Below are 144,179 nucleotides of genomic sequence, written 5' to 3'. Positions count from 1 at the left end.
AAGTTTTTCTTGAACGTTGCCTAGGGTGATTCCTGGCAGCGGAATGTGGAATGGGTGTGTACTGGTTAGATGTGTTTCTCCTAAAATACCGTAAACGGAACTAGTCCTCTGTGACTACTGAAATCCGTTGGTTGTGGTTAAAGAGTACAAACTCTGCAGAGTCAAAACCCATCCGAGTAACCGTGTCCATGGTCAAGGATCTTGGTCAACATATCCATATCAGTATCAGTATCAGTCTCAACGTCCGTCTCAGCGTCAGTCTCTGTGTCAGTCTCAGTGAAAATCTCCGGTGAATAAACATGAGTGGTAAACCAGGCTGAATGTTATTCCTGTGGATGGACTAACCAGTTTATTATTACGTACATGAGTATTTCCTTGAGATGATTTAAATTCATGAGCTACTTGAATTCGAATAATGAAATATAAGCCCTTTATGTGATGTCGCTCAGACGTCCAACTGTGGCACTCTTGTTATTTACTTTTGATATAAGCCCTTTATGTGATGTCGCTCAGACGTCCGACTGTGGCACTCTTGTTATTTACTTTTGATATAAGCCCTTTATGTGATGTCGCTCAGACGTCCGACTGTGGCACTCTTGTTATTTACTTTTGATATAAGCCCTTTATGTGATGTCGCTCAGACGTCCGACTGTGGCACTCTTGTTATTTACTTTTGATATAAGCCCTTTATGTGATGTCGCTCAGACGTCCGACTGTGGCATTCTTGCTATTTACTTTTTATATAAGCCCTTTTCGAGATGTCGCTTAGACGTCCGATTGTGGCACGCACTGTCGTTTATATTTCAATATGAGCCCTTTATGTGGTGTCGCTCTAACGCCCGACTGCGGCATTGTTAATTTATTTTTACCTTTCGAGGCGTCGCTTCAGACACCCGATCGGTCTTCAGCTATTTTATTGGGATTTCGGGAGGACTACCGCCTGACTTCCTTTTTATTTATCGTGCAGTGCAATTTATTATCTGAGTGCGCATTACTAATCTGCTCATGTGCATCATGTTTGTATTTGTTATATCTTATGTCCAAACTGTCTTGCGAGTACATTCAAAGTACTCACCTGGCTTGTTGATTTGGCCAGATGTTGACGAAGGCGATCTTATGGATGAAGAGTTCGATAGCGAGTCCAACGCCTAGAGGAGTCCCAGTCAGTTTCGTGCAATCCTGGAATTGGTCACTTGTATTATATACGCTTCCGCTACCCAGAATAAAATTCATCGAGCCTCACTCCGACGCTCGATGAGTTGTAAGATTTAGGAGTCATGCCACCCACTTCACTGTGACATATCCACCACCACTCTTATTACGAGTCAGTAGTTATGCCACCATACTCCTTGTGTCATATCCGCCCTTATGTATTATATCGGCGTGCTTGTAATAAATTGTTGAGCAACCTCAGCTCAACCCTGTATAATATTTAGTACTTCTGGATTTCTGTATCAAGGATTTGTCTACCAGTAAGAAGGATTCTTCTATACTGGTTTGATATAAGGGTCGGTTTCTCAATAAATGTTTTATTGGAAAACCGGTCCTGACAACATATGGATGTCCGGCATGTCCCGTAGCGTTGCGGCGGTCTTGCCATGGCTTGGCGCCGGCACGACTGGCGGTGTTGTCTATGGGGTGGTGTCCCCCGCCCCCAAACGAATCTGTCTCTTCAGCCAAAGCAGGGGCCAGCTTACGCAGGCGCTGAGGGTCATCACATCATCTTCGTCGGCCCCAGCGGGTCGAATCGGAGGTAACAACTCGTCACAGCCTGGCAGCACCCGAACCAGTTCAACCCTATACACGATGGGTGGCATCGGATTACCGTGGAACACGGGGTTCCCCGGTTGAACGATTCTGCCCTTGGCGACATCGATCAACTCGCCGCCCACGAAGTGCAGGAGAGTGCATGGAACGTCGGCGGCACCCTGCGAAAACATGTAGGGCGTCAAGGATGCCCAGTCAAAGGCAAGGAGATGAAGTCATCGGCCGAGAGGCTTAGTTACCGTGATGGCGTTGAGCTCGGCTAATGTCGAGGCACCGCCAACGGCGGGCATGCAACTGACGGAGGGGCCGCTTGCTGCCGAGGTGCCGGCCGACGTACACCCAGGTGCATTAAGCTCCAATGCCAATGCCAGCGCTGGAGACACCAATACCGCCTCCGCCAGAGACACCAATGGAGCCGCCTGCGCGTTGTGCGAGTTGCTGGCCGTGAAGCTGGGAACCGGGGGCGGCCCCTGTTGGCCGCCCACAATCCACGCCTGCAGCCCCTCAATCAAGCTAGGCACAATGGTGGTGAGCGTTGTTCCCAGTTGTTGTTGCACTTGCTCTTGGACAATCTCCGGAATCCGCGCCACTTGTGCCTTGAGTTCTTGAACCTCGCGCGACTGGCTTTCCGAGCTGGTCTTTTTCTCCTTTCGCCCACCAGCGTTATAGTATGACGACCATTTTGTGGACAAGCCTTTGCCGGCCAGACGACCAGCTGACGACGGCTTACTGAGCTTATCCTTGTTTTTCATTATGTTCAACGCCCTATTTAGAGTGCTGTCCCAAGCTGGGGAGCTCTGAGACGACCCCGCGCTACTGCTTTCAGTCTCCTGCGGAAGGAATGTGAACCATTTAGAAATTTGGCTTCATTAACTAGAATGCAACCATATATGTAGCTAATTACGCGGGGGTGTATTCCTCACCAGAAATTTCTTAAGCGCCTTGGTCTTCGGATCCGTGGTAAGCTCCTTTGTTACCGGGTCCTCCTTGTACCGGGCCCTGACATAGTTCCTGGTCTGCTTCTCACGGTATTTCTCGAAGCGGGGCGGTAGGCCTTGCTCGGCACGCTCCGCGTCCTCCTTGTCCCATATAGGTTCCGCCACTCTGTAACCGTCGGGACCGAGTTTGTGGACCCCTAAGTTCAAGTCCCGCATCTCTTTCCCCCACTGACTAGATTCCTCGGATGCGCCGCTCTCGCACTTGATCTTGAACTCCTTGTAGTCATCTTCGCTCATCGAAGGATTTTTTGCCTTGATCTTCTCATAAATTTCACCTTTGTTAATCATTCTCTTCACCGCGCTTCTCCAAGTAGACAGGGCCGTTCTCATCTTCGTGAGGGCGGCACTGTTCACTTTATTCCCTGAGAGGCGTGTGTTTGCAAACTCAACGGGGGACTTGTATCGTTCGTGCAGCTTCATGAAGAGGAGGTTGCGCAAATTCCCTCGGTCCTTATGCCTTAGGTTCTCGGTGTTGATCGAGACGGTGCTCCGGAGAATGCACCCGAGCTGAACCGAGTACCCCTTGACTAATTCTTTGGGCGCTGTTGGATCCCCGTCGCAGTTCACTTCAGTAAATTCCTCCTTGACGGTGCCAAGCACGTTTGGGCGCCGGTCCTTCCGTTGCCTCTTCGGTTGGCTGCCATCTGTTCGTGCGCTGCCATCATCAGTGGTGGCATCCTCGGCGGCACCATCAGTGGTGTCATCCCCGACGCCACTAGGGGTGGTGTAGTCAGGATCGGTGTCTTCCGCGGCGTCCTCATAGCGGTGAGGTTCTTCCTCCATCTCCTGGGACAGCTCCCAGAATGCCTTGCCGCCCGAACCGCCGGCCTCATCGTTGTGGGCCATGTTTCGCTCTAAATAGGAAAAAAGTTTGGTCAAAAAGTTGGTTATTTTCAAGGAACAAGATCATGGTCTCATCATTTAGGGTTTGTCGACACCAAGGCATCCTATAAGCTAAGCTTTTATCATTTAGGGTTTGTCGATGCCGAGGCACCCTAAAAGCCTAAGCTTTCATCATTTAGGTTTTTATCGACACCAAGGCACCCTAAAAGCCAAGGTTTTATAATTTAGGGTTTGTCGACTCTAAGTTGGGCCTAATCACTTGGCTCTATTGCCACCTATGGTTTAATGCAGCAAGAATAAAGGGACAGTTGATCCTACTTAATTAAGTACTAAGATACCCCGGCCCATGCATTAGTCGCAAGTACCCCATATGTCCTATTTTTAGCAAAGTCATGCTAAAATTCACGGAAAATTTCAGCATGACCTTTGCTGAAAATAGGACATATGGAGTACCCGAATTTTCAGGAACGGAAGTTAATCGACATTCCGGCAAACTCAAGGGTCTCTCGGGGTACCTGCAAATCATCTCTTCCTTTCTTTGTTCAGTTTGAAATAGTAGTGGCCATGGTGATGGACACAGAGGGCCAAATTGCCAGCCAGATTTGCCTTAAAGATATTGCTGAATCATTGTGTGGCATATGCTTCTCAATTCTCATCTGCTTTTCCTCAAAAGAGAAAATCTCATCTGCTGGACCATGACCAAAGCTTGACTTGACTAGATGGTACTTATACTACAGTGCACACTGAATTCATTCAGTTCACTCACACTTGCTTTGTGTACTCATTAGTAAAGTGAAGAAAGAAGAAATTTACAGCTAGAAAGAACAGTATAGGTACACCAAAAGCAGTGTTTTTGTCCCAACCAGTACAGGTTGTACTACTAGGAAACAGAAGAAATTTACAGCTATCCTAATAAAAACTTACAACCTGCAAGGAAACTAGAGATGCACACAAGTAATAGCTTAGTAAGGTGGATGCTTCATGAGGGGCACCGTTTTATAGGATCTCAACCACAGGGGAATTCTTTTTTAAAAGAAGGGTATAGTATCATGCTTATTAATTGATAGTCATGGTAAGTGAACTACTCGAATGTTACATTTCAAGATATTCTTCAGTGCTATCCATCATGTGACAGAACAGTATGTAAGATACCTATGCCAGATAGTGAACTGCTCGAAGATTATCTTTCAGAGTGTTATTCAGTACTATCCCTCATAAGGATCAACAGAATTTAAGATTGCATACCTATATCAGATAAGTTGACTGCTCAAGATGGAAATCTGTCATTGAGAAAACATTTTGTTACAGGTTTTATAGTAGGTGAATACATGGTGTATGAGTGGAGGACATACTATCAGCAGCAGCAGCAAAACCAACTGACTGTTCTAAGTTGGTAAATCTATTGTTGGACTACAAGGCTTGTAAAGATGTTAGGGGTTTGCAAGTGCAAAGTCTAATCTTGAAAAAATATTCATCTAAATGTCTTTAGCACCTGCATTTAACCGAGAATGTGCTAGTATCATTTGTTTAACAGGCTTTTCCAGGAAGGTGCTAGTGTCACATGCAGACAGACAAGCAGTAGATCCATGTCAGGAACATTATCAGGTAACCAGGCTGATAGAGATTAGGCTAAAACATAAATGATCACAAAATATTCAGCAAGAAGAACAGTATCTGAGTATGATGGCCTACACTAGTTTTAGTTAAGCCACCCAACGGAAAGAAAAAAAATCTGGAAGCATCAGCTTCGCTAGATTGGAACAGCAGTAGACAAGTTTATAAACTGGCAAATTTGCAAGGACATTAGTAGCGTGTGGCACATTGGTAGATTACTGTGTCCTCTCTAATGACAGATTGCAACTAGTATTATCAGATATTCAGCTTCAAGACTGATAATTGTTGAGCATCCTCTGCACACTTCAAGTGCACTTGACTTCAGCTAAACGAAAATTGACTAGTGAAACCAGTCATACATGCCAAAGTGAACAGCATAGTCTGCATTAAGCAGAACAAAAGGGGCATGCGGCAGTTTACGTCTAAATAACTTGCATCAACGTCCTATGAGATACTTGCATCAAGTAACTTGCGTCTAAGTTACTAGCGTCTAAGTAACTGGCATCATTCATCCATCTAACAAATTAAAAAAGCAATACATTCATCCATCTATCCAACTGACACATCGATTCATCGATATATGCAACAAAGTATTTGCATCTATCCAATTTATATAGCTAAAAAAGAAGAACAGAGAGTTGGGACAGAGAGGATGGCTCACCGTGGAGGAGTGGAGGACTGGATGAGTGGTGGGCACTTGGGCTGCGGCTTCGGGACGGAGGCGTCGTGGGCAGCCGGTGCAGAGGGGCGCGGCGGCGAGGTCCGGAACAGCGGCGGCGGCGCTGGAACCCTAGCGCGCGGCCCTGCTCGAGGTAAGCCCAAGAAGTCAGACCAAGGGCGCGCGGCAGGCACGAGCCACGGAGAAGTGAGGGGCGCGGGGGAGGGGAGGCATGGGGCTTACTAGGGAGGGCTGGGAACGGCGTGGGGTCGCCGGCGATCTCCGCGGCCAAAAGAGGAAGAAGGGGTCGGGGATGACGCTACGGGGCTCTTCCGGTCGCGTGAGCCGTCGGGGAGGACGAGGGAGACGTGGCAGTGCTTCTAGGATCAGCGGCAGCGCGAGGGGAGCACGGTGGCGCGGCTATGGAGTCGGGGGACGACGACCGGGCGACGGAAGGGGGCGTGAGGGTGTGGCAAGGGGGGGGAGTGGATCTGGCGAGGGAGGGACGAAGGGATCGGGCGAATTAGCTAGGGGGCATGTTAGTAATGGTGCACCCCCTAGTTGTGCGCCATTAGAATGTTTTTTTATAGCAATGGCGCACCCCCTAGCGGTGCGCCATTAGTAATCTTTTTTTAGATAGCAATGGCGCACCACCCAGCGGTGCGCCATTAGTAATCTTTTTTTTTGCATAGCAATGGCGCACCACCCAGCGGTGCACCATAAGTAACTTTTTATTATTATTATTTTTTGTTGCATCTAATAATTTTTTAGAAAATGAATATGAATATGAAACAGTAATAATTTTTTATAAAAACAGTAATAATTTTTTTAGAAATATCATCAAATTTGTTATGCGGCGGCGGTGGAGCGAGGGAGGGTGTGGTGGGTCGTCGGCGGCGGTGGAGCGGGGGAGGGTGCGGGGGCTGCTCGGCGGCGGTGGAGCGGGCCGGGGAGGGTGCGGGGGGTCGTCGTCGGCGGTGGAGCGGGGGAGGGTGCGGGGGGTCGGCGGCGGCGGTGGAGCGGGGGAGCGTGCGGGGGGTCGTCGACGGCGGTGGAGCGGGGGAGGGTGCGGGGGGTCGTCGGCGGCGGTGAAATTTGAAAAAATATTCATGAATTCAAAAAGTGCCCATGAAATTTAAAAATATTCATGAGTTCAAAAAGTGCCCATGAAATACAATCGTGAAATGAAGGCTACAATTTAAATACAATCGATCTTAGCTAGCTATCTGTTCACAATCTTCTTGCCCTTATTTTTCGTAAATGGAGTTCTTCTCTTGAACGGGCGTCCTTTAGGTAGGGTGGTCCTGCTTCTTCTTGTGGTGTATGCTGGTACTTCATCGTCGTCGTCATGTTCCATCTTCGGGTCGCCGTACTTGTCGAAGTCTTGCTCATTGGCGACTCCATCCATTCCGATGATCTTCCTTTTGCCTCTCCTCACGACAACACGACTGGGCTTTGACGGGTCGGTAATGAAGAAGCATTGGTCCACTGGGGAAGCCAGTACCCATGGCTCATTTTTCGCGGTGACGTTTGCACCCGCGGTCTTGGATTTGGCTTCTTTAGGACGCTCTTGGCCCATCTGACACGGAACATCGGGACCTTCTCTCCAGCGTAGCTCAGCTCCCAGATCTCCTCGATCCTTCCGTAGTATCTGTCCTTGTTGTTACTGGTGTAGGATTCCATCGTTACCCCAGAGTTCTGATAACCATCGCTCTTCATGTCCTTTCCCTCGGTGTAGAATGTGTAGCCGTTGATATCGTACGCCTCATACGTCATCAGGTTGTGCTCGGTGCCCTGTGACAAGGCGAATATGAGTTGTTCTTCCGCGGAAGAATCCTCATGTAAAGGGTACGACAGAAGCTTCTGCTTGAACCAATGCGTGAAACATGAGTTGTGCTCTTTGATTATATCTCCGTCCGTCCTCTGTTGGCCTCGGTCATTGTACGTCTTCTCAATAAAGGTTTTGTGCTCTACCACCCAAGGATCGACCACGTCTATGTGTTGTAGCGCGACTAGGTTTGCTCTTTCAAAGTCGGCGAGTCGACCCTCGAAGTCGACATGCATTTCGCGGCGACCCTCACGGTGACCCCATCCAGCGAGCCTGCCGAGGTGCCTGTTGACGGGCAGACCAACGGGGTTCTCGATGCCTAGATAATTCGTGCAGTAGGAGATGCACTCTTCGGTCAGAAAGCCCCTGGCTATGCTTCCCTCTGGACGTGACATGTTGCGAACGTATCCTTTGATGACACCATTCATCCTTTCGAACGGCATCATGATGTGCAGGAACGTCGGCCCGAGTTGGATGATATCTCCACGATATGGACCAGCAGATGCACCATAACGTCGAAGAATGCGGGCGGGAAGTACATCTCAAGCTCGCATAGTATCACCACGATCTCTTCCTGTAGCCTTCTGAGTTGCCTCATGCCAACCGACTTCCGAGAGATGACGTCGAAAAAGTTGCATAGTCCAAATAGCGTTTCACGGACGTGCGCGTCCATGATACCACGGATTGCAACTGGAAGTATCTGCGTCATCAGCATGTGACAGTCGTGAGACTTCATCCTGCTGAACTTCTGCTTCGCCGAGTCTAGGTATCTGCTTATCTTCCCCGCGTAACCGTAAGGAAGTTTTACTCCTACGAGGAAGGTGAAAAACTGATCGATCTCCTCCTGACTTAGAGTGAAGCACGCGGGAGGGAAGTCATTTCCGGTCTTCTTGGCCTTTTTGCCTTTGCGACGACTTTCCGTGTCCTGCTTCGCCTCATCATCATCATCATTAGCGTGAAGCTCCTCCCTGATGCCCACTGATTTCAAGTCTGCCCTTGCTTTCGGCCCATCTTTGGTCCTCTCTGGCATGTTGAGCAGGGTACCAAGCAGACTATCGCAGACGTTCTTCGTGATATGCATGACATCAAGGCTGTGAGGCACACGGTGGATCTTCCAGTACGGCAAGTTCCAGAAAACAGACCTCGTTTTCCATACCTTCAGAAGCGGCTCTTGCGCCTTTCGCTTCTTTCCCGGCTCTGGCGCCTTTTGTTTCTTTCCCGGCAGTGGGCAATCTTTCCAATTTTTCAACAGCTCGTATATTTCCTCGCTGCTCCTCGTACGTGGGCGTCTTCGGGGTTCGGTTTCACCATAGAACAGATCCTTGCGTTTTCTCCATGGGTCATCGTCGCGAAGCCACCTTTGATGTCCCATGAACACGGTTTTCGAAGACCCGGGATCTCTATCTAGCTAGCGATACGTTGTGTCATCCATGCACCTGATGCATCCAGAAAATCCGTGGACCACCTGCCTCGCGAGATATCCGTAACCGAGATAGTCGTGCACCGTCGTGAGCAGTGCGGCTCTCATAGGGAAATATTCTTTCTCTGCGGCGTCCCACGTATTGGCTGGCGTTTTCCACGGCGTGTCTAGCTCCTCTTTCAGCAGCCCCAGATACAGATTGATGTCGTTCCCTGGTTGTTTCGGCCCTTCAATTAGCATACTCATGTGAATGTACTTCCTATTCATGCACAACCAGGGGGGAAGGTTGTACATCCACACAAACACAGGCCAGGTGCTATGTGTGCTTCTCTGGCTGCCAAACGGATTGACTCCATCGATGCTCGCGCCCAGCACGATGTTCCTTGGATCGTTCCCAAATTCTGGGTGTTCGAAGTTCAACGCTTGCCACTGGCTCCCATCCTTAGGGTGACTCAGCATCTTGTCTTTTTTATTTATCTCCAGATCATTTGCGTCATCTTCTCGCTTCTTCTCCTCCCTATCCGCGTGCCAACACAAGAGCTTTGCTACCTTAGGGTCCGCGAAATACCGCTGCAGACGAGGAGTGATAGGAAAGTACCACACCACTTTTCGAGGAGCTTTCTTCCTCTTCTTGTATCGAGTGATGCCGCACACCGGACATATGGTAGACTCCGCGTGCTCGTCCCGATAAATGATGCAATTGTTCATGCACACATGGTATTTCACGTGCGGTAAATCCAGAGGACACACGATTTTCTTCGCCTCCTCGAAACTAGTCGGGCACTCGTTCCCCTTGGGAAGACGTTCGTGCCAGAATGACATGTTCTCGTCGAAGCATGCGTCGGTCATTTTGTGTTTTACCTTCATCTCCAGAGCCATGAGCGTTACTTTCAGGCGGGTATCCTCGGGCCTGCATCCTTCATACAATGGACTAACCGCGTCTATCTCCAGTTGATCCAGCTTGGCTTTCTCTCGGGCGGCAGCTCTTGCGTTATCCGTCTGCTTGAGAAGAAGCTCTTGAATATGAGGGTCCTGCACCCAGCCCATCGATGGTCCATCGTCGTCTGCTCCGGCATCTTCATCTTCATGATCATGCCCTTCGTCCGCTCCGGCATCTTCCTCATCATCATGTCTGACATCTTCTACATGATGACTGTGTACTGCATCTACTTCGTGACCATGTCCTGGAGATTCTTCGTCTTCTCGCCCGCCCTCGCCTCGGTTGTCTTGCTGCCCTTCCTCATTTCTTGCCGGCCGACCCCCATGGACGACTTCATAATCATCTTCATCACCTTGCCACCGATAGCCATCCATGAAACCACGCAAGAGCAGGTGGTCCCGCACCTGTACGAAATCCGGGTCCATAAGGCTCCTCAGCTTGCATCTTCGACACGGACATCTTATCTCCGTCTCGTTATTTTGAAGCATCTCGGCCTTCGCGGAGCTCAAAAACCTATTCACGATGCCTTCGGTCATCGTGCGGACCATGCTCGACTGCGGGGTAGAGCAAAACGATATTTTAGAACGAAGAAAAAATTTGGCATGACTTTGCCTAAAAATAGGACCAAAAAGAATGCATAGTGCCAAAATTCTCGCCGAAACGGAAATGAATCAACATTCCGACAAAATATTGGCAACTATCGCATTTTAAATACCGGTACCTGCAAACACAAACATATATGCAACACCACAAACATACATAGATCTAACACCACAAAAAGTGCATGTGCACGTTGTTGGAGGGAGAAAAAAGTAGATCTACAACATAAAGAAAGCTTTCCCCTTACTTACCTATCAAAAAAAGTAATTTAACCACTTAATTTGGATGAATCTACGGTGCAAATGAGGTGAGGAGGAGGAGGCACCCGAGACAAGCTTGGAGGAGGAGGTGGAGAGAATGAAGTGGGGAAAGTGAGTGTGTTGGTGGCTGTCCAAAATATCTAGCTGGTCCCAGGTTACTAATGGCGCACCACCAACAAATGCGCCATTAGTAACCCTGGTTACTAATGGCGCACCAACTGGCGGTGCGCCATTAGTAGTTTTGCAAAAAAAAATTGATAGTGGTGGCGCACGGGGTGACTGGTGCGCCATTACTAGTTAAAACTAGTAATGGCGCACTGCGCCCCTGTGACGCCCCCGATTCAATCGTACACTAATCATGCACGCAAATGTGTACGATCAAGATTAGGGACTCACGGGAAGATATCACAACACAACTCTACAACATAAATAAGTCATACAAGCATCATAATACAAGCCAGGGGCCTCGAGGGCTCGAATACAAGTGCTTGATCATAGACGAGTCAGCGGAAGCAACAATATCTGAGTACAGACATTAGTTAAACAAGTTTGCCTTAAGAAGGCTAGCACAAACCAGGATACAGATCGAAAGAGGCGCAGGCCTCCTGCCTGGGATCCTCCTAACTACTCCTGGTCGTCGTCAGCGGGCTGCACGTAGTAGTAGGCACCTCCGGTGTAGTAGGAGTCGTCGACGACGGTGGCGTCTGGCTCCTGAACTCCGGCATCTGGTTGCGACAACCAGGTAGAAGGGAAAGGGGGAAAAGAGGGAGAAAGCAACCGTGAGTACTCATCCAAAGTACTCGCAAGCAAAGAGCTACACTACATATGCATGGATATATGTGGACTGAACTGCAGAATGACAGAATAAGAGGGGGATAGCTAATCCTGCCGAAGAGTACGCTTCAGGCCACCTCCATCTTGCAGCATGTAGAAGAGAGTAGATGGTAAGTTCACCAAGTAGCATCGCATAGCATAATCCTACCCGGCGATCCCCTCCTCGTCGCCCTGTTAGAGAGCGATCACCGGGTCATATCTGGCACTTGGAAGGGTGTATTTTATTAAGTATCCGGTTCTAGTTGTCATAAGGTCAAGGTACAACTCCGGGTCGTCCTTTTACCGAGGGACACGGCTATTCGAATAGATAAACTTCCCTGCAGGGGTGCACCACATAACCCAACACGCTTTTCTGGGTCATGCCCGGCCGTGGAAGATCAACACGTCACAGCCCCACCTAGGCACAACAGAGAGGTCAGCACGCCGGTCTGAATCCTATGGCGCAGGGGTCTGGGCCCATCGCCCATTGCACACCTGCACGTTGCGAACGCGGCCGGAAGCAGACCTAGCCTAGCAGGCGTTCCAGTCCAATCCAGCGCGCGCCACTCAGTCGCTGATGTCACGAAGGCTTCGGCTGATACCACGACGTCGAGTGCCCATAACTGTTCCCGCGTAGTTGGTTAGTGCGTATAGACCAAATGGCTAGACTCAGATCAAATACCAAGATCTCGTTAAGCGTGTTAAGTATCCGCGAACGCCGACCAGGGCCATGCCCACCTCTCTCCTAGGTGGTCTGAACCTGCCCTGTCGCTCCGCCACAAAGTAACAGTCGGGGGCCGTCAGGAACCCAGGCCCACCTCTACCGGGATGGAGCCACATGTCCTTTCAGCCCCCTCACCAGAATCACTTGCGGGTACTCAACGAGCTGACCCGACTTTAGTCACCACATGTGTCATGTATATAAAGTATATAGTATATACCCGTGATCACCTCCTGAAGTGATCATGGCCCAGAAGTATAGCATGGCAGACGGACAAGAGTGTAGGGCCACTGATGGAACACTAGCATCCTATACTAAGCAGTAGGATAGCAGGTAAGGGTAACAACTGTAGCAACAATGACAGGCTATGCATCGGAATAGGATTAACCGAAAGCAATAACATGCTACACTACTCTAATGCAAGCAGTATAGAGAAGGAATAGGCGATATCTGGTGATCAAGGGGGGGGCTTGCCTGGTTGCTCTGGCAAGGAGGGGTCGTCAACACCGTAGTCGTACTTAGTCGCATCAACGCCGGTCTCGGGGTCTACCGGAGAGGAAAAGGGGGGAAGAAACAGTAAATACGGAGCAAACAAGCATCAAAAAATATAACAAGGCAATATGCGGTGCTAGGGGTGACCTAACGTGGTAGTAGGTGATACCGACGAAGGGGGGAAACATCCGGGAAAGTATCCCCGGTGTTTTGCGTTTTTGGACAGATTAACCGGAGGGGGGAAGTTGCGTGTTCACTATGCTAGGGATGTGTGGCGGACGAACGGGCTGCGTATCCAGATTCGTCTCATCGTTCTGAGCAACTTTCATGTATAAAGTTTTTCCATCCGAGTTATTAATTATTTTATATTGATTTTCAAAGTTTTATTGAATTTCCAAATTACTAGATTTATTTTAATTCAAAAATAAAAGCAGATTAAACTTTTGTTACCTCGAGCTATCCTAGCCTATGTGTATGACGGTGGGGGCCAAGGGCCCAGTCAACTAGCCCAGTCAGCATTGACCGGTCAAAGTGAACAGTGCAGGTGGGTCCGCATGTCATTGACTTAGTTCCTTTAACCTATTTTAGCATAATAATCTAACAGTTGGTCCCACTTGTCATTGGGTCATATATTAACTAAGCTAGTTATTAAACTTAGCAGAGGGTAATTAGCCTAATGGGGTGGTGGTTAGCCTCTGAACCAGATAAGGCAGCACCACGGGGAAGTGGCCAGGGGCTTGGCGTGCACGCGCCCAAGACGAAGACAGGCATGACGCGGCCATCCGCGACCTGGCGAAGCTAGTAGAGCTAGCAGCGGTGGCGAGCGGGGTCATGTGGGGGGGTGCAGCGCGGCAAGAGGCGCGCAGGGGGTGTGGGCGCATCTAGGAGCTTGTGGAGGCGGAGCTCCAATCATGGCGGACGACAGCGCGGGGGTTTCACGAGACGGCATGCATTCGAGCTAGGGGAGAGACGGGAAGACGTGAGGGCTCACAGCGATGGTGAGTAGAAGGAGGGCGCAGCGAAGATGGTGCATCCACGGCGGACGCCATGGCCTTGAGGAGGAAGGCTCTGGCGCGAGCTCCCCTGCTCGACGTGGGTGCGGGCCTGCCGGCGGAGGAGGGTGCGGGCGTCGCGTGGAAGGAGCCGGTGGTGCTGTCCGGCTTGCTTCGGTGGCCGACTAGGCGGGGGCGCCGGTGACGAGGCAGTGGACGGGCTACTCAGGCGAGCACACACGCGCGCCGGTGAGCGCCGCCCGCGGCCGGGCGTGGAGATCCAGGCGGCGGCACGAGGACAGCGGGAGAAGCTGCGGGGCGGCATGGTCGGGCGAGCATGAAAGGGGTCAAGCGCGAGCGCTTCCCTCTGTGTGTGGCGGCACGAGGAGGAAAGAGGCAAGGAGCGAGGGGATCGGGAGAGATGGGATAGATCAGGAGGCTGGGCTCACGATCGGCTAGGTTAAGGGGGATTTAGGCGGGCCTTGGGCCATGTTGTTGCCAGATGGCCAAAAGCACGGGGTACTCTCTTTTCTTATGCCTTTTAATTTCCTTTACTGTTTTATTTCTAGTTTCTCTTTTATTTCGTTTTAGCAAAATACCAAAATGGCACCTAATTTGTTGTTACCAAATATGCCACGGCCACATTAACTTGCTACCCAAACTAAAATAGTTTCATAATTATTTAATATTTAAAAGTATTTAAATAATAGTTTTCCCTGATGTTTTATCCATCTAATAGTATTTAAATATTTTATAAAGGTTTGGTTTCTCCACCATAATTACCTATGCATTATTTGGTTCAATCCGAACATTTTAGTTTTAATTGTTGAAAACTTTTATTGTTTGCTTGATTTTGAATTTGAATTTGAATCAGTTTCTAACTAACGCGAGATTAGCAACAGTAATCGAGGTGACGTGGCATTATTAGCAGAGGTTACTGTAGCTTGATTATCTGGGCGTCACAGCCCCAGTGCGCCATTAGTATTTTTGGAAAAAAGAAAAAAATTGTTAGTAGTGGCGCACCATGGTTGTGGTGCGCCATTAGTGTGATAGACACTAATGGCGCACCAGCACACGGTGCGCCATTAGTATTTTTGGAAAAAGGAAAAAAATTGTTAGTAGTGGCGCACCATAGTTGTGGTGTGCCATTAGTGTCTATCACACTAATGGCGCAACAGCACACGGTGCGCCACTGCTATATAGTAGTGGCGCGCCACATGTCTGGTGCGCCATTAGTGTGCATATTGTCTATAGCCCTTTTCCTAGTAGTGCTACGTCGAGATGCCATTCGTGACCCGCCTCACAAGGACGAATGTTAAACAGTATCTCATGGTATGTTACTTACTGTGGTAATTACATGATATGCATGCTTAATAAGTGTACTAGTTGATATGATATGCATGTTGTAGTACTGTGATGATATGCCATGTGTAGAATTCATTTAGTGCAGAATTTTTTATGGTATGCATGTGTTGTAGTAATGCGATATATCCTTATGCAGTGTAGTAATATGCGATGATATGGTTAGTGTACGTAGTAAATAATGATATGCTTAAGTACTATAGTAATTTGATGATTAGCGTCTAGTGTAGTGATGTGATGATATATATGCTCAGTGTTGAATCCAATGATATATGTGTCTTCAAGTGTATGATTTTCTGATAATTGCACGTGACATGCTCATATATCATATCAACTATTTTCAGAAATTACCTAAGAGGTTATCTGTTAGCTGTGGCATCGAGCCGCATGAAGAAGGCATGACTGCTGGACTACGCCTTACCAGAACGGGCTCCATCACCACCTGTGCCTACGGAGTGGACACGGACGGTCGCACTGTCTTCGACCGGGCGGGGTGGAAGAAGTTCCTTCATGGCAAGAATCTTTGGGTAGGTCAGGGCATCCTACTCACTGTTGCGAACACCCGTCGCCGTGACTTGAGGATGATGATCACCATCAACCTCATTTAGAACTAGCTGGGCCATGTTTCGATGTGAAATGAACTTGGTATGTTAGCTCTTGTTTCTGAGTACTTGTCGTGTATTACCGTACCTATCTATATATATCTAGGTTCAGTAAATGGGCCATGTATCGCTGTGAAAGGAACTTGTTATCTTTGGGGCTTGTTTTGTTGTTGCCCCAGCGGTTATTTGAGACTTCCTTGAACTTGAATCTGTCTTGACTTGTTGTTGGATGCTTGGTGCTGTTGCTTTATAGTATAAAGCTGGGGGGTTGGGGGACCCTTTTTCGTAGGTTCGGTTAATGGAGTTTAGTTCTAATTGTAGTAATTGTTTACTTTTCCATACAATTCTGAACCAAAACTACACATGGCAGAACCTTCTGTGATTAGTTCCATTGATAACTAGTACTCCCTCTGTAAACTAATATAAGAGCGTTTAGATTACTAAAATAGTGATCTAAACGCTCTTATATTAGTTTAGGTAGGGAGTATTGAAGAGCAGCCACAAAGTTCGATTCACAATTTACTTGAATATTTGTTTTGATGGATAAACAAAATAGGAAGCTAGCAAACTTATTTAACAAGATAAGCAAACTATGTACTTGATGACATAAGCAAACTTGTTCAACCCTGACAAACAGGACATAAACAAACTGGTTCAACTCTGACACACATGACATAAACAAACTGGTTTAACCCAAGAAAAGCAAACTACAAATTTCAAACAACAAGATAAATGACAAGCACAAGCGCAAGCAACACGAAGGCAGACTTTGATGTCTCCTCATCCCGCATAGTGGCAGTGGTAGTAGGGGTCCGCTTCCTGCTCTTTTGAAATTTCCAGACCTCTATTGATGTTGTCGACTATCTTCCATGACTTGTAGGTGGCGTACGCATCTATTGCTGCGTACTCGATGATGTAATTTGGCAGTGGGCTGTCCCCCCACAGTTTATGGTCTGCCTCCCTATCGATCTTCTTCTTCATCTTTCTGTAGAATGGGTGGATGACGCTGGCTGCAACATCAGCCAAGGAGTCGTACGGTTTTCCGTTGTATGGAACTCTCCAGTTGCGCTGAATGTCGATGTGCTTGTTGGGGTTTATCTCCAAACACAGACAACTTCAGCTTGTCCCTGTCATTTTTAATGCTGAAACCGGCAAAGGTGAACAACTTCTCCTCCTGTAGGAGCTCTTTGAGGCGCTTTGGCCTGCTAGGGGAGAGACAAGTGATGAATACATGGAGTACTAGTGTTTATTTTTCAAGATTTAATCTTCTGTTTTTTACGGTTTACAAGTGAATAATACATGGAGTAGATGCTTATACAGTATAATTCATGGATGAATGTAGTTCAGAAACTAGTACACAAAGTTCTGAAATTAAAATCAAGTACACCATGTTATTTTTCTTTTAGGAATATATAGTTGAGTCAATGTTCTATTTGCTTTCTTAGTGCCAGTTTAGTTTTATTGTTTTGAATAAAATAACATATACCTCTGCTTCACCAAGTTCTTAAGTTTTTTTGGTGGTGAAAATAACACCAGACCAAGTTCAGAAACTACTTCACTACATGAAGTTCAGAAACTACACTAATGAATCAAGATGAGAAACTACACTGGTACATCAACCTCACAAATTAATCTTGTGCAACAGTTTCAGATACTAATCAAGTGCATCACGGTCAAAATATATTCTAGTGCATCTACTTTGAGGAACTGCACTAGTGCATCCATTTTCACAAACTACACTAGTACATCTAGTATGAAACTAGTCTAATGAAATTTTGAGGGAGCAGTATTGATGAATGGAAGAGGGTGAATGAGTAGGATACTTCACCATTTTGTGGCCGCAGCGATGGGGTACACGAGGCAGAGACCCTCCACGCTGATCTGCAGAACTGCTGCCATCTGCGGAGGTTCATCATCTTTGGTAAACTCCACATCAACGCCCATGATGTGGGGGTACGAGCCGCAGGCGCTGCTCCTGATCCTAGAGATCATCTCGTTGGCCTTGTCTGGTTCGCTGGTGCAGACGACCTCCAGCGTCTCCTTGCCGTGGAGCTCAACCCCTGTGAGGGTTACGGTGTACTCGCGCTTCTGACCGGGAATGTGAACGACGTCGAGGTTGCCGCTCTGGTGGGACGTATGGCCACAATGACGCTTGGCAGACGCTTCCTCCGCCATTGCCCTCCTCCTGCGACTGCGGGCTTCGAAGAGAGATGTTTGTGGGTTGTTTGCAGAAGAGATGGAAGCGGCAATGGAGGTTCTCGGAATGAGGCAGTGATGTAGTCGATTTGGGGCTTTTTCACGCCTGGGATGGGGACGTGGGGGAGGCGGTTCGTCTAGGACGTGGGGGTAGTTGTGGTGGGGCGCAGTTGCAGTCCGTCGTGGCAACTGCGCTCTGTGCACTGCTGGGTGCGCGTGCGTCTGAGTTTAGTCCCACCACGGGCCTGCATCCTTGCCCATAACACTAGGTTTGTAGTCGTATGCGGGCTGTGGTGTGTGAAATATCATGTTAGGTAGGTGGGCTTTTTTTCTATGAAATCTTTTTTTGCCTATAAGACATTTTGACTATACTAAAATAACACTTCCTTTTTTAGGTACACGTGTCTTATGTGACAAGTTTAAGTTTGATAACAATGAAAAACATGTAAAACCTTGCCACATTGCCTTTCTTGGACATGTGTAAAAAGTTTAAGTTTAAAAACAATTGAAAAACATGTAAAACCTTGCATCATTGAATTTTAATTATAAAATAAATATGTAATATTGCAGTGAAATTGTAGAACATCTCCAAATCAACCATCTTCAACAAATTTTGGAAGTTTCATCACATGCGTGATTTTTTCGTTCAGTAGTACAATGTCGACCATTTTCAACATGTATTGCAAGTTTTGTCACGTATCGCGTTTTTCGGGCATATGCGACACGAAGAACCATTGTTAATACTAAAAAAAGCAAGGACAATATTTTCTAGATCTTTTGGGATATCATTGTGATATTATTGAAATCTCACATAACTCAACGCGGCCCACCCCTCCCTAAATCCCGCGATTACAACGCCTCAGTCTAACCACCCGGTCGTGCCATCCGCAGCTCCCACGACCGCTGCAAGATCAGATCGGAGACCCGGGCTCACAAGGATTACAGGAGTTGCCGGCCACCGCCCACCGCCATGAGGGGTCGGACTTCAGTGTTCTTCTCGCCGCCCCGTCCTCGCGTGAACCCGCCGTATATCCTTGCTGCCGTCTACCGCGCTATACGGGCACTTCTAGTTTGCCACGCACTATCTGCGACCATCAACTCGGCGCCGACGTCTCCGAGAGAAGGTATTTCCTGATCATAGCTTTTTTTAATCGTTGTCGGCCGCTCTTTTAGTAGTTGAACCCTCATAGGGTTTGCACAACTTCACGTGGTTAAGCAATTGGATACCCTTGTTAAACTGCACTTATTTTATGCATGACCAAATAGGTTGTGTGCTTAAACTCATAAGTGGATCATATGTTAAATGATCCACTTAAATTTGGCAGCAAGACCATAGCCAAACAAATGTTGAGCCCATTCAAACTTAAATAGGTAGCATCAATTGATACATGATCTTGCTCATGCTCTACTTTTAGCATCATTTCATACATGTTCAGTTCTTATCATAAAGTGGATATATGTACTTTTGGCAATCATGAACATCCTCTACTTACTGCTATAACTAATGCATCCTCGGTACGAAAATTGAACAGGCAATACGGTTGTATTGGCAATCATTTGCATGCTTTACTTTTGTCAAGAACTAATGCATAGTTGAGTTAGAACTGGTCATAGATATGGCTGGAACATCTTGAATTATCATCACGGTCACGTAGAGACCCTAAACCATCACAAGATATGTTGAGCCCATTCAAACACAAATAGGAAGCAGCAATTGATACATGTTCATGCTCATGGTCTACTTTTAGCATAATTTGATACATGTTCAGTTCTTACCAGAAAGTGGAAACAGGCACTTCTGGGAAACATGAGCATCCTCTACTTATTGCAATAACTAATGCATCCTCAGTACAAAGCTTCAAATGGCAATAGGTAGCATCTTCAGCACCTATCCATGATTCCACATGTAGCATATAAGTAACTGAAAGTTTCAGATTGAATACAGTTGGTATTGGAAAAATGACAGTACGGTAATTTGAAGATGCCAAGGAAATCTGTCACAACAACTGTAGGATGATACGAATTTGAATACAAAGTTCATAGAAGTCAATGTTGAATTAATAAGACCTTTGCAAGATGCAAAATCACTTATGTGATGAGAGTGAACAGCATGTAGGCCATAGCACATGCAAGAAGCACTTACAGGAAGTGAAGCAAAAGGTTGTACAACACGGCAACATGAGTAAGCCAACATCCCTACAAAAATTATTTCACTGCTTATGTCTATTTTTTTGCTGAATCATTAGGAAGCCCTAAATATTTGGATACAAGATCACCGACATGGCACTACTGAAATATTTCAGTGTCTACATCTCTGTACTGAAAGTGCATTACTGAAATATTTCAGTGGCTACGTGTGTGTACTGAAACAGCACCACTGAAATATTTCAGTTGCTACATGCGTGTACTGAAACAGCACCACTGAAATATTTCATTTCATACGTGCGTGTACTAAAAGTGAACCACTGAAATATTTCAGTGGGTACGTGCGTGTACTGAAAGTGCACCACCGAAATATTTCAGAGGCTACGTGCTTGTACTGAAACAGCACCACCGAAATATTTCAGTGGCTACGCGCGTGTACTGAAACTGCTACACCGAAATATTTCTGGGGTTGCGTGCGTGTACTGAAACTGCAGTACTGAAATATTCAGTGTCTACCCGTGTGTACTGAAATTGCATTGCATACTGAAATTTTTCAGTGTGTACTCGTGTGTACTGCAATTGCACTACTCAAATATTTCAGTGTGAACCTGTCAGTACTGAAATATTTCAATGCCTACAACTATCTACTGAACTTGTAGTATTGAAATATTTCAATGTCAACCCAGAGTCTATCACTCTAAACTGTGTACTGAACTTTTCTGGACGCACTTCTTGCAGCCAAAATATTGCAAGTTCAATTTACACAGATTGCATCATGTAATTTGAACACAACTCTTGAGGTGACAGACAAAATTTCCTACCATGGATACCACTCCAGCACATCAAAACGTAGCAAGTAAACATAGCAATGCTATATGCCTAGACTCATTACAGCCTCGTCGATCAAACTAAGCTGCCATCCAGAGGCTACGAATTCAAGTACACAGGTAGCAAGAACATATTGCAGAGAATCAAATTAAGCAAGTGGCAAGTAATGATGAATGAAATTCAGCAATCTTACCCTAAACATAGCTACGGCCGCCGTTCAGACGAGGAGAGCGGCGAGGGAAGCGTGGAGAACGGCGGGGAAGGGATGTCGCGACCACTGTCCTCCTCCTCTTGCGCTTCGGAGTCATCTCCGACTCGGTTGGAGGCTCCACAATCTGCAACGGCAGCTCGTGCACCGTGGGTTCCTGATCCAGTGGATGCTCTACCCTGGATCTGAACGCCCACCATCTACGCCTGGTCCACGGGCTGGACGAATCGGCCTGCTCCATCGCCCAGAGGAGGATCTCGACCTTGTGCATCGGTTGTGCGGGTGGGGGGGGAAAGCTTTGCCCTCTCCCGCCTCGTCATTTGCTTCAAAGTGGCCATTGCCGTCCAGTTCATCTGCAATATGTTGTGAAACCAAGAACGGATCTCCGTCAACCTCGCCATCTTGACCTGGTCGCCGCCGGCGATCTCCATGAAGTCGGCGTTCTTGCCGCCGGCGATCTCCACGAAGTCGGCGTTCTCGCCGCCGCCGATGTGCTCGATCTGCTGCTCCATCGAGGATCTTGCGTGGATGGAAGAGGGGGGTGGATGTGGAAAATGAGAAGAGCAAAGTTGCGGCCGCGAGAAGGAGGAGAAGGCTAGGAGATGGCTGCGGTTGCAATGGTGATGGAAGAGGGGAAGGAGCACGGCGGCGGCTTTGCATTGGACCAGAGGGGCGGCGGTTTTGCATTGGAGGAGAGGAGCGGCGGTTTTGCATTGGACGAGAGGGCCCCACCTTGTCATATATTTCCTAGGACTAAAATGCCCCTAGACTAATAGTACTTTCGAGTACTTTCGAGTACTTTCATCCGCGTACTTTCGAGTACTACGTATGTATGCGCCGTTAGATCGAGACAAACGAACGGCTCCAAAAAAATGCCAACTACTGTAAAAGTTGTATGACGATAGAAGGATTTATATGTCCACCAAATGAAAAACATAAAAATGCCTTACTAGGGAGTAGTAGGTACTTGATTGGCCAAAAGAAATATAATGTTCTTTTACAGTCTAGTTTGGCTCCTTGATTCAGGGGAAGCAGAGTGCAGAGTTTAACTTGTGGATCAAGATGAAACCTGAATCATTTCTTTCTGGAGAAAAGAAAGTTGCTTAGTTGTCACCTAGATGTGCTTTGAGAAGTTCCTCAAAAGAGGCAACAAGTCATCCTTTGACGCCTCCATGTTACGTACAGTACAGTTTAGTCAATGGTCCTGCCGCACTTCTCCCAAGCGAAAATCATTCTGAAACGCACAGGAAAACTACACAATGCAACAAGTTTCAGGTACTTGTTCATACAGCCACTATGATCTTTTTTTTGCAGCCAATATGGTTGTCCCTTACCAAGTGACCAAGCCCATCTACACATTTTGAAAATCGAATGGATCAAGATTATTTGGCTTCTGTACCTACTCCCTCCGTTTGGAATTACTTGTCTCGGAAATGGATGTATCTAGAACTAAAATACGTCTAGATACATTCATTTCTGCGACAAGTAATTCCGAACGGAGGGAGTACAAGGCTACAACTCTGCTAGTACTTTTTTTTGTTATACTTTTTTCTTTCCAGGACAACTCAGTAGTTTCTGACTCTAAGAGACATGTTGCTCTAAATTCCACCGGCAAGGCAGCTGAGTAACCTGTTCTTTCAGCGCTGGGAAGTAGTTAAAAGTGTGTAACCTGACTTTTCTCTATTGACCCTGCTGCATGGTCCTGTCCCTTTCCTGCCTCTGCTCTACTGACTGTCGAGTCAAACTGATCACCCACATATCCGTATTAATCCTCAACCACAGGTTTTAATCATGTGAAACGCATGCTAGCTTGTTCATCTTCTTCAACGTAGCTGTCCTGACCATGCGCTGAACTCATTGCAGAACTACTGATCCGCACCATCTATGCTGAAAATTGCTAGTGTCATTTGAGTTCATCTAGAAGTGTACTATTGCTGAATATTGCACTCCGTTTTGAAGTCTGACAAATTTACTCTCAGTGTTGGGGATTAGTTAAAAGTTTAGCCTGACTTAGAATTGGTTCAGGCTGGATGACACACGAATTTAGTTACTGGTGGTTCTTTCTACGCCTATTGCTTGAATTAGAAATCAAATCAAGTTCTGATAAGTGTGGACAAAGACACTAACCAACCTCCCATCATCCTATCATCACCTTTCAACCAGCCCTTTCGATCTCACATTATAGAAAGCCATAATAGTGGAAAGGTGACCTTGCTTGTGTGCTAGCAATGATTTGTACACCAATTTCAAACTTCTTGGCTCCAACAGGAACAAGAGCGCAGAAGAACATCTCAAGATCTCTAGAGAAGTTTTTCTCTTTTTTCAGAGCACACAAAATGCATGCCATAGTGTTATAGAAGGCATGAGTTATAAATTACATAACTTCACCCAATCTAGGGCGATGGAACAAACATACACGCATATCTCCACGCCAAACCAGTGCACAAAGAATGACTACTCACTTAATTGGGTAGATCTCTTCCCTCCTGCCATCGCCCAAAATTTCAGATCAGATAGAATGAGCAAACAGAGTGCTTCTTCCTTAACTCGCAGCTGAATGTTATTAAACACCTGATCTCTAGAGATGTTAACGGACCACAAAACACTCTACGGCACAACATTATAAACATATCAAGTGGCACAGAATGTGTTCACACCTAATGAAAGTGAATCTGGAATACACCAGAGCATCGCTTCGAGAATAAAACTTGACTGAATTTGGTGGACTCCAATGTCTCAAAATAAACAACATAGGTAGTAAATTTGTTTCCAAAGTGGCACAGATGCATATCAACGTGATGCCAAACACACTTGTGCAGCTCCATCTTCGCCAGTATATATAGATAGTTGCCATTCTCTTTGGGCATACTATTTTCATTTAGAGTGCATGTATTGAGTGTGAGTTGATCATTCGATTACAATGGGATGTCGCCTGCGAATTTAATTACTTTTGGTTCCGTCGGTTCAGTAATTAGTAATTATGCATGTTGCTTATTGGCATAGGTATCTATTTTCGGTCACTCTTATACTCCACTTGATGTTCAGATTACAGATAAAACTGAGTTCTACTTCTACCCAGTGTGGAACTATAGATAAAGAAAGCCAAAATAATGATCCGTCTGTGCTAGTACTGATTTTCCTACTAGAATTTGTACTTCAGTTTGTGACTACCAGTTTTTAAAAGGTTTCGGTGCGGCGTATCCCAGTTCATATCTACCTCGTTGCATGGGTTGCCCATACAAGCCGAAGTCTAGTAGCTAGGATGCCTCTATTCAAGCTATGACCAGTGATATTATTTGAAAGCGTACTAGATTGATACTACTAGGATTCAGGACAGTTATAACATCAAAATAATTACTATTCAAAATTACTGGATTGATTATCTCGTCAACCACGGGCACAGCGTGCGCGCGTGGAATCTCCGGTGACCGACTCTACCTGTTGATTTCGTCAGTCCTCCCTAGCTTTCCCTTCGTCTCTGTTCCCGACCATGGCAGCACAGGGCATGTCAGAGAGAAGCTCAACTCTGCCCCGGCTAGCACCAAGGGACGATGAGGCTCCCTCTGGCTGAAGGTCTACAATGTCGATGCTAAAGGTTGATCTTGCAGCAGTCTTGGACATCTCTGAACCCGGCCAAATATTCAGTGGAATGACAAGGACAAGAAGGTTGTTTCTCTGTTCTTTAATGCTCAGAATCAAGTTGCTGAATTTAGTATGTTTGGTGAACAACTGGCGTTTCTTCGTGTGGTTGGACAGGTTATATGGCATGGTCGAGAAAATTTGGATGATAAATATGCTCATCATAAGCAATGCGTCTGCTCGTAACATGTTCTACGTATCGAAAAGTTGGCTGCCCAAAATGAGAAACTTCAGTTTGTTGTGTACTTTCTTTTCATCATTCTTATTCTGGTGTTGCTAGTGAAGTAGAATTCTTCTGTAATGAATCGTTGTGGCTTTCCTGTACGTGGCGGCTCTCCCTGCTATCGAACAGGACGAACAGGCCTAGCTGATTGGTTCTGTTGAGCTATATCGAGTTTGGAGAAATTGTAAGTTTGCCAAGGGGCAAGATCTTCATTTCACTTAGCAATATTTTGCTCAGAAATTCGAAATGGCTTAAATAAGTTAATAGGGCATATGTATGATCAATAAGGCAAAGAAAACAAGGGCATATGATCAAATTTCCTGAGATGGCTTTGGGGGAAGATAAACACAATGGCAAAATAAACTACACACTAACTGATTACATACTCTCAACAAGAACCATTAATCACAGAACTATCATCCAAACACACCCACCAAATGTCAGTCAAACAAACTAGAGTAAATCGGTACTTAGGCAAATGTTAAGAAGCTAATTGCCATATCAAAATGCCGCTTCATTTATCAATAGAATCCACACAAATCCCTTGTTCATATCAATCCCTTGACACATGACACTTCAAATTTCAAGCCCGACAGTATAGATCCACTATCTCAAACAGACACATGCCAAACATATACAGTTGCTAACACAGCAGACTAGTACATAGCTTCGTATATTCTTCATGGTGCCACAGTAATCGTGCAAATCTTGCAGCCTGATTTCATGAAGGGGCCTGAGCATCAGCGCTGGGCGGTTTCTGTTCGTGAGTGCCTGATATACCTGCTGCATGGTTGGCCGAGCTTTCGGAGAGACTTGCAGGCAAGCAAAGGCCACCAAGGCAACCAAAATGACATCCTTCTTCTCGTCAGTAGTTGATGGTGCTGCGACGCGTTGGTCCAGGATGTCTTTGAGCTTTGCTGGCTGCTCTGTTCGGCAGAAGAATGGAAGGAGTAGATCACCCGGATGCCTTCCCATCAAAACTTACAGCACAACCACGCCAAAGCTGTACACGTCACACTTCTCTGTCAATAACATGGTAGATGACAATTCTGCAACAAAGAAAACAAAACCACATTTTGTCTCTTTCTGAATCACATTTTCATATTAATTCAAGGATAAACAAAATATTAAGCCCATGTAGGTACCTGGGGCTATGTACCCACATGTCCCTGCAAAGATAGTTCTCCAGCTTGAGTAACCGTGCTTTAGCTTCCTGGCCATGCCAAAGTCCGAGACATAAGCTTTATTATCGAGGTCCAGAAGAATATTACTACTTTTTATGTCACGATGCACGATTGCATCGTCGCAATCATGGTGCAAGTAGGAGAGAGCTTGAGCTACATCCCTCACGACAACAACTCTCCTGGGCCAATTTAGTTCCATCGCTAGCTCTTGCTCATGCAGAATAGACGATAAGCTTCCCCTCTCAATAAGATCATACACGAGAAATTTGCACTGGGAGTGGGAACATAATCCATACAGCTTGACGATGCATCGGTGTCTAATTTTCGTCAGTACTTCAATCTCGGCATGAAATGTTCCCTCATTGTTGTATTCTTCCATCGAGAGGAGGAGCTTGACAGCAAAAATAGTCCCCCGTTCAAGCTCAACTCTGAATTCCTGTCAAAATTCCATATGGAAAGTATATCTCTGGACTTGCTTTTGGTAGTAATTTTTACGAGTTTTCTTCTCCGACAAACAACCACAATGCTTGCTATTACAAGGCTAACACATGAAAAGGGAGCAAAAATAATTACAGTTAGGATCTTATTTGGACATTTACTGCTTTGTCCTTCTCTGTCAAGCTTTGGTACTTCACTTGGTGTTTCTAGCTTTGGTACTTCACATGGTTTTACACCATAAAAGTTTTCACCGCATAAATCCATATTATTGCCAAATGAGATAAAGGCTCCAGGGCCAGATGCATATGGAAGTAACGGAATTCTGCCACCCAAACTATTATATGATAAATTCAGCCTACAAAGTTGGTAAAGATTAGAAAAAGTCCCAGGGATGGTGCCACTTAAATTGTTTCTACTCAAATCCAGCTCATATAGGTTGGTGAGATATCCAAGTTCTTGTGGTATTTCTCCTGTCAATAAGTTGTCTGATATGAGTAAGGATGATAAAAGGTGGCAATGTCCTATCTGAGGTGGAATGCTTCCTAGAAACTGGTTGCTACTTAGGTCCAGATCTGTGAGTAGAGCAAGAGATCCTAACTCTGTCGGTAGTAGGCCATTAAGCTGATTGGACTCTAGTGACAGTCTGATTGCTATTTTTCATGCATTTACTGATTTTTTGAGCTAAATGACCCTGAAATTGAAAAGCACTACAAATGAACCCTGAGCGAATTGTCCTATCCGGGACTCCGTTCCAAAACAACTTTGGGGATCTTCGTACGATCATGCGCCTGTTACTTTCGGCTAATGATGAAGCCATGGTTTCCTTGAATCCTTTGACACTAGACAATGTGACATATAGAAGGGTGATGAGATCAGGAAAAATATGGACCATTTTCTGCACACCCAGAATGGCGTCATTTTGTTAAATCCCTCTTAAAGGTTAAGAGAATCCGTTATGATTCTGAATCTTGTTCCTATAGCAGGGACTAAAGGTTTTCCTCGTATATAAGAAATCACAATTCAATCATTTAAAAAATGTTATATTTGCATATAATTTGTTCTCGACGTCAACGATGCCCGGCCCGCATCCTCACCGTCGACCCGTTCGCGACGACGTCCTGCTTCAGAGGAGCCATGTCCGGGACTGGGCTCCGCCGGACTGGCACTGGGAGGTGCTACCTTCAGGTGGCGCCGCTTGGTGAGGAACCCGGCCCCGGGTCCCGTCGTCGACCCGGAGCTCCTTTGGTGGCGTTCGCGTGGGCCACTTCCGGTGCGGAGGCAGCCGGCCGCGCCGGAGGTGGTACGTAGCCGTGTCATGGAGGAGGACGAGCACGCCGGTCGCTACATGGCTGCGTTGGACGTCGGGTTCTCCAATACCTGGCAGGTTCTTCGGGGATCTCACCCGAGCTATGATCCTGTGATGGTTCCTTCTCTTTGGGTGTCCACCGCCCGTGCCTCAAGAACCGCGAGTGAACTAGATTACTCGATAGTATTCGATCTGTATTAGCTAGTGATGTATTCGATATATTCGAGACGATGTATTTGAGATTATATTATTCGATAATATTCGAGATTATATTATTCTATAATAATCGAGACGATGTATTCGAGATTATTCGATGATGCATATCAATTATCTGGATTATTCGAGATGCATATTATATATCTACTATGATTCAGTTTTATCTTTCGAGATGCATATCTATTATCTACTATTATTCAAGATGCATATCAATTATCTACTATTATTCAAGATGCGTACTAATTTTTTATCTTTCTTTTGGATTTAATTAAATAAAAGTTATGGACAACACCGGCAGAGAAGGAGAAAAGGCCTTATTCGACATCATACGCTCCCCGAGCCAGCCAGATGGGAGTGAAGAAGGTGACGGCTCGCAATACCTAAACCCTACCGGTGAGGGTGATATGATATTTGATGAAGACGAACGAATAGACGATGAAGTACAGAACTTCGATGATGAAGGAAATGTTGTTCTTGAAATAACAAAGACCAGCGAGGTATATTTATATAAGCTGGCATCTGATGATCATCACATGTTTTAATTGATTTGTATATATATTAAAGAATCGATCTTTCTTCTTTTAGCCCTCCGGATCGAGCAAATCTTCTACCAGCAGCAGGACAACTCGAGGCCCGGCCAAAAAGTTGAAGGATGGCGTAAAGTACAACATCGATGCCATCAAACCTAATGGCGAACCGCGCGAACCTAAGAAGAATGTGAACAAGTTCTTCGTCAATGTGGAGTTATTATCAGGGACCAAGTCCCGATCTCCATTCAAGAATGAAAAAAGCCAGCAAAGGAGCATCCAGATGTTACTTTTGTCGACCAAAGAGCAAAAGATCGGCTTTGGGAATCTCTCATGTCACATTTCACCCTACCAGATCATTTCACAGATGCAGATGTGGAGAAAGTCAAGAACTGTGCTCTTAAGAAGATGGCGATAGCATTCAACAACCACAAGAAAACTATATGGGCCGCGTATGTGAAAGCAGGAAAGCAGGCTCCAGAATTCAAGGGAAGATTGGAGAAGGCAAGAGATCACTGGGATGCTTTTGTGAACTTCAAGGAATCGGAAGTATCTCAGGAACGGTCGAGAAAAAACAAGATGAATGCCACGAAAAAGGAGTGGCACCATAAGCTGGGGCCATGTGGCTATGAGGTGGCCCGGCCTAAGTGGGATCTTGTTGAGCAACAGATGGTGGATGCAGGTGTGACTCCAGTTACATTGAGCTGGGCCCCCAGGTCTAGGACTTGGTTCTATGCGCATGGGGAGACGTTGGACCCAAAGACAGGCGAGGTTTTGGCGCGGGCAAGTCTTAAAGGAGCCGACCTCAGTTTACTTGTTGCAATAGAAGAGGCTCGAATAGGGGTGTTCACGCCCAACAGAGAGAACGACGAGCTTACGCGCGCCCTCAAGAATCCTGAACACCCGGGAAGAATACGAGGCAAAGGCGTTGTTCCATGGTTTGAGGGGTTTGCGGACTAGAACGCCGACTACAGAAGCCATACGAGAAAGAAGCAGCAGGAGGAGAAGCAGAGGAAGCTGGAGGAGGAGCAGAGGAAGCAGGAAGCAAACCGCCTTCAAGGCCTAGAATCAAGGCACGCGGAGTTGGCACTCACTTTCCAGCGTCAGCAGCAGCAAATCGACACACTTAGCCAGGAAAGGGGGTCTCAGCAGCGGCAGCAGCTAGCGGATCCAGCATTGGATAGCACCGTCCCATCCATGCCGAGAAGCAGCGTGGGTTCCGCCCCGGGCGATGATGCACTGCTGGATAGATACCCTATGGATGACATCATGGATATTACAAATTGTGGGCTACAATTTAAAATAAAGAACATATCCATGAAGGTGGCGGACGGCGTTGCTTATACAAATCCCCCTAAAGCAACCTTCCATTGCAATCCGATTTTAGCTGTCTATGCTCGTGTCACGGTTGATGAAGTGGTGGCACAATATTCGGGGCTAGAGCTTGAAATTCCTGGAGGTGACAATGAGCGCACACTGGGAGAGGCCATACATCATATCATTTTATGGAGAAAGGATTGCATCATCTTTCCAAGGCCACCGACACCACGTCAGCCGGCTCCTCCTCCAAGCCCGTCACCGCATCAGCAGACTCCCGCTCTTCCAAGTCAGCCACCGCCTCAGCAGACTCCTACTCCTCCAAGTCCGCCAACGCGTTAGCCCACTCCTCCTCCAAGTCCGGCATCGCGTCAGCCCACTCCTCCTTCTCCAAGTCCGGCACCACGTCAGCCCAGTCCTCCTCCTCCAAGTCAGGCACCGCGTCAGCCGTCTCCGCCGCCTCAGCGGGCTCTGCCGCCTAAGCAACAGCGGAAGAGAGGCGCCGCAGCTACGATGTCTAGCGGTACAACAGGAGGCAAGAAATACAAATATGGTCCAAGCCTCAAGACTCCTCCGAGGTTGCCTTATGACCTGAGTGACGCGGAAAACGAAGCCGAAGTGCAAGCCCAAGTGAGGGCCCATTTTGGACCAAAACCGCCACCACCGCCGAAGGAGAAAGTACCTGAGAAGATCATTGACTACTTTGTTCGTATGGCTGAACCACCAGCTCCCAAGCATATTGACTCAGACTATGAGCGTCAAATCAAGAAGTCATATCAAGCACAAAAAAAGGAGTCGAGCTCGAGCTTGAGTCAAGCAGCTGCCAAAAAAAGCGGGAAAACTGTTCCCCAGCTGGGAGAACAGGCGGTGCAATCGATCCCCCCGCTCATTGTACCAACACATGTGAGTACCGGCGCCGATCAGCTGGTAATAACCGTCGAACATAGAAGGATGGCTGAAGAGGCCGGTATCACTGTTTATTAACTCATAGAGATCGAGCCCATGGAAACGTTTAAAGAGGAGGAACTAAAACGGAAATATGCCCGCGGCGAACCTCTGGTCAAGCCTGAGGAGATCAAGCGTCTATCAACGAGAATGTATGAATTGCATGAATGGTACATGAAAGAAGTCAAGACTACCGATCGAGAGTCCCTCATGTGAAAGTCACGGGAGAGCATTACTACCATGAAAAAGCTCTATGGGTCCAGTTTCAAGAACTGTTTCAGTTATTCAATCAAGACGCACTCGACAAATCTATCGTCGGTTGTTATTGTCTGTAAGTGATTTCTTTCTGTATTTTAAGTCTTTAGCTAGTTGTACTACTCGTTGATCATTACGTGTAATTATCCTCATTATATTCTTTTCTGTGGTATTATGCAAAATGAAGATCTATGAAATGAAAAAAGCTGGACGCTATGGCATTGGGTTCATTGACCGAAATACCATTAATAAAGAGACATGGTCACGTGAATATGATCGACCATATATACACAGAGAAAGTCTTGCTAGAGTTCTTGGTGTGACTAAACACCCAACGAGACATACTACTTCCTTACAATTTCGGGTGAGCGACACTGTCTTGTACTACAAATTCTGTTTTTGCTTACTAGATGTTAATAAGTGTAGTTCATGAGTTATGCACATCCAAGGGGCAAGATATTCATTTCACTTAGCAATATTTTGCTCAGAAATTCGAAATGGCTTAAATAAGTTAATAGGGCATATGTATGATCATACAAGTTTTACAGTGATTGGACTTTTTTGGAGCCGTTGGTTTGTCTCAATCTAACAGCACCACATACTTAGTACTGTCTAGTACTCGGATGAAAGTATTTGAAAGTACTAAAACTTGTGGGGCCGGTACTAATAACAATGTGGGGACACCTTTTAATCTAGGGGCATTTTAGTCATAGGAAAAATTTGCACGCGCCGCCCCTCTCGTCCAATGCAAAACCGCCGCCATGGTCCTCCCCTCTTCCATCACCATTACACAACCGTGGCCATTTCCTCCCTCTCCTGCATTCCAAGTCCACCGCAGCCATCTCCTCCTTCTCGCCGCCGCAACTTTGCTCTTGTCCCCTTCCACATCCACCCCCCTCTTTCAACAAAGCAAGAACCAAGATGGAGCAGCAGCAGATCGAGAAGATCACCGGCGACGAGAACGCTGACTTCGTGCAGATCGCCGCTGGCGCCTAGGTCAAGATGGCCAGGTTAAGGGAGATCCGTTCTTAGTTTGACAACACAAGGCACATGAACTGGACGGCAATGGCCACTCTCAAGGAAATGACGAAGAAGGAGAGGACAAAGCTTCACCCCCCCTCCCCGCCCGCACAACCGATGCATAAGATCGAGATCCTCCTCTGGGTGATGGAGCAGGCGGATTCACCCAACAAGTGGGTCAGGCGGAGGTGGTGGCCGTTCAGATCCAGGGTAGAGCATCCACTGGATCAGGAAGCCACCGTGCACGAGGTGCCATTGCAGATTGTGCAGCCTCCAACCGAGTCACCGGAGACTCCGAAGCGCAAGAGGAGGAGGACAGTGGTCGCGACCTCGCTTCCCCGTCGCTCTCCTCGTCTGAACGGCGCCGGTGCAGTTGTTTAGAGTAAGCTTCCAAACTCCTAATCTTCCTACTGCTCGTGCTTACAGTCGTGGTGGTAGTGATGATAATAGTTCACTAAGGGAATGCAAGATGCCATTTTATTCTCAATAAATTGTATGAAGTTTGAGTACATGCTGCCTGCGGGCTGGATTATGATGTATATAAACCCTGAAGGAAATATGCCCTATAGGCAATAATAAAGTTATTATTTATTTCCTTATTTCATGATAAATGTTTATTATTCATGCTAGAATTGTATTAACCGGAAACATGATACATGTGTGAATACATAGACAAACAAAGTGTCATTAGTATGCCTCTACTTGACTAGCTCGTTGATCAAAGATGGTTATGTTTCCTAGCCATAGACATGATTTGTCATTTGATTAACGGGATCACATCATTAGAAGAATGATGTGATTGACTTGACCCATTCCGTTAGCTTAGCACTTGATCGTTTAGTATTCTGCTATTGCTTTCTTCATGACTTATACATGTTTCTATGACTATGAGATTGTGCAACTCCCGTTTACCAGAGGAACACTTTGTGTGCTACCAAACATCACAACGTAACTGGGTGATTATAAAGGTGCTCTACAGGTGTCTCCAAAGGTACTTGTTGGGTTGGCGTATTTCAAGATTAGAATTTGTCACTCCAATTGTCCGAGAGGTATCTCTGGGCCCACTCGGTAATGCACATCACTATAAGCCTTGCAAGCATTGTAACTAATGAGTTAGTTGCGGGATGATGTATTACAGAATGAGTAAAGAGACTTGCCGGTAACGAGATTGAACTAGGTATTGAGATACTGACGATCGAATCTCGGGCAAGTAACATACCGATGACAAAGGGAACAACGTATGTTGTTATGCAGTTCGACCGATAAAGATCTTCGTAGAATATGTAGGAGCCAATATGGGCATCCAGGTTCCGCTATTGGTTATTGACCAGAGAAGTGTCTCGATCATGTCTACATAGTTCTCGAACCCGTAGGGTCCGCCCGCTTAACGTTCGTTGATGATATAGTATTATATGAGTTATGTATGTTGGTGACCGAATGTTGTTCGGAGTCCCGGATGAGATCACGGACATGACGAGGAGCTTCGGAATTGTCCAGAGGTAAAGATTGATATATAGGATGATATGGTTCGGCCAAGGGGTGAAGCCCACGAGGCTTTAGGTCGGTGCAAAAGGAGTTTTGCGGAGGCCAGGGGGCCAAACGCCGGAGACCCTGGCGTCTGGCCCAGACGCCAAGGATTGTGGCGTTTGGTCCTGGAGTCCGAGTGGGACTCTTGCCTTTCGGGCAAAACCGACTTTGAGGAGGCTTTTGCTCCAAGTTTCAACCCCACACTACTAGAAAAAGGCTTACTAGTGGCGCACCAGTTTTGCCTACTAATGGCGCACTACTGGTGCGCCACTAGCACCACGCCACTAGTATTTTTTACTAATGGCGCACCACTAGTGCGCCATTAGTATCTGGTATACTAATGGCGCACCAGGCAGTGCGCCATTAGTATAGGCCACGGTGCGCCATTAGTATGCCTTCCAGGGGGCCATATTTACCCATGTGCCTAGCCATACTAATGGCGCATCGCGTGGTGATGCGCCATTAGTATCCTTTGGCATACTAATGACGCACTGCGGTGTGATGCGCCATTAGTATGTATATTAGGGATTATTTTTTTTCTTTTCTGATTTTTGCACAGATTACAAAATATATTATTGGACAGAATATAAGCAGCACCACACAGCAACAGCAGATTCATCGAATACAATAGAAGATTAGTCTCCGAATACAATTCATCATATTAGTCTCTGAATTCAAAAGACCGAACAAAGATAGAACATTACAAGTCTCGAGACCGCGAGTAGCGAGTTTGTCGAAAGTAATACTAATCCTAACAAGTCATACTAATCATCATCATACAACTTCTACTCGTTATTAATAACAAGTCATACGATCATCATCCTGATAGTCATCCAACCAACCCTACTTAATTGTTCTTAGCACATGATCATCAATATTAGGCAGGACCTAAATACCCTATTTAAGGTAAAATAGCATAAAACAATATAGACCCTGACTCTCCATTATGGAGAATGTAGATCATCCTGTCTCCAATTCTTGCGCGGCGCTTCCTTTTGCTTCCAAGAACCTCCTTATGACTGTCCATACATTTTTTCCATTCTCTGATTAGCATGTCTCCACTTCTTCTAGAAATCCGGTATGAACAGTTGAGATTCGTAGGATGACCTGGATATAAGTTGAAAACACGAAGGCTGCCATTCTGATACATCAAATGAGGCACACAATCCTCAGGGATTCTCTGTTGAAAAACATAGTAATAACTTCATAGTTAGCAATGATATACTAGTTTTAGAAGTATGCAAAAGATGCACGGATGTCGTAATAGTAAAAAATCTTACCAGGGTATCTCCATGGTAGTTACCGTAGTTCAACACGTGCACTAGTGGCACGTATTGACCATAATGTTGAGGAGTTTGATTGTAGATATTGTAATTCTCAAGATCAGTACAAAATCCAACCAGATGATTTTTCTCCTGATAAGTTAACTCGGAGCCATCGGTGTAGTGGGTTTTGTCTACCATGTTCCGCACATTTTTTGAACAATCAAAATAAGCTGTCAATGGAAATAAGTTGTCAACTATTTTGAAATAAACAATATAAATTAGTTAATAATTAACTATGTTTGAGAAACTCACATAGCGGTAGAACTGGAGGCGTATCAACAAGGACCCAAATGTCCATATTGTCATGGTCGGTGTCAGGATCACCAAGATCCATGGTGACAAGCATACCCTCATCAAAACCATACATCTTGCAAAATGCTTCCCAATTTTTGCAACCAAAATGGGTTACGCTCTCAGCATTATACAGATTTACTTCAAAATCCACATCATGATGTGTCCTTAGGTGAATTTTCTTCGTTTCAAAATTTTCATGATCTTCAAAATCCATCCTCTCCAAGACATAGCGTCTTGCATGGCATGGGATAAACTATACTCGAATTGTAAAAGATGAAATTACACGTTGAAATAGTTGAAGTCATGCTTAATTATGAAAAAAAACACTTGTCGTCGTTGCGTACCGTTTCAACTTCGAAGGTCTCCTCGAGCTTAATGCTGAAGCGCCGATCATCGTCCAGGTGAGGCCTGTCGCACCGACCTCGACCCTCGTGGCACCAGTCGCACTCCCCCGGGAGACTTTCGTCGTCCGATGACGACATTTCCTATGTTCATAATTCAAAACTACATCATCTCTGTTGGGTCCAATAAGATAATCCACAGTGTGGTGAAAACACGCCCTTCGAACTGGTTTGAGCAATTGGTGAATGGAGATGGTCTAAGATTTTCAGTAGTAAGAAGTGAAGTGGTAATTTTGAGAGCAAATGGTTAGGATGAGTGGTTCCTACTTAATTAAGTACTAAGACCCCGGCCCATGCATTAGTCACAAGTACCCCATATGTCCTATTTCATGGAAAAGTCATGCTAAAATTCATGGAAAATTTCAGCATGACCTTTGCTGAAAATAGGACATATGGAGTACCCGAATTTGCCGGAACGGAAGTTAATCGACATTCCAGCAAACTCAAGGGCCTCTCGGGGTACAGCAGCAGCATCACAAGTTGACAAAATTTCAGTATTACAGACTTGCTGTCAGCATCACAAGTAGTACCAATGGAAGTGGAGCATTACTACTCTACAGAAAGATAACGCAATGTAACAAAAGTGTAACTCTATCTATCTACAATGAGTGGAAATGGCCAAGCCTAAACAACTTACTACTCGATTGATTAAGCATGTGGATTTGTCAATGATTAATATGATATAAGTGTAACTCTGAAATGAAAGACCATATAGATAAAACAATGCAACAGAAATGAAAGACCATGTGGATTTCTCAGAACTTTAAGCGCAAATGTCAAGAGCACAGAGTACACATTCTCAAAGAGAAGTTCAAGCAAATAGATACCCAGAATCCACTAGTATTGCCTCTCAAAAAGCCTAACTGGATTTTTCTGTAACTGTACCCAACTGAATTATTCTGTACCTAACTGAACTGTAAGGATTTAACTGAAATTCACTAGTATTGCCTCTAAAAAAGCCTAAAGTCCACTATTATCTACTTTAGGCACAATCATACACAATTCTGACTGTACTGTAACAATTGTACTCTATCAAAATGTTGAAATTTTGACATTCGGAGGGTCACCTGCGTGGTGGTGCCCTGCACAGCGGTCGTTGAGCTCGCGCGGTGTGGTGAGCTCCCCGGAGATGGACGGGCCCTGCACAGCGGTCGAGACTCAGAGCAGAGGTTGAGGGCAAGAGGAAGAAGAAGAAGAAGGAAGTGGAGGGGAGGGGCTCACCTGCAGTCGAGGGCGTACACGGCGCCGGCCGGCTGCAGTGGTGGGGGCGCGGGGGCGGCGGGGGTGGAGTCCGGCGGGGGAGAATCACGCCGGCGACGGGGTCGTTGCGGTCGCCACTCCTTGTCGCCGTCGAGCTCACGCCGGGGGGGTGAAGAAGAGGAAGATGGCGGCGGTCCTCCTGGGCAGGCCGCGCGGTGTTGGACGGCGAGGGCGCGGGCGCGGGCGGAAGGGGCGGTTTGGCGGGAGGACGTCGAGGGCGCGGGCGCGGGCGGAGGGGGGATGGCGAGGGAGGCGGCGCTCGGCTCGGGGAGGGGGCGTTGGGGGCGGTGGTGGTCGGGTGCGGCGGGGGCAGCTTAGTGTGGGGGGAAGCTTACTAATGGCGCACCACGAAGCGGTGCGCCATTAGAATGTCTTTTTACATAGCAATGGCGCACCAGCCAGAGGTGCGCCATTAGTAATATTTTTTATTATAATTTTTTAGAAAATGAATATGAATATGAAACAGTAATAATTTTTTATAAAAACAGTAATAATATTTATGAATATGAAAAAAATCATCAAATTTATTATTTGAAAATATAATCAAATTTGTTTTTTTGCAATTTTAGTTGCATTCATTAGTAGTTTTGCAAAAAAAAAGACACTAATGGCGCACCAGGGAACAATGCGCCATTAGTAGTTTAAACTAGTAATGGCGCACTGTTCTCCGGTGCGCCATTAGTAGTTTTGCAAAAAAACAAAAAATAAAAAAAATATAGTAGTGGCGCACTCTGTGGCTGGTGCGCCATTACTAGTTAGAACTAGTAATGGCGCACTGTGCCCTGGTGCGCCATTAGTATGTTTGGAAAAATAAAATAAAATAAATTTTGTTACTAATGGCGCACTGTGTGTCTGGTGCGCCATTAGTGTCTTTCACACTAATGGCGCACCAGCACATGATGCGCCACTGCTATATAGCAATGGCGCACCACATGTCTGGTGCGCCATTAGTGGTCATTCCATCTATAGCCCTTTTCTAGTAGTGCCAGGGCTCACCATATAAATAGAGGGGCAGGGCTAGCACCAAAGACACATCAAGAAACACCAAGCCGTGTGCTGGCAACCCCGTCCCCTCTAGTTTATCCTCCGTCATAGTTTTCGTAGTGCTTAGGTGAAGCCCTGCGAAGATTGTTCTTCATCAACACCGACACCACGTCGTCGTGCTGCCGGAACTCATCTACTACTTCGCCCCTCTTGCTGGATCAAGAAGGCGAGGACGTCATCGAGCTGAACGTGTGCTGAACGCGGAGGTGCCGTACGTTCGCTATTTGATCGGGACGGATCGTGAAGGTGTACGACTACATCAACCGCGTTGATAAACGCTTCCGCTTACAATCTACGAGGGTACGTAGACAACACTCTCCCCTCTTGTTGCTATGCATCACCATGATCTTGCGTGTGCGTACGAAATTTTTGAAATTACTACGTTTCCCAACAGTGGCATCCGAGCCAGGTTTTATGCGTAGATGCTATATGCACGACTAGAACACAAGTGAGTTGTGGGCGATACAAGTCATACTGCTTACCAACATGTCACACTTTGGTTCGGCGGTATTGTTGGATGAAGCGGCCCGGACCGACATTACGCGTACGCTTACGCGAGACTGGTTCTACCGACGTGCTTTGCTCACAGGTGGCTGGCGGGTGTCAGTTTCTCCAACTTTAGTTGAACCGAGTGTGGCTACGCCCGGTCCTTGAGAAGGTTAAAATAGCACTAACTTGACGAACTATCGTTGTGGTTTTGATGTGTAGGTAAGAACGGTTCTTGCTCAGCCCATAGCAGCCACGTAAAACTTGCAACAACAAAGTAGATGACGTCTAACCTGTTTTTGCAGGGCATGTTGTGATGTGATATGGTCAAGAGATGATGCTATATTTTATTGTATGAGATGATCATGTTTTGTAACCGAGTTATCAGCAACTGGCAGGAGCCATATGGTTGTCGCTTTATTGTATGCAATGCAATCGCCCTGTAATGCTTTACTTTATCACTAAGTGGTAGCGATAGTCGTAGAAGCATAAGTTGGCGAGACGACAACGATGCTACGATGGTGATCATGACGGTGCTTCGAAGATGGAGATCACAAGCACAAGATGATGATGGCCATATCATATCACTTATATTGATTGCATGTGATGTTTATCTTTTATGCATCTTATCTTGCTTTGTTTGACGGTAGCATTATAAGATGATCTCTCACTAAATTTCAAGATAAAAGTGTTCTCCCTGAGTATGCACCGTTGCGAAAGTTCTTCGTGCTAAGACACCACGTGATGATCGGGTGTGATAGGCTCTACGTTCAAATACAACGGGTGCAAAACAGTTGCACACACGGAATACTCGGGTTAAACTTGACGAGCCTAGCATATGCAGATATGGCCTCGGAACACTGAGACCGAAAGGTCGAGCGTGAATCATATTGTAGATATGATCAACATAGTGATGTTCACCATTGAAACTACTCCATCTCACGTGATGATCGGACATGGTTTAGTTGATATGGATCACGTGATCACTTAGAAGATTAGAGGGATGTCTATCTAAGTGGGAGTTCTTAAGTAATATGATTAATTGAACTTTAATTTATCATGAACTTAGTCCTGATAGTATTTGCATAACTATGTTGTAGATCAATAGCTCACAATGTTGCTCCCCGCTTATTATTATTTTGATATGTTCCTAGAGAAAAATATGTTGAAAGATGATAGTAGCAATGATGCGGACTTGGTCCGTGATCTGAGGTTTATCCTCATTGCTGCACAGAAGAATTATATCCTTGATGCACCGCTAGGTGACAGAACTATTGCAGGAGCAGATGCAGACGTTTTGAACGTTTTGACAAAAGCTCGGTATGATGACTACTTGATAGTTTAGTGCACCATGCTTTACGGCTTAGAACCGGGACTTCAAAAATGTTTTGAACGCCACGGAGCATATAAGATGTTCCAAGAGTTGAAATTGGTATTTCATACTCATGCCCGTGTCGAGAGGTATGAGACCTCTCGACATTACATTGCCTAAAAGATGGAGGAGAATAGCTCAAGCAGTGAGCATGTGCTCAGATTGTCTGGGTACTACAATCACTTGAATCAAGTGGGAGTTAATCTTCCAAGTAAGATAGTGATTGACAGAATTCTCTAGTCACCATCACCAAGTTAGTAGAACTTCGTGATGAACTATAATATGCAAGGGATAATGGAAACGATTCCCAAGCTCTTCGTGATGCTGAATCGACGAAGGTAGAAATCAAGAAAAACATCAAGTGTTGATGGTTGACAAGACCACTAGTTTCAAGAAAAGGGCAAAGGAAGAAGGGGAACTTCAAGAAGAACGGCAAGCAAGTTGCTGCTCAAGTGAAGAAGCCCAAGTCTGGACCTAAGCCTGAGACTAAGTGTTTCTACTGCAAAGGGACTGGTCACTAGAAGCGGAACTACCCCAAGTAATTGGCGGATAAGAAGGATGGCAAAGTGAACAAAGGTATATTTGATATACATGTTATTGATGTGTACTTTATTAGTGTTTATAGAAAATCCTCGGTATTTGATACTAGTTCAGTTGCTAAGATTAGTAACTCAAAACGGGAGTTGCAGAATGAACAGAGACTAGTTAAAGGTGAAGTGACGATGTGTGTTGGAAGTAGTTCCAAGATTGATATGATCATCATCGCACACTCCCTATACTTTCGGGATTAGTGTTGAAACTAAATAAGTGTTATTTGGTGTTTGCGTTGAGCATGAATATGGTTTGATCGTGTTTGTTGCAATACGGTTATTCATTTAAATTAGAGAATGATTGTTGATCTGTTTACATGAATAAAACCTTCTATGGTCATGCACCCAATAAAATGGTTTGTTGGATCTCGATCGTAGTGATACACATATTCATAATATTGAAGCCAAAAGATGCAAAGTTAATAATGATAGTGCAAATTATTTGTGGCACTGCCGTTTAGGTCATATTGGTGTAAAGCGCATGAAGAAACTCCATGCTGATGGGATTTTGGAATCACTTTATTATGAATCACTTGATGCTTGCGAACCATGCCTTATGGGCAAGATGACTAAGACTCCGTTCTGCGGAACAATGGAGCAAGCAACTGACTTATTGGAAATAATACATACTGAGGTATGCGATCCGATGAGTGTTGAGGCTCGCGGCGGGTATCGTTATTTTCTCACCTTCACAGATGATTTGAGCAGATATGGGTATATCTACTTGATGAAACATAAATCTGAAACATTTCAAAACTTCAAATAATTTCAGAGTGAAGTGGAAATCATCGTAACAAGAAAATAAAGTTTCTACGATCTGATCATGGACGAGAATATTTGAGTTACGAGTTTGGTCTTCATTTGAAACAATGTGGAATGGTTTCGCAACTCACGCCACCTGGAACACCACAGCGTAATGGTGTGTCCGAACGTCGTAATCGCACTTTACTAGATATGGCGCGATCTATGATGTCTCTTACTGATTTACCACTATCGTTTTGGGGTTATGCATTAGAGACAGCTGCATTCACGTTAAAAAGGGCACCATATAAATCCGTTGAGACGACACCATATGAACTGTGGTTTAGCAAGAAACCTAAGTTGTCATTTCTTAATGTTTGGGGCGGCGATGCTTATGTGAAAAAGTTTCAAACTCATAAGCTCGAACCGAAATCGGAGAAGTGCATCTTCATAGGATACCCAAACAAAATTGTTGGGTACACCTTCTATCACAGATCCGAAGGCAAATTCGTTGGTGAGAATGGATCCTTTCTAGAGAAGGAGTTTCTCTCGAACGAAGTGAGTGGGAGGAAAGTAGAACTTGGTGAGGTAAATGTATCTGCTCCCTTATTGAAAAGTAGTTCATCATAGAAATCTGTTCCTGTGACTCCTACACCAATTAGTGAGGAAGCTAATGATGATGATCATGTAACTTCAGATCAAGTTACTACCTAACCTCGTAGGTAAACCAGAGTGAGATCCACACCAAAGTGGTACGGTAATCCTGTTCTGGAGGTCATGTTACTTGACCATGACGAACCCACGAACTATGAGGAAGCGATGATGAGCCCAGATTCCGCAAAATGGCTTGAGGCCATGAAATCTGAGATGGGATCCATGTATGAGAACAAAGTGTGGACTTTGGTTGACTTGCCCGATGATCGCAGGCCATAGAAAATAAATGGATCTTCAAGAGGAAGACGGACGCTGATAGTAGTGTTACTATCTACAAAGCTAGACTTGTCGAAAAAGGTTTTGACAAAGTTCAAGGTGTTGATGCTTAAGTCTGTCTGAATCATGTTAGAAAATTGCCACATTTTATGAAATCTGGCAAATGGATGTCAAAACTACATTCCTTAATGGATTTCTTAAAGAAGAGTTGTATATGATGCAACGAGAAGGTGTCGATCCTAAAGGTGCTAACAAAATGTGCAAGCTCCAGCGATCCATCTATGGACTAGTGCAAGCATCTCGGAGTTGGAATATACGCTTTGATGAGCTGATCAAAGCATATAGTTTTATACAGACTTGCGGTGAAGCCTGTATTTACAAGAAAGTGAGTGGGAGCACTACAACATTTCTGATAAATATATGTGAATGACATATTGTTGATCGGAAATAATGTAGAATTTTCTGGAAAGCATAAAGGAGTATTTGAAAGGAGTTTTTCAAAGAAAGACCTCGGTGAAGCTGCTTACATATTGAGCATCAAGATCTATAGAGATAGATCAAGACGCTTGATAAGTTTTTTCAATGAGTACATAACTTGACAAGATTTTGAAGTAGTTCAAAATGGAACAGTCAAAGAAAGAGTTCTTGCCTGTGTTACAAGGTGTGAAGTTGAGTAAGACTCAAAGCCCGACCACGGCAGAAGATAGAAAGAGAATGAAAATCATTCCCTATGCCTCAGCCATAGGTTCTATAAAGTATGCCATGCTGTGTACCAGATCTATTGTATGCCCTACATTGAGTTTAGCAAGGGAGTACAATAGTGATCTAGGAGTAGATCACTGGACAGTGGTCAAAAATTATCCTTAGTGGAATAAGGACATGTTTCTCGATTATGGAGGTGACAAAAGGTTCGTCGTAAAGGGTTACGTCGATGCAAGTTTTGACACTGATCCAGATGACTCTAAGTCTCAATCTGGAAACATATTGAAAGTGGGAGCAATTAGCTAGAGTAGCTCCGTGCAGAGCATTGTTGACATAGAAATTTGCAAAATACATACGGATCTGAATGTGGCAGACCCGTTGACTAAACTTCTCTCACAAGCAAAACATGATCACACCTTAGTACTCTTTGGGTGTTAATCACATAGCGATGTGAACTAGATTATTGACTCTAGTAAACCCTTTGGATGTTGGTCACATGACGATGTGAACTATGGGTGTTAATCACATGGTGATGTGAACTGTTGGTGTTAAATCACATGGCGATGTGAACTAGATTATTGACTCTAGCTCAAGTGGGAGACTGAAGGAAATATGCCCTAGAGGCAATAATAAAGTTATTATTTATTTCCTTATTTCATGATAAATGTTTATTATTAATGCTAGAATTGTATTAACCGGAAACATGATACATGTGTGAATACATAGACAAATAGAGTGTCACTAGTATGCCTCTACTTGACTAGCTCGTTGATCAAAGATGGTTATGTTTCCTAGCCATAGACTTGAGTTGTCATTTGATTAACGGGATCACATCATTAGGAGAATGATGTGATTGACTTGACCCATTCCGTTAGCTTAGCACTTGATCGTTTAGTATTCTGCTATTGCTTTCTTCATGACTTATACATGTTCCTATGACTATGAGATTATGCAACTCCTGTTTACCGGAGGAACACTTTGTGTGCTACCAAACGTCACAACGTAACTGGGTGATTATAAAGGTGCTCTACAGGTGTCTCCAAAGGTACTTCTTGGGTTGGCGTATTTCGAGATTAGGATTTGTCACTCCGATTGTCGGAGAGGTATCTCTGGGCCCACTCGGTAATGCACATCACTAATGAGTTAGTTGCGGGATGATGTATTACAGAACGAGTAAAGAGACTTGCCGGTAACGAGATTGAACTAGGTATTGAGATACCGACGATCGAATCTCGGGCAAGTAACATACCGATGACAAAGGGAACAACGTATGTTGTTATGCGGTTCGACCAATAAAGATCTTCGTAGAATATGTAGGAGCCAATATGGGCATCCAGGTCCCGCTATTGGTTATTGACTAGAGAAGTGTCTCGATCATGTCTACATAGTTCTCGAACCCGTAGGGTCCGCACGTTTAACGCTCGTTGACGATATAGTATTATATGAGTTATGTATGTTGGTGACCGAATGTTGTTCGGAGTCCCGGATGAGATCACGGACATGACGAGGAGCTCCGGAATGGTCCAGAGGTAAAGATTGATATATAGGATGATATAGTTCGGCCAAGGGGTGAAGCCCACGAGGCTTTAGGTCGATGCAAAACGAGTCTTGCGGAGGCCAGGGGGCCAAACGCCGGAGACCCTGGCGTCTGGCCCTGGGCCAGACGCCGAGGCCCATGGCATCTGGGCCAGACGCCAAGGATTGCGGCGTTTGGTCCTGGAGTCCGAGTGGGACTCTTGCCTTTCGGGCAAAACCGACTTTGAGGAGGCTTTTGCTCCAAGTTGCGACCCCAGGGCTCAACGTATAAATAGAGGGGCAGGGCTAGCACCAAAGACACATCAAGAAACACCAAGCCGTGTGCCGGCAACCCCGTCCCCTCTAGTTTATCCTCCGTCATAGTTTTCGTAGTGCTTAGGTGAAGCCCTGCGAAGATTGTTCTTCATCAACACCGACACCACACCGTCATGAACTCATCTACTACTTCGCCACTCTTGCTGGATCGAGAAGGCGAGGACGTCATCGAGCTGAACGTGTGCTGAACGCGGAGGTGTCGTACGTTCGGTACTTGATCGGGACGGATCGTGAAGGTGCACGACTACATCAACCGCATTGATAAACGCTTCCGCTTACGGTCTACGAGGGTACGTAGACAACACTCTCCCCTCTCGTTGCTATGCATCACCATGATCTTGCGTGTGCGTAGGAATTTTTTAAATTACTACGTTCCCCAATAAACTCTAGCCTAAATTTATATGGTTGTAGTGGTAGAATTTGATGTTCACCTCCACTTCTGCTCCAATCCATAGCCTCTGGATGGCAGCATAATTAGTTGCAAAGAATAAATTATATTTGAGTATTGCGAGTTCAGTAGACAGTGGTACACTCTGTGTACACACTGAAAATTTCAAAACTGCAAGTTCAGTAGACAGTTAAAGATTTTGAAATATTTCAGTACCGAAATTTCAGTACAGACCGGTTCACACTGAAATATTTGAGTAGTTCAATTTCAGTACACACGGGTAGACACTGAAATATTTCAGGTTCGCAAGTTCAGTACACAATTGTAGATTCTAAAATATTTCAGTACTGTAGTTTCAGTACATGTACGCAGCCACTGAAATATTTCAGTAGTGCAGTTCAGTACATGCACGTAGCCAATGAAATATTCCAGTGCTGCAGTTTTAGTACAAGCACGTAGCCACTGAAATATTTCAGTGGTGCACTTTTAATACACGCACGTACCCACTGAAATATTTTAATGGTACTGTTTATGTACACACATGTAGCCACTGAAATATTTCAGTGGTGCAGTTTCAATACACACACGTAGCGACTGAAATATTTCAGTAGTGCACTTTCAGTAGAGACATGTAGACACTGTAATATTTCAGTAGTGCCCTGTCGGTGATCTTCCATTAAAATACTTAGGGCTTCCTAATGATTAAAAAAACTATACATAAGCACTGAAATAATTTTAGTAGGGATGTTGGCTTACTCATATTGCCTGTTGTACAGCCTTTTGCTTCACTTCCTGTAAGTGCTTCTTGCATATGCTATGGCCTACATGATGTTTACTCTCATCACAACAGTGATTTTGCATCTTGCAAAGGTCTTATTAATTCAACATTGACTTCTATGAACTTTGCATTCAAATTGGTATCCTACAGTTGTTGTGACAGATTTCCTTGTCATCTTCAAATTACCGTCCTGTCATTTTTCCAATACCAAATGTATTCAATCTGAAATTTTCAGTTACTTATATGCTACAGGTGGAAGCATGGATAGGTTGTTGAAGATGCTGGGCCTCACAATAAAAGTTCCTTGCTCAACCTCAACATCAGAAGTTGTTTTGCATTTCTAGTTGTGACCGTATTTCATGTGATGTATTTGAAGACCAGAAGTTGTTATGCATTAGAAGTTCACTCAAATAATCGTAGTACCTGTAGTCTGTGATTTGTGTTATCTATTTTGTATTCTGTTGTGTGTGCATGTGTGTGTGGGATCAAAATCAAATACGGTTCTGGTTCCTGTTTTCATGGCCTTGATGCTAAGTTAAGTACATGCTGGTCACACTGATCAGATTGAAGGGTGGCGCTGGTGGGAAATATTTTAGGATTTTATCGTCGTGAAAACCCTAGAAAATCAATAAAACATCAAAAATCAATGGAACTAGTCATGGATGCTTCTCATGTTGGTACAAGGGTGTAGAAAGAATTTAGGTCCATTTGAAGCATGTCGACAAAAACTCGTCCTTCCAGACGGACCCTTTCCTCCTACCCGAACGGCCTCCGGTGAAGGAGGTGAATTTTTGGCCATCTTAAGAATGACACCAAATTTTTCCAGCGAGTGGGCATGGCCACCCCAGTGGTCCACAACGTGCGCATGTTGCGTCACCTCCGAGTAGTATTTTAAGCATTTTATCGTTGCAAAAACCTTAGAAAATCCATACAAATGCCGACAACCTTACCAAACTAGTCATGCTTGCTTCTCATGTTGATACAAAGATGTAGAAAATTTTTGGGTCCATTTACATCATGTCCTCATGTTAAAACCCCATAGGCAAAAAAGAGCTCCGTGCGTGTGAATGACATGTGGGATCCACATGTTAAAACCCCATAGGCAAAAAAGTGTGATTAATAAACTGCCCCAAGGAGTTTCGAACCAAGGGCATCAATATGTGATCGGGAGGGTGTAACCGCTGGGCCGATGCTGCATTCTGCACATAAATACACCCACTAATTTAAGAAATTTATTTACCTCTCTGCTCTGTGTGTCTCTGAAAGTGGGACCCATATACCATTACTAACTGAAGCTGGTGTCCACATGTCAGCAGTATGAACGGCGGCACGCGGCAAACCGCACGAGGTGCACGACGCCACGACCCCACGCGTCCTCACTATGGAATGTGGAACGGCCGGGTAGGTGAGACAAATCGTCCCCCTCGGCACCTCGGTAACTCCAAGAGGCAACAACAGTGCTTTTCTTCCCAAATCGGGTAGAAAACCCTCGTCCTCTCCCACTCCAGCCATACCACCTCGTCCTCTCCCAAACCCTCCTCCCTTCCTCACCACCCTCCTCCCTCCCTACACCTCCCTCCTCCTGTCGTCGACCGCCAATGAAGCGCGGGCGTGAAGATGCGGCGGACGAGCCGGAGGCAACCATCGGAGTAGAGCAGTCTGCTGTCGTGGCTGCCGCCGCGGTTGGTGCGGCTGAGTCCGCCGTAGCGGCGACGACTGGCGGTGCAGCAACTGTTGTGCCTCCTCCCGCTGCCATCGCAGCCGTCGAGCTACCCGTCGGCGAGCCTGTGCAGGAGAAGGTCGGGGAAGATCTGGACGAGGAGAATAAAAGGCTGAAGCGCGAGCTGCATGACGAAATCGAGGAGATGTTCTACGAGGAGAACGCAATAAAGGAGTTTGATATGGATTCCAGGAAGGGCAGCGACTTCGACGAGCTCTCCGAGGTAGTACTTTGTTTTTATCAGATTTCTTTTTCTTTTATGTACTCTGTTTTTTCATGGCATTTGGGTTTTCTTGTTAAGTAGATGAGCATCAATTTCATATGGGCGTGCTAGTTGTACGTATGTAGGATTGTAGGGATCTAGCGTAGATTTTCTTGTTGGATGGTGGTTTTTAAATCAGATTCATTTTCTTCACGTATTGATGAGGTCTTTCTACTCATGTACTGGCCCAGCCAGAATGTTTGCATACATGTATTATGAGCAAATATGAGTTCCTTGTAATTTAACTCACGTTTGTTTTATTATTCGTTCAACATAATGTAGTTATGCCATTAACTTCTATATTGCATTTTGGCCTCTCATTTTTATTTAAGAATAAAATATATCGCTAAGTATGAAACGTTTTTTCCGTGCCTCAATCTACATGTGCGTAATCCTTATACCCTACAAAATTCATACAACATGGAAAAACAATTTCCAGTTGGCATGGATGCTTGTCATGTTGGAACAAGGGTGTAGAAAAAAAATTAGGTCCATTTGAAGCATGCCAAAAAAATCCTCCTTCCTGACGAACTATTCCCTGCGTCTACCGTACCCGAACGGTCTCCGATGAAGAAGATCCAAAAAAAATTTATCTTCACTTTGACACCAAATTTTTCCAGCAAGTGGGCAAGGACACCCTAGTGGGCCAGGAAAAATTTGAGCTAACTCGGAGAAAGTAAAAAAAAATTCGTGCAAGACGGTTAAAATCTTTTGAATCGTCATTTTATGTCACCTGCAGAACGTGAAAATTCCTACCGCAAAATCGTCCTCGGGATCCACGCAGTCGGACTAGATCCGTTCCAGGATCAGTATGGCGTCGGGAGCGGAGTCTAAAAGCAGGCGGACCCCCCACCCCACCCCACCAAGCGTGTCCACCCACGCGCGCGCGTCGTCATACCGCGCGCCCGATAGTTTAACTTTACGCGCGCGATCCCAGGTCGATCCCCTCCACCGACAGATCGCAGGCTTGCATGCCCGCAGATCCGCCTCGAGTTGTGGGCCTGCTTCCTTTTCTGGGACAGCATGCAATATGGGCCTATTTTTTTGTCTCATTCACTGAAAAATTCCACCAGTAAATCAAAATATTTTACTCGACAATAAGAAGAGGTCCATGCTAGCCCTTATTCCTGTTCGAAAGAGCTCGTGTTTCTTAAATCTTTTTGCGGGTGAAATAATGTATTACTCAATCACAAGGTCCATACAATCAATCACTGCAAACTCCAATGCCTTTGAAGGCCCCGAACCTATCCAAGTCATGGTTCTGCCTTCTAGAAGAGCAAACTTAGCTAGATTATCGCTAACCTTGTTTTGACTGGAATTGATATGAGTAATACATGAATCACGAAGAGACATAAGGTATTCTTAAAGTTGGGCATCAAATCATTACATAGAAAATGGAAACGAAAGATGTTGAACTAATACGGTGACATGGCAGTAGAGCCCCAATTTGCTGAGTCGTACAGAAAAACTTCCACACTTCACTAAATAACGGTCACGATGAAATAGAATGTGAAGACCATGTCACATAAAGCTGAATGGCACACGACTTAGTCTGCCCCATCATCGATTCATACTGTATGTAGCCATCAGAGTTCGGCTTCGAGATCCTACACAGAAGAATGGAATAAATCACATGCACATCAATAATTGAGTAAAACACATGCAAAAAATAAATATGAACATATTTAGTACCTCTAACAATTTGATGCATGTACGTCGATTGTGACCATCTGCCACATAACAATAGGTACATCTACCCTGTGATCTTGTCTTCTTCTCTTTGCTTGTAGCCTTTTCTTTGATGCACCTCGTCTTGGCACATGCACGGGATCCAGAACCTTATCAACTTTCTCCGGTTGCGGCATCAACGGGCCAAACCTAATGCAGTTATGCTGAGCATTAGTTGACTCCTTGCTGTCAGCTTATTCAATACTTGATTGCTTGCCATGATTGCTTCCAAAAGCATCTTTAGACGCTGATAGTCCTCATCAGAGTGGCTTGCTGAATAGTCATACATCTGGTTTTTTCTGGTCGGTGCGTATGCACATTTTGCATTTATAGTCCACCTAGTGGGACCACAACAACTGGGCAGAATTGTTTGCTTTAAAATCCCCAATATGTAAAAAATGTGGGAACATGGTGTGCCTGCGCATTTCAGCTTACAGCAAGAACAACTGACCCTGTGCAAAAGACCTCCTTGCTCCTTAATGCGCACTCCAAACTTTTTATCCATTCTTGCCTACTTGGACATAACATAGGTGGAAACTTCTGATCCATCCCGTATCTCTCTGATCTGATATTTGCTGACAGCTTCTATGCTCCATAAGACAATCTTAAAGACAGTAGGAGTGAAAACAGTTGCGGCGTGTTTCTCAAGCGGCGAAGCATTTTCCTTAGTAAATGGAAGGGACTGCAAGGCTTCGACGTCATGGAGAGCTTCGTTAATCTGTCGTGACGCAAGGCAACGTTCTTAGTGCTCTAGCATTTCAAACAACGACATCTTACCCTCAAGATGTGTATGTAGAATGGAGTTCAAGCTCTCACTCCTTTGATTGCTACTCAATCCTAGGAAACAACGCCCCTCAAGATATGGAAGACACCACAACTTTCTCATCTGATGCAGCCAAGACTCCTCACTACTTACTTTATTCTGTTGTAAGAATTGTATCCATTTTATCTCATGCTCTTCAATGGAAGAAGTATCATATATGAAAGATCTGAATTACTCCTTTATGTCGTCATCATGCAGATGGCGTACAATGTTCTGCTGAATGTGCCATATACACAGTCTATGGTTTGAGTCAGGCCAGACCACCCTGATTGCTCTCTGTATTGCAAGGTCCCCGTCTGTGATCACGGATATCGGATGCTTCTGTGCCATGCAATCAGAAAAGGACCGCAACATCCACTCATATGCCTGGCTTGTTTCATGAGAAATTATAGCACAGGCAAAAGTAACAGTGCTGCGGTGGTGATTCAACCGACAAACGGCACGAATGGCATGTTGTACTTATTGGTTCTGTATGTGCTATCAAAAACAATGACGTCTCTGAAAGCCTCGCAGTCAAGTCGGGATTGACTATCAGCCTAGAACAGTCCCTTCAGATGGCCAAGGTCGTCAACCAAGTACTTGAAGAAAAAAATCCGGATCTCGCTCTCGCCTCACCATCATGTGCATGATCACCGTTTTAGCATCACCGGCACTGATTGTCTCCTGCTTATTAGCATGGCAGAAATTATAGATGTCCCTCTTTATGCAACCAACCTTCTCAAATCCACCGTATTGAGTGCACAAAATATCCATAATATGGTATTTGCGGATTCCAGATTTTTCCATGTCCGCAATGTCTGCTTTCTGCTCATTGCTAATTCGTCTGTGCGAACGCGGTAGACAAGAAAGATCCCGTGGGGCTAGAGGATGGCTGTGCTGATCGATAAAATCCTTGACAAACCACCGACCTGTTTCCTCCTCTCTCGCAATGACCAATTTAGCGTTACACCCAACATGAGTTAAACTTCGTGGCCTCCTCTTTCTATCTTCCATCTTTCTTTTCATGTGCTTCTCTTTGCGAAACCCTTGACGACTACACACAGTTTTCCTTAAAATTACGTAATTGTTGGATCCATCCCACTCAACGTAGCTTTTCCTCACACTAAAACCTTTTTTCAAGAGCATATTTGTTGTAGAATTCATAGCCTTCTGCCTCACTATCAAACATCTTGCTCACAACATATTGATACTCAAACATACACTCATCACTTACATCCGCCATGTCTTCCTGCATATGACATATGAAATACACATTTGGTGTTTATCAATGTTGCAGGTGTAAAATAGCTCATAGGCAAAGACAAGTGCATGGAAAAGACTTTGCTCCTTTGACACGTGAGGGAAACCAATCATCAACGTCCAATAAGTACTATCCTAGCATGGATGATGACTCGAATAAACTATATTGCATGCAGTATGGAAACCTAAAGTGATGATGACTATAATAAACTAAACTAAGTGAACTATGGAACCAGCATCTCATATCAAACGTCAAGTAAGTCACTTTTTTTCTTCGGTACTAAAGGAAGTAAGAAATGGCCTCAGCATCTTAGTTAAACAAACATGACGCGATTAGCTCAAGAGAAACTATGCCACGATGAAGCTTTCCATTCGTTGTTCTTGTCGGTACAAATCTCGCATGGCAAATACTGCTAAATTACAACGATCATGTAGGGTTGAGGTGGTACTGCATGCACGGTGGATGGGCGCGAGGGCCAAGAGAACGAGCAGAACGCCAAGCCGGATTCATACCTTAAGGATGGTACGCGGGAAGAGATGGGATCGCCCGCCGCCGTCATCGCCGATTCAACCGGCGCAAATCTGGCCTTCCTCTTCTTCGGTGGCGGCGTGGGGTGGGGGGCTGGGGTTGGTTGGGTGGAGGACGAGGACGATGAATTTATTTCTCTCACCGGGCACATCGAGGACGGAGAACGTCAGGAGCACGACGATGACGAATAGATCGGACGAGGATTCTGAACTGGATCGAGTAGACGTGGATCTGGTCCTCAGGTGATTGATTCAAGAAAAAATATTTCCCCTGGACCATTATGCCCTTATCGCAATTAACATATTAAATTTAATCAATTTTAATTCCCCACAAGATTGGACGGCTAATAAAAATCAGAGGTGTAAATACTGCTTAGTACTCCGAGTACTAACCCAATCACTGTAAAACAGCTCGTATGATCAATAAGGCAAAGAAAACAAGGGCATATGATCAAATTTCCTGAGATGGCTTTGGGGAAAGACACAATGGAAAAATAAACAACACACTACCTGATTACGTACTCTCAACAAGAGCTGGTTAATCACAGGACTAGCATCCAAGCACTCCCACCAAATGTCAGTCAAGCAAACTAGAGTAAATCGGTACTTAGGAAAATGTTAAGAGGCTAATTGCCATATCAAAATGTCGCTTTAAGAACCAGTTATCCACAGAAATCCCTTGTTCATATCAATCTCTTGATACATGGCACTTCAAGTTTCAAGCCTAACAATATAGATCCATTATCTCAAACAGACACGTGCCAAACATATAGTTGCCAACAAAGGAGACCAGTATATAGCTTCATATATTCTTCATGGTGCAACAGTAATCGTGCAGATCTTCCAGGCTCATTTCATGAAAGGGCCTGAGCATCAGCATTGGGCGATTTCTATTCATGAGTGCCTGACATACCTGCTGCATTGTTGGCCGAGCTTTTGGAGATACTTGCAGGCAAGCAAAGGCCACCAAGGCAACCAAAATGACATCCTTCTCCTCATCAACGCTTGACGGTGCTGTGACGCGTTGATCCAGGATGTCTTTGAGTTTTTCCGGCTGCTGTTCCGCAGAAGAATGGAAGGAGCAAATCAGCCGGGTGCTTTCCCATCAAAACTTCCAGCGCAACCACGCCAAAGCTGTACACGTCACACTTCTCTGTCAATAACATGGTAGATGGCAATTCTGCAACAAAACGACAAAACCACATTTTGTCTCTTTCTGAATCACATTTTCGTTTTAATTCAAGGATAAACAAAATATTAAGCCCATGTACGTACTTGGGGCTATGTAGCCACATGTCCCTGCAAAGATAGAGCTCCAGCTTGAGTAACTGTGCTTCAGCTTCCTCGCAGTAGAAGTGCATGCTCTGGCCAATGCAACCAAAAGACCGATCTAATGGAAGAGACTAGGCAACACATTATACGTCAACACTCCCTCTCACGTGTGGCTCACTCAAGCCTAAACGTGGACCGAAAGTGGGCTGCAATATAATTGCGCCAGCCGGGTCTTGAACTCAAGACTTCTTAGCTCCGATACCATGTAGAAATGCAACCAAAAAACCGATCTTATGGAAAAGACTAGGCAGCACATTATACGTCAACACTCGCCATGCCAAAGTCCGAGACATAAGCTTTATAATCAAGGTTCACAAGAATATTACTGCTTTTTATGTCACGATGCACGATTATATGGTCGCAGTCATGGTGCAAGTAGGAGAGAGCTTGAGCTACATCCCTCACGACAACAACTCTCCTGGGCCAATTTAACTCCATCGCTAGCTCTTGCTCATGCAGAATACACGATAAGCTTCCCCTCTCGATAAGATCATACACGCGAATTTTGCACCGGGAGTGGGAACATAATCCATACAGCTGGACGATGCATCGGTGCCTTATTTTCGTCAGTATTTCAATCTCAGCATGAAATGTCCCCTCGTCGCTGTATTCTTCCATTGAGTGGAGGAGCTTGACTACAAAAATCTTCCCCCCTTCAAACTCAACTCTGAAGACTGATCTGTAGCCTCCAATGCCTATGCAATATTTCTCATCAAAATTTTCTGTTGTAGTGAGTATTTCTTCGAACGCGATCTTCACATCGAAATTCCATGCGGAAAGTATATCTCCAGACTTGCTTTCGGTAGTAATTTCTATGATTTTTCTTCTCCAACAAACAGCCACAATGCTTGCTATTACAAGGCCGACAAATGAAAATGAAGCAAAAATGATTATAAGTGGCATCTTACTTGGATGCTTATTGCTTTGTCGTTCTCTTTCAAGCTTTGGTACTTCACATGGTTTTACACCATAAAAATGTTCACCGCATAAATCCATATTATTGTCAAGTGATATCAAGGGTCCAGAGACAGATGCATATGGAAGTAATGGAACTGCGCCACCCAAACTATTATATGATAAATTCATCCTATACAGTTGGGAAAAAATAGAAAAAGTCCCTGGGATGGTGCCACTTAAATTGTTTCTACTCAAGTCCAGCTCATATAGGTTTGTAAGATAACCAAATTCTTGTGGTATTTCTCCTGTTAATAAGTTGTCTGATATGAGTAACGATGACAAAAGGTGGCAATGTCCTATCTGAGGTGGAATGCTTCCTAGAAACTGGTTTCTACTTAGATCCAGGTCTGTTAGAAGAACAAGAGATCCTAACTCTGGAGGTAATAGGCCACTAAGCTAATTGGACTTAAGTGATAGTGTTGTAAGAGAGATCAATTTCGAAAAGGTTGAAGGGATAGAACCATTTAATTATTAGATTGTTGGAAAGATACAAGAATTCTAAACTTGTTAGATCGGTTATGCTTCCAATGGAACCCGTGATCTGGTTGTTGGAAAGATCCAGATATGATAGATTTACTAGCAAAAGAGCCCGTGCGTTGCAACGGGTATAAAATAAATTTTAAAGTTCACGTGATATTGGGGAGTTTATCTGTCGTGGCGAAATACCGAGCTCTATCTCTTTGTCCGTTAAATTCTTCCTCATCTTAATGTGAATTCATATTTTATACTTGCCCACTTAAAATATAAGATGGTCGGTTAGACAATAAAGAGTTTACAATGTTTAATGCTCTTTTGTTCACACTCTGTCTTCAACAGTAGGAGCACACCGACTGCGCCAATGCAGCCACTTCCCTTGACACCATCATCGCCGTCTCAAGGAGGACCAGTATTGGGGCATCCAGAGTTGGGGGAGAGATGGTACGATAGAAAGTAGCCACATGAAGGTGGGGTATGGAAGGGCCGAGGACATGGTCATGCTAGGCATGACCACATGCTTCCCCCCCCCCCCTCTCTCTCTCTCCATAGCCGACGTGGGGTGAACAGAAAGCTGTCCCTCCTTCACCCAGTTCGAGCAAGATGCACCGTCATCGTACTCTTTCAACTCCCCATCCCTCCCTCTCTCCTCTGTATCTCACACTAACGGCACTGGTAACACAGAGTGGAGGAATTTATTGATGGTAAGCTAGTCTACAAGAGAGCCCCAAATATGGTTTCCTTCAAAAAATATTTCTTTTTAATATTTCAGTCACATGTATTTTAATTACTGTCTACTATTAAATCATGGTCGTACAAACAAAATAGCGGCCAGGTGCTCGGTTCATTAAATTTTTTTGGAATTGTACTCGATGCTAGGCTGCGAACACATAGAGGGATATCTAGCGGCTTCCACTCGGTGCCGCCACAGCATTTAGTTCGATGAAAAAAAGCAGTAGCCAGCCCACCGAGCAGTGTCCCTTATCTTATCCACAAGTTCGTCATCTCTCCGCCTCCATTCTTCCTCCTCCTGCGACCTCACGCACCACAGCGCTGCAGCTCCCCCTCCTCCCTCCCCAGCCAATGACGGCCGCAAATATTCCAGCCGCACCAACGAATCCGTTCCTCTCGAGCTCCTCCTCGTCCTCCTGCATCAACCCAAGCCGCCACGGCCGCTGTGTACGCGTTGACAGTGGGGCGCGAGGGCGTGCGTCCAACGAATCTGGCCCCGCTTCCGGCGATGAACGTCTCCTTCGCGCCTCACTCCTGCTGCTCCTCCTGTCGCTCGGGCAGCGTGCCGCCCGCGCCCGTCATGTTTCTTGCCGCCTCGCCGGACGACCATGGCGTCGCCACAGCCCGAGCGCTGCATGCACCCTCCTGTAGCCGGCAGCCTCACACGCGACCGCGCCGTCGCGCGTGTCCTTCCCCGGCGAGCCTCCGGTCTTCCGCTCGCCTGCCTGCGGCCGTGGCTATGGTCCCTTTCTCCCCGAGCTCCCTTGCCGTCTGGATCTCTCTGCCCAGCCACCGCGCCTCCAACTCCGATGCCTGTAGCTTTGGCTCCTCTCCTCTTCCCTGACTGTGGCACGGGCCAAAGCTGCTGCCTCCCGCCGTCAGCGTCTCCTCATCCGCGCGGTGCCGGGAATCCCACAGCGATTCCCGGGAACCCCAAGAGAGCACGGCGGCCGCCTCCACCGCGACGCCTCGGCCCGCCAAGGCCAGCGCCGAGGCTGACAAGGCGCGCGGGAAGGCCAAGGGCCTCGCCAAGCAGCAGGAGGACTTGCGGGCTAGGCTCGCCTGCTGCAAGCGCGCCCGCAAGTTCGCCCCTGTGCCGGCCAAGGCCACGTTCGGCGACTTCCTGTCCGCCGTGCTCTCCAACGCCCTCCACGACGCCTCACCCCGTTCCTGGGCTCGGGCGGTGCGGACGCCCGCCGCGACGCATCACCACTTCCTTGCTTCTGCGGCATGGACGCCGGCGGCAAGCGGCGGCGCGTGCCGGGAGGTGGAGGACGGCAATGGATAAGGATTAAGGATGGCGGAGTAGAATTGTAACTAATGCAGGGTTTTGTTTGCAAAAACGAAACGTTATCTCCAGAAAACACTTACAATAGGACTGCGGGTTAATTTCTTATAAACCGAGGGACTTTTATGCAAAATCGCTAGCGACGACGGGCGGCCAGAAACCCAATTTTATTTATTATTATAGTAAAAGAGCCCGTGCGTTGCAACGGGAGAAAAAACACAACACACACTTTTAACCGAACAACCATCACTCAAGACCACAATAAGTCCATCTCTTTTATTTTAGCGACGCATCATATTTGTGTTGCCGCTTATCCTTCTTCACACCCTCGCCGGCGGTGGCCTTAGTGTTCACACAAACCAAAATGATCTGTTATTTTCTCCTGCGATGTATTCAGAGGTATGCATGTATAGTTTTCGATGTTTTCTTTTCCCTATATGATTATAGTGGGTGTTTATTTGCAATCCGGATCGCCGCCTGTATGAAAGAAAAATGGATTATGCGCTATAGTTATAAGTTTACTTCCAAAACAATATAACATCATATACAGATTTCACACATTTTTTTAATCAAATTTCATATATAACATATTAAAATCGGAGTTACGGTTTAAAAGATATGTATAATTTAGAAAACCATTTGTTTGAATTAACTATCTTCCAAAATAATATTTATAAATACTTAACAGGTTAAAATAATCTTATAATCATATTCTACATATTTTTTTAATCAAATTTCATATATAACATGTTTAAATCGGAGTTACGGTTTAAAAGATATGGATGGTTTAAAAAAGCATTTGTTTGACTTAAATATGACCCGCGGATGGAATACCTAAAACGTCAGGTTTTTTAAAAAAAATTATAAAATAACAGTTCGGTGTGATTTAAATCTAGACTGCGCGCGGGTTGATTTCATGAAAATGCAGGGGCTTTTTTACAAATTGTCGCGACGGCCGGGCTAAAACCCTACGTGCTTTATTATTAGGTAGGGATAAGAGATCAAAATTGTTCGTGGTAACATGCTGTTAAGCTGATTGGGTTCAAGATCTAGTGTTGTTAGAGTGGCTAATTTCAAAATGATTGAAGGGAAGGAACCATTCATGTGATTGTAGGAAAGATCTAAGTTTTCTAAACTCGTCAAATTTCCTATGCTTTCAATGGATCTTTTGGAAAATAAATTGTGTGACAGATCGAGAGTCGTTAGTTTTGTACAATTACCTATGGATGGTGGAACAACTCCATTGAGAAAATTGTAGGATAGATTTAAGAACACGAGCTTGACAAGAGCTCCAATGCTTGATGGGATTAGGCCCAGGAGCGAGTTCTTACGGAGGTCCAGATAAACAAGATGAGGCAAGTCTACATAGTGAAGTCTCATCAAATTCACACTACTAGGCATGGTAGAAAACACTGTAGTACTCCAGGAGAGATCAACATAGATTAGTTTAATGCAATTACCTAGGGAAGTTGGAATAGACCCGTTCAGGCCATTGGAGGACAGATTCAAGTAAGCGAGCTCGGGCAGAACGCCAATGCTTGACGGGATTGGTCCCATGAGAAAATTGAAATTAAGGTCTAGATAGACAAAATATGGCAAGTGTGCAAAGTGGAGATTGTCCAACCTGCCTTGAATGTGACAGGACGGAAGTGAAATGTTGTCCACAACTAGGACAGCATCACCACGGGGCAGCACGGCGTTGCTGCAGCCTACCCCCGTCCAGTCACAGGGGTTGGTTCCCTTTGTCCATGAGTCCAGCTCAGAGCTCCATCCCTTTAGGCTTGATTTCCACTGGAGAAGTGCCTTGGCTTGCCGATACAGTGACGGATGCGTGGAATTTGAGGCACAAGTAAGGCGTGGCAAGGCGAGCAGGAGCAGCAGCAGCTCCAAGGCTAGGAGAAGGCTCATGCTGTGCAGGACTTAGTTGGTAAGTGAAGGTTCAGAGCGTCTTCTTTACATTCTATAGGAACCAGACAGTGAAAACGCGTGGTGCCATGGCCCATGGGGCGCAAATGTTGACTGACATGAAATTAGCAATTGAACTGATTTATTATGGACCGGCCGGGCTGAATTGGAGGAAACCGCGTACCCGCAGTGCTACCTGCTCCCACTCCACGGAGCGCTGATGTCGTCGGTCAAGGCCAACGGCGCCGAACTGAGGCTGCTACTTTTGGCTATTCGAGCGGTGGCGGGAAGCTAGCGGATGCGGCGGTCATTGGTTATTGGCATGCGGGCCCCCTGCTGCACAAGAGAACATTCTATGTGTGTTTTAAAATAGCAGGACCGGCGGCGGGAAGCTAGCTAGTGCTCATCAACGCTGTGTGGTGTGGTGGACGCCATCACCGCCTACGCCATGGCTGCCCTCAAGCTCCCTCTATCGGTCGTCAAGGCGCTCGACTCACTGCGTCAGCGTCGCGCCTTCCTTTGTAACGCAACGGAGCGCGCGTCTGGGGCCCAATGTCTGGTCGCGTCGCGTGGGAGCACGTGTGCAGAGCAAAGGAGGACGCGGGCAGAACGACTCGCTGCTCCTCGAGCTACTGCATCGGCTGCGCTCGTTGCCGCCGTCTATTGGGAATAAGCCGTGACCGGCACAGCGGCGACCGGCGTGCGTGTGTGCAAGGAGCGGTCCGTGCAGGGCACGGGCGTGTGTGTGCGTGTGTCCTTGCGTGCGTGGGTGCGTGGGTGCGTGGGTGTGTTTGTTGGTGCAATAGGCGGAGGAGTGACCGTGTCAGGGCGCTGGACCCGGTAGCGTCAAGCGTGCACGTGTGCGTGGAGCTCGGACATGGCGAGTGTGCGAGTGGGGTGCATTGGGAGCGCGGCGTGGCACGTCAGTGCGCGCGCGTATAAGTCCCTCTCCCTTCTGTGTATTGTATCAAGCGGATCGAGTTCGTGCTCGAGATGAAAAACAGAAAAGCCGTCGGTGCGGCGAGGTGTTTGTGCGTCACCAAAGTCTCTGTGTCCATTCTCCCGCTGTATCTTGTTGTCTCGGGTGATCGCCAGTGCACTGTGAGTCCGGTTTAGCTAACATTTGGTATCAGAGCTTTGGAGAGTTCCTGTGCGCAGTCAAGTCCATCGTCCCGTACCGTGTCGGTGGTCGGGGTTCGATGTCACTACCCGTCCCGATGTACACAGGGGGAAATATATAATTGGAAACATAGAGACTAGCTATGTATAGCTTCATATATTCTTTGTGATACCACAATCATCGTGCAAATTTTGCAGGCGGATTTCGTGAAAGGGCATGGGCATGAAAGCTGGGCGGTCTCTATTTGTCAGTGCCTGATATACTTGCTGCATTGTTGGCCGGGCTTTGGGTTTGACTTGCAGGCAAGCAAAGGCCACCAAGGCAATGAAACTAACATCCTTCTCCTCGTCAATGGTTGACGGTGTTGCGATGCGTCGATCCAGGATATCGTTGAACTTCCCCAGCTGCTCGGTTCGGCAGAAGAACGGAAGGAGCAGATCACCCGGGTGCTTTCCCATCACAACTTCCAGCACAACCACACCGAAGCTGTACACGTCACACTTCTCTGTCAACACCATGATAGATGACAATTCCGTAATAAGAAATCAGTATATCAAAACATAATCAGTTTTTATTTCTCTCCTTCCAAAACACATTTTAATAGTCATTGAAGGATATGAAAGGATTAGGACCATGAAAGAGTACCTGGTGCCATATAGTCACATGTTCCCGCAAAGATTGTGCTCAGCTTGAGCAACCATGCTTCAGCTTCTTTGCCATGCCAAAGTCCAAGACATAAGCTTTACAATCTTGGTTCAAAAGTATGTTGCTGCTTTTTATGTCCCGGTGTACAATAGGATCATTGCAATCATGATGCAAGTAGGAGAGAGCTTGAGCTACGTCCGTCACAATAGCAATTCTATTGGGCCAGTCTAGCTCCTTTGCTAGCTCTTGCTCATGCAAAATGGATGATAAGTTTCCCCTCTCGATAAGGTCGTACACGAGGAATTTGCATTGGGAGTGTGCACAGAAGCCATATAGCTTGACGATGCACCGGTGCCTGATTTTTGTCAACACTTCAATCTCAGCGTGAAATGTTTCCTCCTCGCTGAATTCTTCCACTGAATGCAGGAGCTTGACGGCAAAGGTAACCCCGCCTTCAAGCTCGACTCGGAAGACAGTTCCATAGCCTCCAACGCCAATGCAATATTTCTCATCGAAATTTTCTGTTGCACTGAGTATGTCTTCAAATGCGATCTTCCCGTCGAAATTCCATATAGAAAGTATATCTCTAGACTTGCTTTTGCTTGTATTTTTTACATGTTTTTTTCTCCGACAAACAACCGTCATGCTTGCTATTGAGATGCAAGCGATGGAAAATGGTGCAAAAATGGCAAGAAGTACCATACGCGGATGATTTCTGCTTTGGTGCGTTTCACATGGAGGTAATCCATATGAATCGCCACATAAATCCATATTATGGTCAAGTGAGATCAAGCCTGCAGTGACAAATGGAACTCTGCAAGCCAAATTGTTATATGATAGATTCAGCCTAAACAGTCCAGAAAGATTAGAAAAAGGCGATGGAATGGCGCCACTTAAATTGTTTCTACTCAAATCAAGCTCAAATAGGTTGGCAAGATACCCAAGTTCTTGTGGTATTTGTCATGTCAAATTGTTGTCTGATATGCGTAAGAACCATAAATAGTGGCAATGTCCTACCTCAGGTGGAATGCTTCCTAAAAATTGATTGCTACTTAGATCTAGATGTGTGAGGTAAACAAGAGATCCAAGCTCTGGTGGTAATAAGCCATCAAGCTGATTGGACAGAGAGTATTGTTATAGATAACAATTTCAACAAGCTCGAAGGGATGGAACCACTTAGTTGATTTTGAGAGAGATATAGGTACGTTAGTTTTGTACAATTACCAATAGATTCTGGGATGGATCCATGGAGACTATTGCTGGAAAGATCCAAGCATTCAAGCACGGCGAGAGCGCCAATGCTTGATGGGATTAGGCCCGAGAGAGAGTTAAGACTGACGTTCAGATAGACAACTTGCGGCAAGTCTGCAAAGTGGAGAGACTCATCAAATTCCCTACTTTCCCTACTGTTAAGGAAGGACAAACAAATTGTAGTAAGAGAGATTGGTGGATAGTTTGGTAAAATTACCAATAGATTCTGGGATGATGTTAGAGTACGTAATGGGCCTGGGTTGGCGATATAGCCCGTTAGTGTTAGGGTTAATTAAAGATAACGGTCGCTTGCTTAGGGGTCAAGTAAGCCTTGCTTGGGAGTCAAGTAAACCTCTCTATATAAAGAGAGGAGATGTATCAATCTAAGCAAGCAAGAATTAAGAAGGAAATCCCTTCCCTCTTGCCCGGCCGTGGGCAAAAAGGCCCTGGCCGGCCCTCTCGCGCCCTCCTTCTAGCAGCGCCATAACAATTTGGTATCAGCTAGCTTTGGTTCGATCATGTCTTCACCGCCGCCCAACCCGTCTCCTCCGCTGTTGGTCACCTTGTCGCCTCCGGCGACCACCACGACCGTCGCCCTACTCCTGCCCGCGGCAGGATCCTCCATCGCACCCGCCCCCGTCCTCACCCCGGAGGAGGTGTCTGGGGCGCTACGGGACATAACCCAGGCGGTCCAGGAGATCCGCATGTTCTTGGTCGGGTCCTACGGGCCGCACCCGGCTGCGCCGCCCATCGCCGCCACCACGCCGCCATGGCTGCCCTGGCAGCCGCCGCACCAGGTGGCCTCCGCCGCGCTCGCCGGGCCGCTGCAGCTGCCATCCACCGCCACCACCGCCCCGCCCTGGCTGAAGTGGCAGCCGCCGCTCCTGGCGGCCTCCGCCGCGCCCATCGACGCCACCGCGCTGCCGTGGCAGCCGCCGCACCAGGCGGCCTCCGCCGCGCTCGCCGCCACTGCCACCACCGCCCCGCCCTGGCTGCAGTGGCAGCCGCCGCTCCTGGCGGCCTCCGCCGTGCCCGGTGCTCCGCCGCAGCAGCCGCTGCAGCCACCGCCGGTCAACTCCGGCCCCGCATCGACCGTGCCGGCGGGAGTCCCGGTCCACCTGATCAAGCACCCGCCGTCGCCATCACCGCTTCCCCAGGGTGTCCCCATCCAGCAGATCAAGTTCCCGCTGCCGCCGTCACCGCTTCCGGCTTGGATCACTACCCGCCAAGTGTCGGCGGCGGTGAGGCTGCAGGCTGCTGCACGCGGCCTCCTAGCGCGTCGGCGTGTGCGGGAGATGTGTGGTCTGCAGCTGCCGCTCCTTCCAGTTGCGCCTCACTGCACAAAGGACCCCGATCTCGTCCGCTGCGTCGGGGATCTTGGGCATGCTGTTTTCCCCATGGGCAGCGACCTCAAAGTCTGCGACATCGGCGGTTGGGGGGCGCACCCCTCCTCGTCATTCTCCATCGCAATCCCTCCACTCTTCTCTGTGCGGTGCAGACCAACAACCGTCCGGCGAGGAGAAGGCAGGGTGTCACCGACAGGAGCGCACCGCGTAGCACCACTGCATTCCACCGGCCGCAGCGAGGGCACCTCTGCTGGTCGCTCTTGCGACCACTTCCAGGTGGCCATACACATGAACTCCTTTTGTCCAGATGGTGTCCATGGGATCCAGGTGGCTGTACACGTGCACGTCCGACGTGCGCGTAGTGTCCACTTTTTGTTAAGGGGTCCAAAATAAAGCGTCCCAGTCCATTTCAGGTTGAGAGTAATAAAACAAGCCGAGATGTAAAAGGCTTGTTTTTAGGTGTTAGGTTTGTGCTACGTCGAGTCATGGTTATAAGTTGGTTAGGCTGCAGCTCGAGGACAACCTGCATGTCCAGGTGGGGTGTAGTGTTAGAGTACATAATGGGCCTGGGCTGGCGGTATAGCCCGTTAGTGTTAGGGTTAATTAGAGATAACGGTCGCTTGCTTAGGGGTCAAGTAAGCCTTGCTTGGGAGTCAAGTAAACCTCTCTATATAAAGATAGGAGATGTAACAATCTATGCAAGCAAGAATTAAGAAGGAAATCCCTTCCCTCTTGCCCGGCCGTTGACAAAAAGGCCCCCGGCCGGCCCTCTCGCGCCCTCCTTCTAGCAGCGCCATAACAGATGAATCCATGAAGACCACTACAGGACAGATCCAAGTGTTTGAGCTTGGGGAGAGTGCCTATGCTTCATGGGATTAGGCCCGAGAGAGAGTTGAGGTGGAGGTCCATATAGACAACTTGGGGAAAGTCTACAAAGTGGAGAGGCTCATTAAATTTTTTGGTTTTCCTACGGTACTAGGGAAGGAGAAATAAACTGTAGTAAGAGACATGGATGGAGGTTAGTTTAGTACACTTACCTAGGGATGTTGCGATAGATCCGTTCAGCCTATTGCAGGATAGATCCAAGTATGCGAGCTCGTTAAGAGCGCCAGTGCTTGATGGGATTGAGCCCCAAAGAGCGTTATGACTGAGGTCCAGACTGACAAGATGGGGCAAGTCTGCAAGGTGGAGATGCTCATTAAATTCCCTAGTGTTCCTACTGTACTAGGCATGGTACAAATAACTTGTAGTAAGAGAGATCGATGGAGGATAGTTTAGTACACTTACCTAAGGATGTTGCGATAGATCCGTTCAGCCTATTGTAGGATAGATCCAAGTATGCGAGCTCGTTAAGAGTGCCAATGCTTGATGGGATTGAGCCCCAAAGAGAGTTGTGACTGAGGTCCGGACTGACAAGATGGGGCAAGTCTGGAAGGTGGAGATGCTCATTAAATTCCCTAGTGTTCCTATTGTACTAGGCATGGTACAAAAAAATTGTAGGAAAAGAGATTGATGGAGGTTAGTTTAGTACACTTACCTAGGGATGTTGCGATAGATTCGTTCAGCCTATTGTAGGATAGATCCAAGTATGCGAGCTCATTAAGAGCGCAGCGCTTGATGGGATTGAGCCCCAGAGAGAGTTGTGACTGAGGTACAGACTAACAAGATGGGGCAGGTCTGCAAGGTGGAGATGCTCATTAAATTCCCTAGTGTTCCTATTGTACTAGGCATGGTACAAATAAATTGTAGTAAGAGAGATCGATGGAGGATACTTTAGTACACTTACCTAACGATGTTGCGATAAATCTGTTCAGCCTATTGTAGGATAGATCCAAGTATGCGAGCTCGTTAAGAGTGCCAATGCTTGGTGGGATTGGGCCCGAGAGAGAGTTGTGTCTGAGGTTCAGACTGACAAGATGAGGCAAGTCTGCAAGGTGGAGATGCTCATCAAATTCCCTAGCCTTTCTACTGTACTAGGCATGGTAGAAACAAATTGTAGTAAGAGAGATTGATATAGGTTAGTTTAGTATAGTACCTAGGGATGTTGGGATAGATCCATCCAGGTCGTTGTAACTGAGGTTCAGATACACAAGATGAGGCAAATCTGCAAAGTGGAGAGGCTCATTAAATTCCCTAGTCTTCCTACTGTACTAGGCATGGTAGAAACAAATTGTAGTAAGAGAGATCGATGGAGGTTAGTTTAGTACAACTACCTAGGTATGTTGGGATAGATCCGTATAGGTAATTGTTGGATAGATCCAAGTGAGTTAGCTTGGCAAGAGCACCGATGCTTGATGGGATTGTGCCAGAGAGAATGGTCCGAGGGAGGTTTAGATAGACAAGATGAGGCAAGTCTGCAAAAGGAAGACTGTCCAACCTGCCATCAAGCTGACAGTACCCAAACGAAATATTGGTCACAACTAGGACAATATCACCCTGGTCATGGCGGTGCTGCAGCCTGCAGGCACAGGCCTATGCCGACGGCCCCCGTCGGTATAGGGTCGTCGGCAACATATCCGTCGGCATAGCCCGGGAGGCCGTCGGCATAGAAAGGTCGTCGGTATAGGCCCTATCCCGACGGTGTCCGTACATCGGGGCCGTCGGCAACGTTACCTCCTAACGGCGGCCGCCGTCAAGTGCTGACCAACGCCTGCTCGCCATGTGGCAGGTCTATGCCGACGGCCTAGCCGTCGGCTTAGTTTGAAACTATGCCGACGGCTAGGCCGTCGGCATAGACGTGCCACGTGTCGAGCAGGCGTCACCCCTGGGGCAGGTCTATGCCGACGGCCTAGCCGTCGGCATAGTTTCAAACTAAGCCGACGGCCAGGCCGTCGGCATAGGCCTGCCACGTGGCAGCAACTGGGCTCTCCTGGGGCAGGGCTATGCCGACGGCCTGGCCGTCGGCTTAGTTTGAAACTATGCAATTGAATGCATATTTATCGATGCAACCCTTTCGGACGGGAGACGCCTAAGTTACGCCACTTGACTTGAGAATGAAATCTAGTGACATGAAAAAATGGAGGAGATGGACTTGTAGCTCACCCTCGGCTGTTGGGGAAGTAGTCGAACAACAGAGGGATGCTCACGGACCAACGCGTCGGACGACGGTCACTTTGATGAAATGCAACACCACAAAGCCTGCAAATTCCACCGAAAGAACAACTTAGTCAAAAAAATCATTATGAACAATTTTGTCTTCAGTTATTTTATCAACATCATTATGAGTATCAAAAAAATTAGCAACATCATAACATCTCAGTCAAGTGTCAAAATTTTGTCCAACATCCATCCATCCATTTTTCGATCATTAACTTGACCAACCCATTCATCAACATGACCTAACATTAAATTTATAACAAACAAAGTTTCTAAAAAAATTCACCGACATTCCATCCATCCACCATCTATGATTCTAACAACATCCATGCATCCATCTAACAAAAATTAATCCATAGATCCATCCACTTAAAAACACTAGCAAGAAAAAGAAAAAAAACATACAGAAAAAATATATTTATCTATCTATCCATCCATCCATTCATCTATTTATCTAACTATCTATCTATTTATCTAACTATCTAACTACAAAAACAATAGCAAAAAAAGAAAAAAAACAGCAGCGAAACCAGCAGCGGGGGGAGGGGGAGCAGCAGGTTGGCGGGGGAGCTCACCGAGGGGGTAGTACGGGAGCGGCGAGGGGGTACGGGTCGGCGCAGGGGACGGCGGCCGGAGTAACACCACACGACGGCCGCCGGAAGGGGTGCGGGTCGGGGCAGGGGGCGTGGCCAGGCTACGGCTCCGGCCGGCCGGTGCCGCGCTCAGGCGGTTGGGGCAAGAAGCCCGGTCGGCGTCGACGCAGGGACGACCGAGGCGGCGAGTGGAGGGGGCGGACGAGGCGGTGGGTGGAGGGGGCAGCCAGGGCGGTGGGTGGAGGGGGCTTGGATAGAGGGGGGCGGACGGCGGCAGCGATGGAGGGCGGCGGCGGGTGGAGGGGGCGGACGGGGCGGCGGGTGGAGGGGGCGGACGGGGCGGCGGGCGGACGGGGCGCGCGTGGAGGGGGCGGGCGGACGGGGCGGCGGGCGGCGGGGACTAGAACGAAGGTGCGGCGGCGCGGCGGGTCAGGATCCGGTGGCGGCGGCGGTGCGGGTGGGGGTCTGGGTCGGGCGGCGGTGCGGCGTGGGTCGGGGTAGGGAGGAGGAGTGGTTGAGGAAGGGGCAGTTGAACGAGTGGCCACGGCAAGGCCCGAGTGGATAAGGGTGCCTCTATGCCGACAGCCATGCCGTCGGCATAGGCATGGTCCCACCTGGCAGCGAGAGGGTCGTCGAGTGGGTAAGGGTGGCTCTATGCCGACGGCCAGGCCGTCGGCATAGATAGGAGGCCTATGCCGACGGCAAGGCGGTAGGCATAGATGGCAACCACTTTTATTGAAAAAATAGTCCCACCTCGCCGAGGGACAAGCAATTTGACATGTTTAAATAGTTCACTAATCCATACGTCATAAGCACCGGTATTCATTAGACTTATATGAAGAAAACGTACAATTACGGTGAAACTTTCAATGCCCGGGCAGCCAGCCTGGTGCCCAGGCACTGAAGGTTTCACCGTGATAGTACGTTTTCCATGATGAATGCCGAAGTTTTTAATAAATTGAATTATTACATTTTTTAGATTTTTATTTTACTGTGTGTATGGGACCCGGTGCGACGACCGTGACACGGCGGCAGCGACGCCCGTGAGGGGGGCACACCCTGGAGCCGCGGGGCCGGGTGCCTGCGCCTGCCACCACGCTTCCACAACCGTAGGAGGGCCCATCGCAACACCTGGCGGCATTGCTACCCCCCTCCCCGGTACCCCGTCTCGTCTAACCCTGAAACAGACGACCGCCGGGTCTAGACCTTTGACTTTCACCGGACGGGGTTTGACCGGTGGACCTTTTCACCTGGTTGTCATAGCCCAGCCTATAGCTACACCTCCCAACACCGTCCCGGCCCAACCCACCCCTAAATTCCCTCCGTGTCGGCCCGACGTGGCTGTTTCCCCCCTCCGGGACACGGCGGCAGCGACGCCCGTGAGGGGGGCACACCCCGGAGCGTCTCCTGGAGGGGGAAACGGACGCGTCGGGTCTACACTGAGGGGATCTTGCTATGGGTCTGGCCCGGATGTTGATCCAAAGTGTTCCTATGGGCTGACCTAACACAACCGGGTGGAGAGTTCCACTGGTCAAAGCCCGTCCGTGCAAAGTCAAAGGGTTAGATCCCGTGGTCAAACGCTACAGGGTTAGGCGGGACGGGGGCCCTGGGGATAGCAATGCCACCCGAGCGTCGCACTGGGCCCTCATACATGTAGGGTGGTGTGGTGGCATGTCCGAAGAGGCGGCACGCGTCTCCGGGGGTGTGCCCCCCCCCCCTCACGGACGGCGATGACACAGTAGTAGACGTTCTGCGGTAACGATGCGGCGTGAATATTATTAAATACTCGGAGTGCGATAAAATCATGAGTTTTTTACACGACGTGCGCACATGTGTTGTAGGACTGATGCTAATTTTTCATAATTGTTCGTGATGGAGAAGTATCTGAACAATTTCCTCTACGCGGATTGCTCTTCGCGTGTCTACGACTGTGGCCGGCGGCCTCCGGGGGCTAGCATGCCGCCAAATCTTGCGTAGGCGGCCTCTCACAAGTCTGGAAGTGTTGTGGCGGGTGCAAACGCCCGGCACGCGTCTCCGGGGTGTGCCCCCCTCACAGACGGCGCCGCCGCTGGCACCTGGAGGGGGGAAACGGACGCGTCGGGTCTACACGGAGGGGATCTTGCTGTGGGTCTTGCCCGGATGTTGCTCCAAAGTGTTCCTATGGGCTGACCTAACACAACCGGGTGGATAGGTCCACTGCTCAAAGCCCGTCCGTGCAAAGTCAAAGGGCTAGATCCCGTGGTCAAACGCTACAGGGTTAGGCGGGACGGGGGGCCTGGGGGGTAGCAATGCCACCCGAGCGTCGCACCGGGCCCTCATGCATGCGGGTGGTGTGGTGGCATGTCCGAAGAGGCGGCACGCGTCTCCGGGGTGTGCCCCCCTCACGGACGGCGATGACACGGTAGTAGACGTTCTGCGGTAACGATGTTGCGTGAATATTATTAAATACTCGGAGCGCGATAAAATCATGAGTTTTTTACGCGACGTGGGCACATGTGCTATAGGACTGATGGTAATTTTTCATAATTTTTCGTGATGGAGAAGTATCTGAACAATTCCCTCTACGCGGATTGCTCTTCGCGTGTCTACGACTGTGGCCGGCGGCCTCCGGGGGCTAGCATGCCGCCAAATCTTGTGTAGGCGCCTCTCACAAGTCTGGAAGTGTTGTGGCGGGTGCAAACACCCGGCACGTGTCTCCGGGGTGTGCCCCCCCTCACGGACGGCGCCGCCGCCGGCACCTGGAGGGGGGAAACGGACGCGTCGGGTCTACACGGAGGGGATCTTGCTGTGGGTCTTGCCCGGATGTTGCTCCAAAGTGTTTCTATGGGCTGACCTAACAAACCGGGTGGATGTTGGAAATATGCCCTAGAGGCAATAATAAATGGTTATTATTATATTTCTTTGTTCATGATAATTGTCTATTGTTCATGCTATAAATGTGTTATCCGGAAATCGTAATACATGTGTGAATACATAGACCACAACGTGTCCCTAGTAAGCCTCTAGTTGACTAGCTCGTTGATCAATAGATAGTCATGGGTTTCCTGACTATGGACATTGGATGTCATTGATAACGGGATCACATCATTAGGAGAATGATGTGATGGACAAGACCCAATCCTAAGCATAGCTCAAAGATCGTGTAGTTCGTTTGCTAGAGCTTTTCCAATGTCAAGTATCTTTTCCTTAGACCATGAGATCGTGCAACTCCCGGATACCGTAGGAGTGCTTTGGGTGTGCCAAACGTCACAACGTAACTAGGTGACTATAAAGGTGCACTACGGGTATCTCCGAAAGTGTCTGTTGAGTTGGCACGGATCGAGACTGGGATTTGTCACTCCGTGTGACGGAGAGGTATCTCTGGGCCCACTCGGTAATGCATCATCATAATGAGCTCAATGCGAATAAGGAGTTAGCCACGGGATCATGCATTACGGTACGAGTAAAGAGACTTGCCGGTAACGAGATTGAACAAGGTATTGGGATACCGACGATCGAATCTCGGGCAAGTAACATACCGATTGACAAAGGGAATTGTATACGGGGTTGATTGAATCCTCGACATCCTGGTTCATCCGATGAGATCATCGTGGAACATGTGGGAGCCAACATGGGTATCCAGATCCCGCTGTTGGTTATTGACCGGAGAGGCGTCTCGGTCATGTCTGCATGTCTCCCGAACCCGTAGGGTCTACACACTTAAGGTTCGGTGACGCTAGGGTTGTAGAGATATGAGTATGCGGAAACCCGAAAGTTGTTCGGAGTCCCGGATGAGATCCCGGACGTCACGAGGAGTTCCGGAATGGTCCGAAGGTGAAGAATTATATATAGGAAGTCCAGTTTCGGCCACCGGGAAAGTTTCGGTGGTTATCGGTATTGTACCGGGACCACCGGAAGGATCCCGGGGGTCCACCGGGTGGGGCCACCTATCCCGGAGGGCCCCATGGGCTGAAGTGGGAAGGGAACCAGCCCTTAGTAGGCTGGGGCGCCCCCCCTTGGGCCTCCCCCTGCGCCTAGGGTTGGAAACCCTAGGGGTGGGGGCGCCCCACTTGGCTTGGGGGGGAAGCCACCCCCCTTCCCCCTTGGCCGCCGCCCCCCCTTGGAGATCTGATCTCCCAGGGCCGGTGCCCCCCCAGGGGTCCCTATATATAGTGGGGGGGAGGGAGGGCAGCAACACAACAGCCCCTGGCGCCTCCCTCTCCCCCTGCAACACCTCTCCCTCTCGCAGAAGCTTGGCGAAGCCCTGCCGAGATCCCGCTACATCCACCACCACGCCGTCGTGCTGCTGGATCTCCATCAACCTCTCCTTCCCCCTTGCTGGATCAAGAAGGAGGAGACGTCGCTGCTCCGTACGTGTGTTGAACGCGGAGGTGCCGTCCATTCGGCACTCGGTCATCGGTGATTTGGATCACGGCGAGTACGACTCCATCAACCCCGTTCACTTCAACGCTTCCGCTCGTGATCTACAAGGGTATGTAGATGCACTCCTTTCCCCTCGTTGCTAGTATACTCCATAGATGGATCTTGGTGATGCGTAGGAAATTTTAAAATTCTGCTACGATCCCCAACAGTGGCATCATGAGCCAGGCCTATGCGTAGTTACTATGCACGAGTAGAACACAAAGCACTTGTGGGCGTAGATGTTGCCAATTCTTCTTGCCGCTACTAGTCTTATCTTGTTTCGGCGGTATTGTGGGATGAAGCGGCCCAGACCGACCTTACACGTACGCTTACGTGAGACTGGTTCCACCGACTGACATGCACTAGCTGCATAAGGTGGCTGGCGGGTGTCTGTCTCTCCCACTTTAGTCGGAACGGATTCGATGAAAAGGGTCCTTATGAAGGGTAAAAAGAAACTGGCATATCACGTTGTGGTTTTACGTAGGTAAGAAACGTTCTTGCTAGAAACCTATACAAGCCACGTAAAAACTTGCAACAACAATTAGAGGACGTCTAACTTGTTTTTGCAGCATGTGCCTTGTGATGTGATATGGCCAGAAGATGTGATGAATGATATATGTGATGTATGAGATTGATCATATTCTTGTAATAGGAATCACGACTTGCATGTCGATGAGTATGACAACCGGCAGGAGCCATAGGAGTTGTCTTTATTTTTTGTATGACCTGCATGTCATTGAATAACGCCATGTAAATTACTTTACTTTATTGCTAAACGCGTTAGCCATAGAAGTAGAAGTAATCGTTGGCGTGACAACTTCATGAAGACACAATGATGGAGATCATGGTGTCATGCCGGTGACGAAGATGATCATGGCGCCCCGAAGATGGAGATCAAAGGAGCAAAATGATATTGGCCATATCATGTCACTATTTGATTGCATGTGATGTTTATCATGTTTTGCATCTTATTTGCTTAGAACGACGGTAGTGAGTAAGATGATCCCTTATAATAATTTCAAGAAAGTGTTCCCCCTAACTGTGCACCGTTGCGAAGGTTCGTTGTTTCGAAGCACCACGTGATGATCGGGTGTGATAGATTCTAACGTTCGCATACAACGGGTGTTGACGAGCTTAGCATGTACAGACATGGCCTCGGAACACACGCAATACACTTAGGGTTGACTTGACGAGCCTAGCATGTACAGACATGGCCTCGAAACACGGAAGACCGAAAGGTCGAGCATGAGTCGTATAGAAGATACGATCAACATGAAGATGTTCACCGATGTTGACTAGTCCGTCTCACATGATGATCGGGCATGGCCTAGTTAACTCGGATCATGTTTCACTTAGATGACTAGAGGGATGTCTATCTGAGTGGGAGTTCATTGAATAATTTGATTAGATGAACTTAATTATCATGAACTTAGTCTAAAATCTTTACAATATGTGTTGTAGATCAAATGGCCCACGTTGTCCTCAACTTCAACGCGTTCCTAGAGAAAACCAAGCTGAAAGATGATGGCAGCAACTATACGGACTGGGTCCGGAACCTGAGGATCATCCTCATAGCTGCCAAGAAAGATTATGTCCTAGAAGCACCGCTAGGTGAAGCACCCATCCCAGAGAACCAAGACGTTATGAACGCTTGGCAATCACGTGCTGATGATTACTCCCTCGTTCAGTGCGGCATGCTTTACAGCTTAGAACCGGGGCTCCAAAAGCGTTTTGAGAAACATGGAGCATATGAGATGTTCGAAGAGCTGAAAATGGTTTTCCAAGCTCATGCCCGGGTCGAGAGATATGAAGTCTCCGACAAGTTCTTCAGCTGTAAAATGGAGGAAAACAGTTCTGTAAGTGAGCACATACTCAGAATGTCTGGGTTACACAATCGCTTGTCTCAGCTGAGAGTTAATCTCCCGGATGACGCGGTCATTGACAGAATCCTTCAGTCGCTTCCACCAAGCTACAAGAGCTTTGTGATGAACTTCAATATGCAGGGGATGGAAAAGACCATTCCTGAGGTATATTCAATGCTGAAATCAGGGGAGGTGGAGATCAGAAAGGAACATCAAGTGTTGATGGTAAATAAAACCACTAAGTTCAAGAAAGGCAAGGCTAAGAAGAACTTCAAGAAGGACGGCAAGGGAGTTGCCGCGCCCGGTAAGCCAGTTACCGGGAAGAAGTCAAAGAATGGACCCAAGCCTGAGACTGAGTGCTTTTATTGCAAGGGAAGTGGTCACTGGAAGCGGAACTACCCCAAATACTTAGCGGAAAAGAAGGTCGGCAACACCACAGGTATATGTGATATACATGTAATTGATGTGTACCTTACCAGTACTCGTAGTAGCTCCTTGGTATTTGATACCGGTGTGGTTGCTCATATTTGTAACTCAAAACAGGAGTTGCGGAATAAGCGGAGACTGGCGAAGGACGAGGTGACGATGCGCGTCGGGAATGGTTCCAAGGTCGATGTGATCGCCGTCGGCACGCTACCTCTGCATTTACCTACGGGATTAGTTTTAAACCTCAATAATTGTTATTTAGTGCCAGCTTTGAGCATGAACATTGTATCTGGATCTCGTTTAATTCGAGATGGCTACTCATTTAAATCCGAGAATAATGGTTGTTCTATTTATATGAGAGATATGTTTTATGGTCATGCCCCGCTGGTCAATGGTTTATTCTTGATGAATCTCGAATGTGATGTTACACATATTCATAGTGTGAATACCAAAAGATGTAAAGTTGATAACGATAGTCCCACATACTTGTGGCACTGCCGCCTTGGTCACATTGGTGACAAGCGCATGAAGAAGCTCCATGCTGATGGACTTTTGGAGTCGCTAGATTACGAATCATTTGACACGTGCGAACCATGCCTCATGGGTAATATGACCAAGACTCCGTTCTCCGGAACAATGGAGCGAGCAACCAACTTATTGGAAATCATACATACTGATGTGTGCGGTCCGATGAGTGTTGAGGCTCGCGGTGGCTATCGTTATGTTCTCACTCTCACTGATGATTTAAGTAGATATGGGTATGTCTACCTAATGAAACACAAGTCTGAAACCTTTGAAAAGTTCAAGGAATTTCAGAGTGAGGTTGAGAATCAACGTGACAGGAAAATAAAGTTCCTGCGATCAGATCGTGGAGGGGAATATTTAAGTCACGAATTTGGCACACACTTAAGGAAATGTGGAATCGTTTCACAACTCACGCCGCCTGGAACACCTCAGCGAAATGGTGTGTCCGAACGTCGTAATCGCACTCTATTGGATATGGTGCGATCTATGATGTCTCTTACCGATCTACCGCTCTCATTTTGGGGCTATGCTTTAGAGACAGCCGCATTCACTTTAAATAGGGCTCCGTCGAAATCCGTTGAGACGACACAGTATGAATTATGGTTTGGGAAGAAACCTAAGCTGTCGTTTCTAAAAGTTTGGGGATGCGATGCTTATGTCAAGAAACTTCAACCTGAAAAGCTCGAACCCAAGTCGGAGAAATGCGTCTTTGTAGGATACCCTAAGGAAACTATTGGGTATACCTTCTACCTCAGATCCGAAGGCAAGATCTTCGTTGCCAAGAACGGGTCCTTTCTGGAGAAAGAGTTTCTCTCGAAAGAAATAAGTGGGAGGAAAGTGGAACTTGATGAGGTTATAGTCACCCCTTCCGAACCGGAAAGTAGCGCAGCGCGGGAAGATGTTCCTGTGGTGCCTACACCGACTGGGGAGGAAGTTAATGATAATAATCATGAAGCTTCGGATCAAGTTACTGCTGAACTTCGTAGGTCCACAAGGACACGTTCCGCACCAGAGTGGTACGGCAACCCTGTCCTGGAAATCATGTTGTTAGACAACGGTGAACCTTCGAACTATGAAGAAGCGATGGCGGGCCCGGATTCCGACAAATGGCTAGAAGCCATGAAATCCGAGATAGGATCCATGTATGAAAACGAAGTATGGACTTTGACTGACTTGCCCGATGATCGGCGAGCCATAGAAAATAAATGGATCTTTAAGAAGAAGACAGACGCGGATGGTAACGTGACCATCTATAAGGCTCGACTTGTCGCTAAGGGTTATCGACAAGTTCAAGGGGTTGACTACGATGAGACTTTCTCACCCGTAGCGAAGCTGAAGTCCGTCCGAATCATGTTAGCAATTGCCGCATTCTATGATTATGAGATATGGCAAATGGACGTCAAAACGGCATTCCTTAATGGCTTTCTTAAGGAAGAATTGTATATGATGCAGCCGGAAGGTTTTGTCGATCCTAAGAATGCTAACAAGGTATGCAAGCTCCAGCGCTCAATCTATGGGCTGGTGCAAGCATCTCGGAGTTGGAACATTCGCTTTGATGAGATGATCAAAGCGTTTGGGTTTACACAGACTTATGGAGAAGCCTGTGTTTACAAGAAAGTGAGTGGGAGCTCTGTAGCATTTCTCTTATTATATGTGGATGACATACTATTGATGGGAAATGATATAGAATTCTGGGAAAGTATAAAGGCCTACTTGAATAAATGTTTTTCAATGAAGGACCTTGGAGAAGCTGCTTATATATTAGGCATCAAGATCTATAGAGATAGATCAAGACGCCTCATTGGTCTTTCACAAATTATGTACCTTGACAAGATATTGAAGAAGTTCAATATGGATCAGTCCAAGAAGGGGTTCTTGCCTGTATTGCAAGGTGTGCAATTGAGCACGGCTCAATGCCCGACCATGGCAGAAGATAGAGAAAAGATGAGTGTCATCCCCTATGCCTCGGCCATAGGGTCTATTATGTATGCCATGCTGTGTACCAGACCTGATGTAAACCTTGCCGTAAGTTTGGTAGGAAGGTACCAAAGTAATCCCGGCATGGAACACTGGACAGCGGTCAAGAATATCCTGAAGTACCTGAAGAGGACTAAGGATATGTTTCTCGTTTATGGAGGTGACGAAGAGCTCGTCGTAAAGGGTTACGTCGACGCTAGCTTCCACACAGATCTGGATGACTCTAAGTCACAAACCGGATACGTGTATATTTTGAATGGAGGGGCAGTAAGCTGGTGCAGTTGCAAGCAAAGCGTCGTGGCGCGATCTACATGTGAAGCGGAGTACATGGCGGCCTCAGAGGCAGCACAGGAAGCAGTCTGGATAAAGGAGTTCATTACCGACCTAGGGGTGATTCCCAATGCGTCGGGCCCGATGACTCTCTTCTGTGACAACACTGGAGCTATTGCCCTTGCCAAGGAGCCCAGGTTTCACAGGAAGACCAGGCATATCAAGCGTCGCTTCAACTCCATTCGTGAAAGTGTTCAAAATGGAGACATAGATATTTGTAAAGTACATACGGACCTGAATGTAGCAGATCCGTTGACTAAACCTCTCCCTAGAGCAAAACATGATCAACACCAGAACGCTATGGGTGTTCGATTCATCACAATGTAACTAGATTATTGACTCTAGTGCAAGTGGGAGACTGTTGGAAATATGCCCTAGAGGCAATAATAAATGGTTATTATTATATTTCTTTGTTCATGATAATTGTCTATTGTTCATGCTATAAATGTGTTATCCGGAAATCATAATACATGTGTGAATACATAGACCACAACGTGTCCCTAGTAAGCCTCTAGTTGACTAGCTCGTTGATCAATAGATAGTCATGGGTGTCCTGACTATGGACATTGGATGTCATTTATAACGGGATCACATCATTAGGAGAATGATGTGATGGACAAGACCCAATCCTAAGCATAGCTCAAAGATCGTGTAGTTCATTTGCTAGAGCTTTTCCAATGTCAAGTGTCTTTTCCTTAGACCATGAGATCGTGCAACTCCCGGATACCGTAGGAGTGCTTTGGGTGTGCCAAACGTCACAACGTAACTGGGAGACTATAAAGGTGCACTACGGGTATCTCCGAAAGTGTCTGTTGAGTTGGCACGGATCGAGACTAGGATTTGTCACTCCGTGTGACGGAGAGGTATCTCTGGGCCCACTCGGTAATGCATCATCATAATGAGCTCAATGTGACTAAGGAGTTAGCCACGGGATCATACATTACGGTACGAGTAAAGAGACTTGCCGGTAACGAGATTGAACAAGGTATTGGGATACCGACGATCGAATCTCGGGCAAGTAACATACCGATTGACAAAGGGAATTGTATACGGGGTTGATTGAATCCTCGACATCGTGGTTCATCCGATGAGATCATCGTGGAACATGTGGGAGCCAACATGGGTATCCAGATCCCGCTGTTGGTTATTGACCGGAGAGGCGTCTCGGTTATGTCTGCATGTCTCCCGAACCCGTAGGGTCTACACACTTAAGGTTCGGTGACGCTAGGGTTGTAGAGATATGAGTATGCGGAAACCCGAAAGTTGTTGGGAGTCCCGGATGAGATCCCGGACATCACGAGGAGTTCCGGAATGGTCCGGAGGTGAAGAATTATATATAGGAAGTCCAGTTTCGGCCACCGGGAAAGTTTCGGGGGTTATCGGTATTGTACTGGGACCACCGGAAGGGTCCCGGGGGTCCACCGGGTGGGGCCACCTATCCCGGAGGGCCCCATGGGCTGAAGTGGGAAGGGAACCAGCCCTTAGTGGGCTGGGGCGCCCCCCCTTGGGCCTCCCCCTGCGCCTAGGGTTGGAAACCCTAGGGGTGGGGGGCGCCCCACTTGGCTTGGGGGGGAAGCCACCCCCCTTCCCCCTTGGCCGCCGCCCCCCCTTGGAGATCTGATCTCCCAGGGCCGGCGCCCCCCCAGGGGTCCCTATATATAGTGGGGGGGAGGGAGGGCAGCAACACAACAGCCCCTGGCGCCTCCCTCTCCCCCTGCAACACCTCTCCCTCTCGCAGAAGCTTGGCGAAGCCCTGCCGAGATCCCGCTACATCCACCACCACGCCGTCGTGCTGCTGGATCTCCATCAACCTCTCCTTCCCCCTTGCTGGATCAAGAAGGAGGAGACGTCGCTGCTCCGTACGTGTGTTGAACGCGGAGGTGCCGTCCATTCGGCACTCGGTCATCGGTGATTTGGATCACGGCGAGTACGACTCCATCAACCCCGTTCACTTCAACGCTTCCGCTCGCGATCTATAAGGGTATGTAGATGCACTCCTTTCCCCTCGTTGCTAGTATACTCCATAGATGGATCTTGGTGATGCGTAGGAAATTTTAAAATTCTGCTACGATCCCCAACAGTGGATAGGTCCACTGGTCAAAGCCCGTCCGTGCAAAGTCAAAGGGCTAGATCCCGTGGTCAAACGCTACAGGGTTAGGCGGGACGGGGGGCCTGGGGGGTAGCAATGCCACCCGAGGGTCGCACCGGGCCCTCATGCATGCGGGTGGTGTGGTGGCATGTCCGAAGAGGCGGCACGCGTCTCCGGGGTGTGCCCCCCCTCACGGACGGCGATTACACGGTAGTAGACGTTCTGTAGTAACGATGCGGCATGAATATTATTAAATACTCGGAGCGCGATAAAATCATGAGTATTTTACACAACATGGGCACATGTGTTGTAGGACTAATGGTAATTTTTCATAATTGTTCGTGATGGAGAAGTATCTGAACAATTCCCTCTACGCGGATTGCTCTTCGCGTGTCTACGACTGTGGTCGGCGGCCTCCGGGGGCTAGCATGCCGCCAAATCTTGCATAGGCGGCCTCTCACAAGTCTGGAAGTGTTGTGGCGGGTGCAAACGCCCGGCACGCGTCTCCGGGGTGTGCCCCCCTCACGGACGGCGCCGCCGCCGGCACCTGGAGGGGGGAAACGGACGCGTCGGGTCTACACGGAGGGGATCTTGCTGTGGGTCTTGCCCGGATGTTGCTCCAAAGTGTTCCTATGGGCTGACCTAACACAACCGGGTGGATAGGTCCACTGCTCAAAGCCCGTCCGTGCAAAGTCAAAGGGCTAGATCCCGTGGTCAAACGCTACAGGGTTAGGCGGGACGGGGGGCCTGGGGGGTAGCAATGCCACCCGAGCGTCGCACCGGGCCCTCATGCATGCGGGTGGTGTGGTGGCATGTCCGAAGAGGCGGCACGCGTCTCCGGGGTGTGCCCCCCTCACGGACGGCGATGACACGGTAGTAGACGTTTTGCGGTAACGATGTTGCGTGAATATTATTAAATACTCGGAGCGCGATAAAATCATGAGTTTTTTACACGACGTGGGCACATGTGATGTAGGACTGATGGTAATTTTTCATAATTGTTCGTGATGGAGAAGTATCTGAACAATTCCCTCTACGCGGATTGCTCTTCGCGTGTCTACGACTGTGGCCGGCGGCCTCCGGGGGCTAGCATGCCGCCAAATCTTGCGTAGGCGGCCTCTCACAAGTCTGGAAGTGTTGTGGCGGGTGCAAACGCCCGGCACACGTCTCCGGGGTGTGCCCCCCCCCCTCACGGACGGCGCCGCCGCCGGCACCTAGAGGGGGAAACGGACGCGTCGGGTCTACACGGAGGGGATCTTGCTATGGGTCTGGCCCGGATGTTGCTCCAAAGTGTTCCTATGGGCTGACCTAACACAACCGGGTGGATAGGTCCACTGCTCAAAGCCCGTCCGTGCAAAGTCAAAGGGCTAGATCCTGTGGTCAAACGTTACAGGGTTAGGCGGGACGGGGGGGCCTGGGGGGTAGCAATGCCACTGGAGCGTCGCACCGGGACCTCATACATGCCGTACGGTGTGGTGGCATGTCCGAAGAGGCGGCACGCGTCTCTGGGGTTTGGCCCCCTCCAAGTGACGGCAGCACTGCCTTGCGTGCAGGGGGGCCACACCGCGGAGCCCCAAGACGGGCGTCTACGCATGCCTGAACACTTTCACATATGCATCGGGACCCGTGCGATGTTTCGGTTACATAGCTACACCCCGAATCCCCTCACTAACCAGAATTCCCTCCGTGTCGACCGTTTCCCCCCTCCGTGACACGGCGATAGCGACGTTCGTAACGGGGGGCAATCGATATACCATGGGGGTATGTTTTTGTAGATAAGGCATAATTATCTTATGCAAAAACAAAAACTAAAATAAAGTAAAAATAAAAAAATAAAGTAAAATAAATGTATGATGTGCGCACACGGAGGTGCAGTCCCACGGATCGATGATGTGGCATGGCACACGGATCGATGACGTGGCAGAGGGGCATGGGCCAGGTCTATGCCGACGGTTATGCCGTAGGCTTACCTCTGCCATAGATATACCGACGGCCGCCGTTACCTCCCGTCGGCGTAGTTTCAACGCCGTCAAACGGTCAACGCTGACCGGGTAGGTGGGCCCGGGCTATGCCGACGGGCCCCGTAGGCGTATCTCAAGCGGTCCCGACGGCCTCGTCTATGCCGACGGCCCCGTCGGCATAGATGGATGTATGTCGACGGCTTTTCTACGCCTACGGCCTGTCCTTGGCCGTCGGCATAGGTCCATCTATGCCGACGGGGGCCGTCGGCATAGATGAGGCCGTCGGCGTAAGCAGTTATTCTGGTAGTGAGGTAACACCAGTCCAGTTACAAGGGCTGCTCCCCTTTGTCCATGAGTCGAGGAGATCATCGGGCCAATAGCTTAGGTTAGATTTCCATTGGAGAAGTGCCTCTGCTCGCCGATCGAGTGAAGAATGATTAGAATTTGAGGCAGAAGAAAGATGTGGCAAGACAAGTAGGAACAGTAGCAGCTCCAAGGCTAGGAGAAGGCTCATGTTGTGCTCCAGGACTAGTTCATAAATGAAGCTCCAGAGCGCACACATTGTACTTATACGTGGATATATAGTCCGCTGACGCCGTTGATTGTTCTAAAGAAAGTAATTGGGAGGCTTGCCTTGCCTTGTAGACCATGCTTGGCCAGGTTGTGGAACCAGACAATCTGCTCCACACAAGCATGCATCATTGAACAGTTAAAAATAGAACGGAATAGAGACTGCCGCTGCAGGAACGAGCTCAACCCTTCCTTGCGCAACATGCTGAACCAGACAATCCGAGCTAAGCAACCCGTAACTAGCAACTGACTCGCATTATTAAGAGAATGCGTCCTAACTGAATTGGAGGAACCTCCCATCCGAAGTCCTCCCTGTTAACAACCGGCTACTGATTCACTTGATTCGACATTGTTTCAGTGTATCCATCGATTACAGTATGTCCAAAGAAAGTGATTGCTGGGTTTGCCGTGTAGGCCATGCTCGGCCAGATTGTGGTCTGTGGAGCTGATTCCTCGAAAGACCGCGCGCAAGACCTTCCTACAATCTGCTCCACACAAGCATGCATTGTTGACCATTTTTTTTCCTCCAAAACTGAACGTCTGAATGAAGACCGACAGTCGTGAGTCCTGAACTTTGTCTGGCTCTGGCGCTGCTGAAACAAGTCCTCACAAGTCACTATCATTCCTTCCAGAATATGTTAAGGCAGGAGATCCAAGAGATTCAACATACCACATCCGATTTGTAGATCGATAACCTTTTTTCCTCGGGTACCAGATGCAGGATTGTAGATCGATAACTTTTCATTAACGCTTCAGGTGGCCATGACGAGGATGATGATTGACCGCAACCTGTAATTACCAAATGATGAATCGAATTATTAAGAGGATGCTGACTTAACTGAATTTGGGGAAGCCGCGTACTGCTATCTGCTCGTGGTCCTGGCACCTCCCGTCCGAACTCCGAAGTCCTCCCCTCTCTGGAGCCGATTGAGAGAGGTGAGGTCGGGCAGGCGAACGGCGTCGACCTGAGGCTGCTCAGCTTGCATAATCGGCGGCGGTGGCGGGGGAACTCGCAGATGCGGCGGAGCGTCAAGGGCGACAGGGGCGGCGGCGTCAAGGCCCGCGGCGCAGGAGAAGAGAGAAGGTGAGATGACGATGACAACTGGGACCCACGCCAGAGGGGAGCTTTTCCGTTTTGAGGGTACCATTGCAAGGAGGCTAACAGAAAATTCCTTACACTGCAAGATCAAGCCAACGACTACAATAGAATGAGAGCGTGAGATGAAAAAATAGAAAAACCGAATCTGTACCACTGGATGGAAGATCGATGTCCCAGATTCAGGTGGAGCGATCTGGGTACACAACTTGCAAAAAGCTCCCTCGCTGAAGGTTAATTTCTTCCCGATGTCCTCGTTCAAACCCAATCCCGTACGTACGTAGTCGCAGCGACCTAAAATTCCCCTCCACAACGGCGGCGCCGGCGCCGGCGCCGGGCCGGATCCCTCAAGCAAGCTGGGCGAGTACGCACACCGGAGGTGATGTTCCATCTCTCCGATGGCTCGTGCCCGCCGTGCCTCCGAATCGCCGATGGTCCAGTTTGAAGCCAACCAGATCGGAGCTCCTGGAGTGCTAAGATCCGCGCCGCAGTGTGTTCGTCACGACCTCCCATCTCAGGCTCCGGCAGCGACTGGTTCGTCACCGCCTCTACAGCATCAGCTCGCGTCCTCCTCGACCTCGTCGGCTGCAAATCGTTGGTGAGCTCCTCGGCTCCTTCCGGACCAGCCCCTGTGACGTGGTGCGAACCTACAAGGTGTTACCATGGTGGTTAACTTTTCTGGTAAATACTCCACAAGTTAATACTCCCATCTCAATTTTTCTGGTGGTTAATCATTCACCTGCAATGGAGTAGATGTTAACTTGTAGTATTAGCTAGTACATTTGTGCTCCATCTCAATTTTATTAGCTAGTAGACGTATGATGCATTTAGTTTTATTTTCTTGTACTTGTTCATGTCAAATCTGCTCGTGCATGAATGATGCACTTTTGCAACTTCGATTTGATGATGTATTGCTACTGTTCTTGGTGGTTTGGCAGTCTAATTTGGACATTATGTTTAACTGTTAAGTACTCTGGAACCAAGTTAGTAGGTTAAGGACGGGTAGATAATCCTCAATTTGAAATTTAGGACGTTGGACTGAAAATAATAATATCTACGGTTGTTCCATTTATCGTCACAATACGCATTCATTCAGTGAAAAGTTGATGGACAGTGAGCTCTTTTTATAATTGTCTGCCAGTTCTAGCATAAAAAACATACTTTAGGTATGTGCAGCACACAGGTTTAAGCATGAATGTATGACGCATACATGGACTTTTGCTAACTGGATCGTGTTTGTTAGTTTGATTTCTCCCAGGACAAGAAGCTCGAGCAAGAAGAACTACGGCTGGAGGCAACTGTTGTGTACCATCAACATAGAAACGTTGATGCAGTTTTTAGTCGCAATGTTTGTTGAGTGATGATTATTAGTCCTTTGGACTAAGCATTGCCTGCGATGTACAGTACCCTAATGCAATTTTTGCTAACAATGCTTGTTGATCCTGTCATGTTATTTATTACTTGATATGCACTCCCTCCGTTCTTAAATATAATTAAGCCCTTTTAGAGATTCCAATATAAACTACATATTGGAGCAAAATGAGTGAATCTACACTCTAAAAATGTGTATATACATCCATATGCAGTCCGTATTGAAATCTCTACAAAAGGCTAAATTTTGAAATGGAGGGAGTATATCTTCTTGTGTTGTGCCTGGGATGCTCCAGTTTGACATGTACTGAACAATTGTTCCGGGGATAGTCCAGCTTGACATGTACTCAAGTACTTTCTCCATTCCTAAATATTTGTCTTTCTAGAGATTTCAACAAGTGACTACATACGGAGCAAAATGAGCGAATCTACACTCTAAAATATGTCTATATACATCCGTATGTGATAGTCCTTTAAAATCTTTAAAAAGACAAATATTTAGGAACGGAGGAAGTATTTGTGCTTGGAATGGTCCATTTTGACATGTACACAGTTCGCTTGTGCCTGAGATGGTTCTACTTACATGTACTCACTCATTAGCGCCTGTGATGGTCCAGCTAGCCATGTAGTTCAAGAGGCCAAGAGGGTGTCTTGATTGCTTTTTTCATGTACTTAAATATCTTTGACATATGTTTACATACTCTTGATTGACCATCTTGTTCAGTTTCCTGCATAATTAATTGATATGGTAGGACTCAGTATTGTACTTAATACACATGCAATACATATGTGCAAAAGGAGGGAGCAGGAATGAAGGTGTGAAGATATTACAGTCTCATAACAGAACGTTTGGACATGAAAAAGTGGAGGTAGTTATTGCAAAAGTCTATTTGATCTAACTACTAGCAGGGGGATTTTCATAAAATGCACATTAAGTGGCCTAGGATCCCTTCACTAGAATCTGTGCCATCCACACTAGAGCTGACGGCCCAGATCTGTTTTTCTATTTTTGCATCACAAGGTGTTCTTCTATTGTAGTCACTCCCATTGTAGAGTAGAATGTTTCTCGTAATCTTTACCTACTAATAAACCAGCTATCGCGTCGTGACCATTTTTGCAAAACAAGCCCCTGTTGTTTGTTGAATTCAACCCGCAGTCCTATATTAAGTGAGTTCCTAAGGAAACGTTTCATTTTTGCAAACAAGCCCCTGCATTAGTTGGAATTCAGCCCGCAGTCAGTCCTTATATTCCTTATCCATTCCAGACTCCACCGCCGGTCACTCGCCGCCGCTTGGTGCCGGCGTCCACGACGCCGCTCCGACGACCCCTCGCCACCCGCCATCGCCCGCAGCCACCAGCAGGCCACTATTCTGTTTCCTCTCATCCTCCCCCTCGCGCCTGCGTCCCTCCATGGTCGGCGAGGACCACCTCCGGCCTCCCCTTCCTCTGCCCCGCCTCCTCACCTCGCGCCCGAGTGCCGCTCCTGCAGCACCTCCGCCGTCCGGCTCTGTTTTCTGGTGCCCCGTCGCCGCGGGACCTCCCCTCGCACCGCGTGCTGCTGCTTCCCCTCGCCCAGTCCCGTGCGCCTCATTCCTCCACGCGAGCGCGCCGCGCCCCGAGCTCCATCATCCCCGCTTCGCCCGCGCCTCCTCCTTCCGTCGCTGTCCGCGACCTCCTCTGCTCGCGCATGACCATCTCGTTGGCCTCCCCTGCTCAAGCGGGCCAACCACCAGGGACGACGGGGCTCCTATGGCCGCCGGTGTCAGGAGAAAGAAGGGTGGCGGCGCTCCTGGCGACGAGCAGCAAGCGGAGGCGAGGAGGTGGCGGGGTTCTTGGTGGTCGCCGGCGTGGCGAGGGCCGGAGGAGTCGCCGGCGCGGGCGTCGGGCGCGGTCGGAGCAGAGGAATGCAGGTCGTGCTCGCGCGCAAGTCCCGTGTCCAATTTGGATTGATTGTAGACCGTGTCCTTGTCGAACACAAGTCAATGGAGTGCCGAACCCGGATTGCTGTTTTTTGGTATGAGAAGGAAGGGTACTCAGCCATAATCTCCATCAGATCAATTTTGGAGGAACATCTAATGTCGCCGCCGAGTTCGCCGGAGGAAGAAGCGCCGAGTTTGCCGGAGGTACAAGAACATTGGTCCAGCACTGCGATGTCGCCTGCGTCTTCTACATCAGAGGTATGTATCCCCTTGACCCCTGTTTTTCTGTGCCGGAACAATCAGGCTACCATGGAAGTTCAGCTTAATCAGGCATCCTCAATCCTCCATGGAGGCAGTAATTAGTCAGGCATCTGATCTTGGTTAGTTTTACAACATCACAAAAAGAAGATATGAAAGTCATGTTACACATCGAGATACATAGCCCTAAGGTCAACTGACTATTATGTTGCCGGAGATGCTCGCCGGAGCACCTCCTACCTCTCTCTCGCTCTTGTTCTCTCACTCTGGACACAGACGAAAAAGAACATAGACAAGTGGTTTTTGTGCAGCCCGGGTTCTGCTGTTTTTCAGCTTATCCTTTTATTCAGCGATCTAAAGTGATGTCGTGATGCTCGCAACAACCCCATCGTGCCCGCGCCATCCCACAGGCGAAGTCGTGCAGCTGGCTTCCTACATATTCGCACGAAACACACAACGATCATGCCCTCGTGCTCTAACAGAAAAACTGAAACTGAAGAACTCTGAAACTACTGAACTTTCTGAAGAAAACTTACACCTATCGACTAGACTGCTCTGGCAGTACTTAAAGAGGGAATCTGAGCATAGCATTACTTCCTAGCAGGCAGCAGGGGCTGCAACTTTTTTTCGCTGGGAATCGTCTTGACCTTCTGAAAATATTTGCTTGCTTGTCACTGTTTGAATTTGCTTGGTTATTCTTCAGTCATAATGCTTTATGGATTTCATAATCTATCAACGCCCTACTAATATAGTACTAATGAATTCCAATTGCATGCTGAAATCATTCTGATGTTGCTCCTGACTGAAATTGGTTCAGTCATAATTGGCTCATTGCTTTAGTTTATAGGTCTAGCTAAGAATTTGTTTTCTGCTAATGGTCTAGCATTGTATTAATTTGTTGTATACATGCTGATTCTGAATTTTGGCATCGATTGATATAATTTTTTTCGAGAAAATTTCGTCCAAACTAAAATGTTGTTGTTCAAGTGTAGGATAATTGGGTTTGATGTCTCTGTTGTGTGTGCGCGTGCAGGTGCCAAAGGCGTCTGGTAGAACTCAGGTGGATGCCAAGGAGATTCGGCTACCGGACATGCCATTTGGTGACTGCAAATTGCATAATTTCTATACATGTTGCTGCTGCTGTTGATTTATTATTATTACTGGTTTGTCATACATAGACAACATCTATTCTAGAATATGTCCAGCAAACACATAGACGTGTATCAGGTGGCATATGTATTTGGATTAGGTAGTATTACATATTCATAAATGCCACACTTCAGTCAATAAATGAACTAAAAAGGTTGTACTGATTTTTAGTCAGTTTTTCGTCAATGAGTAAATCAGTGCTCAAGATTACTTTTGCATCATATATAATACAAAATATATTTATGTGTCAGCCGTGTGCTTCCCTTGGTGGTGGCAACAGTAGCCTATTCTATTTGCTCCATATTTGATACAATTCCCTGTTGACTCTATCTTTGCACAATCTGAAATATTCAAACAAAATAATGGTTTGAGGCTTACCTTTTGTTTATGTTGTAACTGCAGAAAATAGATGACATCGCTGAAATGAACATTGCAGAGGATTTGGATAACCGACCTTCAAAAAAAGCAAAAAATTCTGAAACAGGTGTTCTGGAGCCATCACCAACTATGTCAGTATCTTCTCCAATTTCTGAATGTTTTGAATCGATTGTGCCGGAATCAGTTTTACCATTACATGATGTTAAGGAACCAGATTCCAATAAAGAGATCATAGTTGAAGAGAAATATGATTATCTACCACAAGGTATTTGTTTGATTTATTCTGTGTACTTTTGTATTCAATATATTATTAAAGTATTTGATTTTTTTGCAGACAATACATTGACCGATCATGATCTATGTGCTCATATAGCAATAGAATCACCTTTCAGAAAACAATTGTTGGTTCAGATCGATGGGAGTTCTGTGTTACAAAATCAGTTGATGTGTCTGCTAGATGAAAAAGAGTGGGTAAATGATGATGTAAGTAGTCAAACAGGAAAATTGTTATTAATCACTAATATCTATTACTAATGTATTTAAAAATAATCTTAATTATATAGGTGATCAATGCATATATATGTTGTATGAAGGACCAAATACATGTCCAGAATGACAATAAAGTATATTTGAAGATATGATGGTGGTCCTGTGTATTGCTTGAAATTATCATGTAGTTTACTAGCAATTGCAGTGCTCTTATTATTTAATTTCCACAAATATGATACCCTCAATCTGAAGATATGAACTATGCTGCTCCTCCTGGTTTGTGTGTTGCTTCCGATGGATGATGCTCTGTTTCTTCAGTGTGTGGCAACTCTTCATTAAGGTTTGGAATAAACAGAGAATCACGACCACGTTGTTTTGGTGCTCCGGCGACCTACCCTATCTCCCTCGAGGCGTCTTCGCGGGTCGTTGTCCTCCCTCCATGCCAACCATGGTGGTCTTCGTGCGCCGTTTGTCCTCCCTCTGCGGCAACTGTGGCGGAAAGCAATGAGCAGGTTTTGCAAGATTGTACGCATTGCAACTCACAGGCATTAAAAAAAGGAACAAACTCTTCCCAAGCAAACGACCATCTGTAAAAATTCCCTAGCAAAAATGCTCTAAAAAATATATGTAAAAAAGTCTTTTTCCTAAAAAACTATTCTTTTTTAGGAAATGTTCCAATTTTGATAAAAAAAACGTTAATTATTAAGTGTTCCAATTTTTATGAAAATCTTAACTTTTATTTAAAATAAGGAATTTTCCATGTTGAACCTTATTATGGGCATTTATTAAAACTGGATATAAAAAATGATGCACAATGGCACATGTGTCTTTTTTTGCCCGGTGCAACGCACGGGCATTTGTACTAGTTAAACCAATTCGGTAAATTCGGATTCGTTCATCCTTAGTTTTGGTCTTTGCTTTGAACTCATCAACATGATTTCTTCCAGTTGGTTTGATATGTGTGGTTATTATTGCTATATACTTAGGAAGAATGAAAGTCCGTATAAAATAATCTTCTCAGTGCGAACGGTAATTGTTAACATTATAAATTATTCCATCTTTATATGGGTGGATCAATGCTTGAATGAAATATCTGCAATTTTAGGAACTAAGAAATATCTACAAATCTAAAATACATGTATGTCTACTTTCTTTTCTTTTTTGCGAAAAGATCAAATCTATTAAAGATTCACCAGAAGTACAAAACACCTCAAACACAATAAAAATTACATCGAGGTCCATGGACCACCGAACAACCATTGCTGCCGCCAAAACGAGCCGCCGACGCCTCCACGGGCCGCCGGAGCGGCAGGTGGAGGGGAGGCAAATCCACGAGCACGCCGGTGAAGATCGAGGGGAGGAAGGCTTTCACTTGTCGCCTTTCAAGAGGAAAAAGAAAAAGCAATCTAATCTCCCCATGTCTACTTTTCTTCTGGAGGCAAGAACTTTCAGCTGCTTATTGTGTTGTTCAGTGCATTCAATCTCGCTAAGACAAGGAACAATGTTGATTTTTTTTTCTTGTTCCTGCTTCTCTGTGACTCTTTGGTAGGGGTCTCGGGTTTATTTTAGAGAATGATGTTAAAGTATCTTTATATATTTTTTATAATGAGTGCCTTCCTTCCAACATGAAAAATATTTTCATATTATATCCATCATGAATATTATATTCATGCTTTTTTAATATTGTATAGCTGCTGATATTTATTTTATAATCTTGGAAACACACATATGTTTGACTTTCACGAAGATAGACGCACCATATATTCTGGAGCGGAGGGAGCATTATGTTTTTTTTTTGTTACTCGGTTGCTCCCAGGGCCAACACATATGTTGCCTTTTTTTTGTTTCTTTCTATTTTCCCATGGATTTAGCATTTTTTTGTTTTCTTTCATGCTTCTTTTCCTTTTATTTTATATGTTTCTTTTTGTTTTTCCATTTGCATTTTTTCCGCTTTTCTCTTTTCATGTTTTTATTTTCCTTTCTTTTACCTTTTTTGTTGTAGTTCTTTGTTATTTCATTTTTTTGTTTCAATTGTCAAATATATTTTTACTTATTGTATATGTACCTTCTATACACTCTTAAAATTTTATAAATACATGTCGACCATTTTCATATATACGGAGAACATTTCCAAAATAATGTCGAACATTAATGCACGATGAACATTGTTAAAATAATGTTGAACATTTTTAACATATGTTTATTTGTATCAGTACGCGTCAAGCATATATTAATACACAAGAACACGTGTTAAAATAAATTTTAACATTTTCAACCCATGTCGAACATTTTCTAAATGCATGACGAACATTGTTCGATATTTTAAGATTTTCTGATACAAGATAAACATTGTGTTATAATTTTAAACATTTCTCTAATACAGGTCGAATATTTTTAAATACATGACCAAAATTTTCAAATAATGTACAATGAACGCTAAGCATTTTTAAAATAGACTTTGCACAATTTGTCCCCTGCCCGCACGCCCCCGGGCATTTTTCAGTCTTTTTCTTCTTGTTGTTTTGCACTTTTCTTTTTTCATTTCCAGTTTTATTCCATACTTTCTGTTTTTACTTATATTCCAGATTGTTTACCTTTTATTTTAATTATGTTTTTTATTTTCCTTTTTATTTATCAATACTTTTTAATGGATGTATAATTTTCAATACACAATAAAAATTATTTGAATGCATGACGATCATATTTTAAATATAAAATGAACATTTTTAATACACGATGAATACTCCTGAAATGCACATGAATGTTTTCTAAATACAGGATGGCTATGTTTCTATACATGATAAAGGTTTCGTAAATACACACCGAATGTGATTTTAAATACCCGATGAACGTTTTCTAAATACATGATAACATTTAAAAAATGAAGATCATTTTTATAAATTAGTATATAAGCAATTAAAATTGTTTTTTGGAACATTTTGAAATATACATAAATGGGTAAAACAAAAAAAGTGAAACCTCCTGTTGGTGTCTCTTGAAACATTTTGAACATTTTGTATATAAACATTTCGAAACTTTTGGTCACGAATCATGATGGTGTCTCTTGACAGACACTACTGTCCACTAAATAGTATTTTCGTGCTCCTTCAGAAGAACGGAGCTAAGTTCAGGGCCCCTTTTCCTGAAGGAGTCTCCACCAAATGGTAAAACAGAAAAGGACATTTAGTTTGGTAATTTTCAATACCTTACTAATTACTCGATTAGCCACAAGGAATATAATGTTCTTTTACTGTTCCAGTGTGGCTCCTTGATTCTGGGGAAGGAGAATGAAGAGTCTAACTTGTCCATCAAGATGAAACCTGAAACTTTTCTAGAGAAAAGAAAGTTGCCTTGTCACCTGAATGTGCTTTTCAAAAAACCTAGATGTGCTTTTGAGAAGATCCTCGAAAGAGGCAACGAGTCATCCACTCATCCTTTGACGCCTCCATGTTTTGTACAGTTTAGTCAATGTGCCTGACAAACTTTTCCCAAGCGAAAACCATTCTGACACGCACACAAAAATTACACAATGCAACATGGTTCAGGTACTTGTGCATACATCCAGTATGTTTTTTTACTGCTTTTGCAGCCAATATGATTGTTCCTTACGAAGCACATATACCCATTTTCAAAATCGACTGGACCAAGTTTGTTTGGCTTCTGTAGCTATGACTCTGACTTTCCCTTTTTTTCTCTTTATACATTCTCTTTGTCAGAACAAGCCTGTTGTTTATGATTTGAGTGACATGTTGCTCTAAATACCATCAGCAAGACAGCTGAGAGACCTGACTTTTCCCTGTTGATCCTAGTGCATGCTCCTATCCCTTTCCTACCTCTGCTCTACTGACTGACGAGTCAAACTGATCAGCAAGACAACGGGCAATGCCTGAATGTCTGATTAGATAGCAGTACATTTAGTAATGCTAAGCGTGAGCCTACGTATATGCGCCTGCACATGCTTATTAATCCTTAACCACATGTTTTAATCATGTGAGATGCATGCTTGTTCATGCTTTTGAACATAAATGTCTTGTCCTCATGCTGAACTCATTTGCAGAACTGCTGTACCATCTATGCTGAAAATTGCATTACGTTGGGGATTAGTTAAAACTGTAGCCTGACTTTGAATTGGTTCACACTTGTTGTTTGAACTAAAAATCAAACCAAGTTCTCGTAAGTGTGGAGAAAAAGAACAGTGGAAAACTACTTTCCAACCAAGCCCTTTCGATCCCACGGTAAACAAGGCCATAACAGTGGAAAACAGAACCTGGGTGTGTGCTAGCAATGATAATTCCGTTATACTTGCAAACTTCCCTATATTCTGTACACCCATTTCGAACTTCTCAGCTCCGACAGTAACGGGAGCGCAGAAGAACATCTCAAAATCTCTAGAGAAGTTTTCTCCTTTTTAAAAAATACGCAAAATGCGTACCATAGTTTCATAGAAGGCAAGAGTTATAGACTTATAGCTTACAAGAATAGAATCAATCTAGGGCGGTAGAACAAACATACACACATATCTCCACTCCAAAGGCATATCAATCTAGGGCGGTAGAACAAACAAACATATTATATCCATCATAATATTTTCACTTTTTTAATATTGTATAGATGCTGATATTTATTTTATAATCTTGGAGACACACATATGTTTGACTTTTAAGAAAATAGACGGACCATATATTCTGGAGCGGAGGGAGCATTATGTTTTTTTTGTTTACTCAGTTGCTCCGAGGGCCAAACACTTGCGTTGCCTTTTCTCGTTTCTTTCTATTTTTCGGTTCTATGTGTAGGTTGCTATGTTCGCTCCCATGGATTCACCATTTTCAGTTTTTTTTTGTTTTCCTTCCTGTTTGTTTTATCTTTATTTTCTATGTTTCTTTTTGTTTTTTCCTTTGCATTTTTTCGGCTTTTGTCTTTTCATGTTTTCTTATTTTCCTTTTTTACCTTTTCTGTTGTAGTCCTTTGTTATTTCATTTTTTGTTTCATTTCCCAAATATATTTGTACTTACTGTGTATGTACCTTTAATACACTCTAAATTTTTAAATACATGTTGACATTTTTATATACACGAAGAACATTTTCCAAATAATGTGGAACATTAATGCAAGATGAACATTGTTAAAATAATGTTGAACACTTTCAAACATATAATTGTTTTAATACACATTAAAAATATTTTAATACACAAGAACGTGTGTTTAAATAATGTTTAACATTTTTAACACATGTTGAACATTTTTTTAAATGCACGACGAATGTTTTTAAATATTTTAAGATTTTCTGATACAAGGTAAACATTTTTTTTATAATTTTAAACATTTTTCTAATACATTGTTCATATTTTTAAATACAGGACCATTTTCTAAATAATGTTGCACATTTTTTACTACATGATAAACACAGTACAATTAACACTAAGAGTTTTTAAAGTAGCCTTTGCACATTTTGTCCCCAGTCCACGCTCTCGGCTTTTTAAAATATTTTTCTTCTTCTTGCTTTCACTTTCCCCTTTTTCATTTCGAGTTTTATTCTATTTTTTGTTTTACTTACATTCCAGATTGTTTTCTTTTTATTTTGATTAAGTTTTTTATTTTCCTTTTTTATAAATATTTTTAAATGCATGTACATTTTTCTATACACAATGAACATTATTTGAGTGCTTGACGGCCATTTAAATATAGAATGAAATTTTTTAATACACAATGAATACTCATGAAATGCACATGAATGCTTTTTAAATACACGATGGCTATGTTTTAATACATGTTAAAGGTTTCTTAAATACACACCGAATATGATTTTAAATACCCGATGAATGTTTTCTACATACATGATAACACTTTTAAAAATAAATGAACAACATTTTTTATAAAATTAGTATATAGGAACATTTTGAAATTTACATAAATTGGTAAAACAAAAAAGTGAAACCTCCTGTTGGTGTCTGTTGAAACATTTGATAAATTGGGAACATTTTAAAACTTTTGGTCACGAATCATGATGGTGTCTCTTGACAGACACTATTGTCAACTGAAGAGCATTTTCGTGCTCCTTCAGAAGAACGGGGCTAAGTTCAGGGTCACTTTTCCTGAACGAGTCTCCACCAAATGGCAAACAGAAAAAGACATTTAGTTTGGTAATTTTCAATACCTTACTAGTTTCTCGATTAGACACAAGGAATATAATGTTCTTTTTAAGGGGAAGGAGAGTGCGGAGTCTAACTTGTAGATCAAGATGAAACCTGAATCATTTGTGGAGAAAAGAAGGTTGCCTTGTCACCTGAATGTGCTTTTCAAAAAACCTTGATTTTTTTTTTCAAAAAACCTTGATGTTACGTACAGTTTAGTCAATGGGCCTGACACACTTCTCCCAAGCGAAAACCATTCTGACGCGCACACAAAAATTACTCAATGCAACAAGGTTCAGGTACTTGTTCATACATCCAGTATATACTTTTACTGCTTTTGCAGCCAATACGATTGTTCCTTATGAAGCAAATATACCCATTTTGAAAACTGAATGGACCAAGTTTGTTTGGCTTCTGTAGCTATGACTCTGGCTTTCCCTTTTTTTTTCTCTTTATACATTCTCTTTGTGAGAACAAGCCTGTTGTTTATGACTTGAGTGGCATGCTGCTCTAAATACGATCAGCAAGACAGCTGAGAGAGCATGCTCCTATCCCTTTCCTGCCTCTGCTCTACTGACTGACGAATCAAACTGATCGGCAAGACAGCAAGCAATGCATGAATGCCTCACATTTGTTACTACTAAGCGCGAGCCTCGGTATATGCACCCATACATGCGTATTAATCCTTAACCACATGTTTTAATCATGTGAGACGCATGCTCGTTCATGCTTTTGAACATAAATGTCTTGTCCTCACGCTGAATTCATTTGCAGAACTGCTTTACCATCTATGCTGAAAATTGCACGACATTGGGTATTAGTTGAAAGTGTAGCCTGACTTTGAATTGGTTCACACTTGTTGTTTGAACTAAAAATCAAACCAAGTTCTCGTAAGTGTGGAAAAAAGAACAGTGGAAAACTACTTTCCAACCAAGCCCTTTCGATCCGACGGTACACAAGGCCATAACAGTGGAAAACAGAACCTGGGTGTGTGCTAGCTTACAAGAGAAGTAACGGGAGCGTAGAAGAACATCTCAAAATCTCTAGAGAAGTTTTCTCCTTTTTCAAAAATACGCAAAATGCGTACCATAGTTTCATAGAAGGCAAGAGTTATAGACTTATAGCTTACAAGAATTCAATTAATCTACGGCGGTAGAACAAACATACACACTTATCTCCACTCCAAACCAGTGCACAAAGAAAAACTACTCACATAATTTTCTTTTCAGACCATGCAGGAGAACTGCATGTAAACTTTATAGAGAAGAAAGATGGACCAAGCCCATGTCCAGAATACATAACATAATCATGATGAGAACAGAGCCTAAATATAAGGCAGGCATAACTAGGCACATAATTCTGCGCATCTGCCATCGCCCACAATTTCAGATCAGAGAGAATGAGCAAACGAAGAGCTTCTGTCTCGGCTTGCAGCTGAAGGTTTTTAAATAGGGCACAACACTGTAAACATATCAAGTGGCATGGAATATGGTCGTGACTAATAAAGAAAGTGGACTTGGACTACAATCGAATGTTGCTTTCTAGAGTAAGACTTGACTGAATTTGGTGGACTCCAACGTCTCAAAATAAACAACATAGGTCGTAAAATTGCTTCCTAACTGGCATGCATATCAATGTGATGGCCAACACGCTTATACAACGTCATCTTCGCCATGCAGCCACGGTATATATAGATAGTTGGCATTCTCTTTGGGCATACTATTTCCATTTGGAGTGCATGTATTGAGTGTGAGTTGATATTCGATTACAATGGGATGTCGCCTGCAAATAGGAATTTTAATACTACTTGTGGTTCCATCGGTTCAATAACTAGGCATGTTGCTTATTCACATAGGTGTCTCTTTTAAACATGCTTATTGGCATAGGTATCTCTTTTACCGGTCACTCTCTCACTCCACTTGATGTTGAGTTATAAATCAAACTGAGTTCTACCCAGTGTGGGACTATAGATAGAGGAAACCAAAATAAAGACCTTTGTTATGGAAAAACGGTTATCTTGTGTGCTAGCAGCCTAGCACTGATATTGTCCTTCTTGAGTTTATACTTACAAATTTTACTATATTTTGTTCACCCGTCCTCAGAAGGTTCCTGGCACGGTGTATACCTCGTTACATGGGTTGCCCATACAAGCCGGCCATGGCAGCCCCATACCAGCCGAAGTCTTAGTAGCTAGGATGCATCTATTCTATTCAAGTTCCAGCTATGACCAGTGATATTTTCAGTGGTTTGCACTAAAATTTTCAGTCTTTTTTTTCAAAGCATATTAGATTGATACTACTAGGTTTGGCATGGAATATGCCTATATATCTGTAACTATATACTGGTTATTGTTCTTTTATGAGGATAGTCTTATATAACATAAAAAAATACTGTTATACTGATGAAAATTATTGGAATGATCATCTCGTTGATCATTCGGCCTGGTGCATAGTCACCATGTACGAAGATGGTGGAGCCACTCCAGCAGCCACCAGGGAGGCAATCGCAGGCGACACGGCTACTCCAGCATTACGAGTGCCACTAATCCTCGACCACGGGCCCGGCGTGCACAGAACCTCCAGCAGCTGTCAGTCCATCCGATTTCACTCCCGTTTTGGCTCTTCCCCTCGTTCTCTGCTCCCGTCCGGCGAACACCAAGGGATGATGAGGCACCCTCTGACTGAATATTCAGAATGTGGATGCAAAAGGTTGATATTCAGTGAAATGCCCAAGGAAAGAAGGTCGTCTCCCTGTTCTTTAATGTTCAGAGCCAAGTAGTATATCATGGTTTTCCTGATGCTTAGACAGATCAAAGGCTGGCGTTTCTTCATGTGGTTGGACAGGTACTTGGACATGATCATGGAAATTTGGATGCTAAATGTGCTCATCATCAGCCATGCAGCTGATCATAGGGAAATGCGGCGACGCATTGGTGCTACGAGGGCTGAACTTTGTGCGATTAGGTTTGACCACTGCATCTCAAGCATGTCGATAGCCATCAGAACACGGCTACATTCAGGCCCTGAGTGGATCTTCGAACAGATACTGATGAAACATATGTAGTGCAGCGCATGATATCACCGTACTGCCAAATTGCACATGATCTTGTGTTGTTTATTCCACCAGTAGAGCCCCTTCACTGTGTGAACATGCATCTCCCCGCTGGCCTCTGCTAGCAGCGCCACCGCCCGCCGATACAGTTCCACCTCCGTACAAAAAGTGTTCTAGAAAGGGAAAAGAGGGTGCGCATTTGCCCACACATAGACAAGACAAGGATGTAAATTAACTTCAGTTATGAGCCCAAAGCAAATATTCTCCCTTCCATGTTGGACACTACATTCAGAGTTCAGTCAGCAGCTTCAGCACCCTTTGGATAAAAAAAATCCTTCTCAATCAGCCATATCTTGAGTGTGAGAGCTTCAGGTCCAAGACCTTCACTGGCTAATGTGAATAGAACATTAGCCGCAAAAAAAAGTGAATAGAACATTACGCGAAAAGACGGAGAATTAATCAGGTTGAACTCACAGATTAAAATAGCCCGCGAAATAGCCGCGATAGCTGCGCTATAGCTGTCCAGGAGCCTTGCCGCTACGCTATGGCTGCTGCCGCGAAATCCTCCGCAACTCCCTGTAAATGGTTCAGCAATGAGCAAAACCCTCCGGAAATCATCTCTCCCGTCAGAAAAATTTCCGCTATTTGCCGCGATTGCGCGCTATGGCAGCCGCTATAGCTGCTGGGAGAGGCCGCCGCGAAATCGTTTCTCCCGCGATTTTAATCTATGGTTGAACTTGAGATCTGGTACTAATAACATTATTCCAAGTGAAGACTAAATATATCAGTAAAGCCGACCTGCTCCCTGCTCCATAAGAAAACAAAGCAATGCACATATGCACATGGGCTCATCACAGTTATAAGTTCTAGCCTAAAATGCTTTCGTTGTTTACTTTTTACACATCTACATCAGTACCATTTAATGGCACCCTGCTGAAAAGGCTATAGCGAGGCTACAACATGGCTATTTAAAACTATGGTAAATATCAACAAGCTAGTTGTCAAAATCAAAATGTCGCTTCATTTATCAGCAATCTATAATTGCTAGAGGACACTTCAAAGTTCAAAGATGACAGGATAGTTACATTATCTTAAACACACACATGCCAAACATATACTCAACCTGATACATGACAGGGTAGATACATTAACAAAACTGGAGTAATTGCTAATACAGTAGAGTAACTATATCGACTCATATATTCTTTATGGTGCCACAATAATCATGCAAATCTTGCAGCCTGATTTCATGAAGGGGCCTGGCCGGCATGAACGCTGGGCGATTTCTATTTGTTAGTGCCTGATATACTTGCTGCATGTTGGCCGGGCTTTGGGATTGACTTGCGGGCAAGCAAAGGCCACCAAGGCAACCAAAATGACATCCTTCTCCTCGTCAATGGTCGACAGTGCTGCGGCGTGTCAATCTAGGATATCCTTGAACTTCCCCGGCTGCTCTGTTCGGCAAAAGAACGGAAGGAGCAGATCACCTGGGTGCTTTCCAATCAAAACTTCCAGCGCAACCACGCTGAAGCTGTACACGTCGCACTTCTCTGTCAACACCATGGTAGATGACAATTCTGCAATAAGAAGAATTGCTAATATGAGCAGAATCCTATTTTCTCTCTTTCTGAATCACATATTTATAAGGATAAAAGTATATGTTAAGCCCATGTACATACCCGGGGCTATGTAGCCACATGTCCCTGCAAAGATAGTGCTCCAGCTTGAGTAACCGTGCTTCAGTTTCCTCGCCATGCCGAAGTCTGAGACATAAGCTTTAAAATCGAGGTCCAGAAGAATGTTGCTGCTTTTTATGTCGCGATGCACGATCGGATCATCACAATCATGGTGCAAGTAAGAGAGAGCTTGAGCTACATCTCTCACAACAGTCACTCTCTTGGGCCAATTCAATTCCTTCACTAGCTCTTGGTCATGAAGCATGGATGATAAACTTCCCCTCTCGATAAGATCATACACAAGGAATTTGCACTGGGAGTGGGAACAAAAGCCATATAACTTAACAATGCATCGATGCCTGATTTTTGTCAACACTTCAATCTCGGCATGAAATGTTGCCTCATCGCTGTATTCTTCCATCGAGTGGAGGAGCTTGACAGCAAAGATAATCCCGCCTTCAAGCTCAACTCTGAAGACAAATCCATATCCTCCAATGCCAATGCAATATTTCTCATTGAAATTTTCTGTCGCACTGAGGATGTCTTCGAATGCGATCTTTCCATCAAAATTCCATATGGAAAGTATTGAAGGAAATATGCCCTAGAGGCAATAATAAAGTTATTATTTATTTCCTTATATCATGATAAATGTTTATCATTCATGCTAGAATTGTATTAACCGGAAACTTGATACATGTGTGAATACATAGACAAACAGAGTGTCACTAGTATGCCTCTACTTGACTAGCTCGTTGATCAAAGATGGTTATGTTTCCTAACCATAGACATGAGTTGTCATTTGATTAATGGGATCACATCATTAGGAGAATGATGTGATTGACTTGACCCATTCCGTTAGCTTAGCACTCGATCGTTTAGTATGCTGCTATTGCTTTTTTCATGACTTATACATGTTCCTATGACTATGAGATTATGCAACTCCCGTTTACCGGAGGAACACTTTGTGTGCTACCAAACGTCACAACGTAACTGGGTGATTATAAAGGTGCTCTACAGGTGTCTCCAAAGGTACTTGTTGGGTTGGCGTATTTCGAGATTAGGATTTGTCACTCCGATTGTCGGAGAGGTATCTCTGGGCCCACTCGGTAATGCACATCACTATAAGCCTTGCAAGCATTGTAACTAAAGAGTTAGTTGCGGGATGATGTATTACATAACGAGTAAAGAGACTTGCCGGTAACGAGATTGAACTAGGTATCGAGATACCGACGATCGAATCTCGGGCAAGTAACATACCGATGACAAAGGGAACAACGTATGTTGTTATGCGGTTTGACCGATAAAGATCTTCGTAGAATATGTGGGAACCAATATGAACATCCAGGTTCCGCTATTAGTTATTGACCGGAGAGGTGTCTCGGTCATGTCTACATAGTTCTCGAACCCGTAGGGTCCGCACGCTTAACGCTACGATGACAGTTTCATTATGAGTTTATATGCTTTGATGTACCGAAGGTTGTTCGGAGTCCCGGATGTGATCACGGACATGACGAGGAGTCTCGAAATGGTCGAGACATAAAGATTGATATATTGGACGACTATATTCGGACACCGGAAGTGTTCCGGAGAAGTTTCGGAAAAAACCGGAGTGCCGGAGGGGTTACCGGAACCCCCCGGGGAAGTATTGGGCCTTAGTGGGCCTGAGGGGAGAGAGAGGGCAGCAGCCAGGAGGTGGCGCGCCCCCTCCCATGAGGAGTCCTAATTGGACTAGGGGAGGGGGGCGCAGCCCCTCTTTCCCTCTCCCTCCCCCTCTCTTTCCTTCCCCCCTCTCTTCCTAGTAGGACTAGGAAAGGGGAGTCCTACTCCTACTAGGAGGAGGACTCCCCCCTCTCCTTGGCGTGCCCAAGGCAGCCGGCCTCCCCCTTGCTCCTTTATATACGGGGGCAGGGGGGCACTCTTTACACACAATTGATATACGATATTTTAGCCGTGTGCGGTGCCCCCCTCCACCATATTACACCTCGATAATATCGTTGCGGAGCTTAGGCGAAGCCCTGCGTCGGTAGAACATCAACATCGTCACCACGCCGTCGTGCTGACGAAACTCTCCCTCAACACTCGGCTGGATCAGAGTTCGAGGGACGTCATCGAGCTGAACGTGTGCTGAACTCGGAGGTGCCGTGCGTTCGGTACTTGATCGGTCGGATCGTGAAGACGTTCGACTACATCAACCGCGTTGTGTTAACGCTTCCGCCTTCGGTCTACGAGGGTACGTGGACAACACTCTCCCCTCTCGTTGCTATGCATCACCATGATCTTGCGTGTGCGTAGGAATTTTTTTGAAATTACTACGTTCCCCAACAGTGGCATCCGAGCCTGGTTTTATGCGTTGATGCTATGCACGAGTAGATCACAAGTGAGTTGTGGGCGATATAAGTCATACTGCTTACCAGCATGTCATACTTTGGTTCAGCGGTATTGTGAGATGAAGTGGCCCGGACCGACATTACGCGTACGCTTACGCGAGACTGGTTTCACCGTTACGAGCACTCGTTGCTTAAAGGTGACCGACGGGTGTCTGTCTCTCTCACTTTAGTTGAACCGAGTGTGGCTACACCCGGTCCTTGCGAAGGTTAAAATAGCACCAACTTGACAAACTATCGTTGTGGTTTTAATGCGTAGGTAAGAACGGTTCTTGCTAAGCCCGTAGCAGCCACGTAAAACTTGCAACAACAAAGTAGAGGACGTCTAACTTGTTTTTGCAGGGCATGTTGTGATGTGATATGCTCAAGACATGATGCTATATTTTGTTGTATGAGATGATCATGTTTTTTAACCGAGTTATCGGCAACTGGCAGGAGCCATATGGCTGTCGCTTTATTGTATGAAATGCAATCGCCATGTAATTGTTTTACTTTATCACTAAGCGGTAGCGATAGTCGTAAAAGCAATAGTTGGCGAGACGACAACGATGCTACGATGGAGATCAAGGTGTCGAGCCGGTGATGATGGTGATCATGACGGTGCTTCGGAGATGGAGATCACAAGCACAAGATGATGATGGCCATATCATATCACTGATATTGATTGCATGTGATGTTTATCTTTTATGCATCTTATCTTGCTTTGATTGACGGTAGCATTATAAGATGATCTCTCGCTAAAATTTCAAGATAAAAGTGTTCTCCCTGAGTATGCACCATTGCGAAAGTTCTTCGTGCTGAGACACCACGTGATGATCGGGTGTGATAGGCTCTACGTTCAAATACAACGGGTGCAAAACAGTTGCACACGCGGAATACTCTGGTTAAACTTGACGAGCCTAGCATATGCAGATATGGCCTCGGAACACGGAGACCGAAAGGTCGAGCGTGAATCATATAGTAGATATGATCAACATAGTGATGTTCACTGTTGAAACTACTCCATCTCACGTGATGATCGGACATGGTTTAGTTGATATGGATCACGTGATCACTTAGAGGATTAGAGGGATGTCTATCTAAGTGGGAGTTCTTAAGTAATATGATTAATTGAACTTAAATTTATCATGAACTTAGTCCTGATAGTATTTTGCAAATTATGTTGTAGATCAATAGCTCGCGTTGTTGCTTCCCTGTGTTTATTTTTGATATGTTCCTAGAGAAAAATTATGTTGAAAGATGTTAGTAGCAAAGATGCGGATTGGATCCGTGATCTGAGGATTATCCTCATTGCTGCACAGAAGAATTATGTCCTTGATGCACCGCTAGGTGACAGACCTATTGCAGGAGCAGATGCAGACGTTATGAACGTTTGACAAAAGCTCGGTATGATGACTACTTGATAGTTTAGTGCACCATGCTTAACGGCTTAGAATCGGGACTTCAAAGACGTTTTGAACGTCATGGACCATATGAGATGTTCCAGGAGTTGAAGTTAATATTTCAAGCAAATACCCGAGTTGAGAGATATGAAGTCTCCAACAAGTTCTATAGCTAAAAGATGGAGGAGAATAGCTCAAGCAGTGAGCATGTGCTCAGATTGTCTGGGTACTACAATCGCTTGAATCAAGTGGGAGTTAATCTTCCAGATAAAATAGTGATTGACAGAATTCTCTAGTCACCATCACCAAGTTAGTAGAACTTCGTGATGAACTATAGTATGCAAGGGATGACGAAAGTAATTCCCGAGCTCTTCGTGATGCTGAAATCGACGAAGGTAGAAATCAAGAAAAACATCAAGTGTTGATGGTTGACGAGACCACTAGTTTCAAGAAAAGGGCAAAGGAAAGAAGGGGAACTTCAAGAAGAACGGCAAGCAAGTTGCTGCTCAAGTGAAGAAGCCTAAGTCTGGTCCTAAGCCTGAGACTAAGTGCTTCTACTGCAAAATGGACTGGTCACTGGAAGCAGAACTACCTCAAGTATTTGGTGGATAAGAAGGATGGCAAAGTGAACAAAGGTATATTTGATATACAGATTATTGATGTGTATTTTACTAGTGTTCGTAGCAACCCCTCGGTATTAGGTACTGGTTCAGTTGCTAAAGAGTAGTAACTCGAAACGGGAGTTGCATAATGAACAGAAACTAGTTAAGGATGAAGTGACGATGTGTATTGGAAGTGGTTCCAAGATTGATATGATCATCATCGCACACTCCCTATACTTTCGGGATTAGTGTTGAGCCTAAATAAATGTTATTTGGTGTTTGCGTTGAGCATGAATATGATTTGATCATGTTTATTGCAATACGGTTATTCATTTAAGTTAGAGAATAATTGTTGTTCTGTTTACATGAATAAAACCTTATATGGTTACACACCCAATGAAAATGGTTTGTTGGATCTCGATCGTAGTGATACACATATTCATAATATTGAAGCCAAAAGATGCAAAGTTAATAATGATAGTGCAACTTATTTGTGGCACTGCCGTTTAGGTCATATTGGTGTAAAGCGCATGAAGAAACTCCATGCTGATGGGCTTTGGAATCACTTGATTATGAATCACTTGATGCTTGCGAACCATGCCTTATGGGCAAGATGACTAAGACTCCGTTCTCTAGAACGATGAAGCGAGCAACTGACTTATTGGAAATAATACATACTGATGTATGCGATCCGATGAGTGTTGAGGCTCGCGGCGGGTATCGTTATTTTCTGACCTTCACAGATGATTTGAGAAGATATGGGTATATCTACTTGATGAAACATAAGTCTGAAGCATTTGAAAAGTTCAAAGAATTTCAGAGTGAAGTGGAAAATCATCGTGACAAGAAAATAAGGTTTCTACGATCTGATCGCGGAGACAAATATTTGAGTTACGAGTTTGGTCTTCAATTAAAACAATGTGGAATAGTTTCACAAATTCGTGCCACCTGGAACACCACAGCATAACGGTGTGTCCGAACGTCATAACCGTACTTTATTGGATATAGTGCAATCTATGATGTTTCTTACCGATTTACCATTATAGTTTTGGGGTTATGCATTAGAGACAGCTGCATTCACGTAAAAAAGGGGCACCATCTAAATCCGTTTGAGACGACACCGTATGAACTATGGTTTGGCAAGAAACCAAAGTTGTCGTTTCTTAAAGTTTGGGGTTGCGATGCTTATGTGAAGAAACTTCAACCTGATAAGCTCGAACCTAAATCGGAGAAATGTGTCTTCATAGGATACCCAAAGGAGACTGTTGGGTACACCTTCTATCACAGATCCGAAGGCAAGACATTCGTTGCTAAGAATGGATCCTTTCTAGAGAAGGAGTTTCTCTCGAAAGAAGTGAGTGGGAGGAAAGTAGAACTTGATGAGGTAACTGTACCTCATCGCTTATTGGAAAGTAGTTCATCACAGAAAATCGGTTCCTGTGACACCTACACCAATTAGTGAGGAAGTTAATGATGATGATCATGAAACTTCAGATCAAGTTGTTACTGAACCTCGTAGGTCAACCAGAGTAAGATCCGCACCAGAGTGGTATGGTAATCCTGTTCTGGAGGTTATGTTACTAGACCATGACGAACCTACGAACTATGAAGAAGCGATGGTGAGCCCAGATTCCGCAAAATGGCTTGAGGCCATGAAATCTGAGATGGGATCCATGTATGAGAACAAAGTATGGACTTTGATTGACTTGCCCAATGATCGGCGAGCCATTGAGATTAAATGGATCTTCAAGAGGAAGACGGACGCTGATAGTATTGTTACTATCTACAAAGCTAGAATTGTCGCAAAAGGTTTTCGACAAGTTTAAGGTGTTGACTACGATGAGAGTTTCTCACTCGTATCTATGCTTAAGTCTGTCTGAATCATGTTAGCAATTACCGCATTTTATGAAATCTGGCAAATGGATAAACAAAACTGCATTCCTTAATGGATTTATTAAAGAAGAGTTGTATATGATGCAACTAGGAGGTTTTGTCAATCCTAAAAGTGCTAACAAAATATGCAAGCTCCAGCGATCCATCTATGGACTGGTGCAAGTATCTCGGAGTTGGAATATACGCTTTGATAAGTTGATCAAAGGATATAGTTTTATACAGACTTGCGGTGAAGCCTGTATTTACAAGAAAGTGAGTGGGAGCACTACAGTATTTCTGATAAGTATATGTGAATGACATATTGTTGATCGGAAATAATGTAGAATTATTCTGCAAAGCATAAAGGAGTATTTGAAAGGAGTTTTTCAAAGAAGGACCTCGGAGAAGCTGCTTACATATTGAGCATCAAGATCTATAGAGATAGATCAAGACGCTTGATAAGTTTTTCAATGAGTACATACCTTGACAAGATTTTGAAGTAGTTCAAAATGGAACATTCAAAGAAAGAGTTTCTTGCCTGTGTTACAAGGTGTGAAATTGAGTAAGACTCAAAGCCTGACCACGGCAGAAGATAGAAAGAGAATGAAAGTCATTCCCTATGCCTCGGCCATAGGTTCTATAAAGTATGCCATGCTGTGTACCAGATCTATTGTATACCCTACACTGATTTTGGCAAGGGGGTACAATAGTGATCTAGGAGTAGATCACTGGACAGCGGTCAAAATTATCCTTAGTGGAATAAGGATATGTTTCTCGATTATGGAAGTGACAAAAGGTTCGTCGTAAAGGGTTATGTCGATGCAAGTTTTGACACTAATCTAGATGACTCTAAGTCTCGGTCTAGATACATATTGAAAGTGGGAGCAATTAGCTAGAGTAGCTCCGTGCAGAGCATTGTAGACATAGAAATTTGCAAAATACTTACGGATCTAAATGTGACAGACCCGTTGACTAAAATTATCTCACAAGCAAAACATGATCACACCTTAGTACTCTTTGGGTGTTAATCACATAGCGATGTGAACTAGATTACTGACTCTAGTAAACCCTTTGGGTGTTGGTCACATGACGATGTGAACTATGGGTGTTAATCACATGGTGATGTGAACTATTGATGTTAAATCACATGGCGATGTGAACTAGATTATTGACTCTAGTGCAAGTGGGAGACTGAAGGAAATATGCCCTAGAGGCAATAATAAAGTTATTATTTATTTCCTTATATCATGATAAATTTTTATTATTCATGCTACAATTGTATTAACCAGAAACTTGATACATGTGTGAATACATAGACAAACAGAGTGTCACTAGTATGCCTCTACTTGACTAGCTCGTTGATCAAAGATGGTTATGTTTCCTAACCATAGACATGAGTTGTCATTTGATTAATGGGATCACATCATTAGGAGAATGATGTGATTGACTTGACCCATTCCATTAGCTTAGCACTCGATCGTTTAGTATGCTGCTATTGCTTTCTTCATGACTTATACATGTTCCTATGACTATGAGATTATGCAACTCCCGTTTACCGGAGGAACACTTTGTGTGCTACCAAACGTCACAACGTAACTGGGTGATTATAAAGGTGCTCTACAGGTGTCTCCAAAGGTACTTGTTGGGTTGGCGTATTTCGAGATTAGGATTTGTCACTCCGATTGTCGGAGAGGTATCTCTGGGCCCACTCGGTAATGCACATCACTATAAGCCTTGCAAGCATTGTAACTAAAGAGTTAGTTGCGGGATGATGTATTACATAACGAGTAAAGAGACTTGCCGGTAACGAGATTGAACTAGGTATCGAGATACCGACGATCGAATCTCGGGCAAGTAACATACCGATGACAAAGGGAACAACGTATGTTGTTATGCGGTTTGACCGATAAAGATCTTCGTAGAATATGTGGGAACCAATATGAACATCCAGGTTCCGCTATTGGTTATTGACCGGAGAGGTGTCTCGGTCATGTCTACATAGTTCTCGAACCCGTAGGGTCCGCACGCTTAACGCTACGATGACAGTTTCATTATGAGTTTATATGCTTTGATGTACCGAAGGTTGTTCGGAGTCCCGGATGTGATCACGGACATGACGAGGAGTCTCGAAATGGTCGAGACATAAAGATTGATATATTGGACGACTATATTCGGACACCGGAAGTGTTCCGGAGAAGTTTCGGAAAAAACCGGAGTGCCGGAGGGGTTACCGGAACCCCCCGGGGAAGTATTGGGCCTTAGTGGGCCTGAGGGGAGAGAGAGGGCAGCAGCCAGGAGGTGGCGCGCCCCCTCCCATGAGGAGTCCTAATTGGACTAGGGGAGGGGGGCGCAGCCCCTCTTTCCCTCTCCCTCCCCCTCTCTTTCCTTCCCCCCTCTCTTCCTAGTAGGACTAGGAAAGGGGAGTCCTACTCCTACTAGGAGGAGGACTCCCCCCTCTCCTTGGCGTGCCCAAGGCAGCCGGCCTCCCCCTTGCTCCTTTATATACGGGGGCAGGGGGGCACTCTTTACACACAATTGATATACGATATTTTAGCCGTGTGCGGTGCCCCCCTCCACCATATTACACCTCGATAATATCGTTGCGGAGCTTAGGCGAAGCCCTGCGTCGGTAGAACATCAACATCGTCACCACGCTGCCGTGCTGACAAAACTCTCCCTCTACACTCGGCTGGATCGGAGGTCGAGGGACGTCATCGAGCTGAACGTGTGCTGAACTCGGAGGTGCCGTGCGTTCGGTACTTGATCGGTCGGATCGTGAAGATGTACGACTACATCAACCGCGTTGTGTTAAGGCTTCCGCCTTCGGTCTACGAGGGTACATGGACAACACTCTCCCCTCTCGTTGCTATGCATCACCATGATCTTGCGTGTGCGTAGGAAATTTTTTGAAATTACTACGTTCCCCAACAAGTATATCTCTAGACTTGCATTTTCTAGAATTAGTATTTAACGGTTTTACTTTCCAACAAACAACCACAATGATTGGTATTGCAACACAAATGAAGCAACAAGAAGCAAAAACAAGAAGAGGTATCATATTTGAATGTTTACTACTTCGTTGTTGTCTTCCAAGATCCAATGATGGTGATTCACATGGCATTAAGCCATACTGCGATTCGCCGCATAAATTCATATTATGGTCAAGCGAAACAATGGGCAAGTATTCAGGGATAGATGTATACCAAACTCTGCCACCCAAACTGTTATGTGATAAATTCAGCCTATACAGTCGGTGAAGATTAGATAAGGTCATTGGAATGGCACCACTTAAATTGTTTCTACTCAAATCCAGCTCATATAGGTCGGTGAGATACCCAAGTTCTTGTGGTATTTGTCCTGTCAATAAGTTGTCTGATATGAGTAACGATTATAAAAGGTGGCAATGTACTATCTGTGGTGGAATGCTTCCTAGAAACTGGTTGCTACTTAGATTCAGATATGTGAGTAGAACAAGAGAACCTAACTCTGGCGGTAATTGGCCGTTAAGCTGATTTGATGCAAGTGACAGTGTTGTTAAAGATGCTAATTTCAATATGGCCGAAGGGAAGGAACCCTTTATTTAATTGTTGGAAAGATCTAAGTATCCTAAACTCATCATATTTCCTATGCTTCCAATGGATCCTTTGGACAAAAAATTATGCGAGAGATCGAGAGAGGTTAGTTTAGTACAATTAGCTATCGATGGTGGGATTAGGCCCAACAGAGAGTTGTGACCGAGGTTCAGATTGTCAAGATGGGGCAAGTCTGCAAAATGGAGAGGTTCATTAAATTCCCTAGTGTTCTTAGTGTACTAGGCATGGTAGAGTTTAGTTTAGTACAATTACCTAGGGATGTTGGGATAGATCCGTTCAGGCCATTGAAGGATAGATCCAAGACCATGATCTTTGTAAGAGCGCCAATGCTTGATGGGATTGGACCCGAGAGAGCGTTGCGGCTGAAGTTCAGATACACAAGATTGGGCACGTCTGCAAAGTGGATAAGCCCATTAAATTCCCTAGTCATTCTACTGTACTGACATGGTAGAGAACAAAATGAAGTAAGAGAGATCGAGGGAGATGGTTTTGTACAGTTACCTATGGATGTTGGGATAGATCCGTTCAAGCCATTGAAGGATAGATCCAAGACTACGAGCTTGGTAAGAGTGCCAATGCTTGGTGGGATTGGGCCCGAGAGAGCATTGCGACTGAAGCTCAGATACACAAGATTGGGCAAGTCTGGAAAGTGGATAAGCCCATGATATTCCCTAGTCATTCTACTGTACTGACATGGTAGAGAACAAATTGAAGTAAGAGAGATCGAGGGAGGATGGTTTCGTACAGTTACCTATGAATGTTGGGATATCCATCAAGATTGTTGACAGACAGATCCAAGTATGCGAGCTTGGCAAGAGCCCCAGTGCTTGAAGGGATTCTGCCCGAAAGGAGGTTGTTACCAATCTTCAAATAGACAAGATGGGGCAAGTCTGAAAAGTGGATATACTCATCATATTCCCTAATCATCCTACTGCACTAGGCATGGTTGAAAAAATGTGTATTAAGAGAGAGATGGATGGAGGTTAGTTTAGTAGAGTTACCTAGGGATGCTTGTTGGATAGATCCGTTCAGGCCATCGTTGGATAGATCCAAGTGAGTGAGCTTGGCAAGAGCACCGATGCTTGATGGGATTGAGCCCCAGAGAGAGTTGCCACTGAGGTCCAGATAGACAAGATGGGGCAAGTCTGAAAAGTGGATATACTCATCATATTCCCTAATCATCCTACTGTACTAGGCATGGTTGAAGAAAAATGTATTAAGAGAGAGATGGATGGAGGTTAGTTTAGTAGAGTTACCTAGGGATGCTTGTTGGATAGATCCGTTCAGGCCATTGTTGGATAGATCCAAGTGAGTGAGCTTGCCAAGAACACCGATGCTTGATGGGATTGAGCCCCAGAGAGAGTTGCCACGGAGGTCCAGATAAACAAGATGGGGTAAGTCTAGAAAGTGGAGCCTGTCCAACCTGCCATTAAAGCCACAGTATGTAAGCGAAATGTTGGACACAGCTAGGGCAGCATCACCCTGGTCACGGCCACGAGGCAGCATTGCGCTGCTGCAGGCAACGCCGGTCCAGTCACAGGGGCTGGTTCCCTTTGTCCATGTGTCCAGGTAATCATAGCACCAACCGCTTAGGCTAGATTTCCATTGGAGAAGCGCTTCTGCCTGCTGATCCAGTGGCGAATGTGTGGAATTTGAGGTAGAAGAAAGGCGTGGCAAGGCAAGCAGGAGCAGCAGCAGCTCCAAGGCAAGGAGAAGGTTCATGTTGTGCAGGTCTAGTTCGTAAGTGAAGCTCCAGAGCACACACATTACATGCATGGATATATAGTCCGCTGATGCCGTTGATTGTTCTAAAGATAGTGATTGCAAGGCTTGCCGTGTAGCCCATGCTCGGCCAGATTATGGAGTTGATTCCACACAGGCATGTACTATCATTGACTGAGGAAGAATCTGAAGTCTGAAGCACCGCGTGTACTATTCGTCAGTGACTGAATGAAGAGTCTTGAGGACCGACAGTCCCGATGTCCTGATGCCGTTGACAGTTCAAAAGAAAGTGAATCAGAGCCTTGCCGTGTAGCCCGTGCTCGGCCAGGTTGTGGAGCTGATTCCGCAAGGACCGCGTGCAAGACCTTCTAACATTCTGCTCCACACAAGCATGCGTCATTGAGCAGTTAAAAAGAAAAACTGAATGAAGACCGACACTATTCAGTCCTGAATAGAGACTGGCGCTGCAGACACGAGCATGACTGAATTTGCACAAAACGCGTGGTGCTGCCCGCAGCCCGCTTGCAGACTCGCAGTGCTACCTGTTCCTGGTCGTGGCACCTCCCATCCGAAGTGCTCCCCTCCCCGGAGCCGATTGAGAGAGGTGAGGTCGGGCAACGCGGCCGGCGTTGACCTGAGGCTTCTCAGTTTGCATAGTCGGCGGCAGTGGCGGGGGGAGCTCACAGATGCAGCGGTGTGTCGAGGGGCGACGGGGCCTACGGCGTAGGAGAAGGGGAAGAAGAGGGAGGGTGAGATGAAGAGATGACATATGGGAATGGGACCCACGTTGGAGTGACAAATCCTAATCTTGATCTATGCCAACTCAACAAGTATCATCAGAGACACCTGTAGAGCACCTTTATAATCACCCAGTTATATTGTGACATTTGGTAGCACACAAAGTGTTCCTCCGGTATTCGGGAGTTGCATAATCTCATAGTCATAGGAACATGTATAAGTCATGAAGAAAGCAATAGCAACATACTAAACGATCAAATGCTAAGCTAACGGAATGGGTCAAGTCAATCACATCATTCTCCAATAATGATGTGATCCCGTTAATCAAATGACAACTCATGTCTATGGCTAGGAAACACAACCATCTTTGATTCAACGAGCTAGTCAAGTAGAGGCATACTAGCGACACTCTTTTTGTCTATGTATTTACACATGTACTAAGTTTCCGGTTAATACAATTCTAGCATGAATAATAAAAATTTATCATGATATAAGGAAATATAAATAACAACTTTATTATTGCCTCTAGGGCATATTTCCTTCAGTCTCCCACTTGTACTAGAGTCAATAATCTAGTTCACATCGTCATGTGATTTAACACTAATAGTTCACATCGTCATGTGACCAACACCCAAAGGGTTTACTAGAGTCAATAATCTAGTTCACATCGCTATGTGATCAATACCCAAAGAGTACTAAGGTGTGATCATGTTTTGCTTGTGAGAGAGGTTTAGTCAATGGGTCTGCCACATTCAGATCCGTATGTATTTTGCAAATTTCTATGTCTACAATACTCTGTACGGAGCTACTTTAGCTAATTGCTCCCATTTTCAATATGTATCCGGATTGTGACTTAGAGTCATCCAGATCGGTGTCAAATCTTGCATCGACGTAACTCTTTACGACGAACTCTTTATCACCTCCATAACCGAGAAATATTTCCTTAGTCCTCTAAGGATAATTTTGACCGCTGTCCGGTGATCTACTCCTAGATCAAAATTGTACTCCCTTGCCAAACTCAGGGCAGGGTATACAATAGGTCTGGTACACAGCATGTCATACTTTATAGAACCTATGGCTGAAGCATAGGGAATGACTTTCATTCTCTTTCTATCTTCTGTCATGGTCGGGCTTTGAGTCTTACTCAACTTCACACCTTGCAACACAGGCAAGAACTCTTTCTTTGACCATTCCATTTTGAACTACTTCAAAAACTTGTCAAGGTATGTACTCATTGAAAAAACTTATCAAGCGTCTTGCTCTATCTCTATAGATCTTGATGCTCAATATGTAAGCATTTTCACCGAGGTCTTCCTTTGAAAAAATCCTTTCAAACACTCCTTGATGCTTTCCAGAAAATTCTACATCATTTTCGGTCGACAATATGTCATTCACATATACTTATCAGAAAGGCTGTAGTGCTCCCACTCACTTTCTTGTAAATACAGGCTTCATCGCAAGTCTGTATAAAACTATATGCTTTGATCAACTCATCAAAGCATATATTCCAACTCTGAGATGCTTTGCACCAGGCCATGGATGGATCGCTGGAGCTTGCACATTTTGTTAGTACCTTTAGGATCGATAAAACCTTCTGGTTGCATCATGTACAACTCTTCTTTAAGAAATCCATTAAGGAATGTAGTTTTGACATCCATTTGGCAGATTTCATAAAATGTGGCAATTTGCTAACATGATTCGGACAGACTTAAGCATCGCTAGGAGTGAGAAAATCTCATCATAGTCAACACCTTGGACTTTGTCAAAAACCCTTTTCAACAAGTCTAGCTTTGTAGATAGTAACACTACTATCAGCGTCCGTCTTCCTCTTGAAGATCCATTTATTTTCTATGGCTTGCCGATCATTGGGCAAGTCAACCAATGTCCACACTTTGTTCTCATACATGGATCCCATCTCAGATTTCATGGCCTCAAGCCATTTCGCGGAATCTGGGCTCATCATCGCTTCCTCATAGTTCGTAGGTTCATCATGGTCAAGTAACATGAACTACAAAATAGGATTACCGTACCACTCTGGTGCGGAACGTACTCTGGTTGACCTACGAGGTTCGGTAGTAACTTGATCTGAAACTTCATGATCATCATCATTAACTTCCTCACTAATTGGTGTAAGCATCACTTGAACTGATTTCAGTGAAGAAATACTTTCCAATTTGGGAGAAGATACAATTATCTCATCAAGTTCTACCTTCCTCCCACTCACTTCTTTCGAGAGAAACTCCTTCTCCAGAAAGGATCCATTCTTAGCAACAAAGAACTTGCCGCTTCGAATCTGTGATAGAAGGTGTACCCAACAGTCTCTTTTGGGTATCCTATGAAGACACATTTCTCCGATTTGGGTTCGAGCTTAGCAGGTTGAAACTTTTTCACATAAGCATCGCAGCCCCAAACTTTAAGAAACGACAACTTGGGTTTCTTGCCAAACCACAGTTCATAAGGTGTCGTCTCAACGGATTTAGATGGTGCCCTATTTAACGTGAATGCAGTTGTCTCTAATGCATAACCCCAAAATGATAGTGGTAAATCGGTAAGAGACATCATAGATCGCACTATATCCAATAAAGTATGGTTATGACGTTCTGACACACCATTATGCTGTGGAGTTCCAGGTGGCATGAGTTTGTGAAACTATTCCACATTTTTTAATTGAAGGCCAAACTCGTAACTCAAATATTCGTCTCCACGATCAGATCGTAGAAACTTTATTTCCTTGTTACGATGATTTTACACTTCACTCTGAAATTCTTTGAACTTTTCAAATGTTTCAGACTTATGTTTCATCAAGTAGATATACCCATATCTGCTCAAATCATCTGTGAAGGTCAGAAAATAACGATACACGCCGCGAGCCTCAACACTCATCGGACTGCCATACATCAGTATGTATTATTTCCAATAAGTCAGTTGCTCGCTCCATTGTTCTGGAGAACGGAGTCTTAGTCATCTTGCCCATGAGGCATGGTTCGCAAGCATCAAGTGATTCATAATCAAGTGATTCCAAAAGCCCATCAGCATGGAGTTTCTTCATACGCTTTACACCAATATGACCTAAACGGCAGTGCCACAAATAAGTTGCACTATCATTATTAACTTTACATCTTTTGGCTTCAATATTATGAATATGTATATCAAATATACCTTTGTTCATTTTATCACTCTTCTTATCCGCCAAGTATCTAGGGGCAGTTCCACTTCCAGTGACCATTTCCTTTGCAGTAGAAGCACTCAGTTTTAGGCTTAAGTCTAGCTTTGGGTTTCTTCACGGGAGTGACAACGTGCTTGTCATTCTTCTTGAAGTTCCCTTTCTATCCCTTTGCCCTTTTCTTGAAACTAGTGGTCTTGTTAACCATCAACACTTGATGCTCTTTCTTGATTTCTGCCTTCGCTGATTTCAGCATCGCGAAGAGCTCGGGAATTACTTTCGTCATCCCTTGCATATTATAGTTCATCACGAAGTTCTAGTAACTTGGTGATAGTGACTAGAGAATTTTGTCAATTACTATCCTATCTGGAAGATTAACTCCCACTTGATTCAAGCAATTGTCGTACCCAGATAATCTGAGCACATGCTCACTGGTTGAGCTATTCTCCTCCATCTTGTAGGCAAAGTACTGTCAGAGGTCTCATACCTCTCGACACCGGCATAAGTATGAAATACCAATTTCAACTCTTGGAACATCTTATATGCTCCGTGGCGTTCAAAACATTTTTGAAGTCCCAGTTCTAAGCCGTAAAGCATGATACACTAAACTATCAAGTAGTTATCATACCGAGCTTTGTCAAACGTTCATAACGTTTGCATCTGCTCCCGCAATAGGTCTGTCACCTAGCGGTGCATCAAGGACATAATTCTTCTGTGCAGCAATGAGGATAATCCTCAGATCACGGACCAAGTCCGCATCATTGCTACTATCATCTTTCAACTTATTTTTCTCTAGGAACATATCAAAATAAACGGGGAGCTACGTCGCGAGCTATTGATCTACAACATAGTTATGCAAAAACTATCAGGACTAAGTTCATGATAAATTAAAGTTCAGTTAATCATATTACTTAAGAACTCCCACTTAGATAGACATCCCTAGAGTCATCTAAATGATCACGTGACCCAAATCAACTAAACCATGTCCGATCATCACGTGAGATGGAGTAGTTTTCAATGGTGAACATCACTATGTTGATCATATCTACTATATGATTCACGTTCAACCTTTCAGTCTCCAGTGTTCTGAGGCCATATCTGCATATGCTAGGCTCGTCAAGTTTAACCCGAGTATTCTGCGTGTGCAAAACTGGCTTGCACCCATTGTATGTGAACGTAGAGCTTATCACACCCGATCATCACGTGGTGTCTCAGCATGAAGAACTGTCGCAACGGTGCATACTCAGGGAGAACACTTATACCTTGAAAGTTTTAGTAAGGGATCATCTTATAAAGCTACCGCCGAACTAAGCAAAATAAGATGTATAAAAGATAAACATCACATGCAATCAAAATATGTGACATGATATGGCCATCATCATCTTGTGCCTTTGATATCCATCTCCAAAGTACCGTCATGATCTTCATCGTCACCAGCATGACACCACGATCTCCATCATCTTGATCTCTATCAATGTGTCATCACATGGTCGTCGCGCCAACTATTACTATCGCATAGCGATAATGTAAAGCAATTATATGGTGCTTGCATCATATGCAATAAAGAGACAACCATAAGGCTCCTACCAGTTGCCGATAACTTTAGCAAAACATGATCATCTCATACAACAATTTATATCTCATCGCGTCTTGACCATATCACATCACAACATGCCCTGCAAAAACAAGTTTGACGTCCTCTACTTTGTTGTTGCAAGTTTTACGTGGCTACTACGAGCTTAGCAAGAACCGTTCTTACCTACGCATCAAAACCACAACGATTTTTCGTCAAGTATGTGCTGTTTTAACCTTCAACAAGGACCGGGTGTAGCCACACTCGATTCAACTAAAGTTGGAGAAACTGACACCCACCAGCCACCTGTGTGCGAAGCACGTCGGTAGAACCAGTCTCGCGTAAGCGTACGCGTAATGTCGGTCCGGGCTGCTTCATCCAACAATACCGCCGAATCAAAGTATGACATGCTAGTAAGCAGTATGACTATTCTCGCCCACAACTCACTTGTGTTCTACTCGTGCATATAACATCTACGCATAAACCTGGCTCGGATGCCACTGTTGGGGAACGTAGTAATTTCAAAAAAAATCCTATGCACACGCAAGATCATGGTGATGCATAGCAACGTGGGGGAGAGTGTTGTCTCCGTACCCTCGTAGACCGTGAGCGGAAGCGTTATGACAACACGGTTGATGTAGTCGTACGTCTTCACGATCGACTAATCCTAGCACCGAAGGTACGACACCTCCGCGATCTGCACACGTTTGGCTCGGTGACGTCCCACGAACTCACGATCCAGTAGAGTGTCAGGGAAGAGCTTCGTCAGCACGACAGCATGATAACGGTGATGATGAAGCTACCGGCGCAGGGCTTCGCCTAAGCACTACGACGATATGACTGAGGTGGATTATGGTGGAGGGGGCACGGCACACGGCTAAGAGATCAAGGATCAACTTGTGTGTCTATGGGGTGCCCCTGTGACGCCCCAAGACCGACGCTCCAGAAGACTTCCATGTATTTCCGAGATTCATCGTGTGATTTGCTTTGTTCATTGTATTCTTCATAGCATCATTTGCATTGCATCATGTCATCATGCCATCAATTTCACAAACCAACTAAAACTCACTTACATAAATTGCATGGATCCTTGATCCATTTAAATCGAGGGAATTCACATGGTGATTTCTCTTTAAAACATATTCGAAGTCTCTCAATATTATTAGGGAGCTATGATAAATATTCCATTCTTTAGGAATAAACCATAACACACTTACAGTTTAAGTTCCATGCATTTTCTACCTCAATTCCTTGCCTCAAACCTTGCCAACAATTCTTATCTCATTTATCGAGGCTCTTCCAAAATTCTCAACATTCTGGGTCTACCAAATACCCACTTCCTTCCTACACTCATTTGAATTAAATTGTCCTCGTTCTATTTTTTTTGGGATCAAGTTCATTTTTATGAGTCCAGGAAATTGTCCTCGTTCTCAAATTCTTTCCCTAACCCTCTCTTTCTTTTCTTCTCTCTAATTCTTTTCGGCTAAAGAATATGAGGGAGAGAGAGCCCAGCCATGCCTCTTGGGCCTAACCAACCAGACCGACCCGTTCCCACAGCCCACCTAAACCCTTCCTAAAACCCTAGGTCCCGACCCTCTCCATCGATCTCCCCCTCTCGTTCCCGTGTCGCCGCCACACGCACAAGCATCGCACCAGGGAGAGGAGATCCCCACGCTCCTCCCTCCTCTCGCTCGCTCCCTCATCCCGCACCTACACCTTGTCCTCGTGGACCCGCGCCTCCCCGTCGCCCTTGCTCGAGCTTCGCAGCCATGGCGCCGCCACCACCATCTCCAGCCGCTCCTCTGCAGCTCCTCCTCCGCCTCGTCCTCACGTCCGGCCTCGTCCCCGACCCGCCGTTCGCCTCCTCCATTTACCGTCCTGGCCACCAGAGCTGTTGACGGCCGAAGCCCGGCCGCGTCGTAGCCTCTGCTGCCGACGACCTCGACCTCCCCTGCGCCAAGCCCCGCCACCGGCCTACTACCTCGCCTCCCCAACCCGAGCTGGCCCGGATCCGGCCATCTTCGACGCCTTGGGTCGCTGGCCATGGACGCCTCTGCTCCATCGCCGGACGGCTGCTTCTCCGCGCGCCTCTGTTCGTCGTCGTTGTCACCACAAGCCCGGTGACCGCTTCCTGCCGCTGACCACCACCATCGCCTCCTTGCTGCTGCCCGAGCCCCAAGTCTGTCGGCCTGCCTCCGCTTTGAACTGGCAGGAACGGGACCCCGGCGACCTCCCGCGACCGGTTTCAGCAAGTTCGACGCCTGCGCCCATCGTCTGTTGCATCTTCGTCGGCCTCCTCCTCGTGCTATGGAGCTCCTGCTTGAGCCGTCCCCCTCCGGCCAACTCTGCTGCCACCGCTGCTGCCTTGACCTCCCCTGGTTCAGCTTGTTTTGAACGAACAGCAGCCCGATGGCTTCTCTGCTCCAAGTGCCTTCTGCACGCCAAGGCCAGGTGCACCCCTCGATTCGCCAAGTACCACGACACCCACGTTCGCCTGCAGAATGTGTACCACTACCGTCGCAAGAACCGAGACCGGCAAGTCTGGAGACCGCCAAGTACACCTTCGGTTCACCAAGTACCGCACCGGACGTCTACGATCCGTGTACAACTACCGCCGACCTCGAAGACCCCATGGACGTCAAGTTCCTTGACGTGACCCCGAACATCTACGGAGTGTGTACAACTACGAAACGTGTACGACTACTTCCCCTACGACCCATGAACGACTACTTCCCTCGACGATTTTGAACCGCCCCGAAATGCACGCTTCAAAGGTATAACCGCCGAGACGATGACCCGTGGAATGCATGTTGTATGAGATGCTCGTGTTTGCACCGTGTCCGATTTTTCACTCGTTTCCATGCCACTAACTCGTGGGAACCCGGTAGTCGGGAGCACCCCACCATCTCTAGCATGTTCCGCACATCCGCACACTTCCTTTTGCACCGGTATTCAATGAGTTGTCGGATCATCGGAATGTTGTCGTGGCACCATTTCCGTTGTAGTTGCCGTGGCACCCCTTTCGTTCCGCCACGGTGACAAATGCTTCATAACATGCTCATGTCAACGTTTTCATAAAATTGCATAAAACTTGCATATGTCATCCGCATCATGATAACAACAATTAAAATGTTTAAAATTGTTGTTTGCGTTAAATTGCTAAAAGACATATGGGGATTTTCCAGAATTGTTATTTGTTATTTCCGGCCTCTTTTAAACTTGCCTAGATAGGTAGATTACTTATGTTTCACCTCTTGCCATGGTTAATAACTTTTAATATTGTTGGGTACATAAACGAGAGAGAACTAAATAATTGATGTGGTGTTTCGTCAATATGCAACTCGTTGCATATTGAGCTCCACTTAATTTGTAGTATTGTTTGTGCACTTTGCCATGCCATGCCGCTTTAAACCGGACATGCATCATACTTGTTTGTGCATCATGTCATGCTTATGCTTGTGTGTTTACCATGTTGTTTGCTTCTTTCCGGTTGGCTTCTCTCGTTAGCTTCGGTTTCGTTCCGGAGTTGTGAGGATTCGTTCGACTACGTCTGTTTGTCTTCTTCATGGACTCGTTCTTCTTCCTTGCGGGATCTCAGGCAAGATGACCATACCCTCGAAATCACTTCTATCTTTGCTTGCTAGTTGTTCGCTCTATTGCTATGCCGCGCTACCTACCACTTGCTATATCATGCCTCCCATACTGCCATGTCAAGCCTCTAACCCACCTTTCCTAGCAAACCGTTGTTTGGCTATGTTACCGCTTTTGCTCAGCCCCTCTTATAGCGTTGCTAGTTGCAGGTGAAGATGAAGTTTGTTCCATGTTGGAACATGGATATGTTGGGATATCACAATATCTCTTATCTTAATTAATGCATCTATATACTTGGTAAAGGGTGGAAGGCTCGGCCTTATGCCTGGTGTTTTGTTCCACTCTTGCCGCCCTAGTTTCCGTCATACCGGTGTTATGTTCCTTGATTTTGCGTTCCTTACGCGGTTGGGTGATTTATGGGACCCCCTTGACAGTTCGCTTTGAATAAAACTCCTCCGGCAAGGCCCAACCTTGGTTTTAACATTTGCCACCTAAGCCTTTTTCCCTTGGGTTCTGCAGACTCAAGGGTCATCTTTATTTTAGACCCCCCGGGCCAGTGCTCCTTCGAGTGTTGGTCCGAACCAAGCTGCCTGCGGGGCCACCTTGGGGAAACTTGAGGGTTGGTTTTACTCGTAGCTAGTCTCATCCGGTGTTGCCCTGAGAACGAAATATGTGCAGCTCCTATCGGGATTTGTCGGCACATCGGGCGGCTTTGCTGGTCTTGTTTTACCATTGTCGAAATGTCTTGTAAACCGGGATTCCGAGACTGATCGGGTCTTCCCGGGAGAAGGAATATCCTTCGTTGACCGTGAGAGCTTATAATGGGCTAAGTTGGGACACCCCTGCAGGGTATAAACTTTCGAGAGCCGTGCCCGCGGTTATGTGGCAGATGGGAATTTGTTAATGTCCGGTTGTAGAGAACTTGACACTTGACTTAATTAAAATTCATCAACCGCGTGTGTAACCGTGATGGTCTCTTTTCGGCGGAGTCCGGGAAGTGAACACAGTTCTTGTGTTATGCTTGAACGTAAGTAGTTTCAAGATCACTTCTTGATCACTTCTAGTTCACGACCGCTGTGTTTCTTCTCTTCTCGCTCTTATTTGCGTATGTTAGCCACCATATATACTTAGTGCTTGCTGCAGCTTCACCTCATTACCCTATCCTACCCATAAGCTTAAATAGTCTTGATCTCACGGGTGTGAGATTGCTGAGTCCTTGTGACTCACAGATTCTACCAAAACAATTGCAGGTGCCGACGATACCAGTGCAGGTGACGCAACCGAGCTCAAGTGGGAGTTCGACGAGAACTTGGTCGTTACTATGTTTCGTTTCCTGATGATCAGTAGTGGAGCCCAGTTGGGACGATCGGGGATCTAGCATTTGGGGTCATCTTCTTTTCATTTGGATTTGACCGTAGTCGGTCTATGTGTGGATTTTGGATGATGTATGAATTAATTTATGTATTGTGTGAAGTGGAGATTGTAAGCCAACTCTCTTTATCCCATTCTTGTTCATTACATGGGATTGTGTGAAGATGACCCTTCTTGCGACAATACCTACAATGCGGTTATGCCTCTAAGTCGTGCGTCGACACGTGGGAGATATAGCCGCATCGTGGGTGTTACAGCCCCCCTCCCCCGTATATAAAGGAGTGGAGGAGGGGGGGCCGGCCCTCCTATGGCGCGCCCCATGGGGAGTCCTACTCCCACCGGGAGTATGATTCCCCCCCTTCCCTAGTTGGACTAGGAGTGGAAGGAAGGGGGAGGAAGGAGGAAGGAAAGGCCGGCCCCCCTCCCAATTCGGATTGGGCTTGGGGTGGGGGGGGCCTTCCTTTGCTCCCTTCTCCTCTCTCCCACTATGGCCCAATAAGGCCCATATACCTCCCGGGGGGTTTCGGTAACCTCCCAGAACTCCGGTATATGCCTGATCTCACCCGGAACCATTCCGATGTCCAAATATAGTCGTCCAATATATCGATCTTTATGTCTCGACCATTTCGAGACTCCTCATCATGTCCGTGATCATATCCGGCACTCCAAACTACCTTCGGTACATCAAAACACATAAACTCATAACACCGATCGTCACCTAACGTTAAGCGTGCGGACCCTACGGGTTTGAGAACTATGTAGACATGACCGAGACTCATCTCCGGTCAATAACCAATAGCGGAACCTGGATGCTCATATTGGTTCCTACATATTCTACGAAGATCTTTATCGGTCAAACCGCATAACAACATACGTTGTTCCCTTTGTCATCGGTATGTTACTTGCCCGATATTCGATCGTCGGTATCTCAATACCTAGTTCAATATCGTTACCGGCAAGTCTCTTTACTCGTTCCGTAATGCATCATCCCACAACTAACTCATTAGTCACATTCCTTGCAAGGCTTATAGTGATGTGCATTACCGAGAGGGCCCAGAGATACCTCTCCGACAATCGGAGTGACAAATCCTAATCTTGATCTATGCCAACTCAATAAGTACCATCGGAGACACCTGTAGAGCACCTTTATAATCACCCAGTTACGTTGTGACGTTTGGTAGCACACAAAGTGTTCCTCCGGTATTCGGGAGTTGCATAATCTCATAGTCATAGGAACATGTATAAGACATGAAGAAAGCAATAACAACATACTAAACAATCAAATGCTAAGCTAATGGAATGGGTCAAGTCAATCACATCATTCTCCAATGATGTGATCCTGTTAATCAAATGACAACTCATGTCTATGGCTAGGAAACACAACCATCTTTGATTCAACGAGCTAGTCAAGTAGAGGCATACTAGCGACACTCTTTTTGTCTATGTATTCACACATGTACTAAGTTTCCGGTTAATACAATTCTAGCATGAATAATAAACATTTATCATGGTATAAGGAAATATAAATAACAACTTTATTATTGCCTCTAGGGCATATTTCCTTCACGATGCGTGTGGGAAATGGTTCCAAAGTCGATGTGATCATGGTCGGCACGCTACCCCTACATCTACCTTCGGGATTAGTTTTAGACCTGAATAATTGTTATTTGGTGCCAGCGTTGAGCATGAACATTATATCTGGATCTTGTTTGATGCGAGACGGTTATTCATTTAAAATCAGAGAATAATGATTGTTCTGTTTATATGAGTAATATCTTTTATGGTCATGCACCTTTGAAGAGTGGTCTATTTATGTTGAATCTCGATAGTAGTGCCACACATATTCATAATATTGAAGCCAAAAGATGCAGAGTTGATAATGATAGTGCAACTTATTTATGGCACTGCCGTTTAGGTCATATTGTGTAAAGCGCATGAAGAAACTCCATTCTGATGGACTTTTGGAATCACTTGGTACTTGCGAACCATGCCTCATGGGCAAGATGACTAAAACACCGTTCTCCGGAACAATGGAGCGAGCAACAGATTTATTGGAAATCATACATACTGATGTATGTGGTCCGATGAATATTGAGGCTCGCGGCGGGTATCGTTATTTTCTCACCTTCACAGATGATTTGAGCAAATATGGGTATATCTACTTGATGAAGCATAAGTCTGAAACATTTGAAAAGTTCAAAGAATTTCAGAGTGAAGTGGAAAATCATCATAATAAGAAAATAAAGTTTCTACGATATGATCGTGGAGGAGAATATTTGAGTTGTGAGTATGGTCTTCATTTGAAACAATGCGGAATAATTTCGCAACTCACGCCACCCAGAACACCACAGCGTAATGGTGTGTCCGAACGTCGTAATCGTACTTTACTAGATATGGTGCGATCCATGATGTCTCTTACTGATTTACCGCTATCGTTTTGGAGTTATGCTTTAGAGACAGTTGCATTCATGTTAAATAGGGCACCATCTAAATCCGTTGAGACGACACCTTATGAACTGTGGTTTGGCAAGAAACCAAAGTTGTCGTTTCTTAAAGTTTGGGGGTGCGATGCTTATGTGAAAAAGCTTCAACCTGATAAGCTACCCAAATCGGAGAAATGTGTCTTCATAGGATACCCAAAGGAGACTGTTGGGTACACCTTCTATCACAGATCCGAAGGCAAGACATCCGTTGCTAAGAATGGATCCTTTCTAGAGAAGGAGTTTCTCTTGAAAGAAGTGAGTGGGAGGAAAGTAGAACTTGATGAGGTAACTGTACCTGCTCCCTTATTGGAAAGTAGTTCATCACAGAAATCTGTTCCTGTGACTCCTACACCAATTAGTGAGAGCTAATGATGATGATCATGTAACTTCAGATCAAGTCACTACCGAACCTCGTAGGTCAACCAGAGTAAGATCCGCACCAGAGTGGTACGGTAATCCTGTTCTGGAGGTCATGTTACTTGACCATGACGAACCTACGAACTATGAGGAAGCGATGATGAGCCCAGATTCCGCAAAATGGCTTGAGGCCATGAAATCTGAGATGGGATCCATGTATGACAACAAAGTGTGGACTTTGGTTGACTTGCCCGATCATCGGCAAGCCATCGAGAATAAATGGATCTTCAAGAAGAAGACAGACGCTGACGGTAATGTTACTGTCTACAAAGCTCGACTAGTTGTGAAAGGTTTTCGACAAGTTCAAGGACTTGAGTACGATGAGACCTTCTCACCCGTAGCGATGCTTAAGTCCGTCCGAATCATGTTAGCAATTGCGGAATTTTATGATTATGAAATTTCGCAAATGGATGTAAAGACTGCATTCCTGAATGGATTTCTGGAAGAAGAGTTGTATATGATGACCTGAAGGTTTTATCGATCCAAAGGATGCTAACAAAGTGTGCAAGCTCCAGCAATCCATTTATGGACTGGTGCAAGCATCTCGGAGTTGGAATAAACGTTTTGATAGTGTGATCAAAGCATATGGTTTTATACAGACTTTTGGAGAAGCCTGTATTTACAAGAAAGTGAGTGGGAGCTCTGTAGCATTTCTAATATTATATGTGGATGACATATTGTTGATTGGAAATGATATATAATTTCTGGATAGCATAAAAGGACCTCGGTGAAGCTGCTTATATATTGGGCATCAAGATCTATAGAGATAGATCGAGACGCTTAATTGGAATTTCACAAAGCACATACGTTCATAAAGTTTTGAAGAAGTTCAAAATGGATCAAGCAAATAAATGGTTCTTGCCTGTGTTACAAGGTGTGAAATTGAGTCAGACTCAATGCCCGACCACTGCAGAAGATAGAGAGAAAATGAAAGGTGTTCCCTATGCTTCAGCCATAGGCTCTATCATGTATGCAATGTTGTGTACCAGACGTGATGTTAGCCTTGCTATTAGTTTAGCAGGGAGGTACCAAAGTAATCCAGGAGTGGATCACTGGACAGCGGTCAAGAACATCCTGAAATACCTGAAAAGGACTAAGGATATGTTTCTTGTTTATGGAGGTGACAAAGAGCTCGTCGTAAACGGTTACGTCGATGCAAGCTTTGACACTGATCCGGATGACTCTAAGTCACAAACCGGATACGTATTTATATTGAACGGTGGAGCTGTCAGTTGGTGCAGTTCTAAGCAAAGCGTTGTGGCAGGATCTACGTGTGAAGCGGAGTACATAGCTGCTTCGGAAGCAACAAATGAAAGAGTCTGGATGAAGGAGTTCATATCCGATATAGGTGTCATACCTAGTGAATCGGGTCCAATGAAAATCTTTTGTGACAATACTGGTGCAATTGCCTTGGCAAAGGAATCCAGATTTCACAAGAGAACCAAGCACATCAAGAGACGCTTCAATTCCATCCGCGATCAAGTCAAGGAGGGAGACATAGAGATTTGCAAGATACATACGGATCTGAATGTTGCAGACCCGTTGACTAAGCCTCTCTCACGAGCAAAACATGATCAGCACCAAAACTCCATGGGCGTTAGAATCATTACCGTGTAATCTAGATTATTGACTCTAGTGCAAGTGGGAGACTGAAGGAAATATGCCCTAGAGGCAATAATAAAGTTGTTATTTATATTTCCTTATATCATGATATATGTATTAACCGGAAACTTAGTACATGTGTGAATACATAGACAAATAGAGTGTCACTAGTATGCATCTGCTTGACTAGCTCGTTGAATCGAAGATGGTTAAGTTTCCTAGCCATAGACATGAGTTGTCATTTGATTAACGGGATGACATCATTGGAGAATGATGTGATTGACTTGACCCATTCCGTTAGCTTAGCACTTGATCGTTTAGTATGTTGCTATTGCTTTCTTCATGACTTGTACATGTTCCTATGACTATGAGATTATGCAACTCCCGAATATCGGAGGAACACTTTGTGTGCTACCAAACATCACAACGTAACTGGGTGATTATAAAGGTGCTCTACAGGTGTCTCTGATGGTGTTTGTTGAGTTGGCATAGATCAAGATTAGGATTTGTCACTCCGATTGTCGGAGAGGTATCTCTGGGCCCTCTCGGTAATGCACATCACTATAAGCCTTGCAAGCAATGTAACTAATGAGTTAGTTGCGGGATGATGCATTATGGAACGAGTAAAGAGACTTGCCAGTAACGAGATTGAACTAGGTATTGAGATGCCGACGATCGAATCTCGGGCAAGTAACATACCGATGACAAAGGGAACAACGTATATTGTTATGCGGTTTGGCCGATAAAGATCTTCGTAGAATATGTAGGAACCAATATGAGCATACAGGTTCCGCTATTGGTTATTGACCGGAGACGTGTCTCGGTCATGTCCACATAGTTCTCGAACCCGTAGGGTCCGCATGCTTAACGTTCGGTATTATGAGTTTATGTGTTTTGATGTGCCGAAGATAGTACAGAGTCCCGGATGTGATCACGGACATGACGAGGAGTTTCGAAATGGTCGAGACATAAAGATTGATATATTGGACGACTATATTCGGACACCGGAAGTGTTCCGGGGGTCACCGGATAATTATCGAAGTGCCGGGGGGTTATCGCAACCCCTGGGGGAAATAATGGGCCAACATGGGCCTTGTGAGGGAGAGAGGAGGGGGCCTTAGGGCTGGCCGCGCCCGCCCCCTTGGGAGTCTGAATTGGATAAGGAGGGGGGCGCCGCCCCCTCTTTCCCTCCCTCTCTCCCTCTCCTTCCTTCCCCCTTCCCCTTCCTAGTTGGACTAGGAAAGGGGGAGTCCTACTCCTACTAGGAGGAGGCCCCCCCCTCTCCTTGGCGCGCCCTAGGCCGGCCGGCCTCCCCCCTTGCTCCTTTGTATACGGGGGCAGGGGGCACCCTAGAAAACACAAGTTGATCATTGATCTCTTAGCCGTGTGCGGTGCCCCCTTCCACCATAATCCAACTTGGTCATATCATTGCAGTGCTTAGGCGAAGCCCTGCGCCGGTAGCTTCATCATCACCGTCATCACGCCGTCGTGCTGACGAAGCTCTCCCTCGACACTCTGCTGGATCGTGAGTTCGTGGGACGTCACCGAGCCAAATGTGTGCAGATCGCGGAGGTGTTGTACTTTCGGTAATAGGATCGGTCGATCGTGAAGACATATGACTACATCAACCGCGTTGTCATAACGCTTCCGCTTATGGTCTACGAGGGTACGTAGACAACACTCTTCCCTCTCGTTGCTATGCATCACCATGATCTTGCGTAGGCGTAGGAATTTTTTGAAATTACTACGTTCCCCAACACACCCATCCGGGGTGCTTCGGCGTGCCAGAAGTTAGTCGCACCACTATCCGCGTGCAATCGTCGCACTGTATTAGCGGCATTGGCGAGCCGGTGAGCCGCTGCACGAACACCGAGCCCGGCGGACGGCCGGCGAATCCTTGCGGGCAAACCGACTGCGACGGTGGCTACAGGACGAACCCGTACCTGCATGCGGCGCTGGGGCTTTGTTGGGGCTGCGCGGACTGCTCCCCGACCAATCCATGGCTTGGCGTAGCCACCGGTGGCCGGAAACGCCAAATCCGTCCGCCGCGTCGAACAACCGCCGATCTGCAACTTTCCGACCTGCCGACGCAGGAGGAAGTGGCGGAGGGCAAGCACGGGCGTGTGGCGGCCCTCCGGCGTGATCCCGCCGGCTAGTTTGGCCAAAATTGTAGGCGGCGGCCCGGTGGCGAGGGGTGGGGAAAAGCGCGGTGCGAGGTGGAGAGGGGCGGCTGTGGGTGGGGAAAAGCACGGGCGGAAATCCCCCCCCCCCCCACCAACCGCTCCCGCTATATACAGGGCGCCGACGGGCCGAGGGGGGGACCCGTGTTTTCGCCGGTTGGGACGGGAATTATGCCGCGCCCCACAAAAACTTTTACGGGCCGGACGCGTTTTGCAGGGTCTGGTTGGGCAGGATTTTTCGCGCGGACCCGTATTTTTGCGGTTATTTTACGGGTCGCAGCATTATACGGGGTCTGCTAGAGATGCTCTTAGGAAGAGTGGAAGTCCGTAAAATTGCGAAGTTAAAATAATATTCTCAATGCTAACCTTAACTATTAACAGTAAAAATTGTTCCATCTTTATGTACATGGGTCAGTGCGTTAAATATATGCAAATTTAGGAACTAAGAAATATTTGCAAATCAAAAATATGTTATGCTTACTTCTCTCTGGAGTAGAGAACTTCCAACTGTTTCTCATACTGTTCGATGCATTCAATCTCGCTAAGAAAAGGAATAAGATCGATCTTTTATTTTCTTGTTCCTGCTTCTCTATGACTCTTTGGGTGGGTCTTGAGTTCTTTTAGAGATGGATGTTAAAACCCCGGCTCTTAATCGTTAAGATGCACATGACTATTTTTATTTACACTAGCGTGAACATTAAGTATATCCTTGAATCCTTCCATGCCTAAGATCCCAGGAATTAAGTATGTAAAATGCCATCAATTGTTTAATGTTGGACTTACATTTCACATATCCATATTCCTTTGGACGACAAGGTCAGCATGGAACCTAGAGCTTGAGTTGTAACTATTGGTCATTTTATATGATAAATTATTCGAGTAAATAGCATAAAACTACTACTTTACGAGTTAGGGTTCCAAAAAATTACCGAATTTATTTTTTTCGCTGATAACTATCAAGTCAGGGGTTGGCTGTTTCAAAAAACCCCAAATTCTCTTTGTTAAAAAATTAAACATGTTTATGACAGGTCGGGCCCGCCACTAAACACACCGTTTGGTTGACCGTTAACTGACTTGTGGGGGCCATATGTCAGCGCCTCATCAACAGAATTTTACATATTAGCCCCTACAAATATTTTTTAAAAGCAATCGGGTCCCTGGAATCATTTTAAAAAAGCAATCGGGTCCTTGGAGTGTCGCCGCCGCGCCTCCAAAGGGCTCTGCCCGTGGTCGTCGTTGCACCATGGGGCTTCGCCCGTGGTCGCCGCGCCCGCAGCCTGGGTGGCCGGGGTGGTCGCCGGGCACGCCGCCGTGGGGCTCCGGCTCAGGTTGCCGCGCCGCCGCGCGCATTCGGGATCCGCCTGGAGCGCCGCCAGCCATGGGGCTCCGCCTCGGCTCGCCGCGCCACCGCGCGCCATCGGGAGCCGCCTGGGGCACCGCCGGCCATTGGGCTCCGCTTAGGTCTCCACGCCACCCCCACGCCGTGCCTCGCCCGTGGCCGCCGCCATCCCCTGGCCCGAGCTCCTCAAGCTCGACGCAGATGGCCTGCGCCGCTGCTGGAGTGTCGCGGACGAGGCCGGCCTCGTTGCAAACGTCGCCACCAGGAGCTCCGGCTTGGGGGGAGGTTCGCAGGCTTGGGAGGGGGAGGGGGTCGCCGGCTTGGGAGGGGGAGGGGGTCGCCGGCTGGGGAGAAGAGAGATCTGGCACAGGAGGCAGAGAAAGAAGAAAGAGAAGAGGAAGAAGAAACTTACATGTGGGCCCCACATGTAAGTTAACGGTCAAACTAACGGTTTGTTTAGCTGTGGGCCCAACCTATCATAATCATGATCAACTGATAAAGACTCGATGATTTGGGTTTTTTGAAACAGCCGACCGCCCATTTGGTAGTTATCTGAGAAAAATTAAAAACCGGTAGTTTTTTGAAACCCTAGCCTGTAAAGTAGTACTTTTATGCTATTTACTCAAATTATTCTACCATAAAAGTAAAGATCATAGTAGTCAGGCTATTTTGAGGCCTCTACCGATTTTAGGCTAATTAGTGGTCACTACCTGCTAGAATTTAGCACAAAAATATATATCTCGCTTACTGTGACCACAATGTCACGGTAGCCTGCATGCATCACGAGGTTGACCGGCCCAATATACTAGTTTTTCTTTTGATTATGGCGGTATCTCTCCTAGTGTGGACCGAAAAACTATTACGTGTTTTCTTTTTCGTTTATTGTAACATCTGGTTGCTCCTAGCGAGACCACGGACTTATGTTGCCTTTTTTCTGTTTCTTTCTATTTTTTGGTTCTATGTGTAGGCTGCTATGTTCGCTCGTATTGATTGAACTAAATCAACTTTTCATTTTTTGTTTCTCTGGTTTTTATCTCTATTAGTTTTCTTTTTGTTTACTTATTTTTTATTTTCCTGTTTCATCCTAATTTTTCCTTTTCCTTTTTTTCTCCTTTTTATGTTTTTCTCTTTTTCGTTTTTCTTTTCATGTTTTCTTTTTTTGCTGATGTTTTTGTTTTATCCTTTTTATGTTTATTTTCCAAAAAAATTGTGAGTTATATATATATACCTTATAAATTAAAATGTTGATATTTTTAAATACACTTTAAACATTACATAAATACATGTCGAGCATTTTCCGAATACATGAAGAATATTTTAAAATAATATTGAACATTTATGCACAGCGAACATTATTCAAATAATACACGATGAAAGTTGGTCAAATAATTCCGAACATTTTTTGTGACATGTTGAACTTTTAAATACATTTTGAAGAGATTTCAGTACACATAAAATGTTTTGTCAGAATAAATTTCTGCATTTTTAACGCACATTGAATACTTTTAAATACATAACGAACAGTTTCAAATATTTTTAGCATTTCAAATACAATATAAACATCTCCCATGAAAATTGGCCGGCCCAATAAGATGGAACTGTATGTTGCGTTATTACTTGCAGTGGGCGCTATATAGGAGCTCGCATGAAAAAGTTTAGTGTGTATTTTGAAAATGTTCATCGCATATTAAATAAGTTCAGTAAGTATTTAAAATATGTTTAGAATATATTAAATTTATTTATAAAGTTTCAATGTGTATTTTGAAAATGCTCACCATATAATATAAAAGGTTAGTACGTATTAAAAATATATTTAAAAAGTTAACCCTATACAAAATATGTTCATGGTAGATTAAAAAATCTTCAGTGTGTATTGGAAAAATGTACATTAAAAGATAGGTACATAACGCACCGTCGCCTCTTGTCCCTGCCTTGCTTGCAGTATGGACTAAGGTTGCAAGCTCGGAACATATCAACACAGCAGAAAGAAATACACAAAAGATAAAACTTTTGGTCAGGAATCATGATGGTGTCTCTTGACAGACACTACTGTCTACTGTGCTGTCAGCCTCGAGATTAGTAATACGTGCCCTAGATCTTGATGATTGTGTGCTACAATGCGCTGCTAAGCTGGTACCACACTCTGGAAGGTTTCGGAGGGACACGTAATCACCATCCACCATTGGCAAGAGTGATTATGCATGATTGGCACAGCATGCAGGAACACTGGCAGAAAATGGCGTGCATGCATGGCGACCACAATGATAATCTCCAATGCATGTGCGTGCTACCTCTTTGATGGGTGCTCACTCGATTTCAGCTCACAATGTGCAAAACAACATCGCCTGGATGCCTTCATCTCTGTGCTGCTTTGTTGATCTTTGTGCATCTCTTGACTTAATCAGCTACTGTTAACTACTGCTCAAGCGAGTAATTATCTGCTTGATGATAGAAGCCTTCTTGCTGCTTCAGAAGAACAGAGCTAAGTTCAGGGTCCATTTTCCTGAAGGAAACACTGGATTTCAGTTCAGGAAAAAAAAAGAAACACTGGATTTCTCCACCAAATGGCAAACAGAAAAGGACATTTAGTTTGGAAATTTTCAATGCCTTACTAGTTACTCCCTCCGTCCCATAATATAAGAGCGTTATTGACACCACCACTTATCATGAAATATAATGTTCTTTTACAAGTCCAGTGTGGCTCCTTGATTAAGATTCAGGGGAAGCAGAGTGCAGAGCCTAACTTGTAGATCAAGATGAAACCTGAATCATTTCTGAAGAAAAGAAAGTTGCCACTGCTTGTTGTCACCTAGATGTGCTTTTGGGAAGTTCCTCAAAAGAGGCAACGAGTCATCCTTTGACGCCTCCATGTCACGTACAGTCTAGTCAATCGGCCTAATACACTCCTCCCAAGCGAAAACCATACTGACACGCACACACAAATTACTCAATGCAACAAGGTTCAGGTCCTTGTCCATACATCCATTATCTTTTTTTTTTGCAGCCAATATGATTGTACCTTACAAAACACATCTGAATATTTTCAAAAACGAATGGACTAAGATTCTTTGGCCTCTGTAGCTGCTGCTGCTTTTTTCTTTTCTTCTTTACCTTTTCTTTCCATTCCATGACAGCTCAGTAGTTTCTGACTGATATGTTGCTCTAAATTCCACCGGCAAGACTGCTGAGGGACCTGTTACTTTAAGTGCTGGGAATTAGTTAAAAGTGTAACCTAACTTTTCTCTATCGGTCCTGCTGCATATGCTCCTGTCCTTTTCCAGCTTCTGCTCTACTGATGACTGACTGACGAGTCAAACTGATCAGCAAGACAGCGGGCTATGCCTGATTCGATAGCGGTACATTTGTTAATGCTAAGCGTGGCCCTTGGTATTACAGTACATACTTAATCACATGTTTTAATCATGTGAATTGCATGCTTGTTCATGCTTTTCACCGTAGCTTTCCTGTCCATAGGCTGAACTCATTTGCAGAGCTACTGAACTGCTGATTTGTACCATCCATGCTGAACGTTGCTACTGTCGACATAGATCGATCGTTAATGTTTACTACCAAACCTGATAAACAATCACTTGTCTCTGTTGGCGTAGGTCATTAAAATTAGTAGAAATAATTGCTCCCTCAACTATTTGTGGATTCCAGATTTGGTTACTGAACTCCAATGAAAGGCATCTTCAGCACTTTGTTTTAAATCAGACGAATTTAGTCCCAAACCTCAGCCGAAGCGGTAGAAACGAGGGGGTGATGCCGCTTCCATAGTTGAGGGAGAGGCACGCAGTAGAACAGATGATTTTCCGGGGGGTTTACCATAGTAAATATTCTTCATACCATGGACGTCAAAATTAATGTAGTAAATTCTCTCGCAAAAATAAAATAAAATTAATGTAGTAAATTACAATAGTAAATATTTATTGTAATTTAAAATATTTATGTTTCCTTATTTTTTGTAAACTCCTTTTCTTTTGGTCTTTTGAAGAATATGTTCTTTCCTTGAATTTTATTCATTCTGTCATGCACATAAAAATGCAAAATGGAAGAGGATTGAGGTTCTTGTTCATGAAACCAATATGATTAATTCTTTTCCAACCAATATGATTGTGCCCATACGAAGCACACTTCAAGATTGAATGGGCCAAGATTTATTCAGCCTCTGTACCACTAATGTTTCTTTTCGTTTTGCAGTTTTTTCTTGTGAGGATAACGAGAGACATGTTGCTCTAAATTTTGTCAGCAGCATAGCTGAGGGACATGTTGCTTTCATGCTAGGAGCTAGTTAAAAGTTTGCCTAACTTTCCCCTGTCAATCCTGCTACTCATGTCTTTTTCATGCTAGGAGTCCAATTAAGCTGTGCTAGCTTATGTACTATCTGTTAATGCTGACATGGCCCTCGGTATACTCGCCGGTATGTGCGTACTAATCCTTAACAACATGCTTGAATCATTTCAGTCCATGTTGTACTGAATTATTAGAGATATACATAGATGCACCATTTATGCCGATAATTGTTATTGTCGACCTAGATGCTGCATTAAGTTACACCCTTACATGACATGATAACTTCTTGGCAGTGGCTCCAGTTTCCTACCAAACCAAAATGAACAATCCCTTGTATACATGGAGATAAGTTATACTCCCTCCGTTCCATAATATAAAAGCGTTTTTTATATTAGTGTAGTGTCAAAAACGCTCTTATATTATGGGACGGAGGTAGTAATATACTAGAAAAAGAGACAATTTGGCCCCTCAATAGTGAATCTCAAATTTTTGGTCAGTAAACTCCAACTCTGGGCATCTTTGACACGTAGGTTCTGAAACTAACAAATAGCTCAGTGAAAGTGGTACGAATGTGAGATAGTGGTGCTTTCTAAAATCTAGAAAAAGAACAGGAAATTAAAAAATCTGAAAGAAAGTAAAATAACTGAAAAAATAGAGGAAAGCTGGAAAATTGAAATTGAATAAGTAAGAAAAATGAAAAATAATAATATGGAAAACTTACTAGAATGTGGGAACGAACAGAATGCAATTTTGGGGCTGCAAAAGTTTAAAACTACTATGGAAAAGTAGAGAACTAAAGAAAAGGCTCAGAACAGTTCTGAACATTCATGAAAAATTACCATATTTCCAATCTTCTTGATTGTTGCTAAATTATTTACCGTTTTGCTTGTTTTTTTTAACCAAATTTGTATTATTATTTTTCATTTTTCTGTGTTGAGTTGGTTGTGTGTGCAAAACCTCTGCCATGTCATTTTCATCTGATTTCGAAACTTATGACCGGAGGTGAGTGGAATTGGAGTTCACGGACCAACAAATCCAGAATCACCAATAACATAGGGCAAGAAAAATAAGTTTTTTTTAAAAAAAAAGTTACAAATCGAAACCGATCGATCGAGAATGCTAGGTAAATGATGGATCACTAGATAGCATCGATTTGTTTAATCATGCCGGTGCATGTGTGCCGAAGTTTTGACATTTTTTTACTCACTCAGGCTGGTGCTCGCAGAAGGCCACCGGATTTGACCCCCACGCGGACGCAGGGCCGACCCGACCAGGATCCACGAGCAATGGAGCGAGCAGCACTGGGAGCATGGGATGCAGGTGATGATGATGCCGCATGATGATTCCCCCAGCAAGAAAACGCACCACCTTTCCTTGCAACCAAAGCCACCCACCCTCTCACGCTCTCACATGCACCACCATCGCCAGTGCCACTCGCGCTGTCTCTTATATACATACCCCACTCCAGCAAGCACAGATCAGCTAGCTAGCGTCGCCGGTGATCGATGGCGGGCGGGTGCAAGGCGGCGATCGGGTGCGTGGACGCGCGCGTGCCGGTGCGGGCCAGCTACGTCAGCCTCTACAAGTGGCCCGAGTCCGACGCCGAGTTCGTCCGGTCCGTGGCCATGGCGCGGCGCCACCGCCAGCAGCCGGAGAGCCCCGCTGCCGCCGCCGGGTGCTACGGCGGCGGCAGCGCCAGCATGCGCCGCGGGGCTGGCGTCGACGTTGGTGGCGAGAGCCCGCGGGTGGTGGACAGCTACTCGTGCCGCCAGATGTACCTCCGCAGCTACACCTTCTCGACGAGGAAGGAGACCGTGCCCGAGCGCACCATGGCGTGCCTCGGCCGCGTCCGGGAGCGCGCCGCCGTCTTCCCCAGCTTCCTCCCGCACCGGGGCGGCGGCGGCGGGTCCGACGCCGGAAGCTCGTTCGGCAGCTCGAGTGGCGGTGGAGATCAGTACTCCGGGAGGGATCAAGACGGGCGCCGCGGGACTTCCGGCGGCAGCAACGGGAGGAGGAAGCGTCGGAGGAAGAAGAAGGGGTGCGCCGTGGTGAGGAGGCTGCAGGAGGCCTCGTGCGGCGCGGTGCGCGCCATCTTCCGCCGCCTGCTCGCCTGCACCACCACCGTCGACGTCGAGGTCGCCGAGCCGCCGCCCGGCCGGTGAATGCCGCCATTTGCATGCCGGACTTATCCTTAGTCGATTTTGGCATCTATTTCCTAGTAATTAATTAATATGTCCCGTATTTTAATCATTTTTCTACTCGAGTTACAGTACAGTAGTAGCTTCTATTCGTAGGAAATGAGAGTAACTTATTTGTGATTGTGCTATATTTATTTCTTGTTACATATATGTATACAACCGGTATGGTTACTTATTCGGTGTTTCTTATCCTTCAACCGTGGAATAACAGTTAGTATTTGGTAATCTATATTTATACCTAATAATACTAGACGATGCGTTTTACACTTCTGTATTTTCGTTTGCGGTCCTGGTCTAATCATCACTCGCGTACCTTATGAGCAAGCAATGGTGAGCAATAACTCATTCCTACTAAGCTCGCGCCCTAATCTTCTCTTTTATGGTAACGCACACCTTGGTTCCACACCTACAAGAGGTGGTACTAATATATATAGCTCGGTCTTGAAGGTGTTTTACAGTATTTTCAGTTTAAGCAATTTCATCATGTCTTTGTTTTGGCAAAGTAAAATGTTCCTATTTTCTTTGTTTTTTTAGAATGAAAGGGCTGCGCCCCTGTTCCATTTCATAAAAGAAACGAAACAAACAGATCCAGTGTATATTACATCACGAGAGCTCACGACGGACAGCAGGCATGCTGCCGCGGTAAAGCGTCACAAATCTACAGCAACGCAAAGCCAGAAACTAAAACCAGCAACGTAAGATAGCCAGCAGCGCTAGAGCACTTTATTCAACAGAATGAAGCTACATGCACATTTGCCAAATGAACAGGGCTAAAAGGTATTGCCCCGCCTCAGCCAGGATCTGGCCACAGCAACAGAGGGGGGCTTCTCGCTTTCGTCTCCAACTTTTTCACAGCCCACTCCAGCTTGCCCCTGGCAAAGGCACTCCCATGTAGATAGATTTGACGTTGTTCTCCTCCATATAGCCTGCAAACCAGGCCAACAAACGTTATTGAAAACCATGTCGTTGCGAGTTTTCCAGATCGCCCATAGCCCAGCCGCATGGACCGTATTAATGGCAGCGAACTTATCTCCCCTGAGCCAGTACGAGGAGATAGACATCATATTGATGTCTTCACTCACTCTAGTAATGGCACAGATGGCTTTCCAGAACTCAACAACAACAACACAAGCGCTGAATAAATGGAAACATGGTTCTTGCTCAGAGCAAAACACGCAAGAAGGATCACCCACCTCCTGTCTTTTGCTCCAGTTATCTCTGGTCAGTAGTTTATTATTAACCAAAAGCCAGAGAAAAATCTGAATCCTGGAGGGAATTTTAAGTTTCCAAACAGCTGGAGAAGTAGTAGGCAGAACTCCTCTGAAATTTATGAACTTATAGAAGGATTTAACTGTATAAACCCCTTTAGAATTCAGATTCCAAACTGGGGAGTCATCCTCATCTACCAAAAGAATGGAACTAGCAATTTCTACAAGTTCAAACCAACGGGCCATCTGCTCCTGGGTAAAACATCTTCTAAAAGTAAGCTTCAGGGTATGTTCATCCTAGATTTTATCAATAGTGGCATTATGTTCATTAGCTAGGTTATATAAATCCCAGTACTGGGTAGCCAAAGTAGCATTGCCAAACCAATGGTCCTCCCAGAATCTAGTCCTCTTGCCATTACCAACCTTCCAAGAGAAGCCAATTTTGGCAGCTTGTGCTGCCCAGATCACCCCTTTCCAGAAAGGAGAGGCTCCAGCAGCAGAACAAGCAAAAATATTACTATTCTGAGGATTATATTTGGAGTCAATATTATTCTTCCAAATTTTGCCCTCAGAGTTGTAGTATCTACTAATCCAAGAAGCTAATAGGGCCAAATTCATGTCCCCTATGTCAGTACCAAAACCACCAAACTCCTTCCTCATATTGATGGAGTTCCAGGCAGTTAAATGATACTTGTGATGGCCCTCATAATCATCCCAAAAGCAATGAGCTAATTGGGAGTTAATGAGTTTAATAGCCCATTTTGGAAATTTAATAAAGCCCATAAGATATGCAGGGATACTAGCTAAGCAGGCTTGGACTAAAATAAGTCTCTTGCCAAAGGAAAGCAGTCTTCCCCTCCATCCAGCTGCTTTCTTGATGATCTTATCAACAGTAGGTTGCAGATCCTCTTTTCTAATTTTGCTAAAATGCAGAGGGGCACCTAAGTACTTAATAGAAAAAGCACTAATTTTACAACCCAGGGTTTGAGCAAAAACTAAGGCCTCCTCCCTATCTATATTAATAGGGACAAGGTCACATTTGTGAAAATATATTTATCCTCATTCCAGATATCTGCTCAAAACAAGATAAAAGCCATTTAAGGTTTTTGGCATGATCCAGATTCTTGTCTAGGAAGAGCAGGGTATCATTAGCATATTGCATGCTAATGACCCCAGCAGGATTTAAGGGAGGAAAAACACCAGCAATTAAGTTTTCTTTAGCAGCTTTGATCAAAATTCTAGTGAAAATGTCAGGAACTAAATTAAACAGAAGGGGGGAGATAGGGTCCCCCTGTCTTGCCCCTTTACCAGCTATGAAATATTCACTGTTGGTGTCATTAATTCTGACACCAACAGACCCTTTGCAGAGTAAGGATTCAATTTTATACATCCATATAGGACCAAATCCTCTTTTCCTCAGCATTTTCAGGAGGAATTCTCTACTAATCATGTCATAGGCTTTTTCATAGTCTAGTTTAAAGCAAAAAACAGACATTTTGTTAGTGGCAACTGCATGGACTACCTCATGAGCAGCCACTATGCTTTCAAGGATAAATCTTCCTTTTAGAAAAGCAGTCTGGTTGGGAGAAATGAGAAAATTACAAACAGGGCCAAACTATTGGTGGCACATTTGGCAAAAAATTTAAAACTACAATTGATTATGGCTAAAGGCCTGAACCTATCTAGCTTAACAGCATTAGGTTCTTTAGGTACTAAGGTAAGGAGGGAGAAATTGAGCCTGTATAAATTAAGTTCTCCAGCCTCCCAATCTCTAAATAAAGCAAACAAATCATTTTTAATTAAATCCCAATACTTTTGATAAAACAGGAAAGGAAATCCATCTGGACCAGGTGCTCCTTCAGCATAAGAGCCAAATACAACAGTCTTAATTTCCTCCTCAGAGAAAGGTTTTTCAAGTAAATTAAAGTGCTCAGGAGAGAGCATACTATCTTGATCCCAAAAGTCATCCTTGAGATCAATATCAATGGTGGGAACATAACCAAATAACTTTTTATAATAATCTACAGCTATTTGAAGAATACCTTGGGTATCCTCCACAGGGCCTGAAGGGGTTTCCAGCATAGCAATCTGCTTCTTCCTCCTCTTCTGATTTGCAACTGCTTTGAAATACCGAGTGTTATATTCACCCTCCAATATCTCTTTCTCCCTGGACCTATGTCTAGCCTTGATCTCCTACCTTCTCCAGATCTCATTCAACTCACCTGCAATATTTTTCATTTTGTTCTTAGAGTTAGGGGATAAGGGTTGAGATTCAGCTAGGATATCTAAGCAATTGTATTCAGCCACTAGAGCTTGCTTATTCCTTTTCTGGTCTGCTTCATAGTTAGCACATCAACTTTTAGCCGCTTTCCTAGTAGCCCTAATTTTAAATTGCCAGATATAAATGTAATGTACACTCAATTGTAATTGACCAATGGAGAGTATATATATGTGTAAGACGATCAAATAATATAAATGTAAAAAATGTGGGGTGCATCCAATCTTTTATCAGCGTGTGACCTACTATTAATTTTGAATTGTTCAAACCAACATTTATTCCAAATTGCGTATGGCGTCCGAGAGGGAAGAATCAGAGCGGGGATGACTACTCCACAACAATTCTTGAAGGAACAAGATGGCGGGGCCACCAATGACGACAACTCTATCGTCGCCCTACACACAAACACCATTGACAAGATGCAACTCTTTCTTGGTGCCGAACCAGTCAATGGTTGACGAGGCCACCAATGACGACAAACTCTATCGTGGCTATGCACACGAACACCATGGAGAAGATGCAACTCTTTCTTGGCGTTGAACTAGTCGATGGTCGACGAGGCCACCAATGACAACAACTCCAAGGTTCCTTTACACTCGGACACCATGGACATGTGACAGCCCTTCCGTGGCCCCACTGACTTGCCGGGGAACACGCTGCCTATTTTACTCTTCATAGGTGTAAGGCTCGAGACATTCTGACATGGTCATCCAGGAAGTAGGAGGATGGAAGGAATGGGCAACGACGAGCAACTCACTGGCTGGACCATGGCAATGTCGAGCATCAAGCATCTCATCTCACGGCCCATGACACGTCCAATAGGAAGCCAAGTGGCCCTCATAATTTTTTCTCCCGTTGCAATATACAAACATATTTTTCTAGTAAAATAAAGAAGAAGAAACTCTTCCAGCCACCGGGACGCGCCACTAGTTTGCCGTTGGGCTTCCTGGAGGCGGCGCTTCCTTTAGGAGATGATACATAGGAGAAGCAAGTTGATTCCTATTCAACGCTTAAGACGCCGGTTACTGTGTTATTGGTGTGCAACGCATAGGGTCCGTTGCTATGTGGGTCATCCAATATTAGTCCCACCTAGAACAATTTTGAAGAACCTTCTCGAAGGATCCTTCCGGTTCTATCGTGAGGTTTTCTTCGGGTATTTTCCTGTGTTTTTTATTGGTTTTTGTTTTTCCTTTTTTTATTCTTTTTTCTTTTCTCCTTTTCCTTTTAAAATTTGTGAACATTTCTAAAAGTATTTTTATGATTTGCAATTTTGTGTCAAGTTCATGTATTTTTTCCAAATTCGTGAACCTTTTCAAATTCACAAAAAATCAAAATCATGAATTTTTTCAAATTCATGAAGTTTTTTTTCAAATTCTTGAACCTTTTTCGGAACTTATTAAACTTTTTCAAAATCGTGATTTTTTTCAAATTCACAAACTTTTTAAAAATTCACAGACTTGTTTTACAACTTCTTGATCTTTTCTCAAATTCATGGATTTTTTTTCAAATTTGTAAACCCATTGGTTTTTCATATTTTTATTAAATATGTAAAGTGTGACACAACAGAGAGCAGGAAAATCTAGTGAAAACAGGAGTGACCGTCAGTACAGAAGAACTACGTAGTGGGTGGAGGCCCAAATCAACCACCAGTGTGCGCCAGGCAACTTGCTGGCACTTAAGTCGCCGATTAGGTGGTCTCTGCGCTTCCCCTCAAAGAAAGAAGAAGAAAATAAAAATGAGGAGAACTACTGGTTGATGCATTTCATGTTTGCGTATTTCTTTGAAGTTTCCTTTTTTCCTTTTAATGTATTTTTACTATTCCTTCATTCTTTTTTCTTCTAGTTTTTCTAATAATTAATCTTCTAAGTTTCTGCAGAAAATATATTAACATCGCTTTATTTTATATGAACAAATATTTAGACATACATTATCAAGTTTACTCAAAGCGATAAATTTTTTATATGAATAAATAATGTTTAAATATAAGATAAAATTTTCTTTTGAAATATATAAACATCTAGTATGGGTGAGATGAGTTATATTTTGCCATGTATATTTTTTACATGATTAAACATAATTTTAATACTATTTTAAATGTAAAATTTAAAATATTTTCCACATTATTAATTAAGAACATAAAAAAGTTAACAATCTTCTAAAAAATGTTAAACTTGTATTTGAAAAACGTTAAATGTGTATAGAAAAAATGTTGACCATGTATTAAAACAATGTTAAGCTTGTATTTCGAAAACAATATGAAATGTGTATAGAAAAATGTTGAAAATGTGTTAAAAATCTGTCAAACTTGTGTTTGAAAAATGTTGAACATGTATTCAGAAAATTATTAAAATTGTATTTATAAATGTTAAATATTTATAGAAAAAATGTTGAGCATGTATTAAATAATGTCAATCTGGTATTTGAAAAATGTGAATCGAGAACTAAAAAATATTAAATGTGTATTAAAAAATGTATTAGATCTATACTAAAACTTTGTAAACATGATAAAAGATAGTAAAACCGAAGTAAAAAGAAGAAAAAAGAAAGAAAAGAAATAAACAATGTGAATCATGAAAAGAAATAAAGAAAATAAAAACCCGATAAAAACAGAGAAAAACACAGAAAGACCCTTGAAAAAACAAAAGAAAAAATAGAAAAAAGGAAAAGAAATGGGAAAACCGGCTCGATCCGGCTCAAGTATGCCGCGTGCGTACTATTTCGCACATGGTGGACGTGGGCGCAGTGGCTTCTAGCGTTGGCCATCATCCAGGAGTCCAGGGATCAATCTCTACCTCTCTATTTTGTTCTCTTTTTTTCCTTTAACTGTGCACGAATGAATCGGCGGTCTTTCCTTCTCTTTTTCCTTTAACTTTGCTCGAATAAATCGGCCGTAGACGCTTCAGCGAGAGATTCTACCATCTCGCTTAAATGTGAGATTCTTTTGCATGGGGAGCCTTGGTGTGTCTAAATAGGAGGAGGCGTGAGCCCATTGGCACGCACGGTAGCAGAGAGTAGTATTGAAGCGCAGGACTACCGTAGGGATGGCAATGTAGCCAAGGTTTTACTGTAGCATGAGAATTACTATAGCCCAGGTTCAAAAAAATTGTGCTTGTTTTTCTTTTTAATTTTCATTATGTTAAGAAAAACAAATTTTAAAATTCCAAAAAATTTAGTAGACCGTGGACTTTTTTTGAAATGGCAAAAACAAATCTGAAAATTTCCTAATTCTTTTTGAGAGGGAAATATATTTCGAATTTGTTCACAAATTTCCAAAAAGGTGATTTTTAAAAAATGGTAATTTTTTATCTGCAATTTTTAATATGTAAACAGATTTTTAAAAGTAGGTACATTTTCGGAAATTCCAAAATACTTTTGGACTACCTTTTTTAAAATTTGTGAACAAAATATGAAAACATAGGAACCGTTTACAAAATTTTGAACAATTTTCGAAAACATGAACATTTTTTTATTTTGTTAACAATTTTCGGAAACTTTTTTTTTAAATCAAAGATATATTTGAATTTTCCAAACATTTTTTGAAAAAAAATAGAACTTGAAATGAAAAAATAAACAAGATAGAAAAGATAGAATGAAAATGGTTAAAAGAAACAACTGGAAAAGAGACCAAAAAACCATACCTGAACCGGATCGAAACCTTCTGAAATTTACTAAAACCGGGCAAACCTGTAGCAAGTATGGGCGCGTCCCATGAGGGTACGGCCCATGCGAAACCAAAGCAATCTGCTGTACAATGCGGAGAAATGCCAGAGGAACGCGCACAAGCCTCGAGCGAGCACCAAAACGGGCCCGCCCATTTTAGCTGTCTGGTTTTGAGAACATTCTAGAAGGTTCCAATCTGGTTATTACCAGTTTTTTCTTGTTTTGTTTGTTCTGCTGTTTCTTTTGCTGGTTTTCTTCATCTTTTTTACGTTTTTCCCGAAATGTTCCCTTTAAAAAACAATCAAGCATTTCAAAACATATTCGGTATTTTCAATAAATGTGTTTCAAATATTTGTTCAGAATTTAACAAATGTTCATATTTGAAAATTTCTTAAAAAAATTCAAAATATGTTCATGATTTTAAAATTGTTCACAAATTCAAACAATGTTCATGTTTAGGAAAAGGTTCAAAAATTTCAAAACATGTTCATGTTTTCAAAAATTATTATTTGAATTTACAAAAAGTTCTTTGTTTCAATATTTGTTGACAAATTTAAAAAATATTCACGTTTTCAACATTTCTTCACAAATTCAAAACATGTCCAGGAATTTAAAAAAGAACCATGTTTTCAAAAGATTTTTTTAAATGTTCGCGTTTTCAAATCTTGGTTCTGTTTCAAAACATGTTCAAATTTTTAGCGGGCCCTACAGCAAATCGAATAGCTACAGTAGAATGCAAATTGTTTTGTTTTTGGGAAACCTCATCACAATTTATTCAACAATATTCTAAGGAATTGCTACACATGATATGAAAGGCCAAACCACACATGTCTACTACCATCTAAAGGCAATGAGAACTCAGCTAAACTATGGGCCTCGAAATTTCTATGTCTAGACTCGTAAACAAAAGAACAATCTACAAACTCCTTTGTGTCGAGAACTTCTTTGATCACGGCAGCATGCGCTCCTCCAGATTTGGCCGCAATATCTTTGATAACTATCAAGGAACCAGATGAAATGATAATCCGGTTCTGTAATAAAATCCGTGCCTCCCCGCAGGTCAAAGTCTCACGTGTTGGGACATTAGTAACTCCAGTTAAGGTAATAGAAGAAGATCCCAGGTATTTTCCTTCACCGTCACCACAAACAGTAGCAATTGCTCCATGGTTTTCATTTTTGCTAACAACAACATCATCAAAGAGTATTTTGGCGTAACCTTGTGGCAGCGTAGCATGGTAGACGCCCGGGATCACGAGTTACAAGTCCCTCTCTCTTACTCACCTTCGGCACCTAATCTAGATCATGAATAAAACTTTGTACAAATAGATAGGTTGACATAGGAGGTTGAAAAAATTCTTGTGGATCGCATATCGTCGCGCCGTCCAAATATCCCACATGGACACTGACATCCGTGTAAAAACTTGATGTGATAATGAGCCTTTGAGAGAAAACAATCATTGCTTGGAACCGTGGTCATTGGTCCATACCATATGCTCCACGGTATCTTCGTTCGGATAGTGCCCAAACAAATCTAGCCATCAAACAAGTTGTCAGTGCGTGTCTCCATGGATCTTCTCTTCCATAAAGAGAGCAAATCAAGGTGGTGTCCATCTTTCTATGCCGAAGTACATCTTGTGAGGGCAACGAATGCCTTGCTAGTCATCATGGAAATACCCGCAGCTTCGAAGGGACATGAGTATTCCTCAATTGTGTCCAATCCTTAGCTTCTTCCCTCCTGATTGATGATCCTTGCTCGTGGAAAAACCAGCCCTCCGGTCCTGTTTTG

General features: G+C 45.1%; 3 protein-coding genes, 2 long non-coding RNA genes and 3 pseudogenes across 5 annotated transcripts; 3 read left to right on the top strand and 5 right to left on the bottom strand.

The window, feature by feature from the left end:
- Window positions 1-24,737: 24,737 nt before the first annotated feature.
- LOC123157371 (MDIS1-interacting receptor like kinase 2-like) lies at window positions 24,738-47,558 on the bottom strand (annotated as a pseudogene).
- Window positions 47,559-50,750: 3,192 nt separating this feature from the next.
- LOC123157364 (MDIS1-interacting receptor like kinase 2-like) lies at window positions 50,751-55,427 on the bottom strand (annotated as a pseudogene).
- A 1,720-nt stretch (window positions 55,428-57,147) lies between these two features.
- LOC123180099 (receptor-like protein 35) lies at window positions 57,148-59,040 on the bottom strand. The gene is made up of 2 exons (XM_044592059.1): window positions 58,350-59,040; window positions 57,148-57,606 (listed from the first exon to the last, which is right to left on the bottom strand). The coding sequence occupies exons 1-2, from the start codon at window positions 59,035-59,037 to the stop codon at window positions 57,584-57,586; spliced, it is 711 nt and encodes a 236-aa protein (XP_044447994.1). The 5' UTR covers window positions 59,038-59,040; the 3' UTR covers window positions 57,148-57,583.
- Window positions 59,041-61,587: 2,547 nt separating this feature from the next.
- LOC123157355 (LRR receptor-like serine/threonine-protein kinase SIK1) lies at window positions 61,588-66,057 on the bottom strand (annotated as a pseudogene).
- Window positions 66,058-82,231: 16,174 nt separating this feature from the next.
- On the top strand, window positions 82,232-83,787 carry LOC123180098 (uncharacterized). Its single transcript, XR_006490721.1, has 2 exons — window positions 82,232-83,003; window positions 83,566-83,787. It is a non-coding gene; the product is annotated as an uncharacterized lncRNA (long non-coding RNA).
- A 728-nt stretch (window positions 83,788-84,515) lies between these two features.
- LOC123164198 (uncharacterized) lies at window positions 84,516-88,033 on the top strand. Its single transcript, XR_006482206.1, has 4 exons — window positions 84,516-85,870; window positions 86,904-86,970; window positions 87,422-87,662; window positions 87,732-88,033. It is a non-coding gene; the product is annotated as an uncharacterized lncRNA (long non-coding RNA).
- Window positions 88,034-98,092: 10,059 nt separating this feature from the next.
- Window positions 98,093-117,818, bottom strand: LOC123157344 (MDIS1-interacting receptor like kinase 2). Its single transcript, XM_044575610.1, has 3 exons — window positions 117,648-117,818; window positions 98,748-99,345; window positions 98,093-98,645 (listed from the first exon to the last, which is right to left on the bottom strand). The coding sequence occupies exons 1-3, from the start codon at window positions 117,816-117,818 to the stop codon at window positions 98,488-98,490; spliced, it is 927 nt and encodes a 308-aa protein (XP_044431545.1). The 3' UTR covers window positions 98,093-98,487.
- Window positions 117,819-134,501: 16,683 nt separating this feature from the next.
- Window positions 134,502-135,476, top strand: LOC123164191 (uncharacterized). Its single transcript, XM_044581611.1, has one exon. It carries the CDS (start codon window positions 134,555-134,557, stop codon window positions 135,209-135,211), a length of 657 nt encoding a protein of 218 aa, XP_044437546.1. The 5' UTR covers window positions 134,502-134,554; the 3' UTR covers window positions 135,212-135,476.
- Window positions 135,477-144,179: the final 8,703 nt, after the last annotated feature.

This window comes from Triticum aestivum, chromosome 1D, assembly GCF_018294505.1.
Source record: "Triticum aestivum cultivar Chinese Spring chromosome 1D, IWGSC CS RefSeq v2.1, whole genome shotgun sequence".
NCBI lineage: Eukaryota > Viridiplantae > Streptophyta > Magnoliopsida > Poales > Poaceae > Triticum > Triticum aestivum.
Note: the sequence above shows the minus strand (reverse complement) of the source record. Positions and strands in the feature narration are given on the sequence as shown.

What these genes read in the sequence shown, in the direction of transcription:
- LOC123180099 (XM_044592059.1), bottom strand. Translation starts at nt 59,037, where the DNA reads ATGAGCCTTCTCCTAGCCTTGGAGCTGCTGCTGCTCCTGCTCGCCTTG. An exon ending in AGTTGTTCCACCATCCATAG is followed by an intron (nt 57,607 to 58,349) that starts GTAATTGTACAA and finishes TCTTTCATACAG; the next exon opens with GCGGCGATCCGGATTGCAAA.
- LOC123157344 (XM_044575610.1), bottom strand. Translation starts at nt 117,818, where the DNA reads ATGGCCAGCGACCCAAGGCGTCGAAGATGGCCGGATCCGGGCCAGCTC. An exon ending in CAGCTCTGGTGGCCAGGACG is followed by an intron (nt 99,346 to 117,647) that starts GTAAATGGAGGA and finishes TATTGCCTCTAG; the next exon opens with GGCATATTTCCTTCAATACT. An exon ending in ATGTGGCTACATAGCCCCGG is followed by an intron (nt 98,646 to 98,747) that starts GTATGTACATGG and finishes TTCTTATTGCAG; the next exon opens with AATTGTCATCTACCATGGTG.
- LOC123164191 (XM_044581611.1), top strand. Translation starts at nt 134,555, where the DNA reads ATGGCGGGCGGGTGCAAGGCGGCGATCGGGTGCGTGGACGCGCGCGTG.